The 106,914-nt window shown below is 43.9% G+C and overlaps 2 protein-coding genes and 1 pseudogene across 7 annotated transcripts; 1 reads left to right on the top strand and 2 right to left on the bottom strand.

The window, feature by feature from the left end:
* Positions 1-47,131: 47,131 nt before the first annotated feature.
* LOC103019636 (myosin regulatory light chain 12B-like) lies at positions 47,132-47,942 on the top strand (annotated as a pseudogene).
* LOC114236771 (small integral membrane protein 10-like protein 2A) lies at positions 47,743-65,284 on the bottom strand. Of its 2 annotated transcripts, XM_057538994.1 has the most exons (3): positions 64,591-65,284; positions 62,701-63,000; positions 47,743-47,803 (listed from the first exon to the last, which is right to left on the bottom strand). In XM_057538994.1, exon 1 carries the CDS (start codon positions 65,169-65,171, stop codon positions 64,938-64,940), a length of 234 nt encoding a protein of 77 aa, XP_057394977.1. In that variant the 5' UTR covers positions 65,172-65,284; the 3' UTR covers positions 47,743-47,803; positions 62,701-63,000; positions 64,591-64,937. The 2 variants fall into 2 exon arrangements, with proteins under 2 accessions (XP_057394977.1, XP_057394976.1); XM_057538993.1 differs by lacking the exon at positions 47,743-47,803 and having other exon boundaries at positions 61,048-63,000.
* Positions 65,285-77,194: 11,910 nt separating this feature from the next.
* ZNF449 (zinc finger protein 449) lies at positions 77,195-99,266 on the bottom strand. 5 transcript variants are annotated; one of them, XM_057539055.1, is made up of 6 exons: positions 97,769-98,388; positions 97,140-97,283; positions 95,145-95,594; positions 93,247-93,451; positions 80,665-80,778; positions 77,195-80,468 (listed from the first exon to the last, which is right to left on the bottom strand). In XM_057539055.1, exons 3-6 carry the CDS (start codon positions 95,496-95,498, stop codon positions 79,582-79,584), a joined length of 1,560 nt encoding a protein of 519 aa, XP_057395038.1. In that variant the 5' UTR covers positions 95,499-95,594; positions 97,140-97,283; positions 97,769-98,388; the 3' UTR covers positions 77,195-79,581. The 5 variants fall into 5 exon arrangements, with proteins under 5 accessions (XP_057395038.1, XP_057395039.1, XP_057395040.1 ...); XM_057539056.1 differs by lacking the exons at positions 97,140-97,283; positions 97,769-98,388 and adding an exon at positions 99,246-99,266; XM_057539057.1 differs by lacking the exons at positions 97,140-97,283; positions 97,769-98,388 and adding an exon at positions 98,743-98,835.
* Between the last annotated feature and the right edge of the window lie 7,648 nt (positions 99,267-106,914).

The raw sequence follows: 106,914 nt of genomic DNA, 5'->3' as shown, positions 1-106,914 counted from the left end.
TATATCTACTTAGAAAGGAAACTAAAACTTAAACACAGTTACCTAAACTGGCCTTTTGTGTGCACAAGCTTCTTCAGTTTCATTGAGCACTTTGAAGTATTGCCCTGCCTGTGATAATTCCACCCACTGTCGTGTCTGTGCAGCCTTTACACATGGAAGGTTTGCCATCCTGGATTCTGATTCATCTCACATTTATTGAGCACCTGTGAAGTGTCAGCCACCCATGTTAGTCTCATTTAGTCTTTGAAATAATTGTGGTAGGTGGCATTATGTTCAATTTTCAGTAAAGGAAAGTGCAGCTCAGGGAGATGAGGACAACACTGAGGGATGTTCTCAGGTCTGGCTCTACGGAGAGTCTCAATGAGTGGCCAACCACGCTTGGCTGACTGCTTCATGTAACTCGAATTTTAAATATGGAGGTGTGTATTCCCAGCAGTATGCTGTGCACAACGTGGAATCCTGAACTTCAGTGAGTTTACAACTTCATTTGATATGTTCCTTGTAATATATATAAAATCCATATTCAATAACATTTTCATAAAAATAAGATTTCAGAAGAGGCCATATAGCAATGTATGAATCAGGGACAAACAAGTGATGCAAATAAAAAGTGCAGTGGGGGAATTTCCTGGTGGTCCGGTGGTTAGGATTCCATGCTCTCACTGCCGAGGGCCCGGGTTCGATCCCTGGTCAGGGAACTAAAATCCCACAAGCCGCGTGGTGTGGCAAAAAAAAAAAAAAAAAAGCGGTGGAAGCAATGGTCCAGTGGTCTCGAAGTTCAGAAGGTTTCCTAGATGAGGCACTTAGCAGGAAGGGAGGGATTCTGGATTGAAAGGAATGGTGGGAACAAAAATTCAGCCAGAGATACTAACATGCATAGCACAATTCAGGCCCATCTGGGATACAGCTGGTGGGAATTAATGGGGAAATAAGGATGAAAAAGACACATTTGTTATCTCACAGTTGCCATGAGTCAGGGGTCTGGGCACGGTGTAGCTGGATTCTCTGCTCAGTCTCACAAGACCGCAATCAAGGTGTCAGCCAGGCTGTGTTTTCATCTGGAGGCGTGACTGGGAGAGAATCAGATTCCAAGGTGAATCTGAATCCTGAATGGATGTTGGCAGAATTCATTTCCTTGTGGCTGTCTGCTGGGTGGAGGCCACCCTTGGGTCCACCTGCACTTACCTCCCTCCCATAGGTTGTTCACAGTATGATTGTTTGCTTCTTCAGGGCCAGCAGGAAAGTCACTCACTGCAGTCTTCTAAGATGGAGCCTTATATAATGTAACTTAATCATGAGAGTGCCATCCGTCACCTTCGCCATATTCTATTGACTAAAAGCAAGTCACAGGTCTTACCCACACTCACTCAAGGAGAGAAGATTACACAGGACATAATATCACGCAGGGGAGATCATGGGGACCATCTAAGAATTCTGCCTTGCATTAGGTGGGGATGAGATTATTACCTGGAAACAAACTTTGCCTCATTCACAGTTTTTGTTGAAGTCAACTCCAAGTCATAATATAGCACTTTCAGCCCACTGGATTACATGCATGGGGTTGATTGCTTGTTTAGACTATCCTTTGGTGAAGAAATACAAGATTTCCTATTAGGAGCTATATATATACACACACATATATATGTGAACTGGGGCATATCACAGTCCTTATTTATATACTTAAATATATATAAACAAACATATTTATATAATAAATATAATCAAGATATTTAATTATAAACATATAAATAAATATTTATGTATTATGTATATGATATATTATAAATGTATATGGACTGTGATAGGCCCCAGTTCACAGTGTTTATTTATCTCTTTGTTTGTTTGTTTATTTCTTTGAAGTATAGTTGATTTACAATGTTGTGTTAATTTCTGCTGTACAGCAAAGTGACTCAATTATACATATAAATGTTCATTTTCCTATTCTTTTCCATTATGGTTTATCCCAGGACACTGAATATAGTTCCCTGTGCTCTACAGTAGGACCTTGTTGTTTATCCATTCTATATGTAATAGTTTCCATCTACTAACCCCAACCTCCCACTCCATCCCTCTCCCATCCCCCCTCTCCCCCTTGGCAACCACAAGTCTGTTCTCTATGTCTTCACAGACAGTATTTTAAGATGACATTTAAAAATCTTCTTTACAATTTTCCCCTAACTTTTTACAATGAGTGTGCTTTGCTTTTATAATCAGGAAAGAGGCTATGTTAAAAAATTACAAAGTATCCCAAATACAAATTACAAATTTACCAAAAAAAGAAGAAAAAAACCCTCCAAGGTGAATACTATTGAAACAGTTTTCCAAAAAATGCTAAGGAAGCACAAATAGTCTTAGTCACCAGGTGCTCCAGTGGGACAACATCCATGTCTTCATTATAAACTACAAAAGTGACAATATACAAAAACTAACCGGGGGGGAGGGGTAAATTGGGAGATTGGGATTGAGATATACACACTACTATATATAAAATAGATAACTAATAAGAGCCTACTGTATAGCACAGGGAACTCAATACTCTATAATGGCCTATATGGGAAAAGAATCTAAAAAAGAGTAGATATATGTATATGTATGACTGATTCACTTTGTTGTACACCTGAAACGAACACAGCATGGTAAATCAACTATACCCCAATAAAAAAAATAACCTTCTGGTGGATTTACGAGTTTATTCAGATTAAACCAAATTCCAAGCCCTTAGCCTGAAGCCTCTCTTCTTCACTTCTTAGGGGAAAGTAAACCCTGCATTATGCTGGGGTGGGTATTTTTATTGCGTTTCTTTGACACACACCAACACTAAGACCCCCAGAGCCCTTTCTACGTCTTTCTCTGCTACAGAATATCAGCACCACCCCCCCTTGTTATAGGTTGACTTGTGCTTTGGCTTTGCTGCTGTTGGAATGTAAGCTCCTAGAGGGCAGGCTGAGCCTGTAACCAATGCCTGGTGCCAAGTTCCAGCTCGATCAATGGTTGTTGAAAGAAACAGTTGCGTGTGCTGTGGCTGCCCTTCTTTCATTGTCTTCCCAGGTGCCCCTTTCCTCGGGGTGCCCAGCCCTGCCTGCCACCCCACCCCAGCAGGGCGGGAGGCCTAGCTCCCTGTCCCTGTGGATGCAGGGTCTTTGGGATTTGGGGCCCAGTAGGCCCCTTCAGACCAAGCCCTGGAGCTGACTGCCCCCCCCGCCCCCGGGCAGAACCCCTGCAGCTTCCAACTTTCAGGCCCACTTTCGCTGCCACCTCTGGCCAGTTAACAGAATTCTTTTTTCGCGGCAGCTCTATGACCTACACCAATGCCCCTGTCTTCTTTCTGGGTTGCTCTTGCTTTTTTGAACTCCTGAGCTTTTGAAAATAGTTTCCTCTTTTCTCTTCATGTCTCTACTCTTTTTTTTGCTTTTCTTCCACTCGTAGCCTCTAAATCAATTCACTTTAATACTTCACCATGGCCCCTCATTGCAGGCCTTTCTATTGTACCTCATGTCTGAGGTTACCAGACATCTCTCAGGAAGGAATTCCTACCAAGCACTGCTCTCCTGGCCTTCATTCTCTTCACAACAAATGTTAGCATACTTTGTGCATGTTTCCATTTCATGTGGCTGGCCTTGGGGTGGTCCACCACCATACAATAGACTCTTTGTTTTGATGAGGGCTGGTTTGATTTCTCACTCGCCAAAGATTTGTTACTTCTTGCCTTTAAGCAGGCCCTAATCACCGCATCTTGACAAAAAGACCTTACTTAACCTGATTACTACCCCCTCCCAAATTCCAAATTCCACCATCTACTCCCTCCTCAAGGCCATGCAATCTGGTTTTTCTCCCTAGCACTCTTTAGAAACTACTCTGAGGTCCCAGGGGCCAGCTCCTGGCCAAATCCAATGGTCTGTTCTATATTTTCCTTTGTCGACTGTAGAGCCATTTGTCACTTGCCTTTCTGAGCTTCCCCTGCCCCCGCCACCTTGCCTTTCATCACCTGCCACTTGTCCTGGAATCTTCCTTACCCCTTGGACTATTTGCTTTCAACTTCTCTGACTCCTAAACTTAATCTCTGTCTCGGTCTGTGGCTACCGCTTTTCCTCCCACTGGTCCCACAAAGGACTGTGTTATTTCCACAATCTTTATTCATTTAGCCATTCTTTCTTTTATTCAAATATTCCTTGGGTGGACCTTCTATATGACAGGCAACGAGAATATACTGGTGAACAAGGGACACAGCATGTTATAACGGTTAAGAACTTGGATTTGGGGGTTCAAATCCCAGCTCTGCCGTTTACTAGCTATGTGACCTTGGGCAAGTTACTTAACTCTGCCTCAGCTTCATCATCTGTATAATGGCGATAACAATAGTACCTCATAGGATTGTTATGAGGATTAAATGAATTAATATTTACAGAGTTTACAGAAGTGCTTAGCACAGAGTTATCTCTGTGTAAGCATTAAATAAAAGAATAGATATAGTCCATGGCCTCATACATTACATTCTAGTGGGGAAAATAATCAAAAGTGTAGATGCAATGTTTTATTAAGTGTTATGAGAGAGGAAATGCATAGTGCTCTGGGAGCAGTGGAAAGAACGTATATTCTAGAAGGGCTGCAGAGGTCAGGAGGACATACAGAGAAGGTTTCCTGAAGGATATGACTTGCAGGAAATGTAGGAAGTAGCCTGGTGAAGGAGGGCTCGTGGAGGTAAGGAATGGGGCAGGCGAGGAGAGAGAATGTTCTAGGCAGGCAATGGTGAGGTGGTCAGATGGTGAGAGACATTGAAAGAAAACCAATGGAAAAAAGAAAGTTCTGTATTGCTAGAGTGTAGGGGAGCTGGGGTGGGGGGGGGAGTACGATGGGGAGAGAGGTGGCTAGAGATGAGCTTGCAGGGGTGAGAGGGATCAGGTCATGTAAGGCCTACTAGGCCCTGCTGAGAACTTGGGATTTTATCCGGCAATGTGGAAACTGTGGGTCCACTCGCTGACACAGGCGACAAAGGAAGAGACGCATATTTGGAGCGGGGTGGCGGGGAGGGGTTCATTCAACAAATGTTTATTAAGCATCTGCTATGTGCCGGGAGATTTTCCCAAGAGCCAGATATACATCAGTGAACAAGGTAGACCCAATGGGACTTCCCTGGTGATCCAGCGGTTAAGAGTCAGCGCTTCCGGTGCTGGGGACGCAGCTTCCATCCCTGGTTGGGGAACAAGGATCCCACATGCCCTGCGGTGGCAAAAAAAAAAAAAAAAGCCCAGTGCCCTGCGTGCAAGGGCACAAGCTGGCTGAGTGAAGTATAAAAGTAAAAGTAAGTCTCCGAGTGGGGAGAAGCTGCCCCCCTCTGACAGATTTTGGGGGGATACACTAGAGTCGTGAGTGCTTCATTTCTTAAGCACTATGTGCCAGGGCAGCCTTCCTGCGAGTTAAGGGCTATTATTTTTCGTCCCATTTTGCCAGGGGAGGAAACTGAGTTTGCTCAGGTGGTCAGCCTCCCGATGCTGGAGGCCAAGCTTCCCTCCCCGTCTCTGCAGGAGCAGTACCAGAATGAGAGGGCTGTGCGGGGTGCCTGAGAGCCTGAACGCATTTGCAGGAGCCCAGCATGGGAGCAGCTGGCCAGCAGGGTGCAGAGGGGCCAGAAGAGAGAGAGGAGGGTGGGAGGGAGCCCACCAGCTCCAGGCAAGCACCACAGGCCTGGGAGAGTGCCCTCTTATTCCCCGACACATTGGCCTTGGATAACCCACCCTGTGGGATTGTGTGGGACCTGGCTTTGCTGTGATCTGCCTCCTGACACCTGTTGATTTTGCCTGTGCTCGGGGAGCCTTATTTCTGAAGCCTGATTGGAGGAGAGCTGGTGAGGGGTAATGGCTCTGGTGGGCTGCCCAGAGAACTGAGGGCAGTGGCCCAGGAGGTAACCTGGGGCACCAGAGATCCAGGCATCTGCCAACTGAGGGCAGCGAATTTTCCAGCAGAAGGCCTAGCCCAAGGCTTTTTAGCAGCTCCCTTCTGCCCTGGGCCCAGGCACAGCAAGTGGTATGGACATTTATAGACCTGGTTACTCTGAGAGGTGGCGTAGGCTAAAAATAAAAAGAGCTGATGATGAAACTTGGCCCAGGGCAGCCCCCAGACAAGCTCCCCAGCGGGTTTTGCCACTTGGCTAACCTCTTGTCACCAGTCAGGGGGTAGGAGCCTCTGGGTGGCCATCTTGGAATCTCCCTCTTTTCCTTTCATATCTTCTGTGCTGCTCCCCTCGTTCTCTCTCACCGCCCTGAGGCCACCGCCCCACGTCCCCTGTGGTGTGGGGCTTCAGTCAGGAACTCACAAGGCATCCTCACCCCTTCTGTGGAGCTCCAGGGGCACAGCACACACAGGGCGTAACCACAGCCATCTGGAGCCCTCCACCCCTCCCCCCATCCACCAGGCCATCAGGTCCTGGGGAGCTTTCACCTTGTAGGTATAACTCAAATTCATCTCACTCCTTTTCCCTTGGTTTAGGCCCTTTGCATATTAGTTAGCCCACAGCAATGACATACCTCTAGTTTCTTTTTTAACTTCTGGGTTTTCTATTCCTGCTAAGGCATAGATTTCATAATTCTTCCCTCTCCTTTTTTTTTATTTATTAATTTTTTTAAATTTTGTTTGTTTGTTTTGTTTTGTTTATGGCTGTGTTGGGTCTTCCTTTCTGTATGAAGGCTTTCTCTAGTTGCGGCGAGCAGGGGCCACTCTTCATCGCAGTGCGCGGGCCTCTCACTATCGCGGCCTCTCTTGTTGTGGAGCACGGGCTCCAGACGCGCAGGCTCAGTAGTTGTGGCTCACGGGCCTAGTTGCTCCGCGGCATGTGGGATCTTCCCAGACCAGGGCTCGAACCCATGTTCCCTGCATTGGCAGGCAGATTCTCAACCACTGCGCCACCAGGGAAGCCCCCCTCTCCTTCTTAAGGCTATTTTTTTTTTAATTGACAGCATTTAAACCATGTTAGCACATACCTTTTAAAATGTAACAATGGTAGAACTGTATTTGTACTTAGGTGTAGCAAGAACCTCTACAGCTAGTTTATTTGTCGTAAATCACTTAATTTGTCCCAAATATATTGACAGGTTTTCCATTCCCCGCCCCCCCCCCCACTATGTGGGGATGGAAGAGCTCTTGATAGCAGAGCTGGAGGGCCTTGCACCGTCACCTAGGAAGTCACTTACCTGGTGTTCAGTTACCCGGATATGTACTTCGGCCCACTCTGCTTGGCACTCTGCTAAGTGCCTGGGGCTAAACGATGAGCAGGACGTACTTCCTGTGCATCTGAGCTTCTCCTCCACCGAGGGAGGCTGGTTATGTACGCAGGTACTTTCAATACAACGTGGTAAGTGCTGAGCTAGAGAGATAGCTGTAACAGGGTTTTATTCAAGCCCAGAAGGGTAGGCTGTAGCCGGCTAGTTATCAGGGAAGGCGTCCTGGAGGAGGTGATATCAGTGAAGAAAAGGAGAGGCGGTTGTATCCCAGGATAAAGGACTAGTATGAGCCAGGCTCTGAGGCCTTGAAACAGGTGACTGTGCGTGGTGGCCTCTGCTGGTGCCCAGCCCACGTCCCCTTTTGTGAACACGAGCTGCTGGAGGCTCACCGCTGCTCCCCCTGCTCTGGAAAATTCCCCTCAGGAGGGAGAGCTGCCTGGGCCCAGAGGTTAGGCTCCATGCCATGTGGGCAGCCTGCCCGCCTCCCCTCCCCCAGCCTGCAGCCAGCGACACAGCCCCCTTGCCTCAGAATGGGATCACCTTGTGGTGTCATTCGTGCTTTACAGCTTTAGGGATCTGGCCAAAGCTAGACTCCAAATGAGGCCACATTCTTGCTTAGCTCCATTCCCTGCACTACCCTGCTTCTCTCTCTCTCGTCCTTCTTCCTGAGAGCTCTCCTTCAGTAAGTGACAAGGACCCGGATCCTTGTCCCAGGCTCTGCTTCCGGAGAACCTGACCTAAGATAGTGTGTTTGATGAACTTCTCGAAATTTGGCATACCTGGTATTTTGACATACTTTGTATTTAAGGTGTGAGTTAAGGAATAATTGGAAGATTAAATCTAAGAATTAGGCAAGAACCGGATCATAGACAACCTTGTGTGCCATATTAGAGACTTTGAGACTTTTTAATTTTATATTAAGTCTTTCTATATTGAGCCTTTTATATTAAAGGCTAAAATACTCTTCCTCGGGGATTCCCCTGGTGGTCCAGTGGTTAAGACTCTGCGCTCCCAATGCAGGAGGCCCAGCTTCAATCCCTGGTCAAGGAACTAGATCCCACATGCCACAACTAAGAGCCTGCATGCTGGAACTAAAGATCTCGTGGGCCGCAACTAAGACCTGGTGCAGCCAAATAAATAAATAAATAAATATTAAAAAACAAAAACAAACAAAAAAAGAATAAGTCTTTCAAAAAAAATAAGATAAAATACTCTTCCTCGAATCATGCTTCCCACTTTTAATGATGTAGCCTCCTCACCTTCAATGACTTATTCACTTAGGTTGAGCCATGGGGGACTACTGAGGTCCTTAGTTAAATACAAATAGCTCTGAAAGTGATAATCCATTACTTAGAGCCATTAATAGTCTAATTCACCTTAAGATATGATAGAGTGTGAGAGACTGTATTGTCCAAAGATGGCCACATCTATGTATTTATCTCACCTGCATGCTTTTATAATGTTACTAATATTCTTCCCACTGTGAGATGGGGTCTATGCTTCCTGCCTTTGAATCTGGGGATGGGGGCTGTGATTGCACTGGCCAATGGCATGCAGTGGAAGCAATGCTAGGAGATGGCCAGGGACTTCCCTGGTGGTTCAGTGGCTAAGACTCCACACTCCCAGTGCAGGAGGCCTGGGTTCAATCTCTGGTCAGGGAACTGGATCCCACATGCCCCAACTAAGAATTCGCATGCCACAACTAAAGATCCTGTATGCTGCAACTAAAGATTCCCTATGCCACAATGAAGATCCCGCATGTGGCAGTGAAGAACCCATGTGCCACAGTTAAGACCTGTCACGTCCAAATAAATAAATAAATAAATATATATATATATATTAAGAAATACTAGGAGATGTCCAAGGCAAGGTCATAAAAGGCAATGGCTTTCACCTGGATCGATTCTCTCTCTCTCTCTCTCTCTCTGTCAGGATGATTATTCTTGGAACTCAGCCACCATGTTGTGAGGAAGCCAGGCCACATGAAGAGGCCACATGTTGGTATTCTGGCAGACAGTCCCAACTACGCCCCCAGCTGACACCAGCATCAATCATCAGACATGTGAGTGAAAGAGCCATCAGATGATTCCAGCTCCCAGCAGACATCATGGGGCAGAAACAAGTTTTCCCTACTGTGTCTAGCCTGAGATCCCAACCCACAGCAACCATAGAGATAATGCATGATTATTGTTATTTTAAGCCGCTAAGTTTTGGAGAAATAGGTAACTAATACATCTGTCTAGACTCTGAAGTTACAATTTTCCCTTCAAAATCAGCTCCTCTAGCTTCCCTACCCAGGTTAATGGTATCTCCAAGTTCTTTCAGTGACAGAGCTATTTTTAACTCACCCTCGTCTGTCCACTTACATATAATTAGTTGTCAGGTCCTATAGATTTTCTTTCTACAGTGTGTCTGCCATCTATCCTTTTCCTCGGTACTGTCTCTCTCCATATTAAACTAAAGCCCAGCTCTCATCATTTTCATACCCCTGCTCTAAAACTGTCAACTTTCACAAAAACATACCTTCTAGATGAATTCTATAATTTCATCTGGAATATATGTATGCATATATATATTCTAAATATATATATATTCTCTCTATACATATGTTTACAGAAATAATGCTTTGCTTGTTCATTGTAACAAATTCAGGTTTGTTATCATACAGACGTGTGCAAAAAAGTGAATGTTTCACTCACCAGAGGTAATTACTGTTAACATTTGCTATGTTACATTCCAGACATTTTTCTAGGTAAATGTGAGTGTTTGTGTGTATTCTAGGCATGTGTGTGTGTGTGTGTGTGCGCGCGCATGTGAGAGAGAGAGAGAAAGAGCATGCTGCATGTTATATACACATACATGATAGATACATTTAAAAAACATTGTTTATAAAAATAGGATCACAGCACACATCTTGTTCTACAATTTTGTTTTTTACCCAACATTACTTCCTGGTTATCTTTTCATGACAGCACAACGCAGCTCTACTTCATTTTAAAAGTTGCACAGTATTGCACCATAATTTATTTAACCATTTCCCTATTGAAAAACATTTGGTTGTTTCTACATTTTGCTATCAAACAGTGCTGCAATGAGTATTGTGCAAATATCTTTATGGACTTGTGCCATTTCCGTAGATTAGAGTCCTAGAAAATGCAGCCGCTGGATCATAAGGTGTGGACAATTACGGATTGACAGGGAGCACTAAACTGTCCTTCTCATGTGGTTGTGCCGATTTTCACCCTCATAACACTGTGTCGGTGCCCATTTTCCCACACTCCAGCCAAAACAGGCTACTATTAATCATTTTTAATTTTTGCAAAGCTAATAATAAAACGTACTTCTGCATTGTTGTTTTAATTTGTATTTATTTAATTGGCGCAGTTGAATAGTTTTTTCAGAATTTTATGAGCCACTTATATTTCCCCTTCTATGAATTGACTCATATCCTTTATCCATTTTCCTATTGAATTTTCAATATTTCTTAATATTTTCTATGTGCTTTTTATACAGTATGACTCTTAATTCTGTTGTAACTATTTAATCCGACCTGTTGATATGTGTTTTAACTTTGTTCATGGTGTCTGTTAAAAGTTTTAACTTTTCTGCTATCAAGTTTGATTGACATATTCTTTATGGCTTCTGGGTTTGTTGTGTTTTTTTTTTAATTTTATTTATTTATTTATTTATGGCTGTGTTGGGTCTTCGTTTCTGTGCGAGAGCTTTCTCTAGTTGCGGCAAGCGGGGACCACTCTTCATCGTGGTGCACGGGCCTCTCAGTATCGCGGCCTCTCTTGTTGTGGAGCACAGGCTCCAGACGCGCAGGCTCAGTAGTTGTGGCTCACGGGCCTAGTTGCTCTGCGGCAGTGGGATCTTCCCAGACCAGGGCTCGAACCCGTGTCCCCTGCATTGGCAGGCAGATTCTCAACCACTGCGCCACCAGGGAAGCCCCTGTTGTTGTGTTTTAAGAAGCTCTCCCTAATCCATGATTATAAAAAATGTTCTATATTTTCTCCTAGTACATTCATGGTTTTATTTTTCAAATGTTTAGATCTTCATTCCAAAGGCTAAAAAATAATCACATTAGCAACAAAATGGATTATAACTTCAGTCTCTCAAAATGGTACTGATAAAGCAAATTATGGTGTATACATACATACTGGGCAGCTATTAAGATTGATAAGGTAGATAGATCCTTAAAAAGTTGTTTAGGCTTCCCTGGTGGCGCAGTGGTTGAGAATCTGCCTGCTAATGCAGGGGACACGGGTTCGAGCCCTGGCCTGGGAAGATCCCACATGCCGCAGAGCGGCTGGGCCCGTGAGCCACAACTGCTGAGCCTGCGCGTCTGGAGCCTGTGCTCCGCAACGAGAGAGGCCCGCGCATCGCGATGAAGAGTGGCCCCTGCTTGCCACAACTGGAGAAAGCCCTCGCACAGCAACGAAGACCCAACACAGCCAAAATCAATCAATCAATCAATCAAACATACGCATCTGATTCAAGATCCTCATTAAAAAAAAAAAAAAAAAAACAAGGAGCCAAAAAAAAAAAAAAAAAAAAAGTTGTTTACCAGGACTTCCCTGGTGGCGCAGTGGTTAAGAATCCGCCTGCCAATGCAGGGGACATAGGTTCGAGCCCTGGTCCGGGAAGATCCCACGTGCGGCAGAGCAACTAAGACCGTGCGCCACAACTAGTGAGCCCACGTGCCACAACTACTGAAGCCTGCACGCCTAGAGCCCGTGCTCCGCAACAAGAGAAGCCACCGCAATGAGAAGCCCGCGCACTGCAACAAAGAGTAGCCGCTGCTTGCTGCAACTAGAGAAAAGCCCGCCAGCAGGAACAAAGACCCAACGCAGCCAAAAATAAATTAATTAATTTTTAAAAAGTTGTTTACCAAATTAAGTGAAAAAGACAGAAGGCATAGTATGATTCCACCTTTATATATATGCATAAAATGTCTGGAAGTACATATACCACAGCTTTAATAGAAGTTCTTTCTGTGAAGTAAGCAAGTCTATGGAGAACTTTAATTTTTTTCTTTATAGTTAAAAATTTTGTTCTATTATTGTCAGAAAAGAGAGATATTTTTTCATTTAGAAAAACACTGCATGAATGATGTGAGTGTTAGAAACGTGCTACACATGGATAAAAGAAAAAAGGAACACGATGGAGGAAACAATGAGAAAGCAGTTAGAAAACTACGGTTGACATCAATTCACATCTGTTAACTGTGGGAACTGACTACAGAGACATAATTAGACTTAACATCAAATGGACTTTACAAATACACAGACCATTTCCCATTGTTTAATGTAGCTCAAATATAAGAACACTTCCTTGCTCTTTGGCAAACATCTGTGCTAAATCAAAATTCTGATTAAATTAACACTCTTCAAATAAGCTGCTGAAACAAGGAGACATTTCAGAAAATAACATAATTTTCAATTAAAAGAGAAAAAACCTTTAATGGCTCCCCATCACTTAAGACTGTAATTCCCAAACTTGTTTGAACATCAAAATCATTCCAGGTATTGTTGATAGATTTTCAGGCACCACCCCAGACCTGAATCTAATTATGACCGAGAATCTAAATCTTCATTGAAGGGGTCTGGGATTCTGTAGTTTTAACAAGCTCTCAGATAATTCTTCTAATCAGACATATTCAGAAAACTAAATTTGTGATCTACAGAAATAAATACAAACCCTTTACCTGGACACTTAAAATCTCTGTAACTCCTGTCAGCATTTGCAACTTCATGTGAAGTATAATGCTGCCAGTTGTTGGAATGTGTTAGGTGTTACCCAGGAAGAATGTTTTTTAATTGAGATATAATTCACATACCATAAAATTAATCCTTTTAAAAAGTACAATTCAGTGGCAGTTAGCATATTCACAAAATTGTGCAACCATCACCACTCACTAATTCCAAAACATTTCATCATCCCCAAAAGGAAACCCCATGGCCATTAGCAGTCACTCCCCATTTTCTCCCAATCCCACCAGCCCTGACATCCACTAAGTTCTGGCTCTATGGATTTGCCCATTCGGGATCTTTCCTATAAATGGAATCATATAATATGTGGCCCTTTGTATCTGACTTTTTTCACTTTACATAATATTTTCAAGATTCATCCATGTTGTAGCATCAATCAGTACTTCATTCCTTTTCATGGCTGAATATTATTCCACTGTATGGATATAGCACATTTTAATTACCAGTTGATGCATATGTGGGTTATTTCCACTTTGGGGCTATTATGAATAATGCTGCTGTGAACATTCACGTCTGGGAAGCTTTTAAAACTACCGATTCCCAGTTCTCACCTCAGACCAATGGAATAAAAGTATCTGAGGGGTGGGGGGTAGGTGATGACTGGACATTCTTTTTTTGAAAATTAAGTTTACCAGGTGATTCTAATGGGCATCCAGAATGGAGAATAATCAGGCTAGATATCCCTAAGGGAGTGGTCTTAAAATGTGGTCCCTGAACCAGCAGTATTGGCTAGGACTTGTTAGAAATGCAAATTTCCAAGCCCCACCCCACACCTCCCCTATCAGAATACTCTGAGAGATGCAGGCAGAAAACTGTGCTTTAATAAGCCCTCCAGGCAATTCTGATGCACACTCAAGTGTGAGAACCACTGTGCATCCAATTACCATCTTAAAATCCCCCAAATTCTGAATTTCAAAACACATTTCCAGAAAGATGGAGTAGATGTGCTTTCCCCTCTTCCTCCCATGAAGTACAGTTTAAAACTCTGGACATTTTTTATAAAAACAAACCCAAGAAGACACTGAAAGGTGGAGAGAAAAAGGCAGAAGGAGTAGGAACCTGGAGGATGCAAGGCTCTAAACAATGGTGAATTGTCTTGGTTTTCTTTTTGCCTCCTAGATCCCAGACTGGGTACACAGGCAGAAAAGGCAAAGACGGAAAATCCCCAAGGAAAGCCTGCTCTCTCCAGCCAAAGGACAAGGAGAGGGGCAGCCTAGCAAGACAGAAACCTTTTAGACAATGAACGCTCTACTCCAGCCAAACCCCACAGAAAAGACTGTAGCCCAAACCCACTCATGCTAGTGAAGACCTAGTGTGGAACCTAGACTTCCACCCTCCACAGCCTGTAACAAGGCTCCCGACCCCCCTTTAGGGTGAAGTCAGAGGAAGCCTAGTGAAGAGTCCGAGAGGCAGAGCTAGCATCCCTGTGTAACAGTAATGAGGAGCCACCCTAGGTGTCGATGCAGGCCAAGTGGAGAACCTGGACTTCTACCTTCACCTGTCGGTAAAGAGGCCGTGTCTGCCCTTCCCCTGCCAGAGCAGTGTCAGAAGAAAGTAGCTAAAATGGAAGGCGTAATAAGAGCCAGAGTCTCCCAGCATAATAAAAAAATGTCCATAAAACAAAATCACCTGTCATACAAAGAATCAGGAAGCTCTCCCATAATGGAAAAAGGCAATCAGTGAATGCCAACACCAAGATGACAGAGATGTTAGAATTAGCCAACAAAGCTTTTAAAGGAGTCATCATAAAAATGCTTCAAGGAGCAATTATGGACACATTTGAAACAAAAATAAGAAAATCCCAGAAAAGAAATGAAAGAAGTTAAAAAATAAAACGAATTGAAATTTTAGAATTGAAAAATACAAAAATAAAAAATGCAATTGATGGCCAATCAGCAGAATGGACAGGATAGAGGAAAGAAGCATTGAAGTTGAAAATAGAGCAATAAAAATATCCTTTTATAAAAACTCTTATAATGGAGACATGTGGACTATAACAAAAGATCTAACATTTATGTCAACAGAGTCCCAACAGAGAAGAGGGAGGAGCTGAAAAAATATTTTAAAAAATAATGCCAAAAAATTTTGGCAAAAGAAACAAACCTACAACTCCAAGAAGCTGCACAAACCCCAAACAGGATAAATCCAAAGAAATTCAGGCCAAGATAAATCACAATAAAAACTAAATACAAAAGGAAAATTTTGAAATCAAACAGAGAGAAATGACACCTTACCAACAGGGGAAAACTACTTCAAATAACAGCAGATTTCTCATCAGAAACCATGGAGGGCAGAAGGAAGTGACAACATTTTCAAGTGCTGAAAGAAAAGAACTGGTAGTCCAAAATTCTGTTTTCAGCAAAAGTATCTTCCAGGAATGAAGGTGAAATCAAGAGTGTCTCAGATGAAGATAAACTAAGAGAATATGATGCCAGTGGGAAAGAATGTTTACAGAAACTTTTATAAACAGACAGGAAATAATAAAAGGAGTCTCAGATTATCAGGAAGAGAAAAAAACAGAATGAACAAAAAATATGGTAAATACAATAGACTTTTGTCTCTTTCGGAGTTTTCTAAATTATGTCTGATGTTTGAAGCAAAAACGACAACACTACCTTGACCTGGTTGTCAATTATTTGAGACAATTATATTATAGTTGGGGGAAATGAAAGGGACATAAAGGGAGATGAAGTTTCTACACTCACCTGAACTGGTAAAATGATGATACCAGTAGACTGTGATTAACTATGTATGCATAATAAAATACCTAGAGCAGCCACTAGAAAAGCTGTACAAAGAGATACACTAAAAACACTATCGATAACTCAAAATAGAATTCTAATAAATGTTTTAAAAACCACAGGAAGGGGCTTCCCTGGTGGCGCAGTGGTTGAGAATCTGCCTGCCAATGCAGGGGACACGGGTTCGAGCCCTGGTCCAGGAAGATCCCACATGCCGCGGAGCAACTAGGCCCATGAGCCACAACTACTGACCTGCGCATCTGGAGCCTGTGCTCCGCAACAAGAGAGGCCACGATAGTGAGAGGCTCGTGCACCGTGATGAAGAGTGGCCCCCACTTGCCACAACTAGAGAAAGCCCTCACACAGAAACGAAGACCCAACACAGCCAAAAATAAATAAATAATTAATTTAAAAAAACAAAAAAACCCTCCATTTATTAAAAAAAAAAACACAGGAAGGCAGGAACAATGAAACAGAGAAAAGTAGCAGGAATAGAGGATCATTACATGATAAAAGAGCCAATCCCAAATGTGTATGCACCAAATGGCAGAGCTGAGAAATTTGTGAAGCAGAAAAAGAATAGAACTGAAAGGAAAAAATAGAGAGATTCACAGTTATGGTTGAAATTTCAACACTCCTTTCTCAACAATTGATAGAACCACCAGGCAGAAAATCTGCAAAGATACAGAAGAACTCAACACTATCAACCAAAAGGGTCTAATCAACATTTACAGCCTGCTCCATCCAACAACAGCAGAATGCATCTACTTTTCAAGCACCCATAGAACATAATAACAAGATAGACCATACTCTGGGCCCTAAGGCAAACGTCAACAAATGTAAAAGAACTGAAGGCAAACAGAGTTTGATTTCTGATCACAGTGGGATCAAACTAGAAATTAATAAGTGAAAGATAACAGGAAAGTTTTTAAACACTGGGAAACTATAGAACACACTTCTAAATAAATTCATAGATCAAAGAAGTTTCAAGGGAAATTAAAAAATACATTGAACCAAATTAAAATGATAATACAACATATAATCTTTGAGACCATGCTAAAGCAGTGTTAAAGGGGCACTAAATTTATGGCACTAAATGCTTATGTTAGAAAAAAAGAAAAGTATCAAATTAGTAATCCAAGCTCCCATTTTAAGAACCCAGAAAAAGAAGAGCAAAATAGACCCAAAGCAAGAAGGATGGAAATAGTAAAGAGCACAAATCAGTGACATTGAAAATAGAAAAAACATTACAGAAAATCAATGAAAAGAGAAGCTGGTTCTTTTAAAGAGTATATAAAATTTAAAAACCTCTAGCAAGAATGAAAAAGAAGAGAGATGACACAAATGGCTAATATCAGGAATGAAACAGGGAATATCACTACAGACTCTGTAGCCATTAAAAGGATAATAACAGAATACTACAAACAACTCTACACACGTAAATTTGAGAACTTAGATAAAATGGACCAATTGCTTGAAAAGCACAAACTGCCAAAACTCACCCAACATGAAACAGAAAATTTGAATAGCACTATAACAATGAAGGAAATTGATTCTGTAATTTTAAGTCTCCCTTAAAAGACATCTCCTGGCCCAGATAGTCTCACTCAAGAATTTTACCAAACATTTAATGAACAATTAACGCCAATAATCCACCACTTCTTCCAGAAAATAGAAGAGGGGAACACTTTTTCAACTCATTTTATGAGGCCAGTTTTACTCTGATATCAAAACCAGACAAAGAGGTTGCAAAAGCAAAAACAAAAATTATAGACCAATAGCCTTCATGAACTTAGATGAAAAAAATACTTAAGAAAATATTAGCAAATAGAATCCAGAGATATAACAAGTTTATACCTTAACCAAATGACTTTTTTTCCAGAGATGGGTCAGTAGTTTTAAAAAATGAATCAATGTAATCCACTATAATAATTGGCTAAAGAAGGAAAATCACATGATCATATCAATTGATGCAGAAAAAATTTGACAAAATCCAACAACTATTTATGATTTTTAAAAAACTATCGGAAAATAGAAATAGAGGGTAACTTCCTCAACTTGATAAAGAACATCTGCAAAAGTCTTCAGCTAACATCATGCTTCATGGGGAAAGAATAAATACTTTCTCCCTAAGATGGGGAACAAGGCAAGGATGTCTGCTCTTACTGTGGCTATTCAACATACTACTGGAAGTTCTCTACAATGTATTAAGGCAAGAAAAGGAAACAAGTCATATAGATCAGAAAGGAAGAGGTAAAACTGTGTCTATTTGCAGATGATATAATTGTCTATGTAGAAAATCCCAAGGAATCTACCACAAAACTCTTAGAACTGATAAGTAAGTTCATCAAGTTCCCAGGATACAAGATAGACATATAAATTAATTGCATTTCTGTATACTAGAAATGAATACGTAGGCACCAAAATTAAAAATACAATACCATTTATAATTGCTCAAAAATGAAATAATTAAGCGTAAATCTAACAAAGCATGTAAAGAACTATGACTTGTATGTTGACAACCACATAAGACTGATCAAGAAATCAAAGACTACCTAAATAAATATAGAGAATATTGTGTTCATGGATTGGAAGACTCAGCATAGCAAATACTTCAGTTCTCCTCAAATTGTTGTACAGCTTTAACACGATTCAAAATCTTAGCAAGATTTTTTGCAAATATAAGCAAGATTATTCTAAAATTTGTTTGGGGGCTTCCCTGGTGGCACAGTGGTTAAGAATCCGCCTACCAATGCAGGGGACATGGGTTCAAGCTCTGGTCTGGGAAGATCCCACATGCCACGGAGCAACTTAGCCCGGGCGCCACAACTACTGAGCCTGTGCTCTAGAGCCTGTGAGCCTCAACTACTGAAGCCTGTGCGCCTAGAGCCCGTGCTCCACAGCAAGAGAAGCCACTGCAATGAGAAGCCCGTGCACCACAACGAAGAGTAGCCCCCACTCACAAGTAGAGAAAGCCCACGCGCAGCAACAAAGACCCAACTCAGCCATAAATAAATAAATAAATAAATAAATAAATAAATTTTTTAAAAAAGAAAAAATCAGTAAATTGGACTTCATCAAAAAGCAAAAAAAAGTTTGCTGTGTGAAAGACCTTGGGAAGAAGATGAAAAGACTAGCTACAGACTGAAAGAAAATACTTTTAAGCCACACATCTGACAAAGGACTAGTGTCTAGCATATATAAAGAACTTTCAAAACTCAACAGTAAAAAAGCAAGTAATTCAATTAGAAAATGGGCAAAACACATGAACAGACATTTCACTGAAGAGGATACAAAGATGGAAAATAAGCAAATAAAAAGATACTCAATATCATTAGCCATTAGGGAAATATAAATTATAGCAACAATGAAATCTCGCCTATCAGAATGGCTAAAATTGAAACAAAAATAAAGTAACAATACCAAAGGATGGCCAGGATGCAGAGAAACTGAATCACTTACATATTGTGGATGAGAATGTGAAGTGGCATAGCCACTCCGAAAAATAGTTGGGAAATTTCTTAAAAACTCATCATAGGGCTTCCCTGGTGGTGCAGTGGTTAAGAATCCACCTGCCAATGCAGAGGACACGGGTTCGAGCCCTGGCCAGGGAAGATCCCACATGCCGTGGAGCAACGAAGCCTGTGCGCCACAACTACTGAGCCCATGTGCCACAACTACTGAAGCCTGCACGCCTAGAGCCCATGCTCTGCAACTAGAGAAGCCACCGCAATGAGAAGCCCACGCACCGCAGCGAAGAGTAGCCCCTGCTCGCTGCAACCAGAGAAAGCCAGCGCACAGCAGCAAAGACCCAACGCAGCCAAAAATTAAAAATTAAAAAAAAAAACTCATCATATTACCCATGATAAATGCCACTCGGGTATTTATCCCAGAGAAATGAAAACTCCACCCTTAAAACCTGACACTACTAAGACCCAATGCACCAGACCAGAAAAGGGGGCTGGTGAGGGTGTCTGGACCTCCTTCTTCCAGCCCTATTTTGACCTATTAAAGTTTTCCCCATCTTTAAAATATTTGAATATCAGCAATTTAATATTTTTCTACCTAAATATCTCTGCTATGTCATCTCTGTTGCTGTACCTTGACTTTCAGCTATCCACGCCCCGCTTTCCTCTCCTCTACTAGGTTGTGAGGTCCTTAATGTACTCTTTCTTTCTGTAATCCACAACACCACCTAGAACAGGGCTTTGCACCCACTGTTGGTGGGAGTGGTCAGTCTCTAAGACCCAAGGTTCTCAGGCTGTCGTGTGCCTAAGAGCCATGGAGAATGCTTGTTTCAATGCAGGCGCATGGGCTTCATCTCAGACTCTGGGTGTAGAATCTAGAAGTCTGCATTTAACAAGCTCCCCAGCAGATTCAGGCACTCAGAGTACTGCACATGAAGAACTTCTGGTTAGGGTTCGAGTGTTCAGGCAAGGCGGAAGGCTTGTTAAAAATCACAGATACCCAAGCCTTGTTATGTCTTGCAGTATTCTTTCTAATGAAGTATCTCAACCTTGGCTACACATTAGAATCACCTTGGGGATTTAAAAAAGTCTACATGCCCTGACCACACCCCAGAATAATTAAAACAATGTCTGAGGGAGGAGAGCCCAGGATGTCAGTATTTTCAAGAGTTCTCTAAATAGTTTTGTTGTTCAGTCATGATTGGGAAACACAGTGAAAATAGGAAGGGCAATGACCTGGTCAGGATTTACTCTAAAATAGTGAGAAGGCAGAAAGAAGCAACGTGATCAGGTGAGAGTGGTACTTCTTGGTCCTTGCTTGGCTTCTAATTGCAGGGGTGGAGATGGAGTAGGGAGAGTCACTGTTACAGCTCGAGTGCATTGTATTAGACAGTCATTTGTTCACTAGAATGTGAACTCCGTGAGGGCAGGGACTGTCTATCTTGTTCTCTGTTGTATCCCCAGCACCCAGTGCTAATTATGTGTTTGTATCATCAACTAAAGAATAAGTCCCATTTTAGGATCATCTGCCCCAGAATCACCTGAGAATCACCCCAGAATCACTCATTGAAACAACAGATACCGTGCCTTATCGCACTACTGCTTTTCTTTCTATTCTGTCCAGAGTAGTTCTACTAATGTTCCCTTGTCTTTTTCATTAATCCAGTCTTCATAGCATCCTCCAAAGTACTCCATTATGAAACCCTTTCAAAGTAGTTAGCAGGATGAGAGCTTTCATTCATTCATTCACCAAATATTTCTTGATGAATAAGCCCTCGACCCTGAAGAAACAGCATTCTAGTAGGGAATGAACACACACCAAACAAATGAACACACTAATAAATATATACCTATAAATCATGAGAAGTTCCATGAAAGAAAAGAATGTGATGTGCTGTAAGGTTGAATTACAGGAGACACTAACAGACTGAAGAATCAGGGAAGGCCTCTCTGAGGAAGCAGCATTCCAGCAGATTTGTAAAATGTCTGAGAGTTAGTCAGTTGAAGAGTGGCAGAGGAGAGCTTTCTAGGCAGATGAAATAGCCAACGTGGGTGTCCAGTGTCAAGGAAGAACGTGGTGCTTTTGAACTGAAAGAAGGCTGGAACACAGTAACACGTGGCAGAGCAGCTAATGAGGAGGGCAGGGACAGTTCATGCAGGGCTTTGTGGGAGAGAAGAAGGAGCTTGGTTTCTTCCTGAATGTGGTGGGAAGCCAGTGTAAGGTTGACGCGGGGGAAGTGCGTGATCTGATTGACACAGCTGCTGTCTAGACCAAAATTGTAGCAGGGCAGGATGGGAAGCAGGGGATTCCCATGGGAGGCTCTTAGTGTACCCTGGTGGAGTAGCGGAGGTGGGGAGAAATAGATGATTTGGGATGTTTTTGCTGGAAAAACGAGTCTTTTCCCCCACTCTAGCCCTCTCTGTACTGTAAGAAGGAGAAATCGTATAAAGCTCCATGTTAGGACACAGGGGCACGTAAGGCTAGAGATGCCAACACACAAAAACAGACCACAAGACGTGACAGCTTTGCTTCAACCATTTCAGTTGGAAAGAAACCAGCATCTTAGGTGAAATCAGTGACAGATTCTTTCAAAGCATTATTGATCCATTGGTTGGTTACCTTATTTTTATTTTTTTATTGAGGTGTAATTTAATTCCGTTAAAGGCACAGACCTTGAGTGTACAGTTTTATGATCTTTGAAAAATGTAAGCATCCGTGTTAGTATTACCCAAGTAACCCCAGAAAGTCCCCTTGTGCCTCCTTCCAGGCAATCCCTACTGCCTTGTAGGTACCCACTGTCCTGAATCATGTCCCCATCAGTTATTTCTGCCCGCTCTTTCCCTTTATATAAGTGGAGTCATACGGTATATATTCTTTTGTGTCTGGCTTTTTTCTCTCATCACAATGTTGTGGACAGTCATCCTTTCTGTTGCTGAATAGCATTCCATCGTATGAATACACTACAGTTTGTTCACCCATCGTCCTGTTAATGAAAATTTGAATGGTTTCTCATTAGTTAACTTTCAGTCTGTCTCCAGTTTCATTAGTAGACCAAGGTCCAGCTTCAATTCATTTTTCACTTTTAAGCCTTATCTCATCATTTTCTACTTCAAATTCCACCTCTTATTACCCTTCTATTTATCAATTCCTTTCCATAAAATCTTTTAACCTTTTCTATGGGAATACCCTTCTGTTTTTATCTCAAACAATTCCAGTTACACATTTTCCAGGAATACTCATATTCTCACTCCAGTTGTATCTATCCCTAGTAAACAGATGATAAAAGTCAGCTAGATTCTTATTTAGAATATATTTCCTTCTGGAAAAATGATTCCTAGATGTGATAGTAATCCAGGTAGGTGATGAAGGCTGTGTCTCATTTGCGATTTTAATTTCATAGAGAGTATATGTATTTCTCAAAACTGGTAAAATGAATTGTTTTAAAACCTTACATTTCCCAAAACTAAAAAAAATGAGGGAGAAAAGTGACATTGTTTTGCATTTTTAAAAATCTCTTTAATGTCTGGTATAATAAAAGACAGCTAGATTCACATAATCTGCTTCTGTGTTGAGTCGGTTGTCATATGTTGTTTTGGTTACAGTATGTGAAAAGAATCAGGACTTATATAGATACAAAGCTGGAAAAAAAAAAGGAGGGTGTTAATAACTTTCTCAAATAATTATGGATATTCTTTGATACTACATCACGTGCCATGTATTCTGATAGCTCTGGGAACTTTGGAAGATTGGGGTGGTGGGGCTGCCGTAATCCAATTGTGGAGGCGTTGAAGGAGCTCTGTACCTTCCTACAGGTGCTAGTTCAGGCTTCAACCAGAGCAGGGTTTCTCAGCCTCGCCTCTCTTGATATTTTGCACTGGATCATTCTTTGTTGTGTACAATGTGATGTTCAGCAGCCTCCCTGGCCTTTACCCGCTAGACATCACCTTCCCCAACACGTGATAACCAAAGATGTCTCCAGACATGGCCAAATATCGCCTGGTGGGGTGAAGTCACCCCTGATCAAGAACCACTGGACAGACACTCCAGAAAGAACCTTTTTGGCTGGACTGAACAATTCAGGATGAAAGTTGTATTATAAGGAATATGTATTTGTAGATAACTTAAATTTCTCGGTTGAAAATACAAATGACAACAACTATCATTTACTAAGCCCTATTAGGCGCTTTGTAAACATGAACTATTTCATCCTCACAGCAACACTAGGAGGTAGGTATTAATATTCCCATTTTACAGATGAGGAAATAAAAACTCAGAAAAGTTAAGTCACATGCCTAAGAGAAGAGCAGAGCTGGGATTAGTATCTTCATCTAACTGACTCCTAAGCTATGCTCTATACACCATAGTATTAGTTTTGTTAGAAATGTAGTGTCCTCTGCAGTATATTAATACTGGCACACATTGTATAATCCTGTCTGATGACCTTACTGGGATCATAGAATCATGCATGATTTTAAATGGGAAATAGAATAGAGGGTGACTTCTTGACCTAGTACCTGGAATAGCTTTGGGATAAACGTAATTGAAGCATTACTTTGATGGATTACAGAGTCTTCTGAGGTAAGATCAAAGAGATGCGAATAAGGCCTCGAGGCACCAAATTACCCATCTCATTGGTTCTAGAAGCCATGGCGATAATGAATCAAGCAGTCTTGTGAAGGTGTTGGCAGGACTCTTTCTGATACCTTTGATTATCTCCCTCAAGGGGGAACAATACCACCTCTGATTGACCCCAGGCCTGGCTGTTAAGCCCTTTGCTTTAGTTGAGGAGAAAAATGTTTGGGGGAGTGTAGACCACGCACTCTAACCTCTAATGCAATGTTCTCCCAAGTGCCTGTCACAACCCTTTCGGGGTCAGGAAATCAATCCAGTGGATCATGAGCAACATTTGAAAACAAATAGAAGAGACCAGAGTAGCGAGTATCAAAAGGCCTCACACACCATAAGCGGGACTGGTGACAGAATTTGCAGAGCGAAATGGAAATGTGGGACTCCTTGATCAAAAAGCAGATAAAAAGTATTGTTAAAGTTGTTCAAATATAAGCATTTTTCCTTTCTTCCACAACCTCCCGCTTCACTTGTCATAGTATTTTTTCATGTGCTATTGATTGTCTTCCTAAGTTAAAAAAGATGTTTTTCATTATTAATGGGAATTTTACCTTACATCTTTTTGTCTTGCAATGCCAGTTTAAAACGCAAATGCCAATACTCTGTAATGATGTATATGGGAAAAGAGTTTTTTAAAGTGTGGATATACATATATGTATAACTGATTCACTTTGCTGTACACCTGAAACTAACACAACATTTTAAATCAACTGTACTCCAATAAAAATTAAAAAATAAAATAAACGCAAATGTAAGAGCATCTAACTTATATGCAAAATCACCAAAATTACATAATTCTACAGCTCATACATGCATATATATTATGTAGGTCGTACTTACCAGGACAATCGGCTGGCTGCACAAAACTAATTCAACTGTTGTGTTTTTTTTAACATCTTTATTGGAGTATAATTGCTTTACAATGGTGTGTTAGTTTCTGCTTTATAACAAAGTGAATCAGCTATACATATACATATATCCCCATATCTCCTCCCTCTTGCGTCTCCCTCCCACCCTCCCTATCCCACCCCTCTAGGTGGTCACAAACCACCGAGCTGATCTCCCTGTGCTATGCGGCTGCTTCCCACTAGCTATCTATTTTACATTTGGTAGTGTATATATGTCCATGCCACTCTCTCACTTCGTCCCAGCTTACCCTTCCCCCTCCCTGTGTCCTCAAGTCCATTTTCTAGCAGGTCTGTGTCTTTATTCCCGTCTTGCCCCTAGGTTCTTCATGACCATTTTTGTCTTAGATTCCATATATATGTGTTAGCATACGGTATTTGTTTTTCTCTTTCTGACTTACTTCACTCTGCACTGCTTCGCACACAAGACTTCTACCCACACCCTCCCTTCAGCTGACTGATGAGTAAGGGACGATGAGAGGGAAAGCCTTGGCTTATCGTCCCCTTTCCTTCTCTGTCATCATTTCCAGCATAAGAGGTTAGCTAATATAGGAAAGTAACACAATAGGATGTGATACGGTTCCTCGGCCTTCATGTTTCTCAGAACTCAATTGCATGCCTTCTGCGCTGGAAACAAGTTTCCTCTCCAGCGAGAGGAAAGGAGGGCCTCTTTGGTTTGTCACCACCACTACTCCCCCACCCCAGCCCCGCCTTCCTCAGCACACTGACCTTGCCCTTGCTTTCAGCCTTGCTGGACTCCCACACCGCACAGGCCCAGGGCAGTTCCCTGATTACGGGGCATCAAAAACACTACGTGCCAGTGGGCCAGCAAGCGGTGGCAGCCCCCACACATACTGCCTGAATGGCGTCTGCTCGCAGCCATGCTCTACTCTTCCACTTGACTTCACTTGCAAAGCACAAGTTCAAAAATCAAATTATTCAGAATTTCAAGACAATGACAGCAGGACATTAAACCAAATGTGGGCCCGAGCACGGAATCCTGTGCTACCTTAGAGGTCACATGCCTAGGCAGCCGGCCCTGATCATAAGGTATTGTCTGTGCATAGAAAACAAACTTATGGTGACCAAAGGGGGAGGGGGGTATAAATTAGGAGCTAGGGATTCACATATACACACTACTATATATAAAATAGATAAGCAACAGGACCTACTGTCTAACACAGGGAACTCTACTCAGTATTCTGTAATAACCTATATGGGAAAAGAATCTGAAAAAGAATGGGTATATGTATATGTATAACTGAATCACTTTGCTGTACACCTGAAACTAACACGACATTGTAAATCAACTATACTTCAAAAAAAAGTTTAAAAAAAGGAGGTATTGTCTTTGGATATTTTATTCCAGGTGTGTGAATGAGCGTGTGCTATGTGTGTACTGGGATTGTCATCAAAGTTTGAGAGCCCCTGCTTTTCCCCTTCCCCTCCTCTACTAGGGGCTGGAGATTTTTCAGGGGGCGTGTGGTAACTTCTTTTAGTTGGAAGAGGACTGGGGCCTGCTCTTCAGTGTGGAGCAAGTTCTCTCCACGTTATCCCTCAACCCAGGGGTGTCCCCATCCCCCGGGCCACAGACTGGTGCCAGTCCATGGCCTGTTAGGAACCGGGCTGCACAGCAGGAGGTGAGCGGCAGGCGAGTGAGTGAAGCTCCGTCTGTATTTACAGCCGCTCCCCATCACTCGCATTACCGCCTGAGCTCCACCTCCTGTCAGATCAGTAGCGGCATTAGATTCTCATAGGAACCTACTGTGAACTGCGCATGTGAGGGATCTAGGTTGTGCGCTCCTTATGAGAATCTAATGCCTGATGATCTGAGGTGGAGCTGAGGCGGTGATGCTAGCGCTGGTGAGTGGCTGCAAATACAGATTATCATTAGCAGAGAGGTTTGACTGGCACAGAGACCATAATAAATCCATTGCTTGCAGACTCATATCAGAACCCTATCAGTGAGTGGCAAGTGAAAACAAGCTCAGGGCTCCCACTGATTCTGCATTATGGTGAGTTGTAGAATTATTTAATTATGCATTACAATGTAATAATAATAGAAATAAAGTGCACAATAAACGTAATGCGCTTGAATCATCCCGAAACCATCCCCCCACCCCCAGTCCGTGGAAAAACTGTCTTCCACAAAACAGGTCACTGGTGCCAAAAAGGTTGGGGACCACTGCCCTAACCCCTGCATCTTCTGGGCTGTTATGACATGACAGACCAGGGTCACCTCCTGTTACGAGCAGGCACCTTTGACCTTGCCCAAACAGGAAAGCAGGGTGGACCAAGGAGAAAAAAGTAGGCCTACCTTAGTTCTGCTGAGGCCTGCTTCTGGCCCAAGTTCCTTAAGCTCAAGGGGCTAAAGGGCTCTTTTCACCTCACACGTAATGCAGGTCAGTTTAGCAGGATACATAACTACTTAGTGATTCAGTACTAAGTAGGCTCTTTCCTGGACCATCTTTGTGACTATATCTTACCTTTGGGAATCTGTGGGGTTGGGCAGTAAGATGGGCTTCAAGGATCCACAGAACTTTAACCTTACCTGCCTTTTCCACTCTTAACATAATAGGACTTGACATTCATTTCGCTTTTCACGTTGTAAAGATTCTACAAGTTCCACAGAGAATTGAGAAGATACAGAAAATTTTACAGAAGAAAACAAAAATTGCTTATCACCTGTCATTGCATCATAATTGCTATGAACATTTTTTATATTTTCTGCCATTCATTTTCTATGTGTATACACTACAGTGAAAGACAATGGATCATATTGTCTACAGAGGTTGAAATCTAGTTTTTTTTCACTTAATATTATGAGATTCAGTCTCTCTGTCCCTTAATGCTGCACATGTACCAAAAAAACTCTCTCTCTCTCTCTTTCTCTCTCCTGCTGTCATCTATAAAGACATTATTTCTTTAGATGCATTAAGATCATTGATTCAGCTAAAGTTTAAGCAGTTTTTCTTTGTAATTAGGAAGCATTTTTTCCCCTACCTGTTAGTTTCCCTCTCAGAGGAGATCCTTATTCCAAATTTCATCAAGGGTGAAGATTCTCCCTTGGAGCTAGAATCGGACTTCTATACTAAGTTCAACTTTTTAAAAAATTATTTATTTATTTATTTATTTATTTATGGTTGTGTTGGGTCTTTGTTTCTGTGCGAGGGCTTTTCTCTAGTTGTGGCAAGCGGGGGCCACTCTTTTTTTTTAATTAATTAATTAATTTATTTATTTATGGTTGTGTTGGGTCTTCGTTTCTGCGCGAGGGCTTTCTCCAGTTGCGGCAAGCGGGGGCCACTCTTCATCGCGGTGCGCGGGCCTCTCACTGTGGGGGCCTCTCTTGTTGCGGGGCACAGGCTCCAGATGCTCAGGCTCAGTAGTTGTGGCACACGGGCTTAGTTGCTCCGTGGCATGTGGGATCTTCCCAGACCAGAGCTCGAACCCGTGTCCCCTGCATTGGCAGGCAGATTCTCAACCACTGTGCCACCAGGGAAGCCCCAAGCGGGGGCCACTCTTCATCGCGGTGTGCGGGCCTCTCAATATTGCGGCCTCTCTTGTTGCGGAGCACAGGCTCCAGACGCGCAGGCTCAGTAGTTGTGGCTCACGGGCCTAGTTGCTCCGCGGCATGTGGGATCTTCCCAGACCAGGGCTTGAACCCGTGTCCCCTGCATTGGCAGGCAGATTCTCAACCACTGCGCCACCAGGGAAGCCCACTAAGTTCAACTTTTTATCAAAAGAATCTATCTCTTTATGACAAGCGTATAAGTACCAAAACTTTAAATGCAATGCCCATTAACTCTGGTAACCAAATATAAAATCCTATTTATGTACATCTTTTTTTTAAGTAACTTGGCAGCCCTTTGTCCTTTCTTGCCTTTAAAACCTGACCTGGACAATAAGAATTTCTCTTCTCCTTAGTCCTACCTGTACTTCCCTAGGCCTCCTGTCTACTCCCCAACTGGGAAGGCAGGGACAGTGCTTAATTGATGTAGAACTGTGGTTTTTAAAAAATTTAAACAGCTGAATTATAATAGTAATGATAAGAAGTAACTACTCCTTTCCCCCAAAATCTGACTTTTGAAACACATTTATATAGAAGAAAAGCAGTTTCAAAATACATACAACAGAGTTTCTTCCCACTGTTAGAGGCTTTGGCTGACTCCACAGTTCTTGAACTGAGTTTCCTCCCCTCATCCACCTCTTTCCCCCACTTCTAAGGATCATTACCCAGTTTCTTCCTGAGAGTCAACACTAGTCAGAGACTCAGGATGATCAGGCCCTGGTGTAGCCCATTATATCCAAACAAGGCAAGAGCATTTGGAGAGGACTTCTAAGGAAATGCCTCTGACCATATTGTTATCACAAGAACATTCTAGAATACATGAGAAATAATGGTGGCAACTATCCAAGGATCTCATACCTCTAGTTATCTTGAGTTTGCAGAGTATGAAAATCACAGAATGTCAAGCTATGCAAATGATCCCATCCTACTACTTCATTTTGGAGACACGGAAACAGATCCAGGAAGTGAAGGAACAGATTTGAACGTCACATATGTAGTTAGTGGCAGATCTGGAGCTAAAAGGCCAGGTTACCTGACCCTGAGTTCAGAACTTTCATCTCTGCCAAACTATCTTAAACTGGGATTTGCTCGACTTGCAGAATGATTTTAGGCTCTGGTGAACAGCAGTGTGCTGAATGGTACGAGCCAACGGAGAATACCGCCACCTGCTGGCAGCAGGAATGAATTGGCCGGGTGGTTATTAAAAGGGAAATTCATTCGTGTGTTCATTCAATTCCATAAATATTTGCTATCAGCCTGGCATGTGCAAGCAATATGCTGTGCACTATGGGGTTTAACTTCATCGGGCTGACCTTTTTAAGGGAAGTCATCACAAAAAAACCACTCTGTAAGATAGTGTAAGTGCATACCATGAAAGCAGTGCAGATACAGCTATGCAAGAGTTTAGGGGGAAAACAGTTTGATGCTTTCTGATGGGGATCTGGGAAGGGCAGCGTATGGAGAAAGGATGGGTGAACTTGGCTTCGAGCTACAAATAGTTTAGGGTTTGTTGAAAGGGAGATGAGGCAGAAAATTCAATCCTAGATCTGGCTGGAGATCTAAAGCCTAAACTCTTAAACATTATGCTGTATAAGCCCTTTGACTGGGTTGGGAATTTAGGGTTGGGAAATGGCGTAGGGCTTTGAATGCCATGTTAAATGATTTGGATTTAGTCTGTAGGCAACTGGTAGCCATGGAAGGTTTTAAGGAAGGTAGTCTCATGTGAACTGTGCTCTCATCCCCCAAAGTGTTAAGTGCTTAGAACATTAGGCCCTGAGAGCAGATCAAAGACAGCAGTGCAAAGGCCTGGGTTCCATCAGAAGCTCTGATGCCTGGTAATTATGCTGCAGCTTTAATTGCTCAGAGCCTTTTGCTAAACTCTACTCTGTTACACATGACTGGTCAAGTTAAGTGCTGTCAAATCTACTCCCTGAGCTATAGAGTAAACCAGGATTTTCTCAGAAGTTAGGTTTTATTCAAAGAATGCTGTTATATGTTTTCTCAGAGGAAGTTTTTACATTGTTTTTTAAATTAGAAAAAAAACTTAATGTCATTTCCTGATTCCAAAATCATTACAGAGCCATACAAGTATTCTAGAAAGCGAAAGTATCCCATAGTCCCAGAACTACAAAGATTATGACTGTTGAGTTGGTATCTATTCTTCCAAACATTTTTCTTGTATGTATAATAGCATTTATTAAGACAAAACAATTTTTTAAACAACCTATTCATACTATTTTTAAAATTTTATTTATTTATTTATTTATTTATTTATTTATTTATTTATTTTTGGCTGCATTGGGTCTTCGTTGCTGCGTGCAGGCTTTCTCTAGTTGCGGTGAGCGGGGGCTACTCTTCGTTGCGGTGTCCGGCCTTCTCATTGCGGTGGCTTCTCTTGTTGCGGAGCACGGGCTCTAGGCACGCGGGCTCAGTACTCGTGGCACGCAGGCCCTAGAGCACACGGGCTTCAGTAGTTGCAGCACGCGGGCTCAGTAGTTGTGGCTCGCAGCTCTAGAGCTCAGGCTCAGTAGTTGTGGCGCACGGGCTTAGTTGCTCCGCGGCATGTGGGATCTTCCTGGACCAAGGCTTGATCCCGTGTTCCCCGCATTGGTAGGCAGATTCTAAACCACTGCACCACCAGGGAAGTCCCATACTATTTTTAAACTTTCTTTCTTCACTGATCTGTACAACATGAACATTTTTCCATATTAGTACATTAGATCTATCTAGGTTTTTTTTAATGCACTATTGTATATCTTCTCAGTTCCTTTATTAATAGACATTTGGGTTGTTTTCTCTTATGAACAATACTGCAATAAACATCTTTGTACATAAATCTTTGCACATTTGTGGTGACGTCTCTATAGGATAAATTTCTAGCACTTGAAATGGTGGATCACTGGGTCTGAAATTTATCTTTTAACAGATACTATCAAGTTGCCCTTTGAAAATATTATACCAATTTTCACTTTCAGCAAGAGTGTGCTAGCTTTTCCACATCCTCTTTAATATTATCAAACTTTTAAACCTTTCCTACTATGATGGACAAAAATTGATATCTTATTGTTCCAACAATCAATGCATATACGGTAAGCATCCATATTTAGAGTGAATTAGGAAGCTAGTGTTAACTGGTCTCTATCATTCTTGCATGTAAGTTGCAAATGTCTTCAGAAAGTTCTGAGGGCCATTTTCCAGGAGCTGCCATGTTAGGTACCCACTCTGGGAGCACACACCAGACATATGCCTTGTACATATTACTTCATAGAGTTTGTATATAGGAAATATAGATAAAAATGGATAAAAGTGTAACATAGGTTACACACTAGCCTGATCCAAGGAAACAGCCGAATTGCCCGTCAAAAGTCATAGATGAAGAAGATCTTCATCAGGCAATAAATACCTAGCGAGTGCAGTGCATCTGTCCTGGGTCTGCCGCTTACCTCTTTGTCTTGTTTCATTCACACCATGGACAAATTGCATTTTCCAAATGGTGACAACAACTTCACTAATACTGCAGCTCATGTAATGTATCACTTTGCCAAATGGCCTAGCATTGTTGGCTCAAACCCAAGAACAGATGATGGCATAGATTCCAGCTAGGAAAAGTAACAACTGTAACAAAACCATCTAAGCCCAAACATTTGGGTACTTGGCTCTCTGAAAACAATAATCCAACTGACCCACTTAGCACACAATAATCCTAAGTAATATGTTTAGGAGAAGTCTCGCCCTCACCTAGCTGGTGTTAGTTGAGCTGGTTCTCTTCTTCTGAGCACTCTGGAAGATTCCTCTTCTCCGTGCCCTTTTGCTGTTGGGAGGGACCATGTCACTCACTCTGGCCAATGACTTGTGAGATGAAGTGACATATTTCGTGACATATTTCAATTTTCAGTGTGAGCCCTTCCACTTTCTCTTCTGCCTCCCACAGTGATTGTGGAAGCGTAGGTAGAGACACAAAATCAGAGCAGCAGGTATCACTGAGTCACCACATGGGGGAAAGCTGCTCCAGAGTGTCACCTGGACTGGCAATGGACTTTGTGAGGGCAAGAATTTAAATTTTATTGACGTCAGCCACTGAGATTTTAGCGTTGTTTGTTACCAAGGCATAACTAATACAGCATCCCTTGGCCAAAATGCATCTGTTATATGGCCTATCAGCTGACGAGGCTGATGTCCAACTAAGAATTAATTCCTAAGTGATTCCTGTGTGCCCAGGAGAGGGCTAGGTGCACGCACAGTGCAAAGATGTCCGAAACATATTCAAACTCTCACTGCCTCTGGCGTCTTCTTTGATTGCCTAGCCCCCATCCCCCTGGCTACTCAGTGGACAGAACTGAATGCTTCCTCCTGTGTGCTCTCATAACCCTTTCTCCTCGCCCTCACTCTCAACCCTGCAGCCAGGCTGAACTAGTTACTGGCAGTTCTGGGAACAGGTCAGGATCTCTCTCCAGGCCTTTGTAAATGCTACTCTTTCTTCTGGGGATGCCTCTTCCCCTTTCCAGCTGCTTGCCTGGCGAGCTCTTACTCATCCTTCATGTCTCCAGAACTTGAGTCCTTCCCTGCTCTCCCAAGCCTGGGTTTGGGGCCTCTCCTCTGGGCTCCCACAGCTCCCTGGGCCTCCCTCATCACACCACCCATCACGCTGCAATCTGATTGCCTGGTTAGCTGTCTGTCACCTCCACCAGATGGCTAGGGACCATCTTGTTCAACTTTGTGATCTAGAAGCTGATTGAGATTCTGGCACGGAGCAGGCCTCCAATATGTTTTTGAATGAAACAGATACAGCATCTCATTGTAATATGACAACCTGTGAATGAATGTGCTTGCCGGGTTCATGGGACACTGATGGGACAGACTTGATCAGAGTAGAAGAGGCGTGTTAGGAGTCTGGGAAGTTAGAGTGGGTGGAGGCCGAGATGAGGCCTGATGGGGGAAGGTCTGGATAGGCTAACAGGTAAGTTTTTTTTTTCAAGGCAAATATATATATATATTTATATTGGAGTATAACTGATTAACAATGTTGTGACAGTTTCAGGTGCACAGCAAAGTGACTCAGTCATACATATCCATGTATCCATTCTGCCCCAGACTCCCCTCCCATCCAGGCGGCCACATAACATTGAGCAGAGTTCCCACTAACAGGTAAGGTTAGACTTTCTGCTATTGGAAATCCGGGGAGCCATTGAAAAGCTTAGCTCAGAGGAGTAAGTGTCACGTGTGGATATTTAAGGATTATTACTCGGGTATCCGGTATGTGGGATGGATTGAAGGGGGGAGTCATTGTGGTTATCCAGGCCACCCAGTGATCACGCAGGCAGGAGAAAATGGGAGCCCGGGCTACGGTGGAGGTGGTGGGACTGGAGAAGAATCGATGGTGACAGAACATTTTAAGTCCCCATCACCAGGAGCCTCGGAAAATCACCTCACAACGCCATCTCTGATCATTGCAGTCTGTTTTTCAAATCCAGAGAAAATCAAGTTCAAATGCACGCCAAGATTGTTTTAAAGGGAAAAGGAGTCACAGAGCAGATGACTGACAGTGGATGTCGAAGAGCGGCTGCCAGAGAAGCTGGTCTCTGAGCACTTTGCAGCCTCACTTAGGCAGCCTCAGGTAAGTTTGATTTTTCTATGTCAGACACTTATTTTTTTCTCCCAGCACTTCCTGTACATGAGTTCCAGCATGGGGGGCTCCCAAGGCCACTTCCCCAACTGACCTTAAGGTGGGGATGATTTTGCTAACTTGAGGCACGTTGTGTGTGTGTGTGTGTGTGTGTGTGTAGCAGTAGTAGTAGTAGTAGTAGCTCTCTCACAGCAATAGCATCTAGAAATGCAAGGCTGTTATAGGTACGGTCCTTCATTTGATAGCTATCCTGAGCTAACTTGTTGCTTCACACACACACACACACACACACACACACACACACTGGTGCACATGCACCTGCGCACCCCTAAATAGGAAGAGTGGATGAATTGAATGAGTTAGCCCAAATTAGAGACGTTTGCCATACATTATAGAAATAGGGGAGTTCTGGTTTCTCCACAAAAATTAATGACTGTAAGTCCTAGAGCAATGATATTCAAAATAAGCTGAAAAGAGGCAACCAGAATGGACATATAAACATTGATAGGAATATAAAACAGCACAGTCAATTGACACGTAGACATAATTTTCTCGTTCAATACTGTATGGAATTGATTAGGGTGAAGTGTTTAAGAGAACAGACCATAGTCAGACCTGGTTCAAGTCCCAGCCACCACTCACTAGCTGTGTGTACTTTAACCTCTGTGTGCCTCAGTTTCCTCAGATATCAAATAGGGTAATGATAATACTAATTCCATAGGTTTTTCATGAAGATTGAAGTAATATATACAAACAGGCTGATACATGATAGTGCTTAATGCATAAGAGCCATTGTTTTGTTTTTGAAGTATAGTTAATTTACAATGTTGTATTAGTTTCAGGTGTGCAGCAAAGTGATTCAGATATATATACATATATATATATATATTCTTTTTCAGATTCTTTTCCATTATAGTTTATTACAAGATATTGAATATAGTTCCCTGTGCTATACAGTTGGCCCTTGTTTATCTATTTTATATATAATAGTGTGTATCTGTTAAACCCAAATTCCCAGTTTATCCCTCCCTCTTTCCCCTTTGGTAACCATAAGTTTGTTTTCTATATCTGTCAGTCTATTTCCGTTTTGTAAATAAGTCCATTTGTATCATTGTTTTAGATTCCACGTATAAGTGATGTAACATGATATTTGTCTTTCTCTGTCTGGCTTACTTCACTTAGTATGATAATCTCTAGGTCCATCCATGTTGCTACAAATGGCATTATTTCATTCTTTTTATGGCTGAGTAATATTCCAGTGTGTGTGTGCGTGTGTGTGTGTGTGTGTGTGTATTGTATATACATATATATATATTCCACATATTCTTTATCCATTCATCTGTCGATGGACATTTGGCTTACTTCCATGTCTTGGCTATTGTACATAGTCATAATAGCTATTGTTCTTTAAATGCAAATGGAAGGTTGCATGTTTCTTATTGGTGGTAGTGTTTTCTCAACTGGCCAGATGGCCAACCATCACAGTGGAGTTAGAGGACGATGATGGAAATGATTAAGGCAAGAAGCCAGAGCCTTCATCACACCCACCTATGAGTTTTATAATTGATTAGTACTGGCTGACTTTCTATTTATAACAACTTAGTGTACTTTGAAAAAGCTATGCATATTTTAAAGCTCCTGTGAACCTGAATATGAAATTTTGATCAAAAGGCTTTTCTCTCTCAATAATCCATCTTCTTGTCCTAGTCCAAGACTTAGAACACCTAAGAGGCAGCCATTCAAAGAGTCATTCATTTGTACTCTCGTGTGGTTTTAAGAGTGTGGACTCTGAAACCAGACTACCTGGACTCAAATACTGGAGGTACTACGTGATAGTTATGTTTTCTTAGGCAATTTATTTAACCTCTCTGTGCCTTGATTTCCTCATCTGTAAAATGGCCACAATAATTGTACCTCCCTCACAAGACACTTCTGAGGATTAAATGAGATCATCTCTATGCTACTTTTTATTATTATCTTCCTATTTACATATACTTCCTATTTACATATACATATATGTGCTACGACCTAGTCTCCCCAACTAGGTCGTAGCACATATCACTGAGGGCAGGAACCGTGTGCTATTCATCTTTGGAGCTGATGTCCAATAGACATTTGTTGTTGATTACGAGGAAACCTGAAGTAATATTTTTCTTTAGTACATCAATTTTGAAAGACAGATCTCTGCAACTGACATGAGATGGGTGTTAGTTGGCACTTTCGATTTAGACTGAAAGTAGGTCAATGAAATGGGTCACCTGCCACCCTCGCTTTATAAAACATACAATAATGAGTGTTTTAACTACATGTATAACCCAGTGTATGGCGTGAAGTTTTGGTCTTCATTTTGAAGAAACTCCAAAAGGTGAAAGTGCTTTTAGCAAAGTAAAGGATTTCTGCTGTGGGTATGGTATTGTACAGGACTTGTAGGTTTGCTTCCTAAAGAAAGTGTCTTTTTTTGGAGAGCATGTAATTGGCTACAGATGGATCCATCTTGATTTGTTGCCTAGTGACGGCCAAAGGAAGTCACCCTCTGGTGAACCGAAAGTCTGTTTGTCATTACAGTTTCACACAAAATGCCCTCATAGCAATGTTTGGTGAAAGCAAGAGAGTGATCATTTCATCCCAAAATGGTTACCTTGGGGAGGCTACATTCTGAACCCCTGGCTTTCTCTGGGGTGCCCTAGGACCACCAGCAAGATTTGGGCTGAGATAAGAAAGAGTCCAGTGGCTCCAGTGAAGCCCCCTAGTTACCTGGTATCACCCTCTATAAATCTGGGTTTTTCGGAAACTCTGGGGCAACTGATTATTCTGTACATCCCCTCAAAACGTCCTAATTGCTTCAGGGATCTGAACTCAATTAGCGTCTACTCTCTACTCAACTCTGATCCTTCAGGCTCTTTGACTCTCTTACTCTCCATATAGCTAGTATTAGCTTGCTAGGGCTACTATAACAAGTACCACAAACTGGGTGGCTTACAATAACAGAAATGTATTGTCTCACACTTCTGGAAGCTAGAAATCTGAAATTCAAGTGTTGGCAGCGTGATGCTCCTTCTGAAACCTCTAAGGGATTCCCTCCTTGCCTCTTACTACCTTCCGGTGGCTTGCCAGCAATCTTCGGCAATTCCTTGGATTGTAGATGCATCACTCCAATCCTCTCTCTTCACATGATGTTCTTCCTGTGTCTACATTTTGTCTTTCTTCTATACATGCCTGTCTCTGTGTCCAAACTTCCCCATTTTATAAGGACATATAAAGTCATATTGGTTTAGAGCCTATACCAATGACCTCATTTTAACTGGATTACCTCTATAAAGATCCTAGTTCCAAATAAGGTCACACTCTGAGGCACTGGAGATTAGGACTTCAGCATCTTTTTCTTAAAAATCAATTAATTAATTAATTAATTTTAAAATTTTTGGCTGCGTTGGGTCTTCGTTGCTGTGTGCGGGCTTTCTCTGGTTGCAGTGAGCGGGGGCTACTCTTTGTTGTGGTGCACGGGTTTCTCTTGTTGCGGAGCACGGGCTCTAGGCGTGGGCTTCAGTAGTTGTGGCATGCGGGTTCAGTAGTTGTGGCACGGGAGCTCTAGAGCGCAGGCTCAGTAGTTGTGGCACAAGGACTTCATTGCTCCGCGGCATGCGGGATCTTCCCAGGCCAGGGCTTGAACCTCTGTCCCCTGCATTGGCAGGCAGATTCTTAACCACTGCATCACCAGGGAAGCCCCTAACATATCTTTTTTGGAGTGGACACAATTCAACCCATAACATACGTGTTTGTTGTTGTTGTTTTGGTTTGGTTTTTAATCTCACCAGATTTCAGTCCTCTGATGCTTCCATGTTCTCATAGTCAATTAACCTCTGTCTTCAGTTCCTTCCCGACCCAGAACAGACCTGTGGTACATAATTCAATGACTCCGTATCCTCTTATATTTTCATTCCACTTCCCCAGAAGAACTCCAATCCTGGATCAATCCAACTGCACCTGCCTTCCTTCTGCTTCCTTACTGGAGGGCTGCTGAGTGCTGCAAGAGGAAACCCTGCCACCATGTGGATGGGTGCCGGCCACTACAAATTCCTGGTCGCCACCCCGAACTCAGTCCTGGATGCCATCTAGCAGTCTTCTCTGTATCCCAAGCCAGCAGTCTCAGTCTCTCTCTGTATTAGTCAGGCTTCTCCAGAGAACAAAACCAATAGGATATATCTCTATGTAAACATATGTCTACCTATCTATCAGGATTCTGAGGAGTTCCGAATCCTCACACGATTGTGAGGGCTGGCAAGTCTGAATTCTGCAGGGCAGGCCGGCAAGCTGGGGACCCAGGGAAGAGTTGATGTTGCAGCTTGAGTCCACAGGCTCAGTTCCTTTGAGTTGACAGAATTCCTTCTTCCTCAGAGGATCTCAGTCTTTTGCTCTTAAGGTCTTCAACTGATGAGACCCACCCATTTTATGGAGGGTAACCCACTTTACTCAAAGTGTACTAACTTAAAAGTTAATCTCATCTGAAAAATACCTTCCCAGCAACATCTAGACTAGTGTTTGACCAAATATCACAGTAGTGTGGCCCACCCAAGTTGACACATCAAATTAACCATCACATTTTTCCATGTCCCACTTTTAACCCTCAGTAAAAGATGCTTCTTACTCTTCAGGGAAAATGGATGTTTTAAAGCAGGAAGCCCCTCAGCTTTCTACCTTCAAGCCACTGAAACCCCACTCATTTCAGCAGCCATCCTTGCCTCCTCTCTTTTTGTCACAGAGGAAGAGGGGTCATTGCTTCTGAGCCCAGCCTCTCCACCTGTGCTTTGGGTTTGATTACTGCTGCATTTTCAGGACCTATATAGTGTGAGGGAAATGGTAGCCCCTCAAACATTTGAATGAATCCTCTCCTGACCCCTTTCCTCCATTCCTCCCTTGTACTCTCTATTTTCAACCCCTTCTCTACTCTTTAATGTTTCTCATCAACATTTAAACAAATTCAAGTCTTTCCCGTTAAAATAACACCAACGTAATCAGCACCCTCGACTCTGTCCATCTTTAGCTATTGCCCTTTCTTCTTCCTTCAAGGTCATGCTTCTCCAAAGAATTGTCTATATTTTCTGCCTTCACATCTTACTCTCCTATGTACTCCTCAACTACTGCAATCTGGCTTCTACCCCCATCATTCAATTGATATGGTCTTGACAAAATGGTCTTTTTCTTTCTGGTCATCTTCCTAGTATTGGATATTGTTGATTGCTGTCCTCCTCTCCCCTGTCCTCAAAATTATCCTTCACACATGACCTCTTATTTAGCCTGAACTGCAAGATCCAACCCTTCAATTACTTTCTTGCTAATGTCACTTTCTGGCCCCCTTTACCCTTCAGTCCTATGTACTTGGAAGAACTCCATCACACTTCTTTTACTGAAAGACCTCATTGTTTCTGCATGGTGTTCATTCTTCCTCACTGCAAAGTGAGTAATAAACCCAACTTGTCTGACTGCAGGTGCGCTCCTGGCGATCATTGCCTGAAGGGCACTGACACTTTCAAGTTACCCAAATATTGGGGCATAAGAAGCACTGATAGGCATCAGAAAGACTAAGAATGAAGTATGGAAAATTTTCACTCCTCCATCCCCATCTCACAAACCAGCATTACTTGACACCCATTCAGCTGAATTTATCACAAGAACATAGCAATTAGGTTTTGCTGTCACAGGCAACTAAAGGGTTCCTATGCAGAAATTGGTCCCTAGAAGTAGGGCCGGGAAAAGAAACAAGCCAAATAATGTGGAATTGTCTAAGGCAAGGTTGGGTGAATGGCAGTGAAAAGCCCTCTATCTTGAGTTGGGAAATGGGCAAACCAGTTATATGGCCTCAAAGTGGTCATTTTTTGTAAACTGTGTGCCTAGTAAGGCTAGGGCCTTATGGGATTTTGTAGAGGATCGAGATACTGGTGTTGATTTAGTTGCTCCTTGTGGCATTCAGAAAGGTTCTACAAGCAAGAGACAAATTTTGGGTGGTGAACCTGATCCATCTGAAAGCAGAGAGGGAAGAAAACACAGCTCTCCTAATAGAAGCCCTGTAGCCTACACTCCAAGATGGCTGAGTGATGACTATTGTACAAGGTGGACAAAGCCCAATTATCTGCCCCAAGGTGAAGTAGGACCAGTGAAGGCAGAGACCTCGGGGGAGCCAAAGCCTGATCTTCTCAGTCTTTCCCAAACACCTTAGGCCTGGGAAAGATACCAATTATCCTCACGGGGCCTCTCCATCCCAGGGTATTGTTGTGAACTGTCCTAAAGCAGAAACCAAGGAGGTCATTAAACTCAGAGACAGGGGAATGGGCTTAGCCAGCACAGATTGATGCTAAGAGACAAAACCACGCAGTCTGGAATCTAGTGTTTGGTAACTGTCTGCTTTTGTCATCAGTCTATAGAATTGACCAGAAGCAAAGAGATGCCTAACCTCCTCAGTTGATAAAGAGGTCATCTTGCTGGAGAAACCTCTAGCTTCACCATCAAGGACGTGTGAGTGCTTACCCCACCATGCACATAGCTTACCACCAGGAAGTGGGTGCTACATCCCAGAAGGGGACTGCTTCCCCATGCCTTCCTCAGATGTGGCCACGACAAAAATGGACATGGTTGATCTTCCCAGAGAGCAGAAACCAGGAGCAGCAGAAAGGTCGCCTAAGAAACTCACACCTTTGTCAGAGTGGGGAGGCCCTGCTTCTCTTCTCCAGCAGAACGTGAGATATGTGAGAATTTGGGGACCACCGAGGGTGATTTCTCCCCTCCCCCTTTCTAAATGGATATTGTATTGCAGGTATTCTGTTATCTTATTCTCATCTTGTATTGTGACTGTTAGGGACGGTTAATGTTATCCTTTAACTGTAGGTCTTTGAACTATGAGGTGCCACATCCAGAAAGGAACAAGAAGAAGGATCATCACCCAGAGGTACTGCACTTGAAGCTCGATGTAAAACAAGGATGAGACTTTGGGTTGTCTCCTTTGGGAGGGGGGTGAGTGCCTTTGGCATAACGCATGTGACATAGTGGCATTATGATAAGGAGCATTTTTGCAAGTAAATGAATGGAAAGAAGAGTGTGCATGTGGGTGCTAGGCAGCTGCTGGGGGCTGGGGAAGGGGGGAGAGGTTAGGCGACAGTGAACATCAGTTGTTTTACATACTTTATGCATCATTTTCCCATATTCTAGTAGGATCAATGGCACCTTGCTGACAATCTGTGCACGACGAATTTCCAATCATTTGGATCATTTCTTTAGGATAGTGTCCAAAATTGGAATTTCAGAAGGTACAAATAGTTTCATGGCTCTCACTAAATATTTGAAAACTGCTTCCAAAAAGAGTTAGAGCAATTGACATTCCTACCAGTAATATAGGAGAGTGTTCCTATATATTTCATCAACTACTTCTGAAGTTTAATGCTCCACAGATATAGCCTTCAGCTTTGAGGGAACAGGCAAGCCTCTATGGTTATCCTCTACATAGATTGACTAAGAATCACCCCTCCAAGTTTATTTGTGATCCATGTGATAAAGCTGCACCCCCAAAGAGAATCTTCTCCTAGTTTCCCTCTGATCAATTCTGCTGCCACCAGAGGGATTAATGCACGTAGTTCTCCTCTTCGGACAGCGATTTTCTGGCTGCAGCTCAGAGCATCATTCCACTTCCTGCCTTTTCCTCCCGGCATCTCATTCAAATCCGAACACTCTAAGATAGCAATTGAGACATCAAAATCTACTCTAGTGTGGTGTGAGGCATCTCAGGGTCCCAGGTAGGTACTCTATATAGGTGATCACTTTAGTCACATCTTATTTGGTTCAAATTAGCTTCTAAGTCAGGCTTTTCCAAGTTTTGGAAACATAAACAAAATTTTAAACCCGAAACTCAAAATGATACGTGCTTGTGAGTGTCATTAGTCCAAAATTCATAGTCTGCAGAGAAGAAAATACGATCTCCAAAGTTTAAGGGTCTTGCCCAAGGGCACACAGTTAGCCCAGGACTGAGATTTCTGGACTTGTGATGCCGCTAGAAACTGGGACTATGGTGGTTCTTAACATGGCAGTCATTACTCATTGCCTGGTGCTCACATCCGGAAACATCCAGCTTCCCTCTCCTCTAGGCTCCACAGACTGGCTAAGACTGGGGCTACTCTCAAAGCTGGGACAGATCTTTCTCCCTGAAGACCCTTTCAGTTCAGGAGCTTGCAAATACCATTCTGGCATTGTCATGTTTTCCCGCCTCCAGCCCTCCCCTCAGGGCTTCCATCCTCTGCCTGGATATAGTGTCAAGGAAACTGCAGGTACAGGGATAACCCCAGACTCAGAGCTGTCTTTGAAGAATTGGAGGTGGGGGGAAGTGGGGGTGAAGGAATGCCTTTCATCAGTCTGTTACTTCTAGTCTCAATCCAGGAAACCCTTAGATCAGTGGATCTTATATTTCTTTTGGCCACAGGCCACCTTAGGAAACTGATGAAAGCAACAGACACTCTCTCAAATTCACATTAGCACAAAATTATACCTACAATTTCAGGGTCATCAAAGACCATCTGAATCCCATCCAAGGTCAACGGGTAATGGTAAGAGATTCGATCACAGTGGTTACATCCTAGTCTTCAGCAGAGATACTTTCTAATAATCATGGGGAGAATTTGAACCCTGCAGGTTACTTCCTTGTGTCAAACAGAACATGGATAATTGTTGTGTCTGGAGTGGAAGGTGGGGGATTTTTTCCGTGGCAGGTTTTCTTCCTAGGCTCATTCACACGGATGGCCTCCTAGAGAACCGTAGGGATGTTATCACAGTAGGTGGCTACCCGAAGTCTTCCTGCTAATTAATGTACCTCTTGGGCGCGGGATACATTATCCTGCACTGACTGTCAAAAATAGTTTCAGTCTCCAGGAGGGACTTTAACATTGGGAACAAAAAGCTGCTTATAATTGCTTTTGGTTAGCTTTTAAGATTATAGCCGAGTTAATGCATAGTTATTTTTGCAGAGTAGTAAAGTAAGCTTGCCAGATAAAGTCCTTGACCATAGTCTCTCCCCACTTGCTATGGTTATGTCCCTGAAAACCATCATGGTAAGAGAATTTACAGTTGATGAACTTAGAACCTTACAGGGAAAGTAGAATCAGGAACCGAAAGTCAAATCTGTGTCTATAAAAGCTCTTAGAGACATTTTTTTGGTTTTCACTAAAATGAAATGTTAAAGATGGTACATCAGATAAAAAGAACGTCCATGTTTTATATAGGTTTTAATTTAGAAAGAGCCATGAAGAGTTCTGTACCATTTCCATCTACCATTCCTTAATCATTACAGCATTTTTAGGAGCCCTCTCTTCCTCTGTTTTATCTTTATTACTGTTGTTTATTTTTAAAGTAGCACTCTTATAACAATTTAATTGTATAGAAGTGCTATAAAGTAAAAAAGCAAAAGTCTCTCAAATCTCACTCCCTAGTCATAGATAATCACTATTAATGGAAGGACATTTGGGCTGTTTCCATTTGGGCTTTTTTGGGTTCATTTTTCAGGTTGATGGTTGAGGCTGCTGGATTTTAAGGGTCCCGTGAAGCTGGGGAGAAGGGCATGGGAATAGTCCAAGTTAAAAAGCCATAAAGCCTGCTGTTCTCACTGTTCTTATGAGATTCAGCAGTTTTGCTTGGATAAAAGCATCTCAGAGTGTTGCAAGCCTTTGGTTAATTTCCAGAGTTGTGAACAAGCGGATACTGACAATTTCTGCCTGCGTTTCTTCGCTTTTATGGGGGAGCAGGTTTATGGACGTCCTCACCCTGCCATTCCGGACTTCCCATCACTATCCAAGCCTTTTTAATTTCTCTCTTTTTAAAAAAATATGGAGGCCACTTGGCAAGGAACTGTGGGCAGCCTCTAGAACCTGAGAGCGACCCCCAGCTGACAGCCAACAAAAAAGTCATAAAACCACAAAGAAAGGAATTCTATTAATAACCAGGGATCCTGGAAGAGGACTCTGAGCCTCAGATGAAAATTGCAACATGGTTTCAACCCAGAGCAGAGGACGCAGCTAACCTGTTCCCAGACTCCTGACTCTTGCCCTACTTCTCCTCGGCCTGCCCCTTCCCCTGCCAAGGCCCCAGTTCAGAGTGGACACCCTTCCTCTAGGACAATTAAGGGGCTTGCACTAATGGAGTTAGTTTTCACAAATATCTTCTAGGATCCACAGAAACCAGAAGTCTTTCATTCCTGGTAGTTGTTGGAAAGTGGCCAGGTGGTGAGGAAATAATTTATTTTTAATGTTTTATTTTTTTAAATTTACTTATTTTATTTTCATTTATTGTTTTTGGCTGCATTAGGTCTTCGTTGCTGTGCGCGGGCTTCTCATTGCGGTGGCTTCTCTTGTTGTGGAGCACGGGTTCTAGGCGTGCAGGCTTCAGTAGTTGTGGCTCGTGGGCCCAGTAGTTGTGGCTCACGGGCTCTAGAGCACAGGCTCAGTAGTTGTGGCGCATGGACTTAGTTGCTCCACAGGATGTGGGATCTTCCCAGACCAGGGTTCGAACCCGTGTACCGTGCATTGGCAGGTGGATTTTTAACCGCTGTGCCACCGGGGAAGCCCAAGTCATGCATTTTACATTCATGGGTACTGTACACGAGACAGCATCAGGCTGGCCAGGAAAGGTATAGAAAAAGAACCCATGAACATTCCAGTTTTCCAGCCTTTTTTCTTACTCCCACAAGTGGACACATGCATGGACTTGAGCTTTGGAAATGTTCACAGCAGTTCTTTAGCATATCAGTAAATCTTTCATTTTCAGCAAGTCACGTCCAGAAAACCTCTAAGTCATTTCAGAATGTAGGGTGCTTCTCCCCTGATCCATACCCACATCCTATTCATGCTGAGAAAAATATACCTTAGTACTAGGCAGAAGGCTCGCCTGCCCTCCCAGCCTTTCCTTCTACTCGATGGGCAAAGCCATCATTACTCAGATGTTTAGTTTTCATTGAATAACGCCCAGGAGGAAGGAAGAAGTCCTGGGATTTGTTTTCTTCCCTCCTCATCGCCATCTGCTGGTAGATTGTTGCATTTCAGATGTGTATGCAGAGTCCAATTAAATAAATAGTGCCAGCCTACTTACTGCTGGCCACAAGGTGCCAAGGCTCTGCAGAGGAATCCATTCCTGCAGTCCTGGGCCAGGACACACCACAAGCACCATGAAACCCTACTCCTTGTTTTACCCAGGCCAGGGTGGCCGAGGACAAGGGCTACATCAAGCATTCCCAGCCTCGGTGAGAGTGGTTTTGGGATCAGGAATCAGGAAACTAAGGCTTGGGACTTCCCTGGCGGTCCAGTGGTTAGGACTCCGTGTTCTCACTACCATGGTCCCGGGTTCAATCCCTGGTCAGGGAACTAAGATCGCACAAGCCGTGAAAAAAAAAAAAGAAACTAAGGCTTTCTATTTAAGAATGTTCTGGTGTATCCAGATATAGAGAACAAACTGGTGGTTACCAGTGGGGAGGGGCGGGGAATTACCAGTGGGGAGGGGCAGGGAAGAGGCAAGATAGGGGTAGGGGATTAAGAAGTCCAAACTACTATGTATAAAGTAAATAAGCAACAAGGATATATTATACAGCACAAGGAATATAGCCAATATTTTATAATAATGCTAGATGGAGTATAATCTATAAAAATATTGAATCACTATGTTGTATATCTGAAACTAATACTGTAAATCAACAATACTTAAATTTTAAAAACTAAAAATAAAATTATTTTATTAGGTGTAATTTTTAAAAAGAGTATTTCGGTGCATCTGTTATATTTTAAAATGGTCTTTAGAAGGAGCAAGGCTGAAATGTTTATTGTATGTGGCAGCTGCCCTGCCTGACAGCAGAAGCAGAAGCAATTGGTGATCACATGTCCAAAGAAGTGGACAGCGGTCCCCATATTGTTCATCCCAGTCCTTGCCAGAAACTGGAATCCTAGCCTTGAATTCCCACCAGCTTAGGGACATCACAGTGCCAAATGCCTACCCTCCTAGACCTTTTCCTATCAGGCTGTTGGACTCCAAAGACAGTTTCTAGCAGGGACCAGGGTGAGGAATGTGTCAGGAGAGGGGAATAGTGGGGACCAGGTTTGACCTCAGTTCTTTAATCTATTTATTTATTTATTTATTTATTTTTGGTTGCATTGGGTCTTCGTTGCTGCGCATGGGCTTTTCTCTAGTTGAGGCAAGCGGGGGCTACTCTTTGTTGCGGTGCGTGGGCTTCTCATTGTGGTGGCTTCTTTTGTTGTGGAGCACGGGCTCTAGGCACGTGGGCTTCAATAGTTGTGGCTTGTGGGCTCAGTAGTTGTGGCTCGTGGGCTTAGTTGCTCCGCAGCATGTGGGATCTTCCTGGGCCAGGGCTCAAACCCATGTCCCCTGCATTGGTAGGCAGGTTCTTATCCACTGCGCCACCAGGGAAGCCCCTTGACCCCAGTTCTGGAGCACCTTGATGTTAGGTAAGGAAGCAAGTCATGGATTTAGATGCAAGGACATGAGACAGGGGCTTGGTCCCAGAAACAAAGCGTGAACTTGTCCCCTGGGACCAGAGGGGAATCTGCCATAGGGTGCAGTTGACAAGAATAGTGCAGAAATGGCTGAGCTGAAAGTCAGGCCACCTGGCTGCTAACCTTGGCTCTCCCACCCACTAGCTGTGTGGCTTTGTGCACATCGTTGTGAGCCTTCCTTAGTTCATTTGTGAAATACAGTTCACTTATGTCAGCCTCTCCAGCCTCAAGCTACCACGGAGTTGTGCTTCTCAAACTCTAATGTGCACTGGAATCACTGGGCACGTTATGAAAGTGCAAGTCCTCATTCAGCTGGTCTGGGGTGGAGGCCTCAGAGTCACAAGCCTCCAGGTGGTGCTGATGCTGCTGGTCCGTGACCCACACTTTGAGTAGCAAGTAAGCATAGACTACAGAAGTGGCTCAAGGGCTCTCACTGCTGGTGTGGATGGAAGGCCAGACGCAGGACTCTAGTCACCCCCCACCCCAGCTTCAGCCAGAGCACCTCGCCTTTGATTTGTTTTATATATTAGGGTTCCACCTAAGATTTTATTTGAAAAATAAAAGGAGTCATTTTGTTTATTTTTTTAAGAGCTTGACAACCATTGAATTGCAGCCCTTTGGGGGGATAGGATAATTTAACCTATTTTTATTATGGAAGATTTCAAACATACAACAAATTCAAAAGAAAAGTCTAACAAACTCGCAAGTACCCATTACTAAGATTCAACAAGTACCACAATTTGTCAATCTTGTTTCATATCCAACTGATAGGAACTTAAGAAACCAGGGCACAGGGCAGCTCTTGTGTCTGGCCTTGGGCTCTGTTGAAGAGACTTCTACAGCGGCTGACTGGGATATTCATTCATGCTTTAATGGGACTGAATTTGGACAAGATTAACTGCAACTTCTGAAGGACCGATTCCCAGAATTAAACAGCCACCACATAGAGCAAAATGGCAAAGACTAAGACCACCAAGAAATATCCTCAATTCACCACCTCCAATGTGTTTGCCATATTTGACCAACGACAGATTCAAGAGTTCAAAGAGGACTCCAATGTAATTGATCAGAACAGAGATGGTTTCATCAAGGAAAATTTGCGTGATGTGCTTGTTTCTCCAGGGAAGAATCCAGCTGATGCATACCTCAATGCCATGATGAATTAGGTCCCAGGGCCCATAAATTTCACCTCGCTCCTCCCGGTGTTTGGTGAGAAGTTAAATGGTGCAGATCCAGAAGATGTCATCAGAAATGCTCTTGCTTGCTTTGATAAAGAAGCAGTAGGCACCATTCAGGAGGATTATCCAAGAGAGATCTGACGACAATGGGAGATCAGTTTGTAGATGAGGAAGTGGATGAGCTGTACAGAGACAATTGACAAAAAGGGAAACTTTCATTTAACTGAGTTCACGTGCATTCTTAAACTTGGAGCAAAAGGCAAAGAAGACATTGAAAGAACTTTAGCTAAAAACTTCCAACTACTGGGACTTCCCTGGTAGTCCAGTGGGTAAGACTCTGTGCTCCCAAAGCAGGGAGCCTGGGTTCGATCCCTGGTCAGGGAACTAGATCCCGCATGTCGCAACTAAGAAGCCCTCATGCCGCAACTAAGATCCTGCATGCCACAACGAAGACCCAGAGCAGCCTAAATAAATAAATGGTTTTAAAAAATTAAAAAACAAAAAACCAAAAAACTTCCAGGGACTTCCCTTGCAGTCCAGGGGTTCAGACTTCGCCTTCCGATGCAGGGGGTACATGTTTGATCCCTGGTTAGGGAGCTAAGATCCTACATGTCTTGGGACCACAAAACCAAAAAAAACATAAAACAGAAGCAATGTTATAACAAATTCCATAAAAGACTTTAAAAACGGTCCACATCAAAAAAATCTTTAAAAAACAAAAAAACAACTTCTACTTACTATATCTTACTTTTTAAAAAAATGTTTTTATTAGAGTATAGTTAATTTACAATGTTGTGTTAGCTTCTGGTGTACAGCAAAGTGATTCAGTTATACATATATGTATATATGTATAAATATACATATATTTATTCTTTTTCATATTCTTTTCCATTACACTTTATTACAAGATATTGAATATAGTTCCCTGTGCTATACAGTAGGATCTTGTTGTTTATCTATTTTATATATAGTAGTTTGTCTTACTCTTTTTTAAAATTGAAGTATAGTTGATATACAATATTATATGTTACAGGTGTACAATATAGTGATTTCCAAGTTTTAAAGGTTATACTCCATTTACTGTTATAAAATATTTGCTATATTCCCTGTATTGTTACATATATCCTTGTAGCTTATTTTATGTGTCTTGCTCTTTTTTATTTCCCAGACACTTAACCCCACCCTCATAGAACCTGTTGAATGCAACTTGGTTTCACAGCTCCCTCCCACCCCACTTTTTTTTGATAGATTTATTCCAGACCTTTCTGCCACTTAGCATTTGTATAATCAGACTGGAAATGGGGATGAGGTTGTAAATTGTATTGAAAAAGAGATTGTGAATAAAAACTGACATGTGAACCTCCAGGAAAATATATCCATATCTCTGGTTTTGCTAGATTTTTATAGTTTTGTATAATTAAAATGATATTTTGAAATAAAGATTATTCTCACTGAAATGGAATATAATGGCAAGTTAAACAGATGAGTGAGTGGTGGTTTGGGGATAGTTCTTTTTTCAGTTTGCAATGTCATATAATTCAGGTTTCATGGTAAACTTGATTTTTCTCATATGCGGGACAGTGTCCTTCAAAACTCTTAAGTACACTTTAACATTATTATGCAGTAAAAACTAGTTATGTGTTTGTTTTTTTTATGCTTCTAATAAGTTGTTTAAACTACTGAATGACACATGTAGAATGTATCTGGGAGAACATTAAACATTTTATTGATCTAAGATTCCAAGATGAGGCAAAATTCCATAGAATAGTTATGACTGAGCATTTACTGTGTCTGAGGCATTGCACATATACGATTTTCACTGAATCCTCCCAACATGAGAGTTGGAATTCCAACCTAGGGCACCTCACCCCAGAGCTCACAGTGCTGGAACCACTAGGTTGTCTCTATGAAAACCCGCAAATGCCTAAAAGAATCAAGACATTTCCATTACATTATAACATAATTCTGCAGTCACTATCGAAATTTAAAATAATTGGGGTCATTGATTATGTGAATAGAATTTCAGAAAATTCTATCCCAGGTTTAAAAAAACTACAGAAGACAAAGATGATAAGCAATACTATTGTCTGTTTGAAGGCAGTTCATGTAGTGTAGACTCTAGGGAAGGGGAAGGACTGAAAAACACGGCAAGAAGGCCGCTACAAGCTCATTTTAAATTCTCAAGGCCCAGCAATTTGACAAACAGGAGAGAACAATTTTAAAAAGGAAAATATCCATTGAAAGAAGTTTTTCAACACTGTTCAACACCTATTCCCTCTCCTAAAAGCATATTGGAAAAAAAAAAGCATATTGGAATTTTGTCTCCTTAAAATCAATGCATTTACATATTGTTTAATATTTGTGCTTTATAGCTGAGTGCAGTAGGCAGATCTCTGTTGACTTGCTATCACTTAAAAGAATTTTTTTTCTTGGCTTCCTTTCCCCACAGACATAGAAAACAAACTTATGGCTACCAAAGGGGAAAGGAGCTGGGGGTGGAATGAATTAGGACTTTGGGATTAACAAACTACTATACATAAAATAGATAAGCCACAAGGATTTACTGTATAACACAGGGAACAATATTCAATACCTGGTAATAACCTATAATGGAAAAGAATCTGCAAAAAAAAAACCACCCTGAATCACTATGTTGTACACTTGAAACTAACACAATATTGGAAATCAACTCTACTTCAATAAAAAAAAAAGAGGGAGCAGTTCGACTATGGTGGCCTAGTACAGTGCTTTGCATTTCATAAGAGCTTTCACATTTATTATCTAATCCTCACAGCCCACAGGGTAAGTAGAGTGTAAGTCAAGTTGAAGTTTCAAAAAGTCAAAGCGCTTATCTAAGGTTTCTCAAGTACAAGAGTTCACATCCGGCTCCCTTTTCCACTTGCAAGCGTAAAGTCACCGTGAAGTGTCACAAAACCAGGTGAAAAATCACTATATGTTTAGGGAAAGGGGAAAAGGTGGTGGGATTATCTTGATCATCATTAAACCAGTGCTTCTCAGGCACCATTTAAGTGTTGGGGACAGCTGGGGGGCAGGACAGACAAGGACACTGCCCTCCTGGGATTCACGCTCTCTAGTGAGAGCCAGATGATCAATAACTCATCTCAAGTAAGTCCTGTGTGACAAAGAACTGACCAAACGAAGCAGAGGGTAGTCAGGAAGGGCCTCTTTGAGATGTCACGTTAAGCTGAGGTCTGAATGACAAGAAGGAGGTCCCATGAGATGATCGGGGTTCAAAAGGGACAGCTCTTCCCAAGGCACATGCAGCAGGAGCATTGGGGGAGCACGAGAGAACACAAGGATGGTGTTTGCTGCGTAGTTTAAGTGTGGAATCCTAGGGCTTTAGGCAGGGAAGAAACGTGATTCATGTTTTAAAAAACTCAACCTTGCTGCTGTGTAGAGGGGCAAAAGGCTTTCAGGTAGGAGGCTCTCGCCATCATCCAGGCAAGACATGAGGACAGCTTGGACCCGGAAAATGGTTGAGGAGGTGGCTGTAAGATGCCTCTCCTTGTCTAACCTACTTCCTCCCCTCCAACTACCATCTTTCTGGCATAATTTTAATGCATTTATTCTATTGTTCTGCTTGAAGCCAGATTTAAAAGATTGGGGGGGAAAAGCTTTCAAGATTAAAAAAAAACTTGGTTGTTCCTTGAATGCCTTATGTTTATCTGACACAAGCTGTTCTGTTTCATCTATGTTGTCTATAAAGAGCATTGTAGAATCCAGTACTATGAGGTGTCTAGGCCAGAACCTTGTTCCTCTTCAGGGTCCAATAAATATTCTTATTATTTTTTTAACATCTTTATTGGAGTATAATTGCTTTACAATGGTGTGTTAGTCTCTGCTGTATAACAAAGTGAATCAGCTATACATATACATATATCCCCATATCCCCTCCCTCTTGCGTCTCCCTCCCTCCCACCCTCCCTATCCCACCCCTCCAGGTGGTCACAATACCATTAGCGATGACGATGAAACCAAACCAGACTTTTTGTTAAACCTGTTTGGTTGATTTGTTTGTTGCCTTCTGTTGAAAGCAACAACAAGGGACCCTGAAGACAATCTTTGGTTTCTGAAATGCTGGGGTTCAAAATTCTTCGCACTACCAACAAGCTCCGCAGCCTCACTGGCTGGACTGAATGGAAAAGTGGGGAATAAGCGGGCCGGGTTTGCAGCGACCTCGGGAAGCAGGGACACGGAACTGCACAAAGCATTACAAGGCCGGCTTCTCCCTGACACGGTGAAGTCACAGGAAGGACGGAGTGGGGACAGGAATGTGGCCGGGCTCTTGTCCTTCAGTTGTCCTCCCAGAGGCACTGGCGAGGAGAGACAGCCCTAAGAGGCGGCGGGAGGTTAAAGGTTCCGGCGAACTAGGCCTCTGGACGTTTCCAGCAAAGCTGGGAGCCAGCAGAGGCAGGCTGTGAGCTTGAGGGAGGCTCACCGCGGATTTCAGCGGTAGTACCGCCATCAAAGTCACAGGGTGGCTTTGTCTTTTCCAAATCCGGGGAAATGTTGATGGATAGAATCGCCTGTGTTTCCTGTTTTCTCTTTCTCCCTTTGGAGCTCGGCTACCCCCTCTGTGCAACTGAGGGCGAGCGGACGAGAACTGGGGGAACGAGGCGCGGACCAGGCAGAAGGAGACCTTTGGTTCCGGGCGGTGCGCGGCGCCGCCGCCCCTGCGGCCGGGTTCCCACGGCAGCCGCCACCCACCCAGCCCTTCCCACGAGCCAGGCCCTCCCCACGCTCGCGGCCGCCTAGGACCCCGCGACAGCCCGCCAGCTGCGTGCTGCCCACGCCAATTGGACCGGTCACGGCGCTGCGGCTCAGAGAGGCCAGGGCCATGCCGCCGCCCTGATTAAGTGGTAGAGCTGCTGTGTCCAACGACAGTTTGCGCCCTTGACCCTGACGCACTGCTGCCTTTTGACGTCCTGAGACTGAGCAGCTCGTCCGACCAGCTCCGAATCAGGCTGATCACTAATAAAGGCGAGTCCTCGTGTACGAACCGCTCCCACGTGTCTGCCACCGTGCTCAGTGTTCACTGACTGATGTGCGTTAGTTCACCGATTCCTCAGAGAACCTGGGAATTACTAATCATCTCGCAGATGAAGGAAGCGAAGCGCAGAGAGCCTGAAGGGCCTGGCCAAAGTGACTCCGCTCGTAACCTGAAGACTCAGGGTTCGAGCCCAGCTGGTTTCCCCCTCCCAAGCCTGCTCCAACCGCCGTGCGCCTGGTTTAAAGATGGGACGGCCCATCTCCAGTACTGATGGTGTTCTGAAAAGTCCCTGGTGACTTACTGGGATGCCCTGCCCGCCGGATGCATCTGCAAGTCTTGTTGTAGCGTGCATGGAAATCGGAAGCACGTAATCAGTTCATAGGTTCTTATTTGCCCAAGATCTTGCACCTCGTATAACTCGAAAACCTATATATCTCGTCCTCATGGTTTGTTCATTTACAGAAAGCGAATTCTGCCAAAGCTGGGGGAAAGCTCCACGCTCCAGCCCGAGGCTGGCCGGCGCTAGTGGAGCAGCGCCATCTCCTGGTGGATTCCGTGAACTACATCAGAAACCGCTGGAGGGTGTTGTGTTGCCAAGGCCTTCAGACACAGGGGCAGCACCCGTGCACAGCCAGTTTTGATAAGGGGAAGAGAAGAAAGAGAAGAGAGGTTTGGGGGCACAGGAAGGGAGTGGGGGGAGTGGGTGTCAATGTGAGGTTGTAGAGCCTCTGCTTTAGCCATTCCGCTGTGATCCCCAGGGTGATAGAATCTGACTTTTTATTAAAATTGGCATCGGGGAAAGGGCACCCAGCAGTGCAATATTGAACTGCAGTAATTCGCAGGTGGCATGTATTATGGTTTTATCTCATATGTATGTCATGATATCGAGTTAGTTTTTGTATATGATGTGAGTTAAGAGTCAAGTTTTGCACGTGGCAGCGAAGATCCCACGTGCTGCAACTAAGACCCAGCACAGCCAAATAAATAAATAAATACATAAATAAATTTAAAAAAAATTTTTTTAAGTCAAGTTTGGTTTTAAAGATGTGTTTTTCCAATGTTTCCAGTACTTTGTTGAAAATATTATCTTTTCTCCATTATATTGCCTTGGCACCTCAGTCAAAAGTCAATTGTCCATATAGTTGTGAGTATATTCTGAACTCTCTGTTCTGTTCCATTGATCTCTCAATCTATCTTAATGCCAATACCACACTGCCTGGATTATTGTTGTTCTATACTAAGTCCTGAAATGTAGTGTAAATCCTGCATCTTTGTTCTTTTTCAAAAAATTTTGGCTGTCCTTAGCCTTTTGCATTTCTATAGAAATGTTGGAATCACTTTGTCAATTTCTTTTAAAAGTCCTACTGTGATTTTATTGGGAATGCATTGAATCTATAGATCAGTTTGGTAGAGCTGACATCCAGCAACACTGAGTTTTCAAATCTGTGAGCATGGTATATCACTCCATTTATTTATGTATGTATTATTTAATTTCTTCTGTAGTTTTCAGTGTACAGGTCTTGCAGACCTTTTGTCAAATTTATCCCTATGTACTTAATATTTCTGCAGAGAAGACATATAAATGGCCACCAAGCAAATGAACAGATGCTCCACATCATTAGCCCTAGGGAAATGCAAATGAGAATTACTATGAGATACTACTTCACATATGTTAGGATAGCCATAAATTAAAAAAAGAAAAATAACAACTGTTAGAGAGCATGTGGAACCATCATACATTACTGAGTGAGACTGTAAATGGTGCAGCCTCTATGTAAAACAGTTTGGTGGTTTCTCAATAAGTTAAACATAGAACTACCAAGTGATCCAGCAATTCCACTCCTAGATGTGGACCCCCAAAATTGAAATCAGGTGTTCAAGCAAACTTGTACTTGAATGTCCATAGTAGGACTATTCACAATGGCCAAAAGGTGGAAGCAACACAAATGTCCATCAACATATGAATGGATAAATAAAATGTCATATATCCATAAAATGGAATATTATTCAGCCATAAAAAGGAAAAAGGTACTGATAATACAATAATGTGAATGAACTGCCAAAATATTATCCTTAGTTAAAGAAGCCAGATATAAAAGGTCACATATCGTATGATTCCATTTTTTTGAAATATCCATGAAAAGCATATACATAGAGACAGAAAGCATATTTGTGTTTGCCGAGGGCTGGGGTAGGGAGGGAATGGAGACTGACCACTTAATGGGCATGGTGTTCTCATTTGGGGTGATGAAAATGTTCTAGAACTAGATAATGGTGATGGTTACACAACATTGTGAAGGGACTTCATGTCACTGAATTCTATACTTTAAAATGGTTAAAATGGCAACATTTGTTATATGTATTTTGCCACAATAAAAGACCCAATTGATCATAAATTTAAGGATTTATGTTCCAATCTGTTCCACTGATCTACACACTTATCTTTCTACCAATACCACACTGTCTTAATTACTGTGGCTTTATAAGTTTTGAAATAGGTATGGTAAGTCCTTCAACTGTTTTCCTTTTTCAAAATGTTTTGGCTGTTTAAGGTAATATAAATGTATATTCCACATACATTTTAAGATCTGCTTGTCAATTTCTACAGGAAAGTCAGCTGAGATTTTGATAGATATTGTGTTCAATCTACAGATAAATCTAGGGAAGGTTGACATATTGACAATATTGAGTCTCCCAATCTATGAACTATCTCTATTTATTAAGAGCTTCTTTAAATTTTCTCAGCAATGTTTTATAATTTGTAGTAAATTTTAGTATGCAGGTTTTGTACATATTTCATCAGATTTATCCTTAAGTGTTTTATTCTTTTTTTAAGGCTATTGTGAATCAAATTGTTTTCTTAATTTCGTTTTTGGAGTTTTTGTTGCTAGTATATACAAATACAATTGATATTTTGATGTTGATATTGTGTCCCATGGCCTTGCTAAATTTGCCTGTGGGTCTACTAGCTTTTTTGTGTGTGTGCATTTCTTGGGATTTTCTCCATATAGGATCACCTGTGAATAAATACAGTTTTATTTCTTCCTTTCCAATCAGGATGGCTTTATTTCAGTGAGGTAGGGGGCTTATTCCACTGGCTAGAACCTCCAGTACAATGTTGAATAGAAATGGCAAAAGTGAACACCCTGCATTGTTCCCAATATTAGGGAAAATATTCATTCTTTCACCATTAAGTATTATGCACACTGAGGTTTTTGTAGACACTATTTGCCAGGATGAATGAGTTCCTATTATTCAAAATTTGTTAAAGGTTTTTAAAATCAGGGACTTCCCTGGTGGACAGCGGTTAAGACTCCACGCTCCCAATGCAAGGGGCCTGCGTTCGATCCCTGGCAGGGAACTAGATCCCACGTGCATGCCGCAACTAAGAGTTCACATGCCACACCTAAGGAGCCCGCCTGCCACAACTAAGGAGCCAGCGAGCCACAACTAAGACCCGGCACAACCAAATAAATAAGTAAAACATCTTCCCAGCAATCAATAAAAAACGTTAAAAATTTATCAAAAAAAAAGTTTTAAAAATCATGAATGGGGGGACTTCCCTGGTGGTCCAGTGGGTAAGACTCTGCGCTCCCAATGCAGGGGGCCTGGGTTCGAGCCCTGGCTGGGGAACTAGATCCTGCATGACTGCTGCAACAAAGAAGTCTGCATGCCGCAACGAAGATCTCGCAGGCCGCAACTAAGACCCGGTGCAGCCTGAATAAATAAATATTTTTAAAAAAATCATGAATGGGTGTTGGATTTCATCAAATCCATTTTTTAAACTTATTTCAATGATCATGTGTTACCCCTTTGTTCTATTAATATGGAGTATAACATTAATTAGTTTTCTGATGTTAAACCAACTTTGCATTCCTGGGATAAATGCCACTTGGTCATGGTATATAAGTCTAGGGGGTTTAGACCAGGCCTTTCCTGGTCTCCCTACTTCCCATTCACAGAGGATGTGATCCATGAAGCAGAAAAAAGAGAATCATAGTGAGGAGGGTGCGGATCCCCCAGCTTCTTATAGGGCTGCATCTCTGATCAAAAAGCCACACCTTCCATGCCAGGCTCCCATCCTCCCAAGGACCCCACAGAGGAGCCCCTCATCCCCCTGAAGCACACACAGGGCATAGACCCCAGCCCATTTCCCTATGGCCACCAAATTGGCGCCCTCACCAATGATGGGAGGAGCCAGGATGTCCCCACCCACCTCCTCTTAGCGGCCACAGGAGCCCACCCGCTGCACCCTCATCGGCTGGACGGCCACGGAGGTGGGCTCTGTGCATCGCACATCCAGGGATTCGAGCATGGGGCCCGTGTCACCTCCTAGGGTGGCAGCAGGGTTCCCTGGGGGCACCGAGGCTGAGAACCGACAGCAGGAGGCTCAGGCCCTGAGAAGTCACTTTGACCAGAGGGCATCTGTGAGGCAGCAGCTTCGACAGAAGCAGACCTCGTGCATCATCTCGTGTGGCGCGTGCCCAGGCTGCGGTGACCACGCTCAGGCCTCTGACCAGGGCGGTGCCCGTCTCCCGGAGGAGGGGGACCCCGCAGAGGGGGAGTGCCCCAGGCAGCCAGGGCTCCCACCAGGTACCCTCTCAGTCCCCTTGTCCCCCCACAGCACCCTCGCACAGAAGGCCCACGGGGGCGCTTCCTGGCCCTGCATTTGCCCAGCTGCTCCTGCAGCAGATGCCTTTCCAGATTTCCCCTACGGTGCATCACCCTGAGCTAAGGGTGAAGTTGATTTTTTTTTCACAAACGCCCGTGTATTTGAAGCCAAGTGGAAGAACCATGGATCTGTCCCCGGTCGGAGGGCAGAGGCCACGTTGAACTTGCTCACCTTTGTGCCCTAGAAACCTGCCCCAGAGTCTGGCATTGAAGGGATGACTTGGGGGACACTGAGAAAGCGTCATTTTGTTGGTGGGAATCCATTAAACTGAGAAAGTTTGCTGGGGAAGGTGGCATCCGTGCTGATTGCATTAATTCTATTGTTTGTTGAGTACTTGCCTGTGCCCTGGCAGGAGAGGGAAGTGAGCACCCGACTTCACCCTGAACCACAGGCAGGCTGGCCTCAGCACCAGGACAACTCCCATGTCCCTAGGTTCTAGGTTTTAAAAACAGAACTGCCATATGGTCCAGCAATTCTACTTCTGGGTATCTATTTAAAGGAAATGAAAACAGGATATCAAAAAGATATCTGCACTCCCATGTTTATTGCAGCATTATACACAATAGTCAAGCTATGGAAACAATCTAAGTGTCCATCAGTGGGGAGTTCGCTGGTGGCCTAGTGGTTAGCATTCTGGGCTTTCACTACCATGGCCCGGGTTCAATCCCTGGTTGGGGAAGTGAGATCCCACAAGCCACGTGGTGTGGCCATTAAAAAAAAAGGCTAATTATCCATCAATGGATGAATGGATAAAGAAGATTTGAGATACACACACACACACACACACACACACACACACAGGAATATTATTCAGCAGTGGAAAAAGAAGGAAATCCTTCCATTTGTGACAACATGGATGGACCTTGAGGGCATTAGGCTGAGACAAGAACAACAGAGAAATACAAATACTATATGATATTACATTATGTAGAATCCAAAAAAGCCAAACAGAGAGTAGAACGATGGTTAGCAGGGGCTGGGAGGCGGGAAAATCAGGGATCAGTTATTTAAGGATACAAACTTGCAACAAGTAGATGAATAAGTTCTGGAGATCTAATGCACAGCATAGTGATTATAGTCAACAATATTGTATTATAAACTTCAAAGTTGCTAAGAGACTAGATCTTAATTATTCATACTACAAAAAAGAAATGATAATTATGTGATGTGATGGAGGTGTTAGCTAACACTACAGTGGTAATCAAATTGCAATATATAAATGTACCAAACCAACACATGTACACCTTAAAGGTAAACAATTTATATGTCAATTATATCTCAATAAAAAAATTACTCCCTACAATTTAAAAGAAAACTACAAATGGCCAATGGACATATGAAAAAAATTTAATCCTGATATGTATTGAAAGGCATGCAAAATAAAATATCAAAATAAACAATTTGGCTTATCCAATTGAGAGATTTAAAACCTGTCTTGAGACTTCGGTACGGGTAAAGCTGAGGAACAGAAAGAAAGGATCCATGACTTTATCCCAGGACAATTGGAGAGTGGATTTAATTCTAGCCGCGAATTGGGGATGATGGGAAAGGAAGAGTTTTAGGGAAATGATGAGTTAAATGAAAGATCACACTGATCTTGAGGAGAGAGAAGTGCACCCAGCTTGAGGCAGGAAAGGCAGTAACCAATTTTGAAACGTGTTGTGACCCACAATTGCCACCCTTGTCTCAAAACAGTCTCACTCCTGAGTGGCATGAGCAGAGTGACTTGGCACCGCTGCTCTGGAGGGTGTCAAACCCCTGAGGCGTGCGTACCCTCCGGCCCACTTGCACGAGTGTATGGTAAGAGATTGACCATGACTGCACCACAGCATTTATCCACAAGGACATCTGTCACCGCGTCATCGGTAAAAACCAACAAAAACCACAAAAGCAAACCAAACCCAACAACAACCTCAAACTCAACCCCCCAAACAAACAACAACAAAGGAAAACAACCAAGAGGCAGTGCGAAATACATGATGAAACCTTCATACCAGAGATACTCTGTGGCTTTGGAAGCAGAAGCATACTTAATCACACAGGAAGATGAGCAGGAAGTATTTCTGTCATAAAGTGAAAAAATTCATATGTTCCTAATTTCACATATATAAAGGACATGCACACAAAGTGAAAATTCATCCGAAACTCGGCAGCTTCCCTCGTGGTGGGATGGGCTGGGACTCTGTACGCCATGTCTATCTCTCGGGTTCTGACTGTGCTGTGTTCTGACCAGCCCTCCTGGAACTGCCCTCTCGGCTGCTCTTTCGCCCTCCCCTGACTCAGCTGCTTGGATCCCAGTCAGTCTCCAGAGGTGGGAGGTCCGCGAGAAGACAGGTGGGCCCACCTCAGCGTGGCCCCAGCTGCTCCAATGCGGAGCTCCATGCTGATAAGGCTCCCGGCTCTGCCCCCAAGCCCTGGGTTTCTTATCTGACCCCTGGCCCCTACCCAGAAAGATCAGGGTCGCCTTCAGGCTGTGTCCTTGCACCACCCCTCCAGCCTAATTCCCTGCCCCTCCAAGAGGCCCTGGGGCCTCAGGAAAGGAGCTCCTGCTTGGGTTTCTAGTTGAGACTGCGCTCCAAGACTCAGGTTCTCTGAAAAATGGGGATAACCGTGGTCTGGTTTGCAAACTGGTCCTGTACACAGAAGGCAAGGAGAGACCTAGAAAGAAGCAGACCACTCCAGATGGGGAAGGGGGCAAGGTTAATAAGCAAATGAACTTACAGATGAGGCTTGTCTTGTCTGCACGAGACAAGCAGATCTCCCCACCCACCTGCCAGAATCTTAAAAGTTTGTACAGAGGTCTTAATGGAATTCAGTCACATATTCAGTCCAGATGGTCCCAGAGACGCCTTACTCTCTCAAGGCCGCGTCCTCAAAAGGGCTCTGGCTGTGGGAACAGTGGGCAGAACGTGCATCCCAAGGACGGGGAAGGGTGAGGAGCCTCCAACTGCCGGGGGCCAGCTCGAGGTTCAACCTCAGTGACATCCTCGTGGTGACCCCTCCAGAAGGTGGCCACGGGGATAATGAGGCTAAGGCACGGTGCCTGGAGCTCGGCAGGCTCTCGTCACCTGTCGGTTCGTTTCCTATCCTCATGCTGACAGGGCTGCTCTGACTGAGACCTGCGGACACTTGTTGAAGAGACATCCTCACACTGAAGGCCCACAGCACCCTGAAGCCTCCTTCCTGAAAATGCACGAGTGCCCGGGGCTGGCCTGGAGCTCCGCCGTGGTCAGGGGAAGAGCTGGGCTCAGCGCGCAGGTCTCTGGTCCCCTAGGTGCCCCTCTTAACCAGAGCACCAGCCTGCCTTCCTCCCTCGCGGGGGAACACGGTCCTCCCTCATCACGGTCCCTTGGCCCCTGGGTGCTGGATCCTCTCCCCCATCGGGCTGTGCCAGGCTACCTGGTCCCCGAAGTGGGTGCAGAGCCATCAGGGGCTGAACAGGACCATCTGGACCAAGGGGCGGGAAGCCCGGGGCTCTGGCCGGGACTGGGGTCTACCCCTCCCTCCTAGGGTGGCGGATGTTGGATGGGGCCCTCTTGTCAAGGTGCCTTGACCCCTGCGGAGCTCTTGGCGACAGGTGTCTTACCCCAGGCTGCGCTCCTCGCGTGACCACACCCCGAGTCCTGACGACACCCCTCTCCTGGGTCCTATGGGCCTTCCTTCCTCCCAGGCGGGTGCTGCCCTCCCCTGCAGGCGTCCCTCCCCCAGCCCTCTGTCCTCGGCCCACCCTCCCCCTGCAGCAGCCTCAGAGCCCCCGCCCCGGCTTCTCTGACGGGACAGCTTGCATCTAAGGTGGGAGTAAGGGAGGCAGGTTTCCAGTCCCGGGGGTTGATCTTCTCCAAAACTCAGGCACCACCTGGCCAGCTGGGAGGTGATGGAGACCCTGCCACCTGCTGCTGCGGAAGGGCCTTCGGGGACACAAAATGATCTGCAGACGGTCCATTCCTCCTCACCTACCCCAGCCCACCCCCGGGGTTCAGCTGAACTACGCGCCTTCTAACACCAGCCTCTAAGATGAAGAAAAGGCTTAGGTGTTAGTTGATTCAAATGAAGTTTGTGAATGGGACAAAGTGCCGCCTCTTGGGCCAGGCCTGTGCTGCTGCCTTCCCCTCACGGGAGCAGTGGTCCGGGTCAGGTCGGGTCTCCCTGCATCTTCTGACCCGGCACCAGCCCCGCCCTCAGCCCCGCCCCCTTAGGGCCCTCGGGGTGCTCCCCTCCCCCAGCTCCCGGCCACCAGAGTGGGGTGAGCTCGCCGCCGGCCCCTCTCTCCTCCGAGGCGGCAGAAACAGGAGGCCTCCAGTTTTTATGTGATTGAACTCAAAAGACTTTCTTCTTAACTGAGACAGACAAGATTTGACAACACCCGAAACAAGAACATTTCTCTGACCGGACGCTGCTGCCCGGTGCAGAGTACGTCACACACAGAAAAGTGGAAGTTGTCTTATTCAAGTCGGTGTCTGATGTTGTAGAAGCTCCACTGCCTGAGAAACAGAGGGCAAATAAATAAAGTGCTCTGAGAGCCCGTCAAGCGGCAAGGGCCCAGTGGGGGAGGCGAGGAAGAGGTGGGAAAGCAGAGGCAGCTAAGTACTCAAGGCCAGAACCATAAGAACAGCTGCGGCAGGAGCGCATGCTAAGGACGCGTCCCCAGCCCCTCCCACGGCCAGTCCCTCGGAGCGCAGACAGCCCCAGCCAGGGCCACCGCCCTGCCCCTCCCACGATGGGGGGGTTCTCTGCGGGTGGCAGGGGGTCTGTGAGCCCGGGCCCCTGGGCCTCCAGCACGCTTTCTCCCTGTTGGCAAGCAGCCCCAGGCAGCTCCGGCTGAGCCCCGAGCCCAGCGAGGACGGGGCACCCTGCGCACCTCACTCTGCGCAACAGCTCCGCGCCCGCCGCAACGCACAGCCACTCGTGTGTGTGCACGAGCACCCACACACACGCTCACACCCGCCCACACTCATACACGCGCACTCACACACGGGCACCCACGCGGTCAGCGAAGAGCCTCCCCTGTGCCACTCTCAGGCCCTCTCAGGCTGGCCCAGCAAGAGGCTGCAGCTGGGGATCGAGCCACCCGGGGCGTGAGAGCTGGGCTTGAAAGGGGCACATCTGCGAGTCAGCCCCAAGGAGGCCCCTCGCCCTCTGCTCCTCTCCTCCCGTGCAGCCCCGTGCCACAGTCTCTCAGAGGCTGACCCAGAGCTCCGTGGATGCAGTCCGCAGGCTGGCAGGCTCCCAGAAGTGGACACAGTTGGGGTGCAGGAGGGGCCACCAGGACCAGGGCTCCCGGGTGACTTGGCCCAAGGAAGGAAGCCATCAGGCCCCGTCGGTGGGCATCTGTGGGCGGCACGTGGTGGCCTTGGCGCAGCCTCCGGCCCCGCGGTGAGGCAGGCAGAGATCCTCACCTGGGACCCGGCTCCAGCTGGGCAGCTGAGGAGGGCACATGGTGTGAGGCTCGGCCGCTCTGTCCTGGGGGCAAGCAGGCTGCTGGGGTCCTCAGCCCCAGGAACTCTGAGTGCATCGACCGTGAGCAACCACCGCCCGAGCAGACGTGGGACCGGTGCGGGGCGAGGGCCAGGGCCTCTCCCGCCTCCCCTCTGCACCGCTCCTGGTGCGGCAGTCAGCAGCGCAGCCAAGGCCTCCAGGACCAATGCAGGCCCATCCAGAGGAGACTCTCCCGTGCGATGCTGGGCCCAGGGGCCAGCCTGGGGACAGAGACATGGGGTCAGGTGTGGGGCTCAGCCCCATCCCACCCACCACTGTCCCTTCCCCTCCTGCTGACACGGTCCCCAGGAGCCACCCACCCTCCTGACCCCGCCACCCAAACTGAGAGGGTTGCGCCACTCAACACCGAGGAGCCCTTGGTCCAGCCTTGGGTGGGATTTGCGCCAGGGTGAGGAGGTCCGGCTCTGTGGGTGAGGACCTTGCTGCCCGGGGGTGCTGGGACTCATCTCTCCCGCACCCATCTCAGCTCAGACTGTCCCCCGGTCTTCCCTGTGACTTCCCATACACTCCACTTTCCCTACCATGGGCCCCTCTGTCTCTAGGTCCCCTGGGAGCCTCTGCTCCCTTCCCCCATCCCACTGTGCTAGGTCTTCCAGAAGAAGGTGGGAGAGTGCAGGCCGAGAGGCAGATTCGGCTCCACCACTTCCTACCTGTGTGATAAGGGCAAATCTCTCCCCTCTCAGAGCCCCAGTACGTGGGGAGGACAGAGCTCCCCCAGAGTGTCGCTAGGTCTGTCCTTCCTTCCCCACGCCAGAACCGGACCACTGGGCCACCCCACCCCCTCGGGGTCTCTGCCTGGTCCCTTCCTCTCCTCGTGGCTCAGGCCCTTCTCTAGGCTGCTCCCCAGGCAGCTCTAGGGTCAGGGTCAGGGTTAGGGTTAGGGACTCTCTTGACAAGACCAGAGAAGGGGCAGGTCACTTCCTATAACACCAGTTCCTGAGACAAAGAAAGAGATGGGGACTTGCGAGCTGCCTCCCCACCCAGAGAGGTCCCTGTCTCCCCAGGCGTCACCTCCTCTACAAGCCCCTTCTCCATCTGCTCTCCACCCCAGCCTGAGAGCTGCCCTCCGCTCAAGGAGATCCCCACTTTCCCAAATCCTTTGGGACACGGGGGCTGCTGGAGGCCGTCCAGGGCTGTGGCGCCGGGAGGGCACTGGGACGAGCTGGAGGGAGCGTGGCTGAGATGGGGGGAGGGCCGGGGAGGAATGCACCTTTCCTGCTCTTCCCTGTCCCCAGATGCGGAGCTTTGGAGGATGCCCTAGGAGAGCGGAGAGGGGAGCAACAGGGACAGCAGAAGCAGGCAGAGAGCAGTCCCCTGGCCCCAGAGACCAGGCAGGAGGCCGGTCTGCAAAGGGCTGAGAAAGAGACAGACCTGGGGTTTGGCCAAGAACACAACCACCCTTCCAGGCTGCCTCCCAGCGGGTAGAGGACAAGGGTAGCAGCATCTTTTCTCCTCTAGGGCCTTCCCTGGGCCTCCCCTGGGCCTCCCCGAGCCCATTTCCCTCCACTCCCCCGTGTTCAGGTGACACCACTGGGGCCGTGGGCGGGAGGTGATGGGCTGACCCTCCAAGATGCCGAGGCCGCCGCCTCTCACCCCCATCTTGGAAATATGACAAGGGAGCCCGGAGGGCCTGCGCCCGCCCTGCCTTGCCTGCTCATGGCTCGGCAGCTTTCCGGGCTGGCTTCCTCGGGCCCCTTCCACGGCTCCCCCAAACCACCGAGGGGCCTGGACATCTAGATGTCATGGCAACCGCCTCCCTCCAGCCCGAAGTCCAACCTCTGGCCGCCTACCTCTTTGGTCAGGGCCAGTCATTCACGTTCCTGCTGCAGAATTTCTTCCTCCTGCTCTCCCCTTCGGCCAAGGTGAGGCAACAGGTCGGCCGCACTCAAGTAATTTTCTCGAGTTCGATGGAAAGGGCCCGTTTCGCCAGTTTCTGTGCAGTTCGTCACCGGCCGCGACGTGGGTGGCCAGAGCCGGGGCTTGGGGCTCGGTGGCCGTGACCTCCGCCGAGGTCTAGGGTCCGGGGGCCCGGGCCGCCCCTCCTCCTTCCCCCGCCGCGTCCTGGCGGCCCCGGGCCCCGCGGAGCCTCATGCCGGCTCCCCTGCCGTCGCGGCCGGGAGGCGGTGGTCGCGGGCGCTCATTCGATCCGCACCTGCAGGCGGACGTTGAGCATCACCGAGGCTACGATGTAGAAGTAGGGGAAGTTCACGCGCAGCCGCCAGGCCAGGTCGAAGAAGGTGATCAGCGTGCGCGTGAGCCCCTTGCAGAAGGCGCCGTACGAGCCGCGGGCCGCGGCCGAGCGAGACAGCCGCACCGCCAGGCCCGACAGGGCAGCTGCCGCCGCCGCAGACAGGGCCGCCGACGCCGCCATGGGCCCGGCCCGGCGCACACCCCGGCGACCAACCGCAGTGGGAGCGGGTGGGCAGGTGGACGCGAGGCCTGAAGCCGACAGCCCACCCCGCCCGCTCCACCGTCTCCCGAGGCAGCCGCAGCCACAGCCACAGCCACAGACAGCTCCACCCCCTCGCCTGCTCCCTGAGTGGCGGCCGCCAGCCTAACCCCGCCCCTAGCGTGGCCGCGCCCCTTTTGGGGGCTACAGACTGGCCGCCGCGGACTCAGCCCCACCCACGGGACCCGCCCCGCCGGCAAGCCCCGCCTCCTCCCCGACTCCCAAGAAGAGAGCCCGAGGGCCTGAGCGCGTTGTAAGGCGCTGCTGCCCTGGGATCCTTTTGCAGAATGCGCTAGAGCAGGGGGGTAGAGGCCGTGATGGTCTGGACCGCTGGGCTGATTCTGCACAGAAGGCCCACCCTGAACCCTCTGCCCCGTTTACACCATCTCCTTTCCCTCACTGTCTCCACAGAAAACCGGGCCAGCCAACCCACTGTACTTTTCTTTAATTCACATTTTTATGGTAACTCTGCACTATGGAGTTTCACCAAACCCACACGCGCATTTTTTTCCTTTCGGGTATATTGGCTGGTCATGTGTATTTCTTTATTCGTGAATTGCTCCATTGCCTCATTTTCCTTACCTTTCACTCCGTAGTGATTTCTAAGCACTCCTCTTAGTCTATCTTTGCCCTAGATACCGCACAAGGTCCTCTCGGGTATTCATCTGCTCTCACTCATTGCCTTTTTCTTGCTGTTGGGCTTTAAAGCCTTTTCGTGGTTTCATCTAATCTTTTTCTAAACCACATCCATTCCAAACTCCGTCACGTTTTCAAGACTATTGAAATGCGCATGCTTCATTATAGTCAGGACTTTTAAGAAGTTGTCTGCAAGAAGCTGATTCACGAAGACCTCATCCCAGTTTTCACAAGGAGGGCTGGCCTAAGTTAATACCTTAATAGTCCCTCTCAAAATGCCTGTTCACCACCACACTGAATATCTCTGTAGCCTCTGTATAAGTGTTGAAGGAACCCAGCAGATTCATATACACTGAGCAATTGTCCTACTTGCATGATCAAGGAAGAAAAGTAAGTTTGAGAGGCACTAGGTTATTGGATTGCATCATGATTTTATCAACAATATAACCATGCATGGATATGAATGCATAAAAAACACCAGGGCAGATATATATCAAATTACAGAACATTGTTTACTCTGGTTAAGGCAGTAGGAAGGAGGACATACTTTTTATTCTCCATGTATATGTACATATATCCATATGTATATCTTTAAGTATTACTTGTATAATGCAATAAAAATTATTTGAAAAAGAAGGGGCACAGGAATATAGACTTAAGCTTTATAGAAACCCTTTGTTCCAGACTGGATCCAGCGTCATTCATTTGCAGAACCTGTTCCCTCCAATCATTTCTGAAACCTCTCCTTGGCCTCATCTCATTTATTTTTAACATTTTATTTTGAAATAATTATAGACTCACAGGAAGTTGCACAAATAGAACAAAAAAGACATTGTGCCTTTCACCCAGCTTCCCCAATGGTGGCATTTTCTATAGACACAGTATAATATCAAAACCAGGAAATTGACACTGATATATTACTCTTGACTAGACTACAGGCCTAATTCAGTTTTCACTATTTTTCTAACCTGCATTAATTTGTGTGTGTGTGCGTGTGTGCATGTATAGCCCTAGCAATTTTATCCCATGTCAGGATTCATGTAACCACTACTATAATCACGATACAAAAATATTCCATCACCACAAAAGAACTGCTTTGGGCTACCTCCTTGTACTTACTCAGCAACCCTGTAGATATTTTGTTAGAGTTACATCTATCTCACTTCCTTTAGAGTGGCTGTAAGTGGTACTGTGTGTTTAATTTTGGTTTCCACATGTTCATTGTTAGTATATAGAATTGCAATTGATTTTTTAATTAAACCCTTTCTTTTGAGTTAATTGTAGATTTACATACAGTTGCAAGAAAAAATAGAGAGATCCCATGTACATTTTACCCAGTTTTCCACAGTGGTAGCATCTTTCAAAACTGCAGTACTGTACAATATCAAAATCAGGATATTGACACAAATCTATCTATCTTGGTCAGATTTCCCCAATTTACTTTGTGTGTGTGTGTGTGTGTGTGTGTGTTTAGTTCTATGCAATTTTATCACGTGTGGATTCATGCATCCACCATCATACTCAAGATATAGAACAGTTTCATAACTGTCAGGATCCCTTGTGTTGCCAATTTTTGGCCACACCCACTTCCTTCCTGCTCTTCCTCCTTAATGCCTGGCAATCACTAATCTGTTATCTATTTCTATAATTTTGTCTTTTTGAGAATGTTATACAAATGGAATCATACAGTATGTAACCTTTTGGGATTGGCTTTTTCACTCAACATCATTCTTTGGAGAGTCATCCAATTTGCTGGGAATGTCAAGTGTCAATAGTTCACTGCTTTTATTGCTGAGTTAGTATTCCTTGGTATGGTTGTACCATAGTTTGTATACCACTTACCCAGGAAGCACACCAGGGTTTCCAGTTTTTGGCTATTAGGAATAAAGCTGCTGTGAATATTTGTTCACGGGTTACTGTGTGAACAAAAATTTCTATTTATCTGGGATAAATGCCCAAGAGTGCAATTGCTGGGTTGTATGGTAAGTGCGTGTTTAGTTTCATAAGACTCAGCCAAACTTTTCCATCATGGCTGTAACATTTTACATTCCCATCAACAATTTATGAATAGATCCAGTTTCTCTTCTTACTCATCAACATTTGGTATTATCACTATTTTTTATTCTTGACATTCTGATAGGTGTATAGGGATATCTCATTGTGGTTTTAATTTATATTTCTCTAATGGCTAATAATGGTGAAAATCATTTTATGTGCTTATTTTCTATCTGTATGTCTTCTTTAGTGAAATGTCTTTTGTCATGTTCTAATTGAACCATTTGTTTTTTGGTTTTTGGTTTTTTAAATAAATTTATTTATTTATTTATTTATGGCTGCGTTGGGTCTTCGTTGCTGTGCGCGGGTGTTTCTCTAGTTGCAGGGAGCGGGAGCTACTCTTCGTTGCGGTGCTCGGGCTTCTCATTGCCATGGCTTCTCTTGTTGCAGGGCACGGGCTCTAGGTGCGTGGGCTTCAGTAGTTGTGGCTAGTGGGCTCAGTAGCTGTGGCACGCGGGCTCAGTAGTTGTGGCTCGCGGGCTCTAGAGTGCAGGCTCAGTAGCTGTAGGCTCACGGGCTTAGTTGCTCTGCGGCATGTGGACCAGGGCTCGAACCCGTGTCCCCTGCATTGGCAGGAGGATTCTTAACCACTGCGCCACCAGGGAAGCCCTGAATAATTGCCTTCTATCAGCATTCATCATCATGCTTGTGGTCAGACATATGATGAAACTTAAACTTATTCCAGTAGTCATCTTCATGCATCTTTTTTTTATTGAAGTATAGTTAATTTACAATGTTTTGTGTTAATTTCTACTGTATAGCAAAGTGATTCAGTTATTCATATATACATTCTTTTTCATATTCTTTTCCATTATGGTTTATCACAAGATATGGAATATAGTTCCCTGAGCTATACAGTAGGACCTTGTTGTTTTTATGCTTCTTATCACACCTGAATGTTGCCCTTATTCCAACAGGCTTCCTCTTCGTAGTTGTGTCACACTGAACCTTAACTTGTTCCATCAGTAATATTCTAGATTGTTGACACTCTTTAAATCTTAATCTTATTCCAGTGGCTATGCTAATGTTTGTTGGTGTCACATTGAACTTTAACTTTTCCACCACTCATCTTGTTTGTGTTGGCTTGGTGAACCTTAACTTTCTTCCAGCAGTCAACTGAATGCTTGATCACACATCATAGCAAGACATGAGTCTATCAGCCATCTTCACGCATTTTGTCTGATACTGAATCTTAAGTTGGTTCCAGCAGTCATATCATGCTTGCCATCCCACACTCAACATTAATCTCATTCAAGCAATCATGTTTCTGACAATGTTTGACACTTAACCTTATGATACTTAACCTTAACCTTATATCAGTGGTCATCTTCAAGTTGGTTGACTCATACTGAACAAGAACGGAATAGCAGTGGTCAGCTTCATGCTTGATGTTTCTCAATAAACCTTATCTGTATTCCAGTGGTCTTCCTCATAATTATAGTCTCACACTGAACTGATCTTTATTCCAGAGGCCATCTTCTTGCTTGTTGCCTCACACTGAAGCCTAATTATTTTTATAATCCATCCACTTGCTTATTGTTGCACACGGAACCTTAACCTTATTCCAGCAGCCATCTTCATACACACTGTCACCCTTTGAGTCTTAACCATATTTCCACAGTCATTTTCAGGTTGGTGGTCTCATCCTGAACCTTTATTGTAGCAGTCACCAACATGTTTGTCAGGTCACACTGAACCGTATGTACCTTTATTCTAGCAGTCAGCAACAGGCCTGTTTTCTCCCATTGACTCTAAGTTTATTCCAGCACTCATCTTCTAGCTTTCTGTCCCACACTGAAGGATAACCTTTGTCCAGTGGTTATCTTTCTGATTGCATCTCACACTGGGCCTTAACCTTCTCCCAGAAGTCATCTTCACGCTCTTGTCTCACTCTGATCCTTAACCATAATCCATCATTTTCGTGGTGGTTGTGTCACACTGAACGTTATCCTATTGCTGCAGTGACCTTCCAGCTTGTTGTCATCCTCTAAGCCTTTACCTAATTCCAGCATCATGTTCAGGAACGCTGTGGCACACTGAGCTTTACACTTATTTCCCTGGTGATCTTCTTTCTTGTCGCACACCAAACTTACCTCATTCAGCAGTCAGCTGGGTGCTTTTGGTCTCACACTGAAGAATAAATTCTGCCATTCATTGTTATGCTTCCTGCACTAAACTGAAACGTGATCTTATTTGAGCAGCCATCTAATAGCTTGCGTTGCCCAGTGAACCTTGACCTCATTCCAGCAGAATGAAGATTGAAGATTCCAATCCAATCTTCAGGTTTGTTTTTCACACTGAACCATAACCTTTTCCCAGTGAAAATTTCCTGTTTTTGTCTCACACTGAACAGATAGCTGTCTCTGTGCTTGTGGTTTCAGCCTGAATCTTAAACTTTATTCCAGCGGTCCCCTTTATGTGTGTTGTTTCATGCTGAACCATAGAAGATCTATATTCCTGTTATCAAATACTGAACCCTAACTTTACTCCAGGTGTCACTTATGCTTGTTGTCTCACTCTGAACCTTAATATAATTCATGTAAGTCATTTGAAAAGTAAATGTGACTGTATCTGTTTGGTGCTTAACATTTAAAATAAAATGATCTGTCCAATTGCTATAGTTTTAGAAAGTAGATCATTTTTCCATTCTCTTTTAGGAAAAAAACTGCAGCACAAAGTAACTCAGTAGAAAGTAGTGTAAACAGAATTACATTTAAAACATAATTTTGAAATCAAATGTGCTTATTTTAGGTTAGTATGTATGATATGTATTTGTTGGTAACAAAACCAAGAATGAAATACAGACATTTACATCTTATCATGTTTGCATGCATCATAAAGACAACATAAAACATGTTTAAAACTTTCATGAGAGGTAGATATAACATATAAATAGGAAAAACTGTCCCTTGTTTATTTTTACCCCCAGTTTTCTTCTATATTCAGTAATAATTTTTTTTTTTTTTTTACTTTTCAAAAGTATATGACAGCTACCAGTGCAAATGTCTCACTTTAACATTCACTTTTAGTTTTATATACACAGGTTAGGTATTAATGATACCTAACCTAACACTGTATCTTAAACACTGTATTGCACTGGCTAGTCTGATATATGCTAGTTGGTACTGCCATGGTAGTCAGGTTAGGGGACATTCCCTGGTCCTCTGTATTTTATTCCTCAGTCTTGGGAATACTAGGCACATTAGAGAAAAGTTCATTCAGTATTTTTCTATCCAGGGTCTTCGTGAAAGGATTTCTCTACGAGACTCAATCACACCTCCTGATTCTGCAGACTCATCTGTCTCTGCAATCGCTGCTGTCTGAACGGTTTGTATTCGTGGTGACTGAATAACCAATGGCTGTGGTGTCTCAGTTATTATTCCCCGGGCATGTGCAGTTTGGCCAGAAGGTGACAGCACTAGAGTGACAGCTGGGGAGCCTCTTCTGGTGCCTGATGCAGCCACAGAAACCTGAGCTAAACCAGGGATTGAATTTTGACCAGTCTGAGTCTGCATATGAGCAGATTCACTCTCTGCCACAGAATCTGTTACACCTGTTACAGAATCTGTCACACAGAATCTGTTCCATCCGGCTGGGATTCAACTGTTTCCATGGTCAGTTGTCTTCTATTTTTTTTTTCCTGCCACATTTGCTCATTATTAAGACATATGCCATTTGCAATCAATGCTTTGCCCCTTCCCCGTTTCCTTCTTCATTTATCCTGCCGCGATGTGATTTCTGCAGTGGCCCTGGTCACTGATTACGGACGGGAGGGTGTGGAGATGAGGAGCCCACTGCCCCTTGGGAGGCGCAAATGTGAACTTAGGCCATGCTAGACCTCTGCCCAGCAACCCGGTGAAGGCCGCCCTTTGTCGGCCGCACTCAGCTCTGAGGTGCAACCGCGCTTCCCCGCTGAGCCAGGACCCGGAGCAGTCATTTTTATGCTGTTGTCACACACGACATTAGCATTATTCAAATCTTTGTCTTAATGTTTTTTGTCTCCTGACCAGTAACAGTTCCAGGTATTATCATCATTCTCGTTGTCTCCCAGTAAACCTTAAAGTTACTCCACTGAACATCCTTATACTTATCTCATTTTTAACTTGAACTTATCCCAAGGCCAGCTTCATGCTGTCTTACTGTGAACCTTACCCTTTTTCAGGATGGTCGACTTTGAGTCCTAATGGGCATTTGTAGATGAAACTGAATGCCTGGCTCTCTCCCAGATCAGGTCTCCAGACTGGCTGCTAAACCCCTACTATTCCTCAGTGCCTAAGAGGGCACATACCCGTGGGCTGCCTCAAAGGCAGGTAAAGGTTAGGTTACAAAGATGGCACAGGCAACTATACTCCAATTAAAGAAAAAAAAACAAAACAAAGATGACACAGGCTTGGGATCAGGACAAGTACTGAACCCCTGAATCACGTGGAGCTCCCATCAAATATAATTATCCCAGGAACCATAAGCTATGACTCAGAAGCAGACCACCTCTGTACAAGTTTATTTGATGTAGTTTCAAATCAAAAGAAAGACACTCAAATCCTACAAGTCCACTTTAAGGCACGTATTGTTTACTCCTTAGGGGAGCAACGTCATCACACTATAAGGTGCGGAGAAGGGGAAACCCTGCAATTCATTTTGTAGAGTGGAATGCAGACTGGTAAACAAGGCCCCTCTGAGGCAATGCTGGTGCCCCTCCAAGAAGGTCAAACTGACAGCTGTGTTCAGACGACCAACAGCCAATGGCTTTTAGCAAAGAAGAAAGGAGAGTGAGCCATTTTCTTGAGGGTAAATCAACTTCTCCATATTAAAGCTGTTAGGCAGCTAAATCTAGTAGCGACGTGCACCTCTACTATGAACAAATGACTTCTACTAAGAGGCTTCCTGGGGGGCTTCCCTGGTGGTGCAGTGGTTGAGAATCTGCCTGCCAATGCAGGGGACACGGGTTCGAGCCCTGGTCTGGGAAGATCCCACATGCCGCGGAGCAGCTGGGCCCGTGAGCCACAATGACTGAGCCTGCGCGTCTGGAGCCTGTGCTCTGCAACAAGAGAGGCCGTGACAGTGAGAGGCCCGCGCACCGCGATGAAGAGTGGCCCCCGCTCACCACCAACTAGAGACAGCTCTCGCACAGAAACGAAAATCCAACACAGCCAAAAACAAATAAATAAATTAATTAATTAAAAAAAAAAAGAGGCTTCCTGGCATCGCATAGAAGAATTGAACTTTCAGTCCCACCTTTACCAATATGGGTGACCTCTCCCCTTGTATATGGGTCTTGGTACAGCTGCATATATTAATCCAAGGGCTAGTTGATGCTCTTAATCTTGGTGGCCTTTAGAGAGGTGAATCGGAATGTAGTGGTGTGGGAAAGTTAAGATAATGCTCTCTAAGTGGAAAACCAGACTCCAAAGCTTGGAAATTCTTTTCTTTTTCTTTTATTTTCCGGCCGCGCCCCGCAGCTTGCGGGATCTTAGTCCCCCAACCAGGGATAGAACCTGTGACCCCTGCAGTGGAAGCGCTGAGTCCTAACCACCGGATTGCCAGGGAATTCCAGAAGCTTGGAGAGTCTATTGTTCGAAGCTCAGTGTGTGAAGAAGGAGGTCTGAATGGAACCCGAAGCTTGCTGAGCTGGACAGGGGAGCAGCTTGGCTTGACTTCATCGCTCTCAAGGAAGGTGCTGCACACACAACACAGGGAGATTTCTTTAACTTCTATAGCTCTTCAGCAGCTGGAGTAGTTGAAAGATAAGCATGAAGTTGCATGAAGAAGGGTGGTCCGGCTTCTCTATTTCATGCTTTTGACTTCTCTAGGGGCATCCAATCTGGGTCAGTGTATGTAGGGGTCAGAGCAGGGGCTTTGGTAAGACTGAGCCGAAAGGTATTGTGTTTTGAAAGAGAGTATGAAGAAGCAAGTGGTTTAAGGGATATAAAGTGTGGTGTGAAGTACAGAATATTATTCATCCTGCACAATCTTCCTGTAAGCAGCTCTTTTGCCCTTTTTCTGTTTGTCCATCTCTGTTTCCCCTCAGACCTTAGTTATAAAAATGAGATCACTAGGTAACATTTAACCTAACTAACTCCTGACTTATGCTCTTCTGAAGGTACACAATGCCTTCCCTAATGTGTTGAGTTATTTCCCAGATTCTAAAGAGTAAGAATGAAGAATTGAATAGTTGAAGAATGACTGACCCTCTACCCCGAGTTTCCCCGTTAGCAAATTTGCAGGCGAACCATGTGGACAAGATAGCATCCAAAGGAAGATCACGAGTCAGCAGATCTGCACGCAACAGAAAAATGACGAAGAATCTGACCCTCTACCTTAATGATTAACTGAGATTATTTCCCCTTTTTCCCTTTAAAAACTTTCATGACTGAGCAGAATCTTTGGAGTTGGTTTTGGGATTCCACCTTCTCCCTGGGTAGCCGGTTTCCTGATTAAAGCAACTTTTCCTTTCCAACCAACTCTTGTCTCTTTAATATTGACTTTTCAAGTGGTGAACAGCCCAACCTGAGTTTGGTAACATTCCCTTGAGCACTAAGCACTTCAAAATGCAGGCCACAATGAAAGGTTAAGACAGCAGTAGGAGTATCCAGGAGAGGGAAGACCTCGGACAGACTCATCATTGTTGTGTTGAAAGGAAACTCTGAGGGCAGCAGTAAGTGGTTGCATACAATCAACCTGGACTACTAACATTGTTTATTTCTAATAAACATCTAGAGGAATTCTTCAGTGACTCAGGAGTTATATATATTTTGAATGTAAACTGGTTCTCTAATATATGAATCAGGTTTCCAGGTAATCCTTGGAGATAAAATTTTGGTTTTGAAAATCAGTGTATCATGTTGGGGATTGTGATGGGCTTCACTCGCTCAGAGGAAAGATATGACATTTTAATACCTTTTGATCCTTAAAAAATGTGAACTTAGGCCATGCTAGACCTCTGAGAAGTCCTGTTTGACAATGCAAGCTGAAAAAGACTAGATAGTGACTAACTTACGCATCACTCTGGTGAGGAAAGGACTTAACCCCCGCCACCCCCCAATCCCAGGAGTTAAATTTCCAGAAATGGGGGACTAAGCTGATTATTAATGCTGAAGAAAGACTAAGAGATGAGCTCCCTTCCCGTCTGTTCCATATCTGTTACAGAGGACTCAAAAAGAAGCAGGAGCTGCCCAAGGCTGAAGTGTAAGCTTTGGTTCTTTCTAAGAATGTTCAGTTTATACACTGGGCTAGAAAGGAGAGAGGGTTGCAGAAAGAAAGAGCATGCAGTTTCCTGGAAGTGCCTAAGACTGTTTCTTTTCAGAATGTTACGGTGGTGCAGGTGCAAGAGGGCAAAGCTTCATGTCTCTGTTCCCCCACCTGATGGTGAGACAGTTGGGCACTGATTCACCTGTCTGTTCCCTAGACAACCTCGCCAGCACCCTGGGAAGCAATCCCTGCTGACTCAGGAGGGCCACTGTCGCAGAAACCTCAAAGTGCCCATTGCAGGTCCTCGCTGCTTTCAGGACAGACCACTGTGGAACCCCGAGGGACAGTTTTCTCAGTCTGGCTGGGAAAGGGTTAAGTCTCTCTGAGGTCTTTTAGCCTCCTGCTTTTAGGGCCAGCCTTGATAGCTGGACAGCTGTTAACAATCGCCATATAACATCCATAAAATGGACCCAATAAAACTCTTACCAAGGGAATGGGGAGTACAAAATTGCAGGGGGGCCAAATGGGGAGGAAGGCAATCTCCTCTAAGTTACTGCCTCTTCACAAACACCAAGGGCATTGCCAAAGACATTAAAGTAATTTAGAGGTCCAAGACTGTATTCTAAATTTGTGCCTTACAAATAGAATCCTGATTCTCTAGGGTTTTTAGGACACTTAGCAAATTTTGTCAAATATGTGTCTTTTTCAAAACCCTAAATGAACTTTAAATGTAGAAATAGAGTGAACCTCATTTTCTAATCACAGCGCAGGAGAACCAAAACTTAAGAGGAAAATGGCAATATTGTACGGTTCTTGGGTCAAAGAGGAATTATAATGAAAACTGTGATAATAAATAATTTTGAAGTCATCAATAATAACATTGTGATGGTTAATTTTATGTGCCAACTTGACTGGGCTAAAGGATTCCCAGATAGCTGGTAAAACATTATTTCTGGGCGTGTCTGTGAGAGTGTTTTCAGAAGAGATGTGCATTTATTCAGTGACTGAGTAAAGAGTTCCGCCCTCACCGATGTGGGTAGGCATCACCCAATCTGTTGAGAGCCTGAATAGAAGAAAAAGGCAGAGGAAGGGCGAATTCCCTCGTTCTCTTCTTCAGCTGGCATGTCCATCTGTTCCTGCCCTTGAACATTGGAGCTCCTGGTTCTCTGGCTTTTATTTATTTTTTTAATTTTTATTGGAGTAGAGTTGCTTTACAATGTTGTTGGTTTCTGCTGTACAGCAAGGTGAATCAGTTATACGTATACATAAATCCCCTCTTCTTTGGATTTCCTTCCCATTTAGGTCACCACAGAGCACTGAGTAGAGTTCCCTGTGCTATACAGTAGGTTCTCATTAGTTATCTATCTCTGGCTTTTAGACTCAGGGACCTACACCTGCAGCTCTCCCCCCACCCCCCATTCTCAGGCTTTTGGCCTTGGACTGGGAGTTAAACCATTGGCTCCCCTGGTTCTTACATCTTCGGACCTGGACTGAATTACACCACCAGCTTTCCTGGTCCTCCAGCTTGCAGACGGCAGATTATGGGATGTGTCAATCTTCATAACTGTATGAGTGAAGTTCTATAATAAATCTAATTTTATATATATATAAATACATACACATATGTATATGTATATGTGTATATATATAAATACATACACATATGTATATGTATGTGTGTGTATATATATATCCATCTACCCATCCTACCTGTTTCTCTGAGGATCCTGGCTAATAGAAGCATTATATATAAAAAGTATGGAATGTGACTAAAGACATATTTAGAGGAAAATCCATAGCCTTAAATGCTTTTATCATTAAACAACAAATACTTAAGATACGATATGCTGGATATTTATTGAAAGTGTACACTGTGAGGGCCTGAAAAAAATATATCTCATTTAATCTTCATAGTACTTATGAGGTGGGTACTGTGTTTTGCCATTCGTAATACTTAGGAGGTACGTACTGTATTTTGCCCTTATCTTTTTGAAATGCTCAGAAGTATAATTAGGCACATCCACACCATGTTTTAACTATGATATGTTTCCAAGGACTATTTCACATAATTCTTGATTCAATGCCACAAATATTTATTAGTGCTTATTATATACAAGACACTATGACAAAGAAATGGATAATAGATGTTCTCTACCCTGTAAAATCCAGTCATGTGTGTTTATGATATAGATGATACAGCTCATATTATGATTGCAACTAACACTACTAGCTAAATTGATTGCATTAAATGCTAAAACTGATACGTAAACCCAGCGCCATGGTTGCAGGGAGTAAAGTGATTCCAACTGAGGTTGGGGGCAGGAGTCCATCGTGGGGCTTGTTGCCACTGCTCAGGGAAGCATCTCTAAGTTGTTCAAACAATTAGTTAATGTGATTGAAGCAGGAAGGGCACATACATTTCCACTTTATTAAAATATTGCATAGATACAGAGCAGTTGGGCACATCCATTCTAAGGCACTGTCCTGGATTGAATGCAATTCCACAAGAGAGAAAAGAGAAGCCATTACATTCGGTATTATTCACCTCTACATTCAGACTCCTCCCATGTTCCATGTTTATTGCTACTGGGATCTCAATTCTAACCCCAAACTTATAGCAGCATCATACTGGGACCTAGATGACAAAAATGAAAGACACATCCTGGCTCTAGCACTTGATATGATTTGGCACTTAACTACAAACTCTCTTGCATTGCTCTCCATTTGTTTCCCAACTCTTGTTTAACTAAAGATATTATAAACTCTTTATGAATTACTTTCTTTACTAGTTTTCATTAAGCCTAGAACAGGACTAGTTAGGCACATCGTAGATACCCCCAAAATGCTTATATTAAATATCACTTCCAAGAACTTCAATGGAATAGAAAAAAATATTCTTTCCGTAATTCTGGTTTAAGGAAAGGATGACTGGTATCCTCATAAAGGGGAAATACTTGAATGTCCTCTTTCTTGTATTTTACAACAAGGAACTAGGCTGAATGAATATTTTCATGTATTAACAGCTTTACCTGACAAAGAGAGTTCTTCCCTTGCTACAGGAACTTGAGTCATTACCACTATTATATGAGAACATTTATATAAGTAGCAATGTGTGTGTGTGTGAGATTATAAGTAAAATTCAAAGAGGCTGTGAATCACTGAGCAACGTATAAATATCTGAATTAGTGACCTTCACCTCCTTAAATAATGTGTGTGTGTGTTACATAAAAAACATATAAGTTTAAAGAGTTTTTCATAACACCCTTGAGACAACTGGAGATAACGAGGCTTGGGAACAATCAGACTATACAGATAGCTATAGAAATATCTGTTAAAGGCAGTGTGTTCCAAAGAATATTTGCAGAATACTAGCTCTGTGGGTCATTACTGCGTATACATGAAAAAGGGTTCTGGGCTCAAACAGGACTGTAAAACACTGAGCCAAAAGAGGTGCTTTTTCTGCCTTTACCAGAGGACCTCTCAGAATTCTTACATGCTGATGTGTGCTGTGAACCTACAAAGCTGAAACAGCAGGAAGTGATGCCCAAACTTATTTGCAGACTATCTTGTAGAACTAGGTGTTCTATGACACACACTTAGGGAGACACTGAATTAAAGGATGGGTAAAATTCAAAAGCACTGAGAGATACATAGTTGGATAGCAAAGGAGAGTGAAAAGCAATGGACACTGGTTCCTCAGTCAATCTAAATTAAATTAGATTCCACTTGTATAACTTCAACTGTCAAGTGGGTTCTTCCACAAAGAGCTGACTTATTCTGGGAACAAAATAAATCATCAAATCAATACTCAGCTCTAAGCGGCATCACCCCAGGCTGCAACTAAGCAGACTAGCCAACTTTGCAAAATTCAAAAGTAAAGATTAAAATTCTAATTTCCTCAAAAATAAAATTTTCAATGGAAAGAACCCAGTTCATACCAGGTAAATGAAATCGTCTTCATCTATGTGTTCCTAACACATTTTCATTATTTCATAAAATACACTGTCTCCTTTCTTGCCACTTGGGACACATATAAAGCTTTAAACTAATATAATCACCTTTAATAATGACAGCAGAATAATTATGGTGCTGCTATAATAGATATGTCAGATAAATATGATTATCCATTAGTTGACCCTACCCTGAAAAGGACTGCCATTATTTTTATGCTTACATCTATGATACAGTTGGCTTGGTTCACAAAATTTTTCAATGTAATAAAAAAATAAGAGTTGTAGAGACAGAATAAATCAAATCTAGGAAAACTGCAAGAGTAGATGGATACTCTAGAATTCATATGACTTGGAAGATGGGTTTTTAAAGTAGAAAAAAAAGCTGTTCTTATAAGCGCAAACAAAAAAATTCTTCCAAGACAAACAGGATGTTGCAGGTTTAAGATTTTGTTTTTTGAGTTACTGTCAATCTCTGTAGGACTTGTTTCCTCTAACAATCCTTAAAGAAGACCTCTAAAGTGAGTGACTTGGTGCATAATAAGGCCTGCTCTCTGTCTGAAGCTTTTAGAACAATGACTACACTTGTATGGCTTCTCCCCTGTATGAATTCTTAAATGAATAACAAGGCTTGGTCTCTGTCTAAAGCTTTTCCCACAGTAATTACATTTAAATGGTCTCTCTTCAGTGTGAGTTCTCTGGTGCAAAGTAAGAGCTGTCAGCCTACTAAAACTTTTCCCACAATTATGACATCTATGAGGTTTCTCACCTGAATGAGTTTTCAGATGTCTTTTAAGACTTGATCCATGACAAAAGCTTTTCCCACACTCAAGGCATTTATATGTTTCTTCTTCAGAATGGGTTCTCTGGTGCCCTATAAGGTGTGACCGCCGAGTGAATCGCTTTTTACACACCGTGCATTCATAGGGTCTCTCCCCCGTATGAAGTCGTTGGTGTCTGTAAAGGTCTGAACTACGAAGGAATCTTTTTCCACATTCAGGGCACTTATGAGGTTCCTCTCCTGAATGAATTCTCTGGTGCCCTGTAAGCTGTGACTTCCGAGCAAAACATTTCCCACACTGAGAACATCGGTGAGGTTTGTCTCCTGGACTCTTTTTCTTATGGGGTCTAGGGTTGAGGGGTTCTTCCAAGTTGGAGCTCTCAGGTTTCTCTCCTGCTGAGGGGTTCTGATGCTCTACAAGTTTTGTTAAATCTCTCTGTAAATCCTCTGGGGGGGTTTCCCATTGATTTTCTAACTGTACATAGTCTTTTTGCAAGATGGGGCCATGAAGAGCATTCCCCTCTAAAGTAACAATAAATGGATACATATTCTCCATTTTTTTCTGTTTTTCTGAAGTAGCTTCTTCATTTTCTATCCCGATCTCAAAACCTGAGAGAAGAAACAGAATGCAGATGTCACTGTGTCCCACATTGAAAAGAACATGAGGGAAAATGAAGAGTTATATTAAACCACCAGTAGAAATAGAGACATTCTTAAGTACAATAGAACCCAAAACTCTTTACCTTGTTCAAAGTTGATTTTTTTTCTTTTCTTTCTTCTGTGTTACCAACGAATGATTACTTACCTAACTTGGAATCGAGTAATTGCTTAATTTCTTTGGAATCTTGTAGTTCCTTCACCCATGCCTCTTCTCTATGCTCCAATGGAAAGCTCACGTCGAGTTTTGGTATTGGATATCCTGGCCAGAAGAAAGATGAGAAGCATAATAGTTTAGGTCATCAAAGATTTTTCCAGAGTTCAGGCTGATATCTTGGACATATGGCCCTTAATATCTACTTCCTCCTCAACTACTATTATGTCATCTGGAATCTCTTGCAAGAGTCTTTTTTTTCTTTAAGATAAGAACAAAACAAGCCTATTCTCTTCTAACCTATGGAAAGGGAGTAAATCAATTCTGTGCAGAAATCAATACAATAAATTGCTACTGTATCTATTTTGATAATAGATTTATTTAGGTTAGAGCCAAAATATGAAGTAAATCTTCATAAAGTTTTGGCACATTAAAACTGAGAAATGCTGTTATTGAGTACTACGTAAAGAGAGAGAGGTAAAGCCAGAAGTTATACAACTGCTTACTGGAATAATTTCAGTTGAGATTTTCAAATTATAATGGAAACTGACTGGGTTAGCAACCAGAAAAGCAGTCTTTATGCTTGTTTCAGCTGAAGACTAGAAGTGGATCCTCTTGAAATTAACCCAAGTAACCATCAAAGAGTGTTTCTCACTGTCAAGCTAAGGACAACCAGAGAAGTTTCTACACTCAGTGCTCTGCTGTGTCCTACCACCCTCTCCTCACTGAGGAGAGCCACTCTGACTCCCATCCTCTCTCCACGCCCCTTCCTCGCCTTCCTCTGCTCTGGCCAAGTTAACCGGTCTGCCATCAAGTTTGGGTTGGAAGTGGCTCATCTGAGATCGAAATGCAGCATGATGTTTAAATATTAGCATCATTAAAATAATATCAGCAAGTTAATTTGATGAAACTTTAAAATTTAAAACATATCAAAACATAGGAAGTGGACTAAAATACCTTATTTTATATTTTCATGGAAAAAAGGACCTTTTAAGATTAAGAAACAAAAATGCATTGCAAATAAAATTCTGTTTAAATTCACTATATTGTTTTTGTTTGGGTTTCAAAGCTAAGAATAGGATGAGAGGGTAATGAGACCGAGGTCAAATAAAAATGGAGGTCATAGATCAAAGGAAAGCTGCGATTACATAAAAGTAGGAGCAAACTGAAACTTGAAATAAGCAGAGAGAGTAGCAAAGGCCTAGGTGTGAAGCACTAATTTATAATCTAAATGCAGGGAGGGAGACAGACTTCCAACACGATACCATGAGGAGCTTTGCAGACCTATTTCCTAATGAAACTGGTGAAAATTACTAAAAATAACAAAGAAACAGTCAAAGTCTAGAAAATTAGGAAACATCTATTGGGTTGGCCAAAAAGTTCATTCGGGTTTTCCATACGCTGCTACAGAAGAACCTGAACGAACTTCTTGGCCAGCCCAATATTTTAAAAACTCTGCTAAAATTTATAGAGAACAGCAAGAGTCTTACGTATTTAAACCAAAACTGTTCTCTTTAGTCCCTCTCCCAGCTCCACTCCACATTGGCATAGCCAAGAGCCTGGGGCACTCTTTCCCCCAGCTCCCATTCAGAGGGATATCTTCCTGGGAGGGGCAGGACCCCAGCATTTGTCACCCTACCCTTAGCTATCTACTGTTGAGTCTAAATTCCAGGCCACTGTGGCTGAGAGGTGAGGGCTCCTTTCATCTACCCAGTCTCCACTGGTGGGATAGAGGATCTATCTACCTTGGGTGTAGTATTGGTGAGAATACTAGGGCCCTGATTGCCCTTGCAAGGCAGTTGTGGTTTTGTAAGGCAACTGTGATTGTAAGGCAGTGGTTTCTTGCCTGGAGAGGCAAGTCAAGAAGACCTGAGGCTCAGACTTAGTGCTCAGCTCCTAAAGTGGCAATGTGACTCAGAGATAAGCACATTATTGTCCCCACCTCCAGCTTCAGAGCAATGCATAAGAGATTTGGCCTGGGAGGACAAGGAGGCCTTAAAAGAGGTAGCTCCTAAAGTCTTCTCAAAGAAACTGACTTCATTTCCAAGAGAGAGAGGAGACGTTCAAGCCTAAGGATACTCTCAAAAAGAGTGGAGGCTGTAATGAAAGGCAATTGGAAAGAGTGATAGATTTATTGCATATACACACTAAACTGTAGGCTGACTAGTTTGCAGAAGAGAACTGGGGAAAGAGACAGCTGGGAGGAGCCCTCCTGGGATCAGAACAAATCTCAAAAACTGACCTCAGGAACTAGCCCATCTAAGGTGTCTGAATTTGATTGAATTAGTCTACAGAGCAATTTATGCTCCAGGGCATTGTTGAATGCAATAGAGCAATTAGCTGGCAATTAATAGCTGGGTCTGGTCAGGGCAAGAGACAGCCAAAGAAAGCCCTGCAAAAACTACTGTCATTCCAGGGTGACTATGTGCACACCCAAGGCTGTGCTCCATGAGGGCAACATCAAATGCTTAATATTGCAGGGTGAACTAGAGTTCACTAAAATAATCCAGCCACTCACCAAACAAATAAATAAACTCTGGAGAGTGGGAAGAAGGACACACAGTTGCTACAGTATGTAATCTAAAATGTCCAGTTTCCAACAAAAAACAAGACATGTATGTGGACAGGAAAGTATGACCCCTACACTGGAAAAAAAAAAAAGAGCAGGCAACAGAATCTGCCTATGAAAGTGACTAGATATCTAATTTAACAGACTTCAAAGTAGCCATTATGAATATGTTTCAAGGACTAAAGGAAACCATGATTAAAGAAGTACAGTAAATTACGATGACATTACATCACATCAAATAGAGAATATTGATAATAGGGACTTCCCTGGTGGCGCAGTAATTAAGAATCCGCCTGCCAATGCAGGGGACACGGGTTCAAGTTCTGGTCCAGGAAGATCCCATATGCTGTGGAGCAACTAAGCCCGTGCGCCACAACTACTGAGCCTGTGCTCTAGAGCCCGTGAGCCACAACTACTGAGCCCGCGTGCCACAACTACTGAAGCCCACGCACCTAGAGCCCGTGCTCCGCAACAAGAGAAGCCAGTGCAATGAGAAGCCTGCACACCGCAACAAAGAGTAGGCCCTGCTCGCTACAACTAGAGAAAGCCCGTGCGCAGCAATGAAGACCCAACGCAGCCCAAATATAAATAAATAATTAAATTTTAAAAATATCAATAAATAGAAATTATTTTAAAAAATAATTGAAACAGAGTCCCCCTAAAACTGAGTTCCTCTGCTGAGTTTATGATTAACCTCTCTATCCCAAATTTTATTCCCTTTCTTGTCTGGCACCTGTTTCCCTCAGGATTGAGGAGTATCAATGCAAAGGGGGGATTGAAACCAAGCAGGACTCTCTGTGTCCTCCATTTCTTGTTTGTAGAAAAAGGCTTTAGCCTCCTAGGCCTTCCCTGACTTCCAAAGAGCAAATTCAAGCAGTTACTAATTAGGGAAGTGAGGGAATGCAGAAACAAAGCAAAAGCAGTCAAGAAACAATAGTTCAGTAAACAGAGTCCTAGTTCCTCCTCAAGGGAGATATACATATGTGTGTGTGTGTGTGTGTGTGTGTGTGTGTATAAAATAATCTGATACATATCTTTGAGTTGTTCTGAAGGAGCTAAGGTTCCCCACCCAGGTGGAGGATGGTAACTACCTTCTGAGACCCCAGACTGGTCAGAAAGTTGATGACTGAGATTCCTGAAACATCACTCTGCTACCTCACTACCAACCAATCAGAAGAAAGTCATGCACCCTGCAGCCCTCACTCCAAATGTTGCCTTTAAAAACTCTTCCCTGAAACCCATCAGGGAGTTCAGGTCTTTTAGGTATGAGCCACCTGTTCTCCTTGCTTGGCCCTGCAATAAACCTTTCTTTGCTCCAAACTCCGACATTTCTGTTTGTTTGGCCTCACTGTGTGCCAGGCACAAAAACTTGGGTTTGACAACAGAATCAAGTGGTAATTCTGGAGTTGAAAAGTACAATGACTGAAATGAAAAATTCACTACAGTGGCTCAAGAGTACATCTGAACTGTCAGAAGAATTGCTGGACTCGAAGACAGATCAATAGAGGTTATGCTATGAAAAGAACAGAGGCAGAAAAGAATGAAGAAACATGAATGGAGTCTCAGAGAAAAGTGCGGCACCATTAAGTGCACCAACAGATATATAATGAGAGAACCAGAAGGAGAGGAGTGAGAGAAAGGAGCAGAAAAAATATTCGAAGAAATAATGGCCCCAAACTCCCCAAATGTATTTAAAAATATCAATATACACATCTAGGAAGCTCAGTAAATTCCATGTACAATAACTACAAAGAGATCTACAAACAGACATATCAGAGTAAAAATCCTAAAAGCCAAATAAGAAGAAAAAACCTTGAAAGACAGCAAATGAAAAATGACTTGCCACTTACAAGGGAACCCTAGCAAGATTAAAAGCTGAGTTCTCATCAGAAACAACAGAGGCCAGAAGACAGTGGGATAATATATTCAAAGTGTTCAAAGAAAAATAAAAACTGTCAACCAAGAATCTTATATCCAGAAATGCTATCTTTCAAAAATGAATATGAAATAACATTTCTGATAAACAAAAACTGATGAGAATTCATTGGTAGCAGACTTGCCTAACATGAAACACTAAAGGAATTTCCTTAGTCTGAAAGCAAGTGATCCCAAACAGTACCTGAATCCACATGGAAAAACAAAGGGCACAAGTAAGGGTAATTATTTAATTATAAAAGATAGTACAAATACAAATTTCTGTTTCTTGTCTTAAAAGATTTTAAAAGCAATTATATAAAACAGTATGTATGTAGTATATTGTTGGGCAAATAACATATAGAAATGTATTATATTTGCCAATAACAGCACAAATGAAGTGGGTAGGAGAAAGCTGTACTGCGCTAAAGAAATGACTCCGGTTAGTAACTTGAATCCACAGGAAAGATGAAGAAAACCAGAAATGATAAATAATGTTAATATAACAAAAGCTATAACATATACTTGTTTTCCTTTCTTCTCCCAGCTCCTTTAAAAGTCTTAAAAATATATAAAGTAATAACTATAACAAGATATTATTGAGTTTGTAACATTTTTGATATAATATGTATGATAGTAACACCCCAAAAGGGGAAAAAGGGAATAGAGTTACATAGGAGAAATATTTCTATAGCTCACTGACATTGTTAGTATAAATCCGAAGCTGATTATGATAAGTTAAGGTGTACATAATAAATCCTAGAGTAACCACTAAGGAAATAACTTTAAAAATAGTGAAAATTCATTAAAGTACATAAATGTTACATTCAAAATATTTACTTAGTGTCAAAGAAAGCAGTAAGTGAGGGATAGAGGAGCAAAAAAGATATGAGACACATACAAAAACAAAAAGTAAAATAGCAGATATAAATCCAACCATATCAAAAATAAGATTAAATGGTATGAATTAAACAACTCGATCAAAAGGCAGAGATTGTCAGACTGGATTTTTAAAAATCCAACTATATGCTGTCTAAGGAGACACACTTCAGATTCAAAGATACAAATAGACTGAATGTAAAAGAATGGAAAAAGATATATCATGCAAGTAGTAACCACAAGACAGCTAGAATGACTATATTAATATCAGACAAAATAGACATTAAAACAAAAAAGTTATTAGAGATAAAGAGAATCATTTTATAATGATAAAAGAATCAATCCATCAGGAAGATGTAACAATTATAACCATACGTGCACTTAATAACAGAATACCAAAATACATGAAGAAAAAATGGACAGAAATAGTAAAAGAAATAGGCAATTGAATAGTAATAGTTGGAGACTTCAATATCTCCTTGCACTATTGGATAGGAAATTTAGGCAGAAGATCAACAACAGAAGACTTAAAAATTACCATAAACCAACTAAACATCACAGACATTTATAGAACACTCCAACCAACAACAGCAGAATATACATGCTTCTCAAGTGCACAGAGAAAATTCTACAGGACAGTTGAGATACTATACCATAAAACAAATGTTCAAAAATGTTAAAGGGGACTTCTCTGGTGGCACAGTGGTTAAGAATCCGCCTGCCAATGCAGGGGACACAGGTTCAAGCTCTGGTCCGGGAAGACCGCACATGCCATGGAGCAACTAAGCCCGTGCGCCACAACTACTGAGCCTGTGCTCTAGAGCCTGCGTGCCACGACTACTGAAGCCCACGAGCCACAACTACTGAAGCCCATGCACCTAGAGCCCGTGCTCCCCAACAAGAGAAGCCACCGCGATAAGTCTGCACACCACAATGAAGAGTTGCCCCCGCTCGCCGCAACTAGAGAAAGCCCGCGCGCAGCAAAGAACACCCAATGCAGCCCAAAAATAAAAATAAATAAACGAATAAAAATTTATTAAAAATGTTAAAGGATCACAATTACAAAGTATATTCTGCCACCAAAATGGAATGAAATTATAAATAAATAACAGAAAGAAAACTGGGAACTTCACAAATATTTCAAAATTGAACAACATACTCCTAAGTAACCAATCAGTCAAAGACGAAATCAAAAGGGAAATCAGAAGTATTTTGAGGTAAATGGAAACGAAATGAAAATGAAAACTTACTGTAAAACCAGTGCTTAGAGGGAAATTTATAGCTATGAATGCCTATATTAGAAAGGAAGAAAAATCTCAATAACCTAACTTTGCACCTTACACCATCTCTGGATACAGAGAACATGTGCTCATACTTGAGCTTCTTCTTGGATGAACTTCTTAATTATCTACCAACCTCGCCCCCCACTCACCTTGTCGTCCTACATCCTACATAACATGCAGATCCTTGTGCCTCTGGTGCACTCAGCCTCCACTTCCTGGGCTCTCAGAGCCCTGCTCCTGACACTATAACCAGTTTGCATTTCCCAACCTATGCTCATGACCCATGTCAGCGGAGGCCACTGACCATTCCTTGACCCATCTTCCACCCTTCTGACGTTAGTTCCTATCCTCTACTCTTACACACTCCATAGAATACCATCACAGATGCTGAATGAATTGGACGCTTATTGAAAAGGTTTTCACAGGTATCAGCCCTCCTTCTATCTGCTAACATGGTGATAACAGTTATGACTTTTATACAGCCAAGATCAAACACTTTGATGATACAGAATAAGTGAAGGCAAGGAGAATTTGGCACTCTCATATGCTGTGGTGGGAGAATAAATTGGTACAACAATTTTGGAGGACAATTTGACAATATCTATTAAAGTTTTAAATACCCATTAACCAATCAACCCCACTTCTAGAAATTTATCCTATCGACACCTGCATATACACAAGGATGCTCACTGTATATTTTATAGCTTGGCTCCAGGGCTTTGAATCAATGTTGAATGGCAGTCAGAAAGCAGGCTCTAATTTCTACTTCTGTCAGGGGGCTCTTCTCTTCACCCTCAATACAGACTAGTCTGTGTAGCTACTATTACCATTGGATGAGTGGTTTTACAGCAATAGAAGAAACATCAATTGCTAGTCAGTTGGTATAAAATAAGAGGGTCCTACAAATAGAAACCAAAGCCTATTACCTTAAATTCAACCATTGCTTCCATCTTTTATAGTCTAGAACCTTAGTTTCCAAGTGATGATAATGTGTTGTCCAGGATGTTAAACTCACCTCATGGTTATAGCCAAGAGACTCATCATGGGTATATTTTATTTGACCTAATTAACTGAAGAAATTTACTCAAGAAAAATTGACTGCAGAAAAAGAAAAAAAAAGATACAAGGATATAATGTACAGCACAGGGAATATAGCCAATATTTTATAATAACTTTAAATGGAGTATAGTCTATAAAAATACTGAATCACTATGTTGTACACCTGAAACTAATACAATATTGTTAGTCAACTATACTTCAATTTAAAAACTACTTTCTGACCTAAAAAAACTGAAGTATAAAGTAAAAGGCTAGTAGGGACAGGGAAGCATAGGTGCATAGTTGTTTTAAAATATAGCTCCAAATTCTTTGATATTTTTCCCCTCAAGTGGTGGAATTTAATTTTCTTCCCCTTAAGTGTGGGTTGGATTTAGTGACTCTCTTCTAATGAATAGAATATGGTAGAAGTGATGGTGTGTGACTAGTTCATCAAAAACATTGTGGCATCCCCCTTGCTTTCTCTTGATTCATTTGTTCTGGGGGAAATCTGCTGCCCTGTTGTGAGGACACTCAGGCAGCCTATGGAGAAGACTGCTTAGCAGGGAACTGAGGTCTCCTGCCAGCCCCTGCTGACATCTTGACAGCAACTACATGAGCAGCTCTGAGCCAGAAACACCCTGTCAACCACTCCCAAATTCCTGACTCTCAGAAACTGTGAAGTGATAAGTGCTTTTTCTTTTAAGTTACTAAATTTTGGGGGGTAATTTGTTATTCAGCAAAAGCTATCTAATACAAAGAGGGAAAAAGCAACTTGAGGTTAACAAAGAAGGTGCTTGATTGATGAATGTTCCCCCCATCCCAGGCTCAGGGAATGACTTCATTAAGCCCCATTATCAAACATTATGTCATAAACTCTCCACTGTACCAAGAAATATCATTACTATTGTTAGGGCTGGATATTAGCTAATGATACATCATTTAGTATAATAGAATAATCTGAAGAAATTTAAGTTACAAGACTCTTTTGTTGCTTTGTGGACAGCAATTTTTGCCCTACATTTTACTTTAAATTTTCATCTCTCATATCCTGCATCACCAAAAAGATGTGACCTTTGACATTTTGCATACAATTTTCTAGTGTAAGCTCATGCAGTTAAATTTTAAAAACCCGAGGCTTTGGCAAATGAAAATTGTTCCAAATTTGGTGTACTACTTTTGAACTCCAGACTTTCAAAGATAAGCATGGTATACTTTATATTTTTAGGACCAGCACATCTTTTCTTTCTTATTGCAGACATTCTAATATTTTTGCCTATCTCTAACATCTGGTGTGTCTGGCTTGAATTCAAATAAGGGATTTTTTAAAGCTTATGTATTTCTTAGATCTCTTTATATTTTCTACTTAAGTTCTTTTCCCTCTTTCTCTCTTATTCTCTCTTCCCACCCCCCTCTGTATTCACATTAAATGAATATCATTAGGTGAATATATGTGTGTATATACATATATTTTTTTCCATTTTATACATACCCAACAACTTAATGTTTTGCTAACAGGGAATACATTCCAAACTTTAATATAAAATCAACTGACCTCTTCCATTACTTTGAAAGTTCTTCTATTCTGCCAGCATCCTGTGCTTTTCAGTCAGCCTACAATATGATGTGCTTCATGTAATATACCGAAGATGTTTTCATTTAAAAAAAACCAGTAAAAGTATAAGCAACCTTTAAATTATGGAACAATAAGTCTTGCATCATTTTGCAAAGCATAATATATCACTTTAACAGTGATGAAAAAGGGGTAGTTTCCTCTCCTCCAAACTGGTATATTTTACTTGTTTAATTCATTCTATCTCTTCCTTGTTGAATACACTGGACATTTCCGTGCTTTAAAGAGTAAAGTATTACAATCAAGAGCAACATTGCTGTTCGGCATCATCTGTGATCTTTGTACCTGGGACTGTTGCTAAGAGGAGCAAATTAACATGGGGAATGAGAGTGCATGTGCAAAAACATTTATCATTAAATATTTCTAGCTAAGTTTTACTACTTGTTGCTGGCATAAATACAAAATTACAGATTTTTTAGAAATTTTTTTTTTTTTTTTAAAGCAGCGCATGGCAGCCCAGAGTCCCATGTGGCTCCAATCACAGCACGGTGGCTGTTAGCTCTTTGTTTTTTGTTTTGTTTTTAAATTTATTTATTTATCTATTTATATTTTTGGCTGTGTTGTGTCTTCGTTTCATGCGAGGGCTTTCTCTAGTTGCGGAGAGCGGGGGCCACTCTTCATCGCGGTGCGCGGGCCTCTCACTGTCGCGGCCCCTCCCGCTGCGGGGCACAGGCTCCAGACGCGCAGGCTCAGCAATTGTGGCTCACGGGCCCAGTTGCTCCGCGGCATGTGGGATCCTCCCAGACCAGGGCTCGAACCCGCGTCCCCTGCATTGGCAGGCAGACTCTCAACCACTGCGCCACCAGGGAAGCCCCCTTTTTTAGAACTTTTAAACAGACTATAAACTATAGGTAATGTAAAGATTGGAAGGTAAATGACAATATTATATAGTTCTGCTTTGACCATAATATACATACATATGTAGTTGTCGGTTTTTCTTTTTTGTCACCTTTATTTTAAAATGTTCTAGAGACCCACAAACACCTCAAACTCCACATGGTCAACATGGTCAAATCTAAACTCACGTTGACCCACCAAATCTGATCCTCTTCTTCTGTTCTCTGTGTCAGTGAATAATATTATCTATCTTCCCAGTTCACTGGCCAGAATCCTGGATACCATCCTTAACCTCTTTTTCTTCCTCATCCCACACTCAGTCATCACCAAGTCCCATAATTTCTATTTCCTACCTATCTTTCAAATTGGTCTTTTTCTCTCTACCACCACCGACACAATCTTAGTCCAGAAAATCATCCTCTGTAAGGTGGATGATTGCAGGATAGCTGTTTCTAGTCTTCCCTCTCTTATTGTAGCCAGAGTGACCTTCTAAATGCAAATCTGTGTATATCCCTGCCTTACTTAAGAACATCCAGTGGTTCCCCACTGCCCTGGTAATAAAGCATATCTTCTCAACAAGGCTGACAAAGTTCTTCAAGATCCAGGACCCTGCTTCTCTCTCCAGCCTCTTCAATGCAACTCTGGCTCCTCTGCTTCTCCTCTGCGCCCTCACACTGCAGCAGGAAGTCTTCAAATATGCCATTCTCTCTACCCCTCTGAGCCTTTGCATAGGCTGTCCATTCTGTCCAAAGCCCTCTCCCCTCTCCACTTCCACCACTCAGCAGGCTTACTCCAATCCATCTTGTAGGTGTCTACCCAGATCCCCCTTCCTCAAGGATGCCTTCCCTCTCTGCCAAAGCTGGTTAGGTGGCAATCCTACGAGCTCCCATAGCATCCTACTCCCTCCAATACATCATTTTACAGTCCTATTTTCATATCTGAATCATCCATAGGAGCTGAAGCTCCAAGGTGCCTGGGACTGATTTTCTGTCTTGTGTACTAGAGACCCCAGGGTGGCAACCCACTGAATGGGGAAAATATTTGCAAATCATATACCTGATAAAGGATGGATATCCAGCATATAGAGAGAACTCTAAAATTCAACAACACCAAAAAAAATCAAAAATGTACAAAGGACCTGATTAGACATTCTCCAAGGAAGATTTACAAATGGTAAATAAGCACATGAAAAGATGTTCAACATCACTAATCATTTGGGAAATGCAAATCAAAACTACAATGAGATACCACCTCAAACCCATTAGGAATGCTACTATCAAAAAAAAAAAATAACAGGTGTTGGTGAAGATGTGGAGAAATTGGAAACCTTGTGCACAGTTGGTGGGAACGTAAAACGGTACAGTCTCTGTGGAAAACAGAATGGAAGTGCCTCAAAAAATTAAAACTAGAAATGCCGTATGATCCAGCAATTTCACTTCTGGTTATATACCCAAAAGAACTAAAAGCAGGGTCTCAAACAGATATTTTTACACCCATGTTCACAGAAGCATTATTCACAATAGCTAAGATGTAGAAGCAACCCAAGTATACATTTATAGAAAATGGATAAGCTAAATGTGATATATACATACAAAGGATTATTATTCAGCTATTAAAAGGATGGAAATTCTGAACCCTGAGGACATTATGCTAAGTGAAATAAGCCAGTCACAAAACGATGAATACTGTATGATTTCATTTATATGAGGTACACAGAGTAGTCAAATTCATTGAAACAGAAAGGTGAATGGTGGTTGCCGGGGGCGGGGGGCGGTGGTGGAATGTAAAAATGGGGAGTTATTATTTAAATGGGTATAGAGTTTCAGTTTTACAAGATGGAAATAGTTATGGAGATGGATATTGGTAATGTCTCCACAAAATTATAAATGTATTCAATACCACTGAACTGTACACATAAAAATGGTTAAGGTGGCAAATCTTAAGTCGTGGGTATTTTACCACAATAAAAAAAAATTGAAAAGAGAAAAATAGGTTTCCTGAGCAGGGTCATTAGCTTAAGGGGTTTTCAATTCCATTCGATCGAAGGTGCTTTGTGCCCAGCTATTCCCAGAGAGATACTTCCTCCTTCTACTCTTTTTTTTATTTTTTGATTTTTCTGATGTGGACCATTTTTAAAGTCTTTACTGAATTTGTTACAATGTTGCTTCTGTTTTATGTTTTGGTTTTTTTTATCCGCGGGGCCGGTGGGATCTTAGCTCCCTGACCAGGGATCGAACCCACACTCCCTGCATTTGGAAGGCAAAGTCTTAACCACTGGACCACCAGGGAAGTCCCTCCTCCTTCTACTCTTGATCAGAGTGGCCTGTTTCCATCAGGTAATCGGTATTCTAAGCAACCTCAACCCTGGAGAGCTCTTGAGCTCTCAAAATGGAAACCAAAGAAAGGAAATAAAACCCTTGCCTTACCAGGGTCCAGAAAGGGCTGGCCTTCCCCAGCAGCACCGAAGCTCAGCTCCTGCGGCCCTGCCTGTGGGATCCACGCCTCTGCCACTGGGACCTCCGGGGCAGGTCCCATTACTTGGAGTGGGGGTGACTCCAGGTGGATGTTTGGCGGTATGTGTGCCATTCCCACTGGTGCCAGTTCTTCCAAGAGCATTTCCTGCCTATCGAGCTGGGGGAAATGCCAGAACCGTCACTGAAGTCCAGACCAGCCCTGCCCAGTAGCAATATAATGCAAGCCACCCATGTCCTTTTAAATGTACTGGCAGCCATATGAACCAAAAAATGAAATAGGTAAAGTTGATCTTAATAACACACAGTATTTAACCCAATATATCTAAAATATCATAATTTCAGAATGTAATCAATATAAACAATTGTTACGAGATATTACACCGACTTTTGTTTCATACTAAGTTTTTGGAACGTGCTGTGCATGTTATACTTACAGCACATCTCCATTTGGACTAGCCACGTTGCAAGTGCTCAAGAGCCACACCTGGCTAGTGGCTACCGTTCTGGGTGGTGCACGACTAGACCATACAAAGATAAAATATATTTGGTAAGCTAAACCAAGAAGATGGAGAAAGGAAGGGAAACCATAAATTCATTCTATCCTAGGGGGACAGGGAACCTTGGATGACTCCAAGGAGAGTTGACCCCATCAACACACCAGGCAGAAGTGCCCCTAATGCCCACCAACAAACACTTTCTTCTCCCAAAGATTCTGCCCGTGCTCAGCTATGGGTTTCACTCGATGGTTCTGAACAGAGACCAGCGCCACTGCCCCCATGGGGCATTTTGCCTATGATGGCAGGTGGTGGCTATCAGAATGTAACGAGCCAGAGGTGGGAGTCTATATATCCGGCTGGCCAAAATGTTCGTTTGGGTTTCGCTGTAACATGGAAAAACCAGAACGAACTTTTTGGCCAACCCAATAATTCACAGGGCAGAATTGTTCCACCTCCCAAACAATTTAGGAATGTTCCCTCAAACATTCATGTAGGTAAAAAGAACCTGTCAAGGACCTCACCCTGTTGGTCGTATAAACACAAAATATTTTTGCATATCTTAGCATGACTTGAATGCTCTAGGAAAGCATTACTTTGGAAATCAAATGAAGACTATATTACTTATTGTTTGGACTGACCAAGAGTTGTCTGCCACTTTGAGACATCATATGACCAACAGCAACACCGCTCACAGTGTTTGAGCTGTATCACATCAGTCAGAAGTTCTGCCTGTTGCCTTCCCAGTGTATCTGTGCATAGATTCAAGCAAATGACAACCTCCTGAAGTTTTGCTGCAGTCAGGCCCAAATATGTGCACACTCACATGCTTATTAGTTCATAAGAAATCACATTCCTTTTCCTTTATATTCCTTCTAGACTCTACTTGACTCAGGGTTGGCAAAATTTTCTTGTAAAGAGACAGACAGTAAATATTCTAGGCTTTGTGGGTAGTATTGGTCTGTTGTCTCTTCTTTTTTTTTAAACCATTCTTCAAAAAGGTAATAACCATTACTAGCTCATGGGTTGTATAAAAACAGGCTTTGTCCAATATTTGCCCCATAGAGCACTTATTATATTGATTTTTTTTTCTAATTCGGTGTATGTAAGGAGGTTACATTATCTATAAATTTCATTTTAGCACAGTAAAGGGGACATTACCAAATATCTGTTATAGAAGTGGAGTTGGGTTTAATAGCTGAGAATCACTGAAACATATGACAATTCCAGCAGAAGGAAAAAATGGAAAGCCCTGCAGGGAAATCCTGAGGCACCAGACAGAATGTCTGATCCAGTCCCAGCTGCCTCTGCTACTTCTTTTGGTCTAATTCCCAAGATCCCAACCTCTTTTCTCACCTGCTGCTCTGGTATCTCAAGTTCTCTCTGTAAGTCTTCTATCAGTGACACAACTCTTTCTCTGTTCTCTGGGCAATGTTCCCTCACCCAGGTCTCTATCTCTGTGGGCAGAATCGTTAGGAATTGCTCCAACACCAGCAGCTCCAAGATTTGCTCCTTAGAACGCATCTTTGGCTTCAGCCATTGACAGCAGAGCTCCCAGAGTTTGTTGAAAGCTTCATGAGGCCCAGCTGCTTCTTTGTACTGGAACTGCCGGAAGCGCTGGCGGAAGACCTCACAGTCGGTATCATACTCTTGAAACACCGAGCCCTGATTCAAGGAGGCCTGGATTGCACAACCCAGGGCCACAGCCATCGCCACCTTCCAGCACTGTACAATTTATCTGGGTCCCGAAGCGGCAGATTCCAATTTCTTTCTTTGTGTTATCCTCCGGGCAGAGCCACCTACAAGCTGAGGATGGGACAAAATGAGAAAGGAGAAACAGCAGTGGTTACCATAGGGCAGACTTACCTCCCTTAACTTGCTTACTTTTCTCCAAAGCCCTAAAGAAGCAGATCATAATCTTTTGGGCGGTTTTGAGAATCTGATAAAAGTCATGGACAATTTCTAGAAAGATACATATCACAGCAAATTCTGCATTCAATTTCAAAAAGTTTACAAAATCTTCAAGACCATCCACGGATTCTCTAGAACTGTGCTATCCAATACGGTATTCAATAGTCCCATGTGGGTCGGGGGAGAGATAAATTAGGAGTTTGGGATTAACAGATACACACTACTATACATAAAATAAGTAAACAACAAGGACCTACTGTACAGCACAGGGAACTATACTCAATATCTTATAATAACCTATAATGGAAGAAGAATCTGAAAAAGAACATATATATATATATATATATATATATACATATGTGTATGTGTGTGTGTGTGTGTATATATATATATGTGTGTGTATATATATATATATACATATATATATATATATATATATATACACACACACACACATATATGTACATATTGGGTTGGCCAAAAAGTTCGTTTGGTTAGTGAATACGTTGTTCCATAAGGTTTCTCGTGAAAATGAAAAATGTGTCTTTTATTTTCACTTAAAACCGAACAAACTTTTTGGCCGACCAAATACATATATATCTGAACCACTTTGCTGTATATTTGAAACTGATACAACACTGTAAATTAACTACACCTCAGTAAAAACAAAATAGTTCCATGTGGAAGTTTAAATTCATTAAAACTAAAAATTCAATTTCTCATTCATACTAGCCACATTTCAAGTGCTCAAGAGACATCTTTGTGTGGTACATATATACAATGGAATATTACTCAGCTATTAAAAAAGGATGAAATAATGCCATTTGCAGCAACATTGATGAACTTAGAGGTTGTCATACTTAGTGAAGTAAGTCAAAGACAAATATATGATATCGCTTATATGTGGAATCTAAAAAAAGGTTACAAATGAACTTATAGACAAAACAGAAATACAGTTACAGATGTAGAAAATAAACTTATGGCTACCGGGGGGTAAGGGGTGGGGGAGGGATAAACTGGAAGATTGGGATTGACACATACACACTACTATATATAAAATAGATAACTAATACTGAGTACAGCACAGAGAACTCTACTCAGTACTCTGTAATGACCTATGTGGGAAAAGAATGTAAAGAAAGAGTGGATATATGTATATGTATAACAGATTCACTTTGCTGTACACATGAAACTAACACAACATGGTTAATCGACTATACCCCAATAAAAATTTTAAAAAAGAGACATCTTTGCAGGAAGTTCTATTGGACAGCTCTGCTCTAGAATTCCATGGACCCAATGAACCCCTACAGATTTAGTGGCCTTTAAACCCACTCCCAGGCTGATTTCAAATGTCTTGTGTTTCTGAATATAGCTAGGCCACAGAAGAAATGGAGGAGCAATGCTTACAATGGTGAAGAACCATGAAAGTCCATCTACCTTTGAGTAACCTTTAGTCACCTTCAACCATGGGCATCTTAGCTAGGGCCATGCCTTGCAAAGACAGCAAACCACCAATCAGTCCCTCATTCCTCTCCACTGGAGGTTCTGCGTAGTTCAGGCAACATCACCGTGACCCTCATCCTGAAACAGCATTCTAAGTGACTTTCTCATGAGCAAAACACATGGCAACAGGGCAGGCCAGCAGGAATCGGGTCTACATTAATAACCAAGAACATCTGTCACATTCATCACGCCTCGTGCCAGCTACTGTTCTAAGCCTCCCACATGTATTGGTTCATTTAGCCCTCACCCAACGTTAGGAGGTGGGCTCTGGTACTGTGCCCTGAATACAGACGAGGGGACTGAGCTGAGGCTGAGGGGGACTGCATAACTTTGTCCCAAGTCACACAGTAAACGCCAGAGGGAAGTGGGGAGGAGGTTGGAATCTACAGACTCCTGCACTGCTCACGTCCAAAACATCCACATGTTCTCTGAGTGCAGCCTCTGAGGTCACAGAGGCCGTCACGTACATGTCCCCACAGGTCTCAACACCGGTGCCCGCTCCCCCCACCGCCCCGTGTGCCGTGGCGCCTCTCTGTCTGCATTTGCCAGGACGCCTCACGTACCTGTCCTCTTCCTTGGAGTGGTGGGACAAGGAAAACTATGCTCATGATCCCACCCAGTCATCCCAGATGGACACTGCCCCCATAGCACCGTTATCTTGATGGCAGCCTGGGCTTCAGCGGCAGACCCATCTCGTGATAACATGCTAGCTCTGAGACCCAGACGCCCAGGGCTTCTGTCGCCAACACGAGATAATCACGGCATCTCTTTCACAGAAGTTCCTGAGGCGGATCCCAGCGCAGGGAAAGGAACAGCAGTGTGCCTGGCACAGAGGAAGCGCTCAGGAAAGCTCATTTCCTAGGAAGCTTCTATTTCCTCCCACCCCACCCCGCCAAGGCACCTAACCGTCGCTGGAGGGCATCCAGGGACCGTGCTGGTTTGGGCTACGGACCCGCCTTGAGCGCGCTCCAGCCTCACAGCTGGGCAGCCCTCCGCGGACGGTCCCCAACCTTCCACCACGCCGACCAGGGACTTGACCCTCCGGCTTTCTCCCCGTCGGCCCTTCCGGAGGAAAACTTCACTCCACCCCGGGGCTGATGGCTTCTCCTCAAAGCCTCCTGAATGAAGCCGGCCCACAGGGCCCGTGGATGAAGAAGGGTGTAAAGAGAGGGCACTCGGGGAAAGGATAGGGGGACAAGCCTAAAAGCCGGATCAAAATCGGGTGGCCGCGGTGCGGCCCGAGCGTGCTCCCCGGGGAGAATGTCCCGCCGCCCAGAGGGGCGCTCCCCACCCCGGAGAAGCCCGGGAAGGCCCGGCCGGGTCGCAGGGAGCGGCGGCGGGGACCCGGGCCGGACAGGGGCCCGCCGCCCGTCGCTCCTTCCCGTGCCCGCACCCGCATCGGGGCAGGAAGCGGCCGGTTAGCGCAGCCCGAGCGGGAAGGGAGCCCCGCTCCCCGCGCCCGCGCCCCAGGGACGGCCACGCCCTCTGACCGCTCCGGGACTCACCGCCTCAGCGCCCACGGCTCTCCCAGGCTCACCGGGTGCAGCTGCCCAGGGCGCAGGCGCGCGGCCACGCTGCGGACTACAATCCCCGGCAGGCTACACGCCACTCGCCTAAAGATCTCGGCCCCTAAGGATGCTGACGCGGGAGAGGCTGGGAGTTTCCTTGGTCTCCCCTCGGCCTGAGGCCGCTTTTGGAAGCGATCCCATTTCCGGTCTTAAGCGACTCTAGATTCCCGGGGACTGGGTGGGGCGTGCTCCAGTTCTAGATCCTAGCGAGGGCTTCTCTCCCGTCAGCCCTTAGAGTAACCGGAGCGACTGGGGACATCCTTAAATCTGTTATGACTGTATCAGTGATTCTCAAACCTCTCTTTTTAGGAAGAATGTTTTTGCGAGAATCTTAAAAATTCAGATTTCTGCGCTCTACCCCGACACCCGTACTCATTGGATCGCGCATGAACTCGAGAATTTGCATTTTAATAAACTTTTCTGGGTATAATGACTCTGATCTTCCGCTCCCGGGTCACAGTGGCCTAGCTACCTTTGTATTTTCTTCTCGTAAAGAACCGAGCTTCGACAAAACTACCCGGTGCATTCCTCTCTGCTTTCGGCCGCCACCAGAGGGCTCTTGGGTCTTTAGGTTAGCCCAAATGGCCCCGCCTCTTGTCTTCCAATTGGTCGTCCGCAGGTCCCGCCCCCGGAGTCAAATTTTCCCTTCTGGGTGGTCAGCCGTGAGTTGTGTCCAGGCCAGAGGCGATGATGTCATTCTGCAGATGTAGTCCTCACATTCGTCCCGAGCTAGTTTGTGAGTGTGTGTGTCTTTGGACGCCAAAGTTTAGTGTTGGTCCAAGACAGAGAAGAAAGAGCTGCCTGCGATTGTGCCTCCCAGAGGCTCTGGTGGAAGCGAAACCTGGGGCAGGCGCCCCACTGTCGCGAGCCTATAGAGGCCAAGGCACTTGAATCTGCTCCGCCTGGGCTGGAGTTGGGCTCATGGACGGGGTGGCCCCAGGGGTACGCCGACTCCTGCGGATTCTGTGTATCCTTGGAGGAGGCGCCAGGCGCCTTCCCCAGCTGTCGCAGCTGGTTTCTGGGCCAAGGTGGTCTGCGTTTGACCCCAACTCCCAGGAGCAAAAAGTAGTCCTCATTGTGATAGCAGAGTAATTTCTGCGCCTGGAGCCATGCGAGGCCCAGCTTGGAAGCATGTCATCTGCGCTTCTATGTGTTCTGCCGCTGGTCCCCCAGAAACCCTCAGGCGGCTTCTGGAGCTTTGCCACGGCTGGGTGGCTTTGGCTTGAGATGCGCACCATGGAACAGGTCCTGGCGCTGCTGGTGTTGGAGCAGCTGCAGACCATCCCGTCCCAGGAGATCCACAACAGCGTGCAGAAGCTGCACCCGCACAACTTGCCAAGAAGCTGTGAGTCTTTTAAAATACATGCAGACAGAGGTTGCGAGACTGAGGGAATAGGTGAGTGAGTGAGACAGAGATGTTTTATGTGCGGTTTGGTGGCCGCGACTGGGACATCACGGTGTCGGACTTCCCCACCCGGAGTCTCTTGATTGCCCTGAGTAGACCTACACGGGCAAGTGACTTTGTAGTTTAGTCTGGAACTTCCATCCTCCAGATTTCCCCCCAAGCGCACAGAGGGAACAGTGAAGAGTGCCTGTTTCCACAGGGAGGCAGGTCACTGCTGCAATAGCCAGTGTCAGCTTGGATCGAAGGGGTTCGAATCTTGGCTCTGCCCTCTGCCCACTGGCTCAGTGCCTTGGGACAAGTTACTTTCCTCTTTGCGCCTCAGTTTCCCCTTTGGTAAAATGGCTTCTGGTATTGTTTTGAGGATTAAAGGGAGAGCAGCGCGTACATTTGGATCACACTGCTGGCACGTGGTCAGTGCTTAGAACTGTGAGCTGGCCGGGCGCGGTGGCACACGCCGGCGGTCCCAGCTACTCCGGTGGTCGAGGCGGGAGAACCCCTTGAGCCCTGGACTTCCGGGCTGTAGGGCGCTCTGTGATCGCGTGTCTGCACTAAGTTCAGCTTCAATCTGGGAACCTCCCGGAAGCGGGGCACCACCAGCTTTCCTATGGAGGGGTGAACAGGCCCAGGTGTGAAATGGAGCAAGTCAAAGCTGCCCTGCTGATCAGTACCACATGGCGCCTGTGACCAGCCACTGCCCTCCAGCCTGGGCAACAGAGCAAGACCCCCGCCCTGGCAAACAAACAAAACTCTCAGGCGTAGAATTCCCTGGCCGTCCGGTGGTTAGGACTCTGCGCTCTCACTGCCGAGGGCCCGGCTTCGATCCCTGGTCAGGGAACCAAAATCCCACAAGCCGCGCGGCCAAATCTGTTAGCTGTATATTAGGGTCAGCAGTCAGGGCTGTGGAAGGGCCTCGCTGACACCGAGAGGGTGGAGCGTGGATACTAACAAGAAAGAGTTTCTGAAGTCAAGGTTCCTCAGCGTGGAGTGAAAGACCTCAGAAAGGGTGGTTTGGGGTTTTTCTGGAAGGGGGCTGGGGAATATCCCTTAGTAGAGTCCCTCTTTTAAATTAAACTTTTAATCTTGACATGATTGTAGAGTGGCAGGCAGTTGAAAGAAATAGAGCGGTCTCCTCTCCCCTCTCCCTCCTTTCCCCAGTGGTAGGTAACATCTTGCAAAACTATAGCACAAGGTACAACCAGGATACTGACATGAATCCAGTCTGGGTTCAGAACAGTTCATCACTGCAAGGGGCCCTCCGGCTGCTCCTTTGTAGACTCACCCACACCTTGTCCTTCCCATCCACCCCTCTCCTGCCCATTCCCAGACCCCTCAGCCCTGGCAACCACGAATCTGTTCTCCTTTGCTAGAAGTTTGTCATTTCAAGACTGTTTTGTAAATGGAATCATATAGTCTGTAACCTTTGGAGATTGGCTTTTTTTTCTTCCCCCACTCAGCATAATTCACTGGAGATTTATCCACGTCCTTCTGTGTAACAAGTATTTGTTCCTTTTTATTGCTGGGTAGCATCCCATGGTATGGACGTACCACGGTTTGTTGAACCAGTCACCCACTGAAGGACCTGGGGGTGGTTTCCAGCTTTTGGCTATTAGAAGTAAGCCCGTGTGAACATTTAATTGTTTGCTGAATTATTCTTATGATCGATGCTTTACAATCACGGTCAGATAATTCTGACACCTAATTCATTTTGGAGTTAGTGTCACTTGATTGTCTTTTCTCACTCAGGATGTGAATTTCCTGGTTCTTTGTATGAAGGATGATTTTCCATTGTGTCCTGGACATTTTGGTGTCGTGTTAGGAGACACTGGCTTCTGTTGCAGCTGGGTACTGTAGCACAGGGGTCCCCAAACCCCGGGCCGAGGACCGATGCTGGTCGGAGGCCTGTTGGGAACCGGGCCGCGCAGCAGGAGGTGAGGGGCGGGCGAGTGAGCGAAGCTTTGTCTGCTGCTACCCATCGCTCACGTTACCGCCTGGACCACCCCCGCTCCCCCGTCCGTGGGAAAATTGTCTCCCATGGAAACCGGACCCTGGTGCCAAGAAGGTTGGGGACCGCTGCTCTAGCTTGCAGTCCCCCTGTTGAGGTTTGGCGAGCAGGCCCTGGCCTCCTGCCGTGGGCTGTGCTTGGGAGGACAGCGTGATTTTCCAAGCGTCTGCGGTGCTGTTCTGGTTTACTTGGTTTACCGCAGGCTGCTGGGGATGCTGCCTGGGGAAATGGAAGGCGCTTCCCCAGGCCGGGCCGCCTTGGGATTCTAGGCGGGGGAAGGGATTCCCCCTGCTGCCTCCGAGAAAGGGATGCTTGCTGTGTGGGGAGCTTCTGGAGGCAGGAGCCCCTGCCAGCAGGCAATGGGGAATGTTTCCTGGGCCTGGGCTCTTTGTGGCCGGTGCCTCCCAGCAGTAGAGTGTCTCTTGGGGGCGGGGAGGGGAGTTTCAGGGCCAGCAGAGAAGCAGTGTGCTTGCTTGGCAGTGGATGTCTTTCCAAAACGCCTAGGGGACAGGAGACTTGGGTCCTTGAGTGACCTAGAACTACATAACTATTCCATTTTTTTTTCAGATTAAAGATGGAAGAAATCTGACATGCATTGTGATCTCACCATCTCCGCTGTGTCTGAGAGCCCCTGCATAGACTGTTAGAATAGAATCCCCTCTCCAGTGTAACCCAGGAAAACTGTATTGACATACAAACATATCAAATGAAAAGGAGTGACAGGCACCTTTTATTTTAACAGGTGAAACAAGGGAGGAGTTTGTTATTCTACAATTATTTATTTATTTATTGGCTGTGTTGGATCTTCGTTGCTGCACACGGCTTTCTCTAGTTGCGGCAAGCGGGGGCTACTCTTCGTTGCAGTGCGCGCGCTTCTCATTGTGGTGGCTTCTCTTGTTGCAGAGCACGGGCTTCAGTAGTTGTGGCACGTGGGCTCAGCAGTTGTGGCTTGCGGGCTCTAGAGCTCAGGCTCAGTAGTTGTGGTGCACGGGCTTAGTTGCTCCACAGTATGTGGGATCTTCCTGGACCAGGGCTCGAACCCGTGTCCCCTGCATCGGCAGGCAGATTCTCAACCACTGTGCCACCAGGGAAGTCCTCTACAATTTTTTTCATTTTCCAAAATTAAAGATAGGCATAAGCAGGTAGGTTATATGACTTTTTGGCAATGGCCAACTCCACCCTGGTGCAGCTCGTGTCAGCATCCATAGCCATTTGGACAAGTCCACATCATTTCTGTGCCTCCCCAGTTGCCTACCGAGTAAGAAACTCATTATGTTTTTGGAGGCCAGGGAGGGTTTTAGGTATTCATCTGCCATCCTTCTCACGATGGGTGGGGCGTCCTGGGACTGACTTCAGAGGCTCCTTTATCCATGACTGGTTGACGCCAGAGGCAGCTTCAGGAAGAGAGCACGACCGAGGTGGCCTGAAAGAGATGATGAAACCCACTTAATCCAGTGGACCCTGGGACCTCTTGCCCCGCCCCCCGGCCACCTCCCCACCACACACACTTGTTTCCAGCAGTGGTCATAAGACCTTGCTTTGGGGCATAGTCTGATCTGAAATGTCAACCTTATCATTTCCTTCATTCTGTCATATACATGGGTCTGTGTCGAGAATCTCTGTTCTGTTCCATTGACAAATTTTTGATTCCTGTTTTAATTGCTAAATCTATAAGGTAGATTTTCATATCTTGAAACAGCTCACTATCATGGCTGTTTCCACATAGAGTCTCTTCAGTCGGCTCATTTCATGGCAAAATCCTGTTGAGATTCATGACTATGTTTACACTGAATTCATAGATGTATTTTAGGAAGAATTGATAGGATGACAATAATTAGTTTTCCTATCCTGCAAGAAATGGTATTTTTAGTCTCAAAACAGGAAACATAAAAACGTTTCAAGCATATTACCCTCTAGTTTTAAAAATGATATTCACATGTGTTTTGTGGCCCGTGTGAAATGGACATATCATTTCTGTTATTTCATATTTTATTCTTCGAGTATATAATATCTTCTGTGTTTAACTTGTAGCCAATCTTACTTTTTTGTAAAATATCTGGTTGAATGACTTGTTATTCTAAAGAGACACTCACTTAAGAAGACAAAGGCAATTTTTTCAATTTCCTTATGTAAATAAATTATAGTATATCAATAATATGATATAAATTACAGCTACTGAAAATGATAAAGGGGTCCTCTACGTACTGACCTGGAAAGATCTCCAAGAAATGGTAGTTGAAGAAAGAAACTCGAAAAACAATGTGTCTTATCATCCCATTTGTCTTTCTTCAGAGTCGTCTATATCAATAAAAGTAAATGCAAAGAATAGGATCTGAAAATTTTACAGCAAACTGCTAATGGCAGTTCTTCTGGTGTAGGTGTGTAAGATGGGGGAATATAAGAAAGGAGTGGGGAGATGGATTATTAGTTGATCTCTATAAATGTAATTCTTACTTGTATTTTCTATAGGAATGTAAAAATATAAATCAATTCTGTAAAATTATTTAAATAAAACAAGATTCCTCAGAAGCATACATTTGAGACGCAGACAGGTGCAAACACCAAGGCAGATTGACCCAGATTCAGCCTGTTTTCTCCATGGGAAGGGCACTGGGGCTCAGAAGAAAGACATCAAAACCCCCAAACAAACAGTGAACCAACCTGTAACTGGAGTTGAAGGCAAGAGCACAGACTTAGCCAGGGAAGACTCTCTACCTGTCTGTGGCTTTAAGAGGTTCTCATTCAGGAGGGAAAGTGGAGGTGATGACACCCATTCTCCAGCCTCTTAGGCTTCCTAGTCCCCCCCCCCCATTTTACCAGGAATACATTCATGATAAGAATAGCGACACCAGCAGCAGCAGACATCTGCTCAGGGAGTCTGCCTGCCAGGCACTTCTCCAAAGGGCTTAACATACACTGGCTCATTTCATGTCTTAACAGGTTTGGTGAGTGCCACTGCCATGCCCATTTACCCAGAGCAGGGCACTGAGGTACGGGAAAGGCATGTAATTGGCCCAAGGTCATATAGCTAGTGCGTGGCAGAACCAGGGTGTAAACCCAATTTGTTTGGCTTCAGAGCCCCAGCCTTCCACCCCTTCAGTGTGCCTCCTCTTGATCCTTGTGGAAGACAAGGAAACAATTCCCATCCTTCTATTTGTTTTGAACACTGAAAACAGTATCTTAGTGCCTTTACATGGTTCTACGTGGGTGAGAAGAAACCTGGATGACTGAGCGTTCCCTGCACTCTAGGAAGGGGGTGTGTGACCTGGATCTCTCTTCCACATATGTGTCTCAATTTCCTCAGTTGTTATGTGAGACTGAGTAGGACAGCCAATATGCGGGCAAGGCGCATTTCGTCATCATAGTCATTTTAGTGCCTTAAACAGCAGCACTGTAAGAAACACAAAGCCCTGTCCTCACTGTTAGTAAAAAACATCCTGGAAAAATCCAGGTCCTACTTCTAGACAATATCCACGTGGGTCACGCACTTTAATGTTAACTATATACTTGTTCTATATCAGACACTCACAGGGTAATATGGCGTGAGAAGTCTGACCACTCACAACCATATTTTCTACAATTAAACACCCCATTTATGTGAATCTGTATTTTACAAAAAGCAGTAATTTGAGAGTCATTGCCAAGGCTGGATCCAGAGATCAAGGAAGTGTAGAGAATCCTACCTGGGACTGAATTGCCTTGCAGCTTTCACTGGGTAATTGGATCTTGAGACCACAATCGCTGACATTACCCAGTGGACCTGGTGAAATGCAATGAACACTGTTAGGACACTTTTTGTAATTCCTCCCATGGGAGAAGTTTTCATGGAGAGATTTTGCTCAGGTCAAGGAAAAGCCTGAGAGAAGAGAGCTGAGTGTCCAGGCAACAGATACACAGGTGGTACCCAAACATAGGTAATGTCTGCCCTGCCCTTCCAGCACCTCTAATTCAGTGTATTCAGCCCTGAACATGGAGTAACTCAGGTGGTGGCAGCCACTGTCAGATCTTGCCATTGCACGTGGCCACAGTGTTCGGAGCCATTGTGCGTCACCGTGACTCCTCTTGGTGCCTAACGAATCAGGTCCTGGGACTTAGAGAAAGGTAGTGGGAGAAGGGGAAAAAGAATTTTTCTCCCCTTGTTTGCTCTCTCTTCCAGACCAATTGTTACTGCTGTGAGAAATGTGGCTTATCAGAACAACCCCTGGGATAAAACACTCAGATACATCTAGCTAACGTAGCATCTTTATCTGCCACCACAAAATGAATTGGCTTGCTAAACTCCAGTCCCGGTTCTGTGGGATCTCGGGCAAGTCCCTTAAACTCTCTGATCCACAAGTTCCCCCTCTGTAAAAGGGAGAGGACGACAACACTTCCTTCCTTAAGAGTTTGTGAGGATTGAATGAGATGATACTACTAAGGTGCTCAGAACAGTGTCTAGCATGCAGGGAGTGCTCAGATGACCTTAGCATTCACCATTGTGGTCATCTCAGCCAACCTCTTTGATTTGGCTCAGTCTTGGTTGGATCTACTGTATATTCAATCCCTTCAAAGTTCACCTCCCCAGTGGCACTGTTCCCCTCCTCTCCATCCCATTTCCAAAGAAGAGGTCTTGGGGTGAGGCAAAGCTCATGCTCCTCACAGTATCAGAAGGGGTGGGGCTCCTGAGTCTTGAGCTGGTCTCCACAACACGCTGATGGTCAGGTCCTTGGCTATGCAATTACTTGTATTCTCTCA

This window comes from Balaenoptera acutorostrata, chromosome X (genome assembly GCF_949987535.1).
Source record: "Balaenoptera acutorostrata chromosome X, mBalAcu1.1, whole genome shotgun sequence".
Lineage (NCBI taxonomy): Eukaryota > Metazoa > Chordata > Mammalia > Artiodactyla > Balaenopteridae > Balaenoptera > Balaenoptera acutorostrata.
Note: the sequence above shows the minus strand (reverse complement) of the source record. Positions and strands in the feature narration are given on the sequence as shown.

Coding starts and splice junctions, on each gene's coding strand:
- LOC114236771 (XM_057538994.1), bottom strand. CDS start 65,171: ATGGCGGCGTCGGCGGCCCTGTCTGCGGCGGCGGCAGCTGCCCTGTCG.
- ZNF449 (XM_057539056.1), bottom strand. CDS start 95,498: ATGGCTGTGGCCCTGGGTTGTGCAATCCAGGCCTCCTTGAATCAGGGC. Junction 93,452..95,144: donor TTGAGATACCAGAGCAGCAG/GTGAGAAAAGAG, acceptor CATTTCCCCCAG/CTCGATAGGCAGGAAATGCT. Junction 80,469..80,664: donor ATTACTCGATTCCAAGTTAG/GTAAGTAATCAT, acceptor TTCTTCTCTCAG/GTTTTGAGATCGGGATAGAA.